This window comes from Excalfactoria chinensis, chromosome 1, assembly GCF_039878825.1.
Source record: "Excalfactoria chinensis isolate bCotChi1 chromosome 1, bCotChi1.hap2, whole genome shotgun sequence".
Classification (NCBI taxonomy): Eukaryota; Metazoa; Chordata; class Aves; order Galliformes; family Phasianidae; genus Excalfactoria; species Excalfactoria chinensis.
The window spans coordinates 171,059,144-171,199,487 of record NC_092825.1 but is presented as its reverse complement, the minus strand read 5'-3'; the positions used below and the strand labels follow the sequence as shown (position 1 = coordinate 171,199,487).

At 41.3% G+C, this 140,344-nt stretch overlaps 2 protein-coding genes across 5 annotated transcripts; both read left to right on the top strand.

The window, feature by feature from the left end:
* The first annotated feature begins 24,462 nt into the window (after positions 1 to 24,462).
* CFAP300 (cilia and flagella associated protein 300) lies at positions 24,463 to 46,067 on the top strand. Its single transcript, XM_072348964.1, has 7 exons — positions 24,463 to 25,596; positions 25,943 to 26,024; positions 27,884 to 27,956; positions 32,123 to 32,289; positions 34,501 to 34,673; positions 41,179 to 41,245; positions 45,734 to 46,067. The coding sequence occupies exons 1-7, from the start codon at positions 25,487 to 25,489 to the stop codon at positions 45,857 to 45,859; spliced, it is 798 nt and encodes a 265-aa protein (XP_072205065.1). The 5' UTR covers positions 24,463 to 25,486; the 3' UTR covers positions 45,860 to 46,067.
* Positions 46,068 to 46,550: 483 nt separating this feature from the next.
* On the top strand, positions 46,551 to 131,064 carry YAP1 (Yes1 associated transcriptional regulator). Of its 4 annotated transcripts, none has more exons than XM_072326732.1 (9): positions 46,551 to 47,203; positions 49,640 to 49,887; positions 91,771 to 91,886; positions 99,952 to 100,065; positions 112,388 to 112,569; positions 114,060 to 114,101; positions 122,186 to 122,316; positions 126,680 to 126,792; positions 127,435 to 131,064. In XM_072326732.1, the coding sequence occupies exons 1-9, from the start codon at positions 46,886 to 46,888 to the stop codon at positions 127,671 to 127,673; spliced, it is 1,503 nt and encodes a 500-aa protein (XP_072182833.1). In that variant the 5' UTR covers positions 46,551 to 46,885; the 3' UTR covers positions 127,674 to 131,064. The 4 variants fall into 4 exon arrangements, with proteins under 4 accessions (XP_072182833.1, XP_072182832.1, XP_072182835.1 ...); XM_072326731.1 differs by having other exon boundaries at positions 112,388 to 112,581; XM_072326734.1 differs by lacking the exon at positions 114,060 to 114,101.
* The last annotated feature ends 9,280 nt before the right edge of the window (positions 131,065 to 140,344 follow it).

Here is a 140,344-nt window from a genome sequence, read left to right as displayed (position 1 = left end):
CACAGGAAATATTGTTTTCCAGAAGCTGCTCTGGGATATTGCAGCTTTAGTATTCTATATGTATATTATTTGACGCTGTAACATTAGGCACAGAATAAAGATGAATGCAGTAATTTAAACAATAAATGTTAATTGGTCGGTGAACATTTTAGGATAATTCAGTCTATTTTACTTTGAACTTGAATTTAAAGTCCTGCATATTAAAAGAATGAAAATACCTGATATTTTCAGTATTTGTTTTGGTAGTATAAATTTCCAGTGTCCATAATTAGAGTGAAAGGGGAAAAAAATCACTACTAAGATTACGTGTAAACTCTTCTCCTAATTTCCTAGTGTGCTTTTTTTACTAATATATTTTACTACAGCTGTGAGTGATAAATTGTAAAATTATTTGATTATCTGTAAATGACACCTAAATGGGCTGAAACTCCAGCATAGGAAGTTCCGCACGAATGTGCGCAAGAACTTCTTTACGGTGAGGGTGACGGAGCACTGGAACAGGCTGCCCAGGGAGGTGGTGGAGTCTCCTTCTCCGGAGATATTCAAGACCCGCCTGGACGCCTACCTGTGCGACGTGGTGTAGGGAGCCTGCTTTGGCAGGGGGGTTGGACTCGATGATCTCTAGAGGTCCCTTCCAACCCCTATAATTCTGTGATTCTGTGATTCTGTAAAGCTTCACCTTTGTTCTTTATATTGGTGGCAGCGCTGCAAATTGCTGTGTGCTCTGTTGCCCTTATTCAGAGCTGTATGAGATGGCTCTCACTGTACCCCCAGCATCGTATTTCTGCTTCTCCTCACACCGCAGTGGCTCCTGCACTTCTTTCTGAACTGTTGGAGATTCCTGTGCTCCAGATTTTCTCAACATTTAGCAACACTTGAACTTAAGGAACAGTTCTTCCTCAGCTCCTCACACAAAGGACCTCAGGTGGAAACTAGCAGGAAATCAGAAAGAAAAGTACATGTGCAAGGAGTGCAACTAATGGTATACAGTTGCACTTTCACTGAAGCTCACTGGGGAACCTCAATGCATCACATTTAGGCTCAAACAAGTATTCTAGAAATGCATGGCCATAAGCACTCAACAGCTCATCAGCAGAAGGGTTTTTTTCCTGTTTTCCTCATGTGCTTTGTAACAGGTTACACAGTCTCTGTGCTATGAGAGTTACAAGCAATAAAAGTGGGGACAGCAGGCTAAGAGCTGAGGGTTCATTCCTGTTCTTAATCTTAAGAACACAGATGGACCAAGTACAAATATATCCTGCATAAGGAGATACGTATTCTAAGAACATGTCTAGGTGGCTTTCTGCAGAGCTTGGGCCACTTGTCTTTGTAAGGGTTTATTTTGGAGGGCAGTTCTGTTTTGGCAGTCTTGGACTGGTAGATTGTACATCGAGCCCCTGATTTTAAGTTTACTTGTGTGAGTATTAACATGTTGGTGGATTTGGCATGTTTGGTGATAAAACTGCCTGCACTGTCCCATCAGCTCTAGAACAAGGCATTTTGTTAATTAACTTGCATCTTACCTAAATCTGTGAAGGCTGTTAATTTTTAAGGAGCGGTAACTTTTTAACCTCCTCTCTGAAACATCTGCTGTTTCAGTGCAAAGTAAACATTGCAAAAGCTATAAAAAGTATACGCGGTGAACAGAATCAGCCAGCAGATCTAAGCTGCTAAGCAGCTGCAAGAAGCAACAAATGCAATTTACTGGCACTCTGGATTTATAATTCCCCATCAGATGCTGATTTTCCTCTTGTATCTATCCAGAAGGAACTGTGGGATTTGGGACTTGTTTCTATCAGAAAGCTCCCTGAGTGCTACTCAGTGTTATTCCTAACCTTTGTATGTGTGTACAGGAGGTTCACAGAGCTGTATTTCATTGGTGGGCGCAGTACTGCAGCCCTGCCCGTGGAAGGGGGTTGGAACTAGATGATGATCTTTAAGATCCCTTCCAACTGAAGCCATTCTGTGGTTCTGTGGTAGCAGTGCAACTGTGGAAACCTGCCCTCAGAAGAACACAGGCATTTCTCTGGATATATTGCATCTTCCCAATAGAAGATAATCAAATAATATTTGGTGAAAGTATTCTTTTTTTTCAAACTTTATTATTTCCCATAACGCCAAAATCATCACATCAATATCTTTAATTAGTGCTGCCATTGCTTAGGAGGGAACTAGTCCATAAATGAAGATAAGAATAAGTTTATGGAAAAATTGGTTTTCTGTAAGCAGCACTTTGAAGAATGGAATCCTGCTACCTTTCTCCTCTACCTGAGTGCTGCAACAGCTTGAGAGGAGGGGGTGGGGGAAATCTGACTGACACAAAAGGGGATGACTTCAGTGTGGACCCTTAAGATAAACTGCATTTAAGCATCAAAACTGGTGAAAGTTGGTGTTCCCTTATGGTTGCCATTGCCATTTGTCCTGTCCCTATGGCCAGAAGGGGAAGCTGGAGCCCACATGCCTAAAGGGTTGTGATGTGCGTTACTGCTTACTGGGCCTTTGGTGCTCAAAGACATGTCAAATTCCCTGCAGAAGACATCTGTGTATCCTCTAAGCAAATGAACAAAGGCCTTCTGAGTTTGCCTGTAGAATTGGTTTGCACTCCAAAAGCTAAGCCCTTACATCTCTGTTTGTATGCACTATACCGCAACATTCCAGTATGGTGAGGATTTAGTATTTAAATAGTGAGGGAAAGTTTCCCCACAGAGATTAAGAAAGGGAAAGCAAATAATCCAAATACCAGAGACTGTGGATCAAAAACAACCCTGCTAGTCAGCAGGCCAGCATGCCAGCTCAGCCAGGTTCCTTCTGCTGTTAATCGGTTTAGGTGGCAAAAGCAGAGCCCGTGCGTCAGCTTCCTCTCTTAATTACAGGGCGAGACTTGTCAAAAACAGGTGCCTGTATTTTCCTAGGAAAATCCTTTCAAGTAGGATAGTTGATTCAGGGTTACAGACTTCACCTCCAAGACGATAGCTTTGTTTCTTAGATTGCTTTGATTCCTTTGGCAATATCACAGTTTTTGTTTAGGTGTCTGAACAGCGTGACTCTCAGAACAAGGAATGTGCATTAAGTCAGCGAGCCCAGAGGCAGCTGCTGGATTCTGAGCACTCATGAAGAGCCAACAAGTCCTTTTCGTTCCATCAATCGATGACTGCTCTCCAGACCAACATTTAAGGCTTTCTTTTCATCACACAGAGTTACTTTAAGAAGCAGACTATTTTATTTACAAGTATGAAGAACCACGCTAAAATCAACGAGGTTGGTTTGGACGTAAACGTTAAAATTTGGGTACCTTAGATTTCTTCCTAAAAGTCTTCACTCTGACTGCCGTTTTCACTGCTTTATAAAGATATTAGTCCCTATTCTTTCTACAAACAAATTTTGGCATGAAAACATGCAAAAAAAACCAGCCTAAATGGTTCCCCTCAAAAAATAACCTTAAATCAACAGGTACCATTTCATGCTGTGAGGTGAAGTATCCTTTAAGCAAAAGGCTGAAGTCCAACAGGTCACATGAAATTGTACAGGGAGGTGAAAATCAATTTTCCACTGGTAAGTTTAAACCTTCACATTTCACAGGAAGCAAATGTGCTTCTCTTTTTGGAGATAGATTTGCCACTTCACAGTCAGTTTCCCTCTAATGGTGGTGACTACATTGAAAAGTAGAGTTTGGTAGCTGAAAATTTGCTCTATCAAGTCGTGTTTTAGTGCTCTTTGTATCTGTTCTAGTTTCTAAGGAAATAAGTAGGAGGCGTTGCTTTCACAGTGACCTGTGCACTGTGCTACAAACGCTGCTGCCCAGGCATGCCTGGCTGCGACAAGGCCTGATACCCACCAGGGATTTGTGGGGCACAAAAGCACTTGTCCAAAGTCTCCTTCTGCTCCACCTCCAACACAGCACCCTCCAAAGCTTGGAAGAAGATGAGCTCCCTGTGCATCTACAGCGCCATGCAAGCAACTCAGCACCACCTGTTCCAGCGCTTGCAGCTGTGCTCTGGAGTGGGAGGCGGCAATGGGTTTGAGCACTTCAGTGAGGCGGATGGGGAACTACACTCTGCTGGGACCGAGGGTACCTCAGAATGTTTGAGAGTAACAGGCACCCTTGGAAGCTGCATTTGTGTGGCTGGGGCTGTTGAAGTCTGCAGGAAAAAAAACAGAACGACAACGTGCATGAAAAGAAATCAGCAAACTCCTGGGCAGGCTGTGTGCAGGGAGCGGCATCGAAAATATGCGGCCATGGGTCTGTGGGAATAATTAGACCCGCTTGTCATCAAATGCAGTGAAACACATCGATCTGCTCAAGCAAGTAGGCAAGAGGTTCCACGTTCTGTAATCATCCTCATTGTAATATTCATAATAGATCGGCTAATAGTGATTCCTGCTCTAACATCACCGCTTTTATACAAGAGAATTCACACAGCACAAACATGACTCCATCTGACTGGAGCTGACTGCACAGTGCTATTGGAATTGTGTTTCAAATCGTAGCCGCAGGATTCCTTCAATATTAAATAAAAACCCCAAGACAGCGACAATGGTGGCAGTGCTCCAGGTGACAGAAGTAACTGCGGGTGGCAGAAATCTGCATATAATCTCTCTGTAATTGTATACAATAATTTTGCATTTGTTTTGAAAAGGAAGGAATTGTTCTGTAATATTTAATCTGCATTCAATAGTCATGCTCTTTCAGGGAGACAGGAAGAAGAACAGAAAAGAGGAGAGGAGTGGAGAGGACGACTGGAAGCGGAGGGAGGGGAAGAAGTGGGGCAAGATTGTCTTTCCTCCATTTTTCAGTGTCTGTTCCTATTTAGTTTTTCCTACTGCATTGGAGTGAGATGCTGAAAGATGCTGAATCTCTTTAGTGCCTCGCACTGTTAGATAAAGATGCCAATAGCACGGACCATTGTCTGTTATTTGATGGCCACTGAAGGTCTGTGCCATTAAGCAAAGTGAAATATGGGAAAATACTTCACATTCAGAGAAGAGTTTTGGTCAAACAAAAACTAAATGAGAAAATTTAATATTCTCTTCTTATGTAAACGTCTATTTCCGCACTTCAAGGTAAGGTTTTGAAGCTCACTTCAGCTTCAGCAGATCAGCTGGAGGCTATGTGTCAATGTGCAGTTTCAGGTCCACTTAAATCTCTTGGTCATGTTTTGTCAATGGAAATTATTTCCCCTGCTGACTTCTCAGTTTAAAAGCAACAATTATTTGTGCTGCCTACTCAGGAGATCTGAGTTTCTGTTCTCAGCTGTAGGCAGAGGGCTGGGCACTGGAGAACGCGGCCTTCAGAGATCACAGGGTCGGTTTGCTGGAGTTATTTTCCCATAGTTATTCACATTGCACCACTGACCACAGCATTTCTGGCCAGCCCATGCCCAGAGTCCCCTTTGGAGACCGGGGCTGTAATTTGCTGCGTTGTTCAGCTGTGGCAGTACCGGCAGCTGAGGCAGCACGGTGTGGTTTCAGGCAGCAGGTGTCTGGAGGGAAGGACGGTTCGCAGGCAGACTTCCACCGTACTGCCCGCAGAACCAGGAGGCAGATCCCAGGTTGCTCTGGCTGAACCTTTCCCTTCCTGGAGAGCATCCTTGTAGGTGTTGTCCAATCAGAAACAAAAGGTGGTTTGGCTGACCGGAAAGACTGTGTGCTTAGGTTAAATGTTTAACAGCCTGCACTCAGCAGAGATGAAGAGTGACACTGGGATTTCCTAGGCAGCACCTAAGCCAGTAACCATCATTAAGTCTTTCCTCTTTCCCTCGGGTTGTTAGAAAGCTGGATGGAAACGCACACACTGTTATGTCCTTCACACCTCTCAAAACTGCTGCACCACCTGGAGCAGTTCGGTCCTTCTCTGGTGGACTGAGCTCTCCAGGAGGGTTCTGCTCTCTGAAGCAGGGCCTGTGGGATGGCACCATCTCCACACACAATAAGCTTTCGTAGGCACAACTAAACCTTCCAGTTCAGTGATCTTATATAGGTATGTGGTGTTTCCTGGACAGATGGATGTGTATATGACACGCATAAATAAGCTCTTAATCCTCAGTAGGTAGCACTGCTTGTGACAGCGAGAGAGACGATAACTTTTGTCCTCTTTAGATTCCAGGATGCGGCATGTGATTCATGCTTCTTTCTGTGCTGTTCTGCACAACTGCCCCGCTGGACGGGAGGGGGGGATCTGTCTTCATGTGAGGGGATTTTATAGACCAAATATGGCCCAAGCCTGTTTGATAGCTCTCTCATAAATGAAACGATGACAATCCTCTTGTGACTAGGAAACATTCCAGAGGCAGGGTGTAGGGTTACACAATGGTACAGTGTCCTGCCTCTGATTTATAATTTGAGAAGCAGATTGCGTTCAGACAGAATGCGAGTTGAACAATGAAGTTTCTAGTCCTGATCTCATTAACAGAGATTTATACCAAGAGGCTATTGTATCTTGTTCTTGTGGCCTGCCATGCCAGCAAGCCTTCATAAAGTTATTGGAAAAGAAAAAAGGCTTCTGTCCCACAGTTGGGGCAGGCAGCTCTCAGGAAAATATCTGGTCAAATGTAAAGCGGTCCCAACCTGCACTTACTGTGCTTACGTTCTGGCCTTAATAAGACTGGGTGTGACTGCTGGATCAAATGTAACACTCAAGCTCATTGGATTTAAAGACTTGCAGACACAGCTTAAAACACCTTTTCACATATTTATATTGCTCCACGGTTGAGTCACCCAATGATGGCTTATTATTTACAAAGCATACGTAGCCACCGAAAGTACTTCATCCCTTTGCATTAGACCCATTACAGATAAACTAACATTAACACCTGAGAGCCGCCATCCTGCCCGCAGCTCCCAGAGCCTCTGTGCTACAGGACACCAGCCTGGGGCCTGCACCGAGCCGACATTCTGCGTGCAGAAGAAGATGCCCAGCACGTTAGTTAACACACCAATATCGCTGCCAGGCAATTTGGCCTAAGCACCAGTGCGAAGAAAGCAGAGATCCTGCCCCTTGTGCTTCAGCCCAGCCCAGCCTGGGGCAGGCAGCAGCTCAGGGCTGCAGCCGCTCGGCTCTTAAGCAGGGCTGTATGGCACAGCAAGGGCCCACACGGCTCCTGGGGTGAAAGCACGGTCTGGCTGTAGCTCAGGAGCCGTCACAGTGAGGAGGTGCCACCCAGCTGACAGCACGGCTCTTTCGCCCTGCTGTGAAATGCACGCGGTCTATCGGTCTATCGTCAGCAAGGCATGCGGCTTCGCAGCTCCACCTGCACAGCTCGCAGTGCTGCCGCGGGTATTAATAGCCCGGAGCTGCTGTCAGCCTGTCCTTCACAGCCCTGACACTGAGAGCTGAAGGGCACTCCTGTGAGCCATGTCCTCCCCGACAGCTGGCACTCGCGTCAGACATGCAGCCCCCAAACCCAAATTCTGTGGCCGGTTGACACACATTGGACAGCTGAGAACCGATAAGCACAGAAAAAACAGCGGGTGAACCTTCAGATGGCAGCCAGCTCCACACCACAGCAACGTGCTGCTCACCGGCACCTCCTGCACAGAGAACAGGGGGCAGCCCCTCTGTGTGCAGGGTGGGGGAGCTGCTGTTGGGAATGCCAGCAGCTATCTCTGTGGTATAGGCAGCTCATGCTGTAAAAAGGTACAGCAGCTGAGCCTGCGCATGCTGAATCAACAACAGAGAACACCCTCACATCCTACTGTAAGGACTGCGGCTGGATCTCCCTTCTGGTCCCCTCTGCTTGACCTCCAACAACAGATCGGAAGAAATAGCACAGCATCCTCACAGTAACATCCTGGCCTCAGTCTGGTACAGAAGAGTGTTTGCGATCTTATTTTTTAAATAGGTTTTGAAGTGGGTTTGGGTTATCTCAGCTTCATATCGTATTCCTTTGCTCTCTGCTGAGCCCAGGGAAATAGGAACATCTTGCTCACTTTTTCTGCGCTATTCACTGTTTTGCAAGCTTTTTCCAAACGGGTTCAGGCTGTACTGCAATAGCAGCATTTCTATCTTGCTAACGACTTGTTGCTGAACGCCAGACAGCCCAAATATGGAATAATCAGGACAGCGGTGGATGACATTTTCTAGGCAATATGTGAATGATAAGCTTTAACTAACTTTGGCAGTCTTCATCTTAATCCCTACCTTTCTTCCTTTGGTGTTAAGTGACAGAAAAATGCCCAGGGTTCTTTCTCTTTCCCCTCTTTTCTTTATCTCCCACAGCAGCCACACTCCCCATAAATCTTATTTCCCATCAAGGAAGTTCTGTTTTACAACTTTCCTATCCAAGCGCGGTTTTTTTTCCAGCAGTTTATGCCTCTGTTAGTACAAAAAGCTGGAAGAGACAACCCAGAGAGTTTGTTCTACTCCAGCTACGAACGCTCTGTCACAGTGCCACTATCCCACAAGGCAATGCTCGAAGCAATTAATCCTTTGTTAAACCTTCGCAAGCAAAGCCATTTTCAGCTGCTCGCTGTGTTTCCCTTCTTGGAAACCTTTCTCAGTGCCTTTCACACCTTCCCACTGCAGCACCTCCAGCAGCACCACCCAGCCCTGCCTCCAAAACCCTATTTCTGTTTCTGAGGACCCAGACCAGGAGCGGAGTCCCTCCGATTTGAAACTGCACTTCACATGGGAGTGAAAGAAATCTTATTTTGTATTCACATGCTCCATCAAAATGAGCAAAGAGCCGTGTGAGTGAATGCATGCACTTGGATTCTGAAAAGCATGAACATGACAGAAAGAGTCCTATCGGTAACAGCAGGTCACAGTCAGAGCTTCGTGGCAAACTCCCCTGAGAAGCTGCTCCAACCACTGAACCCTGACACCCAAGGCACCTCCTCCCCAGCCCTGGCCTTGCTCTGCCTTGTGCTCCATGCTACCTGCATCTCTTAGATGTGTTTTGAGGTACCGTATTTTTCAGAGCACGTACTCAGAGGCTGTATGTAGGGCTGTGCTCATAAAGGCCTTGCAGTCAGAATGGACTCCAGGCATTGCTGTGAATGAGCAGAAACCAAACTTGGGGCATGAATTGGGCACCGGACCATTGCACCAAGCTTATTTATCCACTTAGACATGTGCCATTCTAAATCCTGCTGTAAGTTAATATCCCTCAGAGAACTAATGAGTATTATTCCTTGTCTGTTCACTCCCTAAACACAAACAGTCACAGCAGTCGTGCTGTCTCCTCACAGATGTTATCTCGGTGGACTAGGACACTGAAGCTGAACATAAGACTTCTCCAGCCTTATTGAGGTTACATGCTGCTCTGTACAGCTGTCTCCATAGACCTTCCTTTGCCGTGGTCCAACTGCAGGGATTAGGTTCCTACCGGTTCTGCCAAACCCTTGTCAGGTCCCTTGCTCCCAGGCTCTGGTAAATCCAATTATGCCACACATGAACTTACAGCCCACATCTGTCCATCCTTCCCATCTCTAGAGACCCGTGTCCCCATGGCAGGACACACAGCCTGTCCATGCTCAGCCACACATGGCAGTGCAGGACACATAAATCAGTGCTTGGGGCTGGGAATGAAGGTGCCCTGGGGCTCTGAATCACAAGCCTTGCCATGGGAAACACTGGAAATGGAATGTCTTCTAGCAGTGCTGTCTGCCTAGCTATCCCCAAGTGATATCAGATGGGATATTCAGAAAAGAGATAACAGGACCAAAAAAAACCACACACACAAAAAATGTGCACTTGCAAAAGGGAATGCACCTGCATGCTCACAATACCCACCCAGCCTCCCTTCTTTACAGGAACCCAGTGGCTGTTTCAGCCTCCTGGCCTCCAGCGACAGGAAAGGGGAGACTTGGCACTGCAATGAGCAGTGCACACAGACCCCTCCAACCGTCAGCCTGCACCCAGCACTGTGTGTCAAGACTGTGGCTACACAGATTAATACATTGAGGATTTCTGATTGCAATTAAAATAAGCTTTTGTTTTTAGTTTAGGCCTATATCTTTGTTGTTGTTGTTGTTGTTTCCTCTCTCTTATTGTCTTTAAATGCATTTCTACATCAGTGCCTAAGGAGAATGGCTACAGGGCAGAGACTTCTGGCTCTAAGCTCAGACAGGCAGGGGTGGAAGAGGAGGAGGAGTTGCAAACTGAGCTCAGGACGGGCAGCATTGCTCCCAGGAGACCCTGCAGCAGTGTGCACTGTGTGCTCAGTGCCATTTTTAATTGGCACTTTGGGTGCACATGGTAATTTAAACAACCAGATCTACCAAACTGCATCCAGCACAGCTGTGGGCTGAGCGTATTGCTTTGTTCACCACGCAGGGTCCAGTGCAACTGTCCTTCATGCACACTAGCCGGAGGGGTTGTACTGCCCCTAGCTTCATGCTGCTTCTCACTGTGTCATTCAGAGCAGACCCAGTCCCATGTCTTCTCTCACCTGATTCCTGAGAATGGCTTCAGGCTACATATTGCTTGAGATTTTGGGAGAAATGTAATTGCATAGTTTTGCATTATAGCAGCACAAATGATGAGAACACCACTGGGACAAATTTTGCCTGGGTAATATATGGAAAGTTATGCCAAAAGAGTTTCAAGAGCGGCTCATTTCCATTCTTCACTCAATACAAAAAAACACTGAGACCAATTTGAAGTTGTTCTGCTTCTGTCAATCACGAAACAACAGAGATCCTGCAGAGAGGAAAGCCCCCATACTTCATGTAAAAGAGCAGAGCAGCTCTACCACCTTTCTGCAGAAGATCTCAGGGTGTGTTTTCTGTGTTTCCATCTGCACTCGGTTATCCCAACAAGAACAGTAAACGCTAAGACGCTTTACCTCTGTTTGCAGGCGGCCTTTTCAGATCGTGGCATTTACGCACACAGGCCGCTCAGCAAAGGGCTCTGCCTGCTCTCTGTTCTTCTTATCAAAGATTTTGAAAAGAAACTGCACACAGGACAAAGTCTGTCACTTCAGAAAGGAGGAAGGAGGTTACCGGGAGTCACTAAAGCCAAGTAGGCATTTGTTACGTATGATTACATTCTAGAGCAAATCAAGTGTAATAGATCAGATGCCAGTTGGGGAATCAGATGTCCCAAGCAACTCGATGCTGATAAGTCAGAATGCATTCATCACAGACTTTCGAAATGCTGAGAATCCAGGACTCCACAGGGAGGGAGAGCGTTACAGGAGACATTTTGCTGCATTCTTATTTTATAAACATATATCTCTAACAATCCCAAATCCCTCCCTTGCACCTGTCAAGAATCTGGCCTTGACTTTGGTACCTGTTATATACACATAGAGGTTTTGCTTTGGTATGGTTTAATTTTTAGGTAGTCATGTGTGGAGCCAGCAGTTGGACTTGATGGTCCTTGTGGGTCCCCTCCAACTCAGACAGAAATTCTCTGATTCCATGATACTTAATAAGTATTGTCATGTATATACCATTATATAATTTGGCTGTTCATCCAGATGACCTTCAATGGTCCCTTCCAATGCCAACAATTCTGTAATGTGTAGTTAATAATGCTGCTACGGACTTACTGTTATACTGATCTTCTCCTCAAAATGAGGAGCAAAAAAAAAACAACCCTTGAGTTTTATGGTGAGATTCCTTTGGAAAAGCCAGTAGATGCTGCAGAAAAGCGTCAGCAGCCAAACTCAAGACAAATACATTGCCTAGAAATCATTACCTGAAGTGCTTGTTGTTTGTTTTTCCTTTTGGAAGTAGACAAGGTGGAATAAATTATTCAGTATAATGAAAGGAATATTTTTTGACAGCATTATAACAGTTCAAGGCTTTAAAAGGCAGTTTCAGAAGTGTTTAGTGATGTCTGGAGGAACAGGGTAAAAAGTTCCCATTTATTTTAATGGAAATAGGGTGTCCACATTTTTCTGAAAGACGTGAAATCTCAGGTATGATTCTAAACCAAGTACAAGCACAGCATCTGAACAGCGCCTTTCCTTAAAAGGAGCAATAAATGTACAGAGCAGATTGCAGCAGATCAAGGTGAATCCAGAGGAAATCCGCACAGTTCGGTTCCTCAGTACTGAAGTGAAAATCCATTGCAGAACTCGTGCAGAAGGGACTTTATAAACAAAATAATTCTTAAATCTCTGCAGATTTTCCCTGTCTCCACGGGTCAAAATTCCCTTTCCAAGGTTTGCAGCTGCCAGCCTTCCCTTGAGAGCTGCCTATGACTACACAACTTTGGGGCACAGCACTTAAAGCCCTGACCATTCCTACCAATTTAGCTTGGCACGGCTCGTAACATCTGGCCCATAATTAATATAGCATTTTAAAATCCTTCAGGAACTATTAAACACATTAAACGCAAGGTATATTAAATTTAATGAGTGGAAATCTGTTTTTTTTTTTTTCTGTGGAAGAGAAAAACTGAAGAGTTACGATGGTGGAGTTAATAATGTACTTTAAAAAGCAGGAGCACAATATTTCACATCTCTTCCTGTTCCTCTGATCTCTTTTGTCATTAGTAAGACAGCACTTGCACATTAGCAAGCCGGGTATCAGATGGCCCTTTTGTGCCTATTTGTTTCCTATGAAGAATGTAAGTACTGCGGCTGCTCATGTTTCCTTTGGCAGCTGATTAGCTGAAGGTTCAGCATGCAGTAAATCTGCAGCCATGGCAGAGGCACAGTCCCACCAGGTCCGCGGCCACTTGTTTGCCATGTGCTGAGCAAGGAGACCCCAAGCTGCCCCCCAGGCCACCGCGTGTCACCTTCATCCCTGTGAGGTCTGCACCCCCACCCTGCACTGCCTGGCCACCACGGTGGGGCTGGATGCAAGCTGAGAGCTACCCTGTGGTCTGCTATGTAGTGATTTATTTAGGAAGTTGGAAGAAAATGTTAAAAAATAGGCTGAGGAATTAGAAGTTTCATGTCTCTTATAGATGCGTAGAAATGGTGTGGGTGAGGACTGCCCTGCTTCCTTTGCAACTGCTGGAGAGAAACGGGCACTTCTGAGGCAAATTCATCTGCCCCTGAGGTCTGTATCTAAAACAGGTCTAAGAAATCGGTACCTAAAGCTTCCTATTCATTTCTAATGACTGGAAAGAGACTGGCTCAGCTATAAGCACTGTGCAGATGTTCAAAGGTAGATAGCATGAATGCCACTGCAGGCAGACCCAGAATAGGGCTACTGACTTCTCCTTTTCATTTGGAAAATTGCTGTGTTTTTTTTTTTTTCCCATTAGATTTCAAGCCTAGATTGAAGAAGTTAGCTGCTGAAGTTAGCTACAAGGGGATGTTTAGCATGAGAACTTATCACCAGTGTCTTGTGCAGCTTATCCGTACCAAACAGCTCATGTTCCTATAGGTATGACTTTCTTCACTTGAAGTGAATGCTCCTCTATCCAAGTAACTGGAAATCGGTGTTTCTACAAGTAAACTAAAAAAAAAAAGCTTGCTTCCAAACCTAAACTGAGGCTGAAATCCCTGCATCTTAATTCCTAAAATGTTTGGTGCCACTGGTACTCTTGGTGCACAGACACTGAGGTACCTCTGAGTGAAGTTTGTTTATAGCTCTATCAGTAAATGAAACAGGCCAGAGTCAATTCTAGAGTCAATTTAGGGGGAACAGCAGTTTACACTGGTGGATAGTGATAGGACAAGGGAGAATGGTTTTAAACTAAGATGGGAAATTTAGTTTAGATATTAGGAGGAGGTTTTTGACATGGAGGGTGGTGACGCACTGGAACAGGTTGCCCAAGGAGGCTGTGGATGCTCCATCCCTGGAGGCATTCAAGGCCAGGCTGGATGTGGCTCTGGCTCTGCAGCCTGGTCTGGTGGATGGCAACCCTGCACATAGCAGAGAGTTGAAACCAGATGAGCACTGTGGTCCTTTTCAACCCAGACCATTCTATGATTCTATGATTCTATTAATTCTCTAGCTCCAAAAGTGGGTGGCACGCTACTGCTTGCAGCAACACAGCCAAATGCCCTTTCCCATCTTGAGCAGGGAGCTTTGTTCAAAGTGCTGGTGGGAGAAGTCCCAGGGCTGTGTCAGGCCCTTAGCTGGGTTTGCACATTGTATGGGAGATCTAGCCTAGGCCAGGGACTGTGCTGCCACTTATGTAGGGACAGAGTGAATGGTAGTTATGTCTTCCATCAGGCAAACAGGCCATATGCCCTGTACGTAGGGCATGGTTTTAACTGCAACAAAGATAATCTGTCTGTGGATACTGGACAATTGTCTGTATTTTCAGTATTGTTCCATACTGTGAACATATCTGGGGAAGAGAATATATTACTTTAGCCAGCTCAACTTGCTAAAACTGGAGTGGAATTTCAATATTATGCTTTTGCGTTTTCTAGGCTCAGTCTTTCAAGGCAGAATGCTCAGTGTTAGATATCTAAGCTTCACAGTTCAGTCTGACCAACTCTGCTATGAAGTACAGAGTTACTCTAGATTGAAGGTTTAGCACAGGAAAGGAGCTATTTCAAACAAAAAAGTACGATCATGGTGGTGATTCCTAGTGTTGTGCCCAAGTCTTCTCTCCCAAATGCCCAAATTGCTTGTTAATTCACCCTCATGCTCCACTCTGCTACAAGCTGTTATTTTGGGCTAGGAAGCTGCAGTTATAAGATGGTGTGTGCCGGTGTCCCATCCAACATTGCATGAAGATACAGGCCAAGTGTGACTCATGTCAGATCTGGCTACGTAGGGATGGGAGGTGTGTATGTCTGTGTGCATGCATACGCATGGAAGGGGTAACTCGCCCTTGGATGCAGCCAGGCACAATTGTCCCAGGGTTCGTTGTGATCCTGTGCAGAAGTGCTGCAGTGGAGTTCATCACAATCGTAACTGCTGTGACCATGATCTGGAGAAGCAGTTCTCTGTTTTGCTTTGTAGATATGGATAGTACTGCAAATACCAGTGAGAAACCCTCTTTCTACACTTCTTCCTATGGAATCACACATCTAAAGGGCTCGTCATCACTACTGGTCTGCTTGCTTGTGCTTAAGTTTTCACAGCAACCAGATATTTATTTTCTTTAGTACGTATCTATACTACTAAATGAATGAGGACCAAGTAATGAACTCAGGCATTCCCACTTATTGTCATATACTTAGTAGTGCCCTCCTTCACTCTGTTTTGGGTCACCCCAGTTTTCATTAGGAGATGCCAGTTCTAGAGGGAGCTGACCCTGCAGAGTATGGCCACAAGCCAGTCAGTGCTATTCAGCCCCAAAGCTTGAATCAACTCAGTAGAATAAACACAGCCAAACGGTCTGTGTGTTCAATGAGATGAAAAGAAGCAAACAATTCTGATTCCATTTAACACCGATTTAGGGCTCCTAATGCTGCCTTCCCCACAAATGACTCTGTTGTATTGTCTAGCTGAGGGCTTTTGTCCAAAGACGGGACAAGAGCCTGAGAACACTGTCTGCCCTGATAATGTTACAGGGAGAGTTCAGGTTTACAAGCAATGCTTCTCTAGGAGGTATCCAACATGTTAATATTGGTAGAATAAAAATATGGAATGAGAAAGACATTTGGATCCCAGAAAGAGCATTCGCTTTTATATATATATATATTACTTTATATATATATTATATTTATTTTTGACTAGAGGGGAAGAGGTAGAGCTTGCCAACCATGCTAACTGCATAATGAATGGGAAGAAGTTAACTTTGACCATGTTTGCAGTTTCCTGCAGGGACTAGATGTCAATGCATTTGAAGATATATGTTTAACACTTCTATAAAAGGGCCATCTTACATAACTAACGTGGTCTTCAGTGCTTCCAACTTAATAAAATTTACCTTACAGCCAGATGATATGCCAGCTTTGCAGATCACAGGACTACTGATCTAGTTTATAATACAGGAATATAAAATATAGCTATAAAAACTGCTTCCTAAGGTTCACTGTTTATTCCTTGAATGCTTTGCTATTCATTTACTGGTAGTGAATGTATGTTCTAAATCTAACTTTAAAAAGTACGTTCTTAAAAATTATTGGGACTGAAAAATGAATTACCCACCAAGAAGTTGTATCTGCATATGAAGATATTCACATATGAATAAATGGAAGGCAGAACTCCAGTAACTGTAGTTGCAATAACATCTGAAACACTTTCAGGGACCTAAAATGGAGAAGACGAATGGTTAGTGGGGAAAGAAGAAAGAAAAAAGAAAAGAGAAAAGAAGACTACACCAGATGAAACAAATCATCAACAACAATCAACAACAATCGTGTTAGCAGTGCTGGTTCATGAATCAGCTTAAATTTATCTTTCAAGAAAAAAGTAAGAGCTTTCATTCCATTCCAGGTTTGTCGGGCATAATAAGTTGTGTCAGAAAAATCTTTCAGAACAATCTTTATCTCTCCTTGCACTCATGGAATAGAAGAATGCACGTTTGCATTATGAGTTTTCTAGAAAATTAAATGTCGTCTAAAATAAATGGCTATCTCCTGATGGAATCATAAGGCATAGGATTTTGTACCATCATGATTACATTTAAAAGATTTTATTAGGAGCACCTTATCCTTTCCCACTTCCTATGTCCTGGCTGTTAACACAGCTTCTTCAGATTACCAGTGCTTTTATTGTATGCACGTCTGGCACCGGTCTGTTTTTAGCAAGGGTCTTTTGGTCTATTATTTCCTTAATACTTTCTTTTTATTTCCCAAAATGTTCGTAATACACAAACATTTATCACCGTAGTCTAAATATTCTTCAAGTGAACTACAACAAGATTAGGAGGACAACTGCAACTTCAGAGAAGACGGCAGTGATCCCATTGCCCTCTCTGGGAACCAAGCTGGGCACTGTAAATTGTGCACCCTTCAAAAGGAAGAGAGCTCGCATCCTTCTCTTGGGACTTCTGGTTTTGATAAGTTTTAAGTTGAAACCTTTATCTAGAATCGTAGAATCACAGAATGGCTTGGATTGGAAGGGACCTGAAGGGTCATCAAGCTCCAGCCCTCCTGTCACATGGAGGGCCAACAACCTCCACTTCTTAGATTAAGCTTTAGCACCGAGAATTTCAATTAAAAAGTTGAAATACAGAATATGTTAATAAAAGTACATTACCCATTCTTCACCATGCTGGCTGAACAGGAAGGACAGTCCTATCTTTTTTGCAGGGGAAGGACCTGATTGATTTCTACCAATTCTCATAACGCCTGGCTTAATTGTACTTGTTATTATTCCAAGTAAAAGTCATATATCACTGGAAACACTATCAGAAAGTATTTGCATATAATTTTATTCAAATGATACTGTACAGAGTAACAAACAAGGGAGACCTACCTAGCTTGTATCTTAGAATGAGTTTGTCATTTCCTTGCCTAAATAACTGAGCCATAGTTACTTAATTCAAAGGCTAAGAGGAAGCTCATTTCCTATATACCATTTCTTTCCAAATGGAGTCAAAGAGAAGGTGGGATTCACGCTGACATACTAACTGCATGGAATGATGTGAAAGATCCAAGGAATGAAAGGAGAGGGAAGCACCAGGTGGGGCAGGAAATATAAGGACAGATTCTGGAAGAATGTATACATCTGCCTAATATACTATCCTGCTGTAATCACTGTGGATCTGCAGCCCTTTTGTTAATTTGTTTTGCAGGTACAAATTTATTCTCACCAGATAAATTAATGAAGCAAAACCAGTGTACGCATCTTCTTATCTAATTGGCATCTGCAGACAAAGTGATGAGCTCTCTCATTTGTTTTTCTTTCCACAGGACATGTACAACATTTAGGCCATGCTTTTCACATCTGTAAGTCAGAGATCCACACTCCTTGCAGACTTGGACCTGCCTCTGGGCAGAGGAATAGTTCCATTCAGCCTGGTTTCTGAGGCATGATACTACCATGAGACCACTATTTAACACTGCATAGCAAATCAAGCTGCAGCTTGGAACAGAAAACTGGGAAAAAAAAAAACACCAACTGTCCCAGGAGGATGAGTCTATAAAGGTAACGTAGCTATCACATTCTCTGATATGCTATTTTATTCTGTTGTGTAACAAGAGGTTTGCGGTAAGCCAGCTTTTATTAGATAATTCCAATCTGTACAAACCAAGATCAACTTCAACAAAACTCAAGCAGAGTTCTGAATACCCCCCCCCCCCCCCCCATTTTCCTGTAACCAAGAAAACACTGCTTGGCAGGACTTTTGGGAGCTTGGGCTACACTGGCCTGTGAATTCAAAACAGATCTATTGTGAAGATGGATCTGGATTTCTAGACGCTATATTGTGGTTCCCTGAACCTAAACATTCTAACTCTAATGAGGGCTAAGGATCAAGTCTGGGCACCAGGTGATCCCCAGCATAAGCTGTGGAGCCCAGGACTTACACTTTCAGCTCTTCACTGGGAGACTCCATGAAGTTTTCCTGATTACTAGAAACTCTGTGTGTACCTCCAACCCTGGCAATAAAGACCCACATTCATCCAAGAGGGGAGATGTAACCACCCAATTCCCAGAAGTCCAACTAGAATCACAGAACTGTAGGGCTCAGAAGGGACCTCGGGAGATCATGCAGTCCAGCCCAGGAAATGTAAAAATGTCAAGATTTAGTTCTAACTAGGTGATGGTTCTGCTTTGACAACAGCAGTGTTTCTTAAATTGACCCTTTACTTGCTGACTTCAGGCTGTGCTACCCTAATGCATCCAAAATAGATATCCTTGAAAGGTTGTCCTAGCTCTTCAATTAGTCCTGATTGCTACAGCCTGTCTCCTAAGTTGTGTAGAATAACAAGAAGCTTTTGCTTCAGACATTTACATGGGTGCCAGTCTGTTCCCAAGTGTTTATTAGCCCCAGATCCCTAGGCATATTTGCCTGTCCTAGGGTTGAATTTGGAGAGGGGAACAAGGACAGTCAACAGCACCCAATTAAACTCATTATTGCCAGCCCTGGCAGAATCTGAATGTCACTTGGTGCAGATTAATTTCCATGCAACATCTCTCATCCTCCCCCTTTTTCATGACATAAGGTGCTGGCATTATCTTCAAAAAAAAAATGTCTTAGTTGATATTCTATTGGCTACTCTGGAAGTCGTAATTGTGGAAGAAAATAGCAAAATATTTGGAAAATTTCACAAGAAAACAAAGATTTGTCCTCCCCCCAAAGCTGGGGGGTTGTATTTTCTTGATTCCTACGGACAAACCCACAACAATCTTAATCTTGACTTTGTGGAATAGTTGAACACCTGTTGCACACCTCAATATGATCAAGATCCACTGCACTGACCTTCCTGTATGATTCAGTAAGTTCTCCTCACAGACAGAATCCTGAACAAACCAAGACAGCCAGTGTCTGCGTTGCCCTTACCCCTTCATCTGCGAAGGTAAAGCTGGACTTTACCTGTAGGTGCAATACATATGATTGCACCCCTTCTATAAATTCCAAATCAGAGAGCAGTACAGCACTAATCTCCATTAGTGTTGCTGTTACAATTGTCTCTCTCTGAATGAAAGTGTAATACTTGTTGGGCTGAAGAGCATAGGAATGAATCTAAAATTAGCGGCCAGGATATTCAACTGAAATCAAGGGGACTTCAGTGCAAGGGCACATCTGAGTTCTCATAACTCATGTGAAACTTCTCCTTTTGTCGATTTCTGTATTAGGTAGTTCGAACGTTTTTTGGGGGTGGGAGATTCTCTGTTTTTATTTTGCAGTGATAGGCCAGACATGTAACCAATAATCTGGATCTTGATAAGCATCTCTGTGCAACAGGGCTACCTTCTGTGCCCTCTGTGGATCTAATGCTAGATGGTCACACCGGGAACCAACTCCAAAGCTCCTGAGATGCAATTCACAGTGAAGCCTGTTTTTCTCTCTCCTTCCTATGAAGAAAAGAATAGAATAGAATAGATTTCCTCACACCATCAGAAACAATAGCAAGAAAAAAAAAAATCTGCATAGGAATTTAGACTAAATAACTTAAAATAAAACCCCAAGCATAAGGCATTTTATAAAGGTCAAAGAACAAATACTGCAGTTCAGCAAAGACATAACCATTTTAGTAAACAGAACTGAAAACAGAGCAGTTTCTCCGCCCTCTCAGTCTGTTTCAGGCTTTAAGGTGACAGCTTCTAGGTTAAGATTCATGATTATGCAATGAAGGATGCTCGTCAGCCTGAGTGGAAGATGACATTTGGGTACCTTATTTTATAATGTTTTCTAAACTTTGCTTAAACAGTATAAACAGTAGACAAAGGAAACCGGATTTTGCAATAAAAGCTATTTTTATGAAAGCAAAACAGTCACATGACTCTTACCCAGCTTTTAAAAAAGCAATAGAACTTGCTTTGCCTGCCAGCCCTGAAAAAGACTGAGTTTAATGTCAGAGACAGAGGTCTTGTTAGGCTACAGTGCTACATTCCAAATCTTACATGTTTGTAGCTTTCCCCATTGTCATAACCCCACCCTCTTGAGTACTGAAATAAAATGCTTAATCCTTCATAGATTTGACTTTTGTTGTAGCTGAGACCCCTCTGATTCCTCACTAGGTGAATTTTTCAAAGCAAAGTAGCTTTGACAGATCTGTAAACACTGAGCTCACATACACTGGAGAGAAATTCAGGTCCCTGTGGGTACTTAAGCACGACGATTTCAAACCATCCATGCCAAACTACACCGAGGTTTGTCACTGTGTACCTCTGTGCCCCCAGTGTAAAAGCAGCATTGTAGGCAAGCTCTTGCTTGTTGCTTGCTAATTTCATCACGTATTGATTTATCCTGACACACAAACAATATTTTTTCTAAACACATCCCACTGGAAAAACCACACTCATTTTCCTTTTGAAATGAAGCTTTCCTTTTTCCCCACTGAAATGTTTCACAAGCTCCTTAAATGCGGTGCCACTCCTTGTTACCCCTTCAGTGCTAACTGAACTGTATTTGATAATCCAAAAGCTGAACCCCAAAAAAACCACAAATGCTTCAGTGCAGAAAGTGGCACAGGACGCAAAGATTCCTGAGATGAGTGAGAGGAGAAGGGACCAAGTAACCCAAGGCTAGATCCTCCTTCCCGGGAGACCATGGCTACAGAGAATATGGCTACAGAGCTGAGAGGAAAATTAAATACATTTGCAGTAGGAGGTCAGGTGTGTTTTATTTCAGCCACTCAGCCAGCTGAAATTCATCGCTGAACCTTAACGTTAGGGTTTTTGATGAATGCACGTATGAGATGTACATCCATGATATCGTACGTTCAGTAGATCTCTAGTGTTGAGTTCAGGATGCTTTTTAGCTCACCGCTGGATCAATATTCTGTCAACTGAATAAGTTTGTAAATCATAAAGACAGTAATGATTTGAAACTCAGTTCAGGTGCCTACACATGGGCATCTAGTTCCTTCTGAGGCAGTTTCCTTCGATGGAACTGGCAGATAGATTCAGACTCAGCCTCAGCTGCCCTTCCAGAAAACTAGAAAAGAAATATCTGGGGCAATCTGAAAGGTGACCCTGAGCATCTGAAATATCTCCTTGTACAATTAAATTGAGATTTTGACCTCCCTAGGTGATAATGGAAGCGTTGCCAACCTCAAAATATTTACAGACGCTTCAAATCAAATCTCTAATGCTGACATCTCCAGGTCTCTGCTCTCATCTCTAGGTCTAGTGTGATTTGAAATGCCCTTCCTACCTCCAGCCATGAGACTGGAAGAGCTCAAGCTTCCTAATGGTCTTGTGTCATACCTGACAGCCCAATGAAGATGCTTCAGCCCCTTAAGGAATCAAGCAACTGATTGAAGCTTCCAGCATTCAAAACTTCAGTTATTATACAAAAATACAAATAACTAAAATCTAGTCAGGATCAATAAGAAAAGTTCAAAGCAGTATTGCTAGAGAATTTGTAAAAGAGGGATGAGACTTTAGTGTGTGGATCCACTGTTTCCTCTTTAGTTCTGGGAATCTTCTGTTCCTTAGGTAGGCCTGGATGGTGTCACACACACCATCTTGAGTTTTCTGGGCCACATTCTAATTCCTACGATGCATTTTCAGGCATCTCACATTTCTTCTCCAAGGATCAAAAAATATTTCAGTATTGCAGTGCCTGTTGCTTTATGCCTAAACTTAGTTTTGGTGCTTAGCCTCATATGTCTCCTTATACTACTTAGCTCTAAACACTTTCCATAATGCAAACCGTAAATTTTCTATTTTGGGACTGCTCTTTGAATTAAGACGGGCTGCACTGTATGTTTAAAGCAATACATCACAAGTCCTCTCAAAGCAGAAATATTCATGGAGCAGTCACTTAAATAAAGTGTTGATTAAACTAAACTGGTAATGTGGACAAATCTAGCTTAAACACAACTATCTCTTCACCCTGTCCTGCGTGTCAGGCAGCAGCAGGAGCAGGCAGCTGTGTAAAGGGGTATGAGCTGAGGGTGGAGGCAAGGCCTGCAGAGCAGAGCACTCCCAGCACAATTCACTCCCCATCACACTGCACCCCAACCAGCTCAGTAAAGCCAGTTCAACGGCAGTGACCAAATTCAGCCAGGAGTTCAGATCACAGACAAGTCCATAGTGATGAGATAGGTTGAGTCTGAGGTCAGTCTCAGGATGGGTGATGTTCACAAGTATGTGCTCCACACAGATCCAGCAAGGAGAAAGGGCAGGTGCTGGGGCTGAGTTCCCCCATGGAGGACTAGGTTCCCACTGAGACACCTCACAGCTTCAATTCACTCAGCTCTTCTGGAAGCTATCTATCTGATCCAAGGTCACTTCAGAGCTGGCCCATAGTGCCAGCAGGCACACTGATGGGGCAAAGCATTTACCAAGTCTGCACCTCCCTTAGGGCCATGACACCATGATCCAGAAATAACACCAATTCTAGTAGCTGAGGTACTTCAGAGTTAAGAGCTGTGAGACTGGACCTTCTCATGCTGAAAAGTGCTGAAAAGTAGATCTCCCTCTTTCTAGATAGGAGCCCTAGTCACATCATATAAAATTTGCCACCCTGAGCCTGTACCCTAGAAGAAAACCTGTGGCAGTAACCTACAAGCAGAGGTGTTGGTGCCTCCCTTTGTCTGAGGATCCACAGCCTGGCGGGTTCTCTGGAGGGAACAGGGACACCTGCCATGCAGCCTTGCCTTACGAAGGGTAGCAGTTGGGATGAGGGTAGAGAATAAGGGGACTTCAGGAATGCCATCATCTTTGCTATTTGCTATCTTACAGACATTTTTAGCTGTTTTCCTTGGTGTCCTGTCTCTCTCACAAACTTGTGATTCTGGAGTTTTTATCAGTCCAAGTGCCTAGAACTGGATATTGATATCCTCGCTGATGCTGGAAGTCATTGCTGCACACAGTGCTTCCTGTTCTGCGCTTTCTCCTACTCTGAGCTGTGATTCTGTGATTTCAATACTGGAAAAACTAATTTGTTTCACTTATTTCAGTATTGTGTGATGATAGTTCTCTTTTTGCTCCTCTGTTTGGCTAATTAATGCACCTTAACTATCCCTTCGTGATGCTGAAGACTTCTCCCACCAAGCAGGAGCTGCTGCTCAGGTTCTTTGCCACCTTGCCTGGAAACAGATGCTGATCTGCCTCCAGCTGATCCTTGCCTTCAAGACTGATGCACTTTGCAAAGGTGCAGCAGGGCAGATTCTCTGCAATTAGATTTTTGTTTGCTGTGGCAAAGCTCATTTGTTTGCTTGCTTTTTTTTTTTTTTTTTTTTTGTCAGGACCATAAAACACTTCAAAATCATGTGCAAGTAAATACATGAAAAACAATACTGAAAATAGATCTGACAAAGAATGAGGTACTAGTACTGCTTAATGGAATACACTTACAGGGCATGATTCTGCAGCAGAAAAACATGACCATAAAATCCTTAACAGCATGAACTTAAAAAAAATAAAGTTAAACTCTCATGTTTAAAAGAGTACTATGAGTACAAAGGGCACTAGGCCTCATTTTCTGTTTTGTGATGTTGTGAATGACAGACAGCACAAATGAGGTTAGTGTTCATACACAAAGTCCCAGTCTAACTTTTATTATCGTGAACTGCTTAAAATTAGCAACGCTCAATCATAGATCTGCAACAGGTAGATTGTATAATATTAAAGGCATTAATTTCATAGTATGGATCATCCTGCTTTGATCCTCCAGAGCCAGTCCTCAAGTCCTCACTCGTTTCTTTACTCCTGAATCATGAAAGCAGTTGAACGCTCTTGATTTCAGTGAGATTTAAGCATACATTTGTGTTTCAGAACAATTTAAGTGTACGTTTGTTGATTCAGCAGAGAAATCAGAGAAAATCCAGACCAAAAACAGGAGATACTTTTTCCTTTTTTTTCTGTCCTTCCCATTCCTCCTCTCCTCTCCTCTCCTCTCCTCTCCTCTCCTCTCCTCTCCTCTCCTCTCCTCTCCTCTCTTTTCTTCTTCTATTATTTTTATTTTTTCCTTTTCCTTTTTATTTCTTTTCTTTCTCCATTTCCTTTTCTCTCTTTTTTTTTTTTTTTTTTTTTTTTTTTTTGTACCCCATTTATGACTCTTCACATCTTGAAGCTGAGAATGCATGTGTTTGGTCACTGTTGCTACACATCACTCCCTGCCCAAACCAGTTCTTTCACCTGAGCTGTTTAATCTGTGGCTAGTAATATTAGTAGCAAGAGGAATTTACCAGAAGGGGTAGCGCTGTAGTAGGTGGAGACATGATGAGATTAAGGTTATAATTATTTGTTACAGGTGTCACCTTTTCTGTTTGCACCTAAGTACCAAGCAGAAAGGCACACTTTTTGTTCTATCCCGTGACAAAATGTTTGTTTTAATCCTAGAGTTTAATCCATGGGATGTCTTTCAGTGGTCTGTGCCCACAGCTTTATCTCTGTTCTTCACTCTGGTCTCCAGCTTACGCTGAGCCCTTTTGAGAGCTGTAACTGCTGCTGAGGTTCTTAGTTAGCAACCGGTCTGCAGTTACCAAAGCAGCACATCCATGGGGAAATGACGGTCTGGGGGAGATCTCCAGCAAAGCAACGTCTGGTTTTGGAGAGGGGTGGATTGTCGGAGGATGTAGCAGAAGATGTACAACAGCCTCCAGCTCTCACTGGTGTCCCCTCCAAGGGCAGGAAATCCCCCACACTTTCCGGGTGTCTCTGCTTTAAAAATTACTTCCTTCAGTAACAACGTCCTGCCCTTCAGTTTCCCACTGGGAAAAGCCTGGTAGCGCGTCCTCACGTCTCCGACATGGCTCACCACTGGGAAGTGGGAAGAAGCTCTGATTCACCACCGCTTCATCGTTCCCAACTGAGGGCGTTCCTTCATGCGCTCTGCAGTGCCGTGCCGGGATGATGTGGGTTCAGTCAGCCGCGGGAGTCCCAATCGGGGCCTGAGCCTTCCTGGTTCATAGATAGAAGTAGGGGGAGCGGTGGAGCGGACTAATGTTTAACTGGGAGGTTTTATAGCGAAGACTGAGAGAAATCCCGTCATGAGGAGGGCAGACGGGCGCGCTGCGGAACGCTCGTGACGGGGCCGAGCCCCGCGGCGGGAGAGGGCGGCTGCGCACCCCGCGCGGCGCCGTCTCCACGGCAACCGCCTCAGCGCCGTTGAAGGATGTCGGCCGGGGAGCCGCGGGGTGCGGCGGGCTTCGCGTTCCGAGCCCTGCCCCAGAAAGTCTTCCCCTGCCTGCAGGACAGGGACATCCAGGAGCGGCTGCTCAAATGGTGGGAGGGGGGAGGCCGGCCGGGCCCCGGGACGGGCAGGGTGCTGGGGAGAGGTGGGCAAGTCGCGAGCGGCGTAGAGGGCTGCAGCCGCCTCAGGCTGAGGTGAAGGGCGCTCGTGCGCGGCCCTCAGCCTGCTGCAGCCCGCGGGGCGCCGGGCGGCCGCTGTGCCGGCCCTCCCCTCTGAGGAGCGGCGTGGGGTGTGAGTAAAGACGGAAAGGGCAGAGGAAAAGCACGAGTCCGGTCGGTGCGCTGAGCTCCGAGTGTGTGACGTGCCCGGGCAAGCTTGCAGCGCGTGTAAACATCCAGTGTGTGTGCGCGATATTGCTGCTCATTTTTTCCATTTCAGGTCAATGCAAGGCAGTATCGCAGCACAAGCGTTCAGCTTCGACCAGCAGTTTAAGCCCTATCAAAAGGATGAGTTCGTTATGGTAGTCTTAAGTTCTTTGTATCTTGAACGCTCTTTATTCTCCCCCTTTGAAATTATACCTGTTGGAAGTTAACGTGATGGAAAGTGCTGGAGTGATGTTACTGCTCCCTGCCTGCTCGCTTTCCCCTTGAAAGCAGGTGATGGAGGTGTTGTGCCCGAAGTTCTGTTTTGTGGGCTGACTGTGCTGTCCTCTGAACATATTTCAGTCTGTCCTCATGTTACTCTGTTCTAAGGTAGAACACTTTAGTCATTCCAGCCTCCGAGTGGCAATCTGAATTGGATGCTGGTTTTAGCCACCACACTTCAAGTTGGGAAATCTGCCTGAGGTCTGACTTTACACAGCTTACGTGCAGTTTGTCCCTTAGCTCACAGCTGTGACTGCTTTGCACTGGTAAATACACAGTGCAGTCAGGCATGTGTATGTACCACATGTCTGAAAATTGGAAGGTTTTTAAATTAACAGGATACTTCTGCTTACGGTAGATTTGCGGGCACTCAGCTTTCTGAGACTCAGTTATCTGTATGATCTTGACTAGTCTGCAGATCTGTTAGTCTGGTTGGGAGTAGAAAAAAAAATCACAGAATGGCTTGTGTTGGAAGGGACCTTGAAAATCATCTTGCTCTAAGCCCCTGCTATGGGCTGGTTGCCCCCTACCAGCTGAGGCTGCCCAGAGCTCCATCCAGCCTGGCCTTGAACACTTCCAGGGATGGGGCAGCACAGCTCTCTGGTCAGTCTGTGCCAGGTCCTCGCTGTCCTCTGCCTGACATCTACCCAAATCGTCATCTGTGGCTTTAAAAACAACATGGTTTTTATTTTATATTATTATTATTTTTTTTAAACCTTGTTGACTTAGAAACTTTTTAATCAGTTTATGTCTACTTTATATTACTATCCTGGTTGAAAAATTGGGCCTCTTGGTATTTTAAAGGAATTCACAAGGAAATACACTAATATTTCATCTCCCACTGAAAAACATTGCAAATGATTGAAGCTTAACAAGTCTGCATTTAGGTGTTCAACACTTGTCTCTTCTGATTTAAAAATTTAAGAGTTTCACTAAGAAATGATGAATTCACAGTAGCTGTCAATTAACTGAGAATGAAGAGACCACTGTTTTACATAGTCTGATCTCTCTGTGTCCCAGAAAGATGATAAAGAGGTTTGATGATGTGGAGACTGAGAAATCCATCATTTTCTGCAGCAGTTTGTTAGTGATTTTTCACTCTGGTTGTGAGCATATGCATAACTTTAGGTTTTCCTAATTGACTTATCTATCATTTAAACTTGTTGGCTATCAACACCGCTGTGCATTTTTCCTTTTTTATTGATATGAATTAGTAAGATATAATACTTCAAATCTCACTGTCGGATGTTTTTTCCACCCCTTCAATAACATACTTATTTATCTTGTATCTGTTGAATCAGTTCTATCTGTCTATGCCTGACTGAGCTTCAACTTTATTTACAAAAAGTAAATTCTAGCTTTTTTTTTCTTTTATCTCAAAAGCATTTCATGCAGATGTCGAAATCTTTTATCCCTTCTTCCTTTTGCTGAACTTCCAAGGATTTCTTTAATCCTTTTTGTCTGTTATTGGACTGTAAATCCTTTATGTCAAATCTTCGTATTACGTATATAGATGTTAGTGAGGACGTCTTGCATATATAGTGGACTTGAGCTACACGAAGTTACAGAAACGTGTATTTGGTGGAATGGTATTCAGTATCCAAACTGAAAGTTCATACAGCATGTACTTACTAATTGGATCCTTGCAATTTGTTTTGAAAGCATCTATGGCACTATATATGATGATTTCATGTTTGATTAAACTAACACTTACTCTCTTATTTGAATATTTTAGGCATTTTTTAATGATCAGAATGTGATCTCCAATTTAAAGTTGCTCTCAGCTTCAGGACACTGGACTACATTGGGTAAATTTAGAATAAATTAAAAATTTTTAATATTAATCTGTTAAAAAAATGTCTGTGTTGCAACGATTTTCTTCTGTTTTACCATTTTGTTATGACAATTCATATATCTGTATCTTCATCTGATTGAGAAAACAAGCTACTACAGCTATTTTTGCTCAGTTCACCTGATCATGTATCCAGACACAATCAACTTCTTATTCATTTGAGCAAACTGAATTATTATTGTACCTTATTTGGAGACAGTATTTCAAGAAAGACAGTTCTGAATAGATGAAGCCACTTAATTTAGGACTTTAGGTTACTGTTCTGTTACGAATTTAAGTTGAGGGAACAGAAGATTAGATAGTGTACTTAGACAAGCTCAGGGCTCTCTGTCCCTACAATAAAAGTTATCTAGGCACAGAAGAAGATCCCTGTGATAGGTTACAGTAGTTGCAATCATGGCATAAGATTGACTTCTTATTTGTTACCATATCATTATATACTTATAACACTTGATTACGTCTCTAGATGTAGGTGAGACTCTAAAGGAGAAAGTCCAAAAGCAAATAGCATGTAATTTTATGGCAACACTTGAAATTGCATTTTTGATTATGTAAATGAATAATAAAATGTCATGGAAACTGCATATGATAACATAATGGGATTTCTTACGTAATGTGAGCTCTGCTATCTCCAAAGTGATTCTCTTTAATAGGAGTATTTTGGAAGGGAATTGTGTGAAGGCCTTCATTTTTGTGGCTTGTCTGCAAATAATTTACTGTGTGTAAATATTTCACAGGGCACTGGGAATTTTCCAGCTTTTCCATTTTGTCTCTCTGGATTTGGTATATAGGCTTTCCCCACTACATACATTAACACAATTAAATTACATAAGAAGTAGGGGGGGAAAAAATCCCACACTCCTATTCAGGTACCTCCTTTTCACTCTGTCAGGCAAAAAGATGACAGGTATGTTTCAAAGCATGGGTAAATCTTTTCCTGCTTTGGACAAGAATCTTTTTAGACTATCAGTCAAGCCTACGACTTGCCTGTAATGGAGGTCAGTAGGTTACATACCTCATGTTAAGAGCAGAGGGTCACTTGCCAAGTATCCCAGCGTAACTCCTGATTCTGCTCAACCGTCCTCTGTACAAAAGTAATGCATTTTGTTCTGAGGGCTGGAAGAGTTCCCTTTTTAAATCCTGAACAGCTGGTATACCCCATTTGCTCCTAAAGATCCATCTTCCCTTTCTTTGCCTATTTTTGGTGAGGAATGTTGGCACATTTTTCTATACTTAGTCTTCATGTGCATTTTTTTTGGAAATATAGAAGAATTCGCTTAGAGTAGGAGGAGGTACAAAACCGTCTGGTGTTTCTCCTTCAGACTCTCCCATATGTTAATCCAGATACACAACTTACTGGCCAGCATAGAGTACCTTTTTAAAAAGGTTCCTGTTCTTGAATGAAACGCAAGAAATTGGATTCCATTGCTTTATGGAAAACCTGAAGAAAACGATATAATATAGGTTGATTCTAACACTATGTTTAGTCTTGCAAACAAAACTGAGATTTCATTGCAGGGGATGATGCACCGTGTGAGTGGGCTTTAGGCTGGCTCTTAGTAACCTCCCCCTTCTCCCCAGCATGAGCTTGGGCTGCAGCTATTTATAGACTCGTGGAAAGAATGTCAGCTTTCTATAAAACATCAATATAATGTTACTTTACAAGGGAGGTTTGTTTTTTTTTTCATCATCCTTTTGCATTTTTCAGGCTGCTGTCCCCTGTTACCTTCTCAATGAGAATGTATTTGCTTTATGAATTCAGTGCTTATGGTTTCACTTCCATATTTATCTCCACCTCTTCTCTGTCACTTGTACCATCTCCTTTCTCTAAAATATGTCTCTAAAAGATTCTAATCGCTTTTATTTTGTTGTCCAATCTCAGTTTCTTTCCCTTTCTGCTGCTTTTTGTCCTCACCTTTATTTTATCAGACCTTAATATTCTCAGTCTCCATCTATTAGATCAAATGGTGGTGTCATATGTGGGTTCCCTGGGGAGAGCAAAGCATCCCTCTCTCATCAGCTCCCTTACATGTTGGGATTCCCAGTAGAATCCCACAGTAATATTTTTCTCAATGACATTTTAGGTAAACAGTGCACGGGTTTATTCTCTTTTATTTCTTCTGATTACAGATACTTTATCACCTCTTCACACCGTGCTCTTTTGCCTGTGTGGTAGGGATGCTTTTTTCCTTTCTTCCTGACTCTAGCAGAGATCCTCATAGCTCTTCATGTGCTTTAAGCTCCCTTCATCTCTTACTCTCATATTTCTAATCTAGAAGCAGCCCAAGGAACACATTTGATGCATTCCAACTTACATATTACTGACTCTCGTATTTTTAAATAGCTTCAGTGAAAATGAAATAGTGGTTTTTCTTTTGGCACACTACTGGCCTTGCACCTGTCAGCAGTCTGAGGGAGGCTGGGCTGTATCTGCTTAAGCTCAATTAACACTTGAAAAGTTATCTTCAAAGGGATAGGGATACTTTCTTTTTTCTTGTAAGTAAAAATTTGGTACTTGCCTAAGTCAGGCTGAGTTGTGATATGAACTTGAAGCTCTAATGATTTCTGTCTTTGGAACTGGGTTTAGTAATCTGAGAGGCCGTCTTAAATCAGTATTTTTTAGACTGCTGCTACAGGTTTTCATTTACAAAATTTCTAGATGTCATTTGAACCTATATGACCTATATATTGTCAAGCTGTACCTTTTGCTTTTGGAGTACCATCTTTTCATTACTGAGTACTGAACTTGCATTATATATGTTCTATATCAGCTGTTCTGTAAATTGGAAGTTTCATGAGGTTTCCCTGAGCTACGAATCTTTTTTAAATATTGGAGGGATTCTAAATATGTCTCATTTGGAGTTTATCTCCCCTATGCCATATATGTGACATGTTCATTTAGAAGTACATTGGTGGCACTTTATAGATGTTCCGGAACTAAGAAGTTTTACTTCAGTACTTCTCAAGACATTTCTTCCTATTTTATTGCTCACTTTTATAACACTGTAAAACTGGTTACTCTTTTCCAGGAAATTCTAAATCTCCAGGTTCAAATTTCAGGTCTCAGATGGAGAACAGGAGCTCCCAATACATTCAAACTTTTCCATTTGCAGTTTAATTTCTGAACTACTGAATAGGACACAAACCTTCTCCTTTCCCCAAATACAAAAGCCCATAATAGCTCAGTTTCTCATACTTCGAGCTGAATAACTTGGAAAATGTAACGTCTCCTTTTTTTCAAGTCATTTGACATCTGATTTTTATTAATCTTGAATTGGTTTTTGATTCATAGGTATTTACAAAACAATTTCTATGTTAGAGGCTGATTTAGCTCATTTTACATCTCATAGAATTACATTTTTATTCCAGTGAAATTAATCCAAAGCACTAGAAGTTAGAGGAGCCTGTGGGTTGGAAGTTAGTGAAAATGAATAGATTGAAGAAAAAAAACCCTTTTTTTCCCCTTAGGTTATGAGGCCTTAAGTTGTGCTTTTTCCATCTTGTGGTTTCAGTTACGTAATTTGATTTGAGAGTTTCTATGTGGGCAGCTAAGAGAATGTCCAAAACATTTGTTATTGTTTTTTATTAACTAAAGGTACTCTTTTCTTTCATACCATATCTTTAGATGGGAAGCTAAGCAATTGAACACCAAGCTTTTCACTATATCTCACTTTCTCTACATCATATTGGCCAAATAAGTTAATTGTAAAATTTTGTGTAAATTTTTTTGTTTGCTTTTTTTGTTTTGTTTCCTTTTTTTTTGTTTTTTGTTTTTTGTTTTTTTTTTAGCTCAAACACATTTTCAAGCCATCAGCACCTCTCTAATAGTTTCTCTTAGTGTGGGTTGGTTAGGAGTGAGGGATTATCTGCATTTATGAATCAAAATGCTGATCTGAATTAACCTATGAATAATTTCTATGGATAATATCTGGGAGAAATCTCAAGGATTGCTGGAAATCTAGAGGGAAGAGAAACATTAGGTTATGCTATGTGTGCAAAGATTGGGATCAGAATGAAGTGATGTATGATCTTAGAAGCATTACAGTTCATAGACCCCCCCCCCCCTTTTTTTTTTTAGTTTATCACAAAAGGCTTCAAGTGAATCTTTCCTTTCTATTCCAGATTCCAAAGTGACAAAAATTGAAGCTACGTTAGTGCCCTGTACACAGACCTCCATGTCGTTTTTTGATCGGCTCTACACTGAAGGAGTTGTTAGAGAAAATGGAGCCATTGTAAAATGTTATGATGAATATTATGATGATATCCTCATCTCTGATGAATTAAGGAAGGTCAGTAGTGCAGTGAGTAACCCCCACCATGCTGTGATTCTGTTAGGCACTGAAGGACATATTTTCAGGGTTGGTTTTTTTGTTTTTTGTTTTTTCTGGTGATACCTTTGAAGATATAAATGGGAATCAGTACCATGTTATAGAAATGACTGAGGCACTGCAGTAACTGAGTGTGTCAAGACATGAGGCAGTTTTCCATTTGGGCCCCCTTCCCTTTTTAAGTGAGAGAAAAAGGTGAAAACAACTTCTACCCACACTTTTAACAAGCAGTCACTGTTTGGGTGTCTGGAGAAATTCAGATGCTCTTTCTCCCAGGTGGGGAAGACAAGTGGTGCCAAGGGAAGAGTCCCATGATGTCCAGACCTGCAGGTTCACCCAATTGTCTGTCCAGTTAATGAAACTGAATGCACTTGATAGCTACATCCTGAAGCATTCCCGACTAGGAATGCTGACCATATCATATGCGAAGGTATTTAAGAACAATATCATGATATTATGAGCTGAAACAGAGAAAACTTAGAAAAGGAAAACGATTTTGTAGTGTAACACTAGAAAAGGACTAAGTGTAACTCCTGAACAGGCCTGCAAGGTAAAAATTCTTTTTGTCACCTTCCAGTGGAGGTGTTAGAGAGCAGATGATTCTGAAAAAGAATCTAAGAGTGTCACGATCTTAGCACATGTCTTCAGTGTGTTTCTTCTGACTTCATAAGCTAAAACAAATTTTTATTACTTATGTTTGTTTAGCATTAGCAAGGCATAGTGTGGGAGAACTGGATTTTGCACTTCCTTGTATATATAATCAACTTAAGTACTTAATAATTATAGAGTTGCACTCATTTGCACTTGGCAAATCCTTTGAAGATGATATATTTGAACCAGTGACACTGGTTACAGGATGTGACCTGAAATACTGGTCTGTCTTGTAAAGTTCTGGGAAAAGGAGAGATCTCAAGCTCAGGTTTGAATTTCAGTTATGGTTTGTAGCCTAGGAGCTCAAAATACTTTCTATTTTACTTATAAGTTGGGTATGTATGAAATGTTTTCTGAAAATTAAGTATTTTTGATGTAATAAAGTTAGAGGCAACATTTAAAATAAGTAATTGGAATTTTGGTCTCTTTTCCCTTTCCTTCCCTTGGAAGAAATCCACGTGGCTGCTTTTGTAAGTTGAAAGATTCATGTTAACAATCTTCTGACAAGAAATGATGACTCCTACTCATAAGACTTAAGATGGCAGAAATAATTAAGAGTCCAAATCTTCCATGACCAACCTCAAAGCCTCAGGCTAAATTAGTCAGCACTCCAGGATGGTAGACTGTAGGGGGCAGCAAGTTGTCTGGTGTCCTGTTGTCAGAAGGTGGCCATCAGCTGCAAAACTTCATGTTTCATTCCTATCTGCCATGTCTTCTTTTGGTTCAGACAAGAAGGGGCTTTTTTTAACTCAGACATGCAATGATGTTGTAAAGAGAGCCGCACAGCACTAAGCTCAAATCTATCTTAGACCTGTTTGCCTGCACCTATGCTGGTATTTGCAGTTTGGCTGATGTGACTCAACTATTAGTCGTGCTGGTATGGTTCCTGTCCACCCTTACAGCCGGCAGTGTTGGGACTCATCTTGCAAGACCCTCTGTGTTCACATAATATGTGAGCAGCAGGCAGGTGAGACACATGGAAACAGCTGGATGGCATGTCTTGCTTATCTGCACTACAGATTAACGCTCACTGGAGTTGGCAGTAAAGAATGGTGTGAATTTCAGTGATCTCCTCTGGGATTCCTCTAGGAATGTGAGCTGTGTAAGTTTAGAGGCGAAAAGCAAATGTGGTTAAGACTACCAAAGGCAAACTAATAGGCACTGATCAACTGACAAAACATAGCCAAATTATTTTCAGATTATTGATTGTTTCATTTGCATGGTGTGCACTTAACCAGTGTATTACAGAACTCCTGAAGGATCTTCCTTATAACTCGTGAGCACAAATTTGGAAGTCTGTACTTCTCCTTTTTATTGTAACTATAAATTTTAAACATAATTGGAAGGATTTAGAGAAAAGCACTTACTTCCATCTCTAGCTCATATATTTTATATGAACACAAACTCTGCATGACATACAGCAAAGTAGCTGCACTGTTTATATACTTCATCTCAAATAAGGTTTGTTTGTTTGTTTGTTTTGTCTGTTTTACTTCTTTTGTTATTTCCTTGTTCCATCAGGTCTTGCTTCTGGAAGATTCAGACCATTATGACATATTTAGTGAATCAGACCGCAAGGAATTTCTGTTTTGTCTTTTTAAACATCTTTGTATTGGAGGAACTCTTTGCCAGTTTGAAGATGTACTTGGTCCGTACTTAGAAACTACAAAGGCTTTATATAAAGACTTGGTGAGGTGAGTGTCTTCACTTATATACTGCTGTGTATCCATGTGTTGTGCATAGATACTTTGTGTCAATTAGTGTAAACTAACCGTGCACTTCTGCTTTAAAAATAGGACTGTTATTTAATAAATCCGTAAGCTTATTTATGTTCAACTATTAAAGTACGCTATAACAATGGTAGTAGTTCACTGGCAAAATATATATGGTTATAATGGCAGCTGTCCTCTGTAAAATCCTTTTGTTGTATCACACGCACGTTCATTGATGTTTTGTATTTCACTCTCATTTAAAAGATTTTTGTTTCTGTAGTCCTCTAATGAAAACATTGCATGCCATTGGAACTAGGTTGTGTTCGCACTGTCACTGCTAAAACACCAGCAATTGGTCTTGGATGGATAGCCCTGCACTACTGCCAAGCTGCTTTTGTTTTAGGGTTTGAAAATTGAAATATATTAGTTGAAATCTAATTCCATCTAATTATTGCTTTTTTAATTAATAGTGGATTTGGGCATGCTTTCTCCAATAATATACTCTTTGTAAAAGTAAGGATGGTAGAATCTGACTGTTAGGATAACACAGTGAGCTAGCACTCACTTTTTTGCCAGGCCTGGTATATGGAATTATTGGCATTAATGTATGTTGTGCTCGAGATTAGAGGTGACCGATTAGAGGTGTCAATTCAGGAAAAAGAAAAAAAGAAGAAAAAATAAAAGGCCATTTTTCTCCCTTATGGTGACTCCTCTAACTGGAAACATTTCTTACTTCCTTCTGAGTGGGAAGAGGAATATAATGGTCAGTTGTGCAGAGACTTTCCCATCTGAGCCAATGGGAATATGAAGGTCATTGATAATACTACTAGTATTTTGTACTATATTCTTATTCTATATTTTACTACTATTAAGAAATTTTGGTGGGACATGAAGAACAACGTGAACCTCAGCAATGGAAACCAATTGCAGACCTCTGAAATGTGAGATAGTATCTATGTTACCAGAGTTATTGTGCTTTGTAATGTTCTGGAATGAACCATACAAAGACTTCAAATCACTTAGAGTGGGATTTCTTTTCTATTCAGCTGTATTTGGAATGGTCTAAATATCAGCTGTCCTTTCATCTCCTACACATGCACGTCAGAAAAAAAAGTGTGTAAGTTATTCATGGTTAGATCTGTTCTTAAAACGCTTTTCATTAAACAAGAGTAAAATCTTTCTATCTGAACAAAGATGAGAGGGTTAGAGCCAGTGACTCTTAGGCACCTGAATATCTCTTGACTCGAACCAAGCCAGTCACTTTCTTGCTTCCTTTGACTGCTGTTGCTTTTGCTAAACATGTTAGTTTTGTTCCGAGCCACTCCTCATCTTTTCCTTCATGTATCTCTAAGCCTTCTCCCCTTCTTTTTCCTTCTGTAAACTGATAAGGACATAAAGGAGTTCTTATTACCAAACCCCCATCTCCTTTTTTGCTTTTTCTATATCCTTATCCTGTTCCCCATTTTCCCTTTACACATTTCTAAAACTTTTCTCTTGTGTGCTACATCATCCCTTTCTATTATGACAGGATAAACCATTTGCAGGTCTAATTGTTTTTTCTGTTGTTTGTTTCATTGGTTGTGTTTACTTTTTGTTATTTAATGTTTGTTTGGGGCTTGTTTTTGTTTTACTGTTTCCAGCTTGCTTTCTATCCATCAAAGTTTTAAAATACACTTATTCACTCCTAATGATGTAACTGTTCTTTGATATTTATCTACTGTGTGTCTCTTCATTTCCCTGCCTGCAGTGTCTGCTGATTTCTCACTGCCAGTGGACTGGTAGTCGCTCTGCTTACCAGTTGTAAAAGCAAGTCACAAGATAGCTGAATCTTGCTCCTTTGGTATTATGTTCTCTGTCAATCTGATCAGAGAAGCTTTCAATATTGACATTTCCGATCTTCTCTCCCAGTTCACAGTCACATTTATCTCTTCCTTTCCTTTATTTCATCCTGCCCATAGTTTATCCAGAATGTGAGGTGGTTGTTGCTGTTGTTGTTACTATCTTATTAAGAGACAAAAAGCCATCGAAAAGGTAAGTAATGCAGCTTTGAAGAGGTACCCTTGTACACCAGTTTTGACTGAATTGATTTCTAATTTCCAGTCTGTGCTGTACACTGCTTTTTACTTCATTTTTTGCACAAATAATGCCACACAGTAAAGCAATTAAAATTACTTCCTTATGATAAAGTTTCAAAAAACAACAGTTCACAACAGCAGCGGTCTCTTAAATTCTTTAACCAAACTGTTCACCTTCAAACTTCTGTCAAAGCCCAACTATTTTTAAGTCCTTCTTTTCTAGACAGCTACCCCCTGCCTGCTTTTGTTGCATCCTGGATTGCAGCCTTATTAGATACATTCTGCTCTTAGTAATATGATACTGAAAGCTTATCATGGTGTTAAGAAATCCTGCAGACTGTACTCTTTTTGAATTATTTTTGTCTTTACAGCTCCTGGGCTTAGTAGAAAACAAATGGACAGTACAATAATTACTGGCTGTTAGGGAATGTGTGTTGAAACACTGGTTGGCACAGATGACCTTAGTCGAATTGTGGTATAGCTGTAGACACATATACTCACTGGTGTTTGGTCCCACAACAGTTTTTCTTAAGGGAAAGAGCCTTGATATGAAGAGCTCCACAAAAGTGTAACTCCTGCAGGATCTGCAGAGCAGCAGACCTGTCATGAGGCTTTACCACTTCTTTTTCCTACAGTTTCCCCTGGCTGCTCCTGCTTCCTTTCTGGTAGGCACAAAAGCTCTTAATAGTGTCAGCAGCTTTGACATTTCATTTTCCTAAAGCATTTACAGGTATATGGTCTTATTATGATAGAATTTGAGAATCTTTTGAAATTAACTGCTCTAGGTAATTGACAAGCACAGCTAAGAAGTTTCACATGAAAGTATTAAATGAGAGGCTTCCTGCTTTGTAAAAAGAGACATTATTTCTCAGTGAATTTATTCACAGTTTGGTTGATACAGACGCAGCAGTAATTATCCTGTGGCCAACTGAAATCCATCCAGAGTTTCAGCCTGTCACGTTCTGTGTAACCTGAAAAAATTAAAAATAGTTGTAGCATGTCTGGTTTAGCTAATTCATTTACATGACAGAAGTGTGGTAATGAGAACATAATCTATTAAACTTTGCGATCTTCTGAATTGATAAATCTTGACAACCGTTGTGGTATCTTACCATTATTGTTCTCTGTATTCCTCTGTGTCATCTCCATGTCCTTTCCCCTGTGATAAATGAATTTATGTGAAGCATTGGGTTGTTTAATGTTTGGAAAGCCTAATAAAACATTGCCGGTGAGTAGGGGGAGAATGTAATTAGAACTCAAGATGAGGAAATTTGCTCATCATAACCAGAGGATAGATGCACATTAAAATGATGAAGGAATTTCCATATTTGATTAATGGTTTATGAGTTACCAATCTGGAAGAACAAAGTAGATACTGAGACAATATTTTAATGGAAATACTGTTCTTTTCAAGAAGAGAAGAGTTCTTTTCTAAAACCTTTTAGGGAAAAAAAAAAAACAAAACAGTAACCCCCACACAACAAAACTCATCAGAGGGAACATCCTGGTTTTTTTCTAGCCATCAAGAGCAGAATCTCATCTGATTTTGGCAGTTGTGTTACTTTGCTCTAAAAGTTAACCAAAGCACTAGAAATAAATATGACTTACAGGAAGCTAAGCACATGGGGAGACTTCCTCCAGGCGATGGAATAAATAAGATTTATTCTCTTTCAGCCTTTGCTTTGGTATCCTATATATAACATAAAATTTAAGAAACCTGAAAGTTTTCAGATAGAAGAAAATGAAGCCAGAGTAACCAAAGAACCACGGTAGTTTTTGAGGTTGGATATATATGTCAGAAGTTGCTGACCCCCCACCTGCTATACCTTAGTCAGAAACTTGTCACCCTTTCAGCAGACACAGTGCTGCAGTTTACAGCCCATTATGTTAGCATAAACTGACATCCATTTTAGTTTATCTTAATATGCTGGTCTGTAAACTGCAGTGGTTCAGAGGCTGAGTCATGAACCAGTTGAGCTGTCCCTGCTGGGAAGACAGTAATCTCTGGAGGGGCGGTAAGGCAGACAACTGGGGCCAGTACCAGTTTCAGCAGTGTTGTCTTAATCCACTGTTGAGTGTATCAACATGTGAGTTACAGCAAAAAATTCTGAGAAAGCCTCGTTACTGACTCACCACAGGAAAGATCTGCTTCACAGTACAGACTTAGTTCCTCCACGACTATCATTACTTTGCAGATGAAATCAGTTCAAGTCATTTTTTAATTGGGTAAAAAAATAACGTGGGTTGGGTTTTGTTTGTTCTTATAAAAAGCAGCTTTGTGAAAGCGGTGGTAATAGGGGACTGCTGTCATAGCTTGGAGCTGGTTAGTTGGACAACTGAGCTGCTTTTAACACACCCTCTTGCTGTGGGGAGGGCTGTTTTGTGACCTTTCCCAGGAACTGAACCTGTTTGTGACAAGGCAGATTCTCAGCAGATTCTGGGAACTATACGAATGTGGAATCTGTAAGGGCTCAACTAATCCATGGTGAATCAATTTAAACAGCAATCTGTGCAATCAGATAAACTGATAGAAGTTACATGAGGTACCTGAAAAGAAATATAAGCATCACTTAAAAGAAGGCCTGAGGAAAAGTAAAACATCTTAAGATATCTCAGTTTAAAATGCATTGCTGAGGTAACTGGACACTGCAATAACATCCTAGTGTTGGTAATACAGTAATTAGTAATAACGTCTTGGTGTTGGTGTTGGTGATGGGAGAAATGTCAGACTTCTCAACACATCTGGACTATAAAAATTCAGAAAAAAAATGCCATCCTAATTTGCATAGCTGTCTGTATCTGCTACATTCTAAGGGATTAAAAATGAATGTTAAACAATTATATATTAATTAAAAATAACCTTAAGCTTCACAGAATCACAGAATCACAGAATTGTAGGGGTTGGAAGGGACCTCTAGAGATCATTGAGTCCAACCCCCCTGCCAAAGCAGCTCCCTACACCATGTCACACAGGTAGGCGTCCAGGAGGGTCTTGAATATCTCCGGAGAAGGAGACTCCACCACCTCCCTGGGCAGCCTGTTCCAGTGCTCCGTCACCCTCACCGTAAAGAAGTTCTTGTGCACATTCGTGCGGAACTTCCTATGCTGAATTTTCAGCCCATTTCCCCTAGTCCTGTCCCCACGCACTACTGAAAACAGACCAGCCTCGCCACTATAGCTCCCACACCTCAGGTATTTATAAACCTGCTTAAGCTTGCATTTCTTTATGAATTCTGCTGCTTCTTAGAGTCCATGTTGAGATGCAGTTTACATTACAGCTTTTTCATGAAGAATATCTGAAAAGATCTTTAAAAAATGTTTAGCTGAATGACTTTTCTTAGCTATCAGAATTCCATTCTATTGGACTCGTTTAGGCCTGGTAATATTTCTGAGATTTAGTAGCTGAGAACACTGAAACCACCTCAGATGATTAGATTCATTTTCATTCAATAGTTTTCAGTCATCATGATATCCATGGTACCAAAGACCAGTAATGTGGTTTCTCATGGTCAGTGTAACATAAGTTGAAGTTCAGCCATTAGTTTGAACTTGATCCCCTCCACCAGTACAGGTTGGGGGAAGACCTGCTGGAGAGGAGCTCTGCTGAGAGGGACCTGGGCGTCCTGGTGGACAACAGGTTGGCCATGAGCCAGCAGTGTGCCCTCATGGCCAAAAAGGCCAATGGCATTCTGGGGTGCATTAAACAGAGCGTGGCCAGCAGGTCGAGGGAGGTGATCCTCCCCCTCTACTCTGCCCTGGTGAGGCCTCATCTGAAATATTGTGTCCAGTTCTGGGCTCCCCAGTACAAAAAAGACAGGGATCTCTTGGAAAGAGTCCAGCGGAGGGCCACAAAGATGGTGAAGGGCCTGGAGCATCTCCCCTATGAGGAGAGACTTAGGGAACTGGGTCTGTTTAGCCTTGAGAAAAGAAGGCTGAGAGGGGACCTGATCCAGGTCTATAAATCTGAGGTGTGGGGGCAAAGTGACCAGACTCTTTTCAGCAGTGTGTGGAGACAGGACAAGGGGAAACAGCCACAAACTGGAACATAGGAAGTTCCGCACAGATGTGTGCAAGAACTTCTTTACAGTGAGGGTGACGGAGCACTGGAACAGGCTGCCCAGGGAGGTGGTGGAGTCTCCTTCTCTGGAGATATTCAAGACCCGCCTGGACGCCTACCTGTGCAACCTGGTGTAGGGAACTTGCTTTGGCAGGGGGGTTGGACTCGATGATCTCTGGAGGTCCCTTCCAACCCCTACGATTCTGTGATTCTGTGATCATATCTGAGTAAGGACACGGTGTGTGTGTTAAAAATACATTACACAGTGTGTGTGCTAAGAATATATTACATGAAGGTTTGCAATGATCTGTGATTACTGTCAATATGAAGTACATATCATTCCCTTGTATTTCAGTGTTCAGAAGAATCCTGAAACAAAAGAAATAAGCATTACTTCTATTGTCTTCAGGGTGTCTGCATATGTAAGTATTAATTTTTGGTGCAGGATTTTACTGGAAGAAAATGCATAACTTAAAAATATTGAATTTATGTTTATATGTATTACATTTTAAGGAGTTGTTTTTCCAAAGCTGTGTTTTTGTGTGTGGTTTTTTTACTTCATGAACTCTGTGCCTGAGCACATCCTGCTTGCACTCTAGAATTTGCACTCTCTTCATCAATAATCACCAGCTCACTAAAAATAGGTTTACTGGATTACAATTTCAGTCATAATAGTCATCCAGAAACTGGTTTATGAAAAGAATATATTTATTTAGGACTGAGTAATTCTATTTTTAGATCTACTTGAGATAGAAATAAGGATTAAGAATCCACTCGTGACTTTGTATGGTTCTGTTTTTAGAACTGTTTCTAGAGCTGTATGAGTAGCCTGTACTGCAACTGTTTCTGTAAAGACTGCAAGGAAATGCAGCGTACAAAAGGGTGAGGGCGGGGAGATGCCTACTAACCTCTCTTCCTCTCTGTTGACAAGTCTCACTCCTTTCTTTTTCTCTTGCAAAATCACTACATTTGCCATCACAGCAAAGCTGAGAACTGGTTGCATGTTTACTAGATTCAGCGTATCCGTAATTTAATTGTTACTGCTCCAAAGCCTTCTTGAGTAACCAGAATACATAACCAGATAATGTTCCCACATCCAAAAGAAATAGCTGATGTCATTGCAGACTACACAAACTTCCCTTTGGCTTACCAATAGCCCGGTTATTCATTGTGGGTCATCATCTTTAAGTACTATGTGTAATTCAAAAAGGCTTCTGAAATGTTTGCTAAAAATAGACGATCACAATTTGTCTTTCTACCAGGCTGCAGGCTTCGGTAAAAAACAATATGATAAAAAAACAAAACCCTGATGATGTGACGTTTCATTACTGTTTTTCTCCTATTTGTTCGTCAAATGCACTGATGTGAGCTTTACATACTCCTGTATCTCAGTAGATATTAGGACCAGAGGGAATGGTTTCAAGCTACGGCTGGGGAGATTCAAGCTGGAGATTAGGAAGTATTACTTCTCAGAAAGGGTGGTCAGGCACTGGAATGGACTGCACAGGGAGGTGGTGGAGTCACCGACCCTGGGGGTGTTCAAAGAAAGACTGGATGTTGTGTTGAGGGTCATGGTCTAGTGGAAGCTATTGGTAATAGGTGAATGGTTGGACTGGATGATCTTTTAGGTCTTTTCCAACCTTGGTGATTCTATGATTGGTGATTCTATATTTGGATATTTAAGAGCTTCCTTAGCTGTATTTTCCATCCGTCCAATATAATGAACATTAAAGAAAAAAAAAAAAAAATGAAAAAAAAAAATGCAGCCTTCAGCTATATTTTGAAAACCAAGTGGGTGGGCAAAAGAAAATCCAGGATAAATGTAGAGCATGATACCCTCCCACAGGGGGAAGTTTGGCTTTTACTGCATATTCTGTAAACTTGTGAGGTGAGAGAGCATTTGGAACAGAAGTCCCAAACAAGCAGCTCTGGGCTGTTCGGTGGTTCTGTGATCCCAAACTCCTAACACTGTACATGGAAATTCCAGGCAGGGTACCCACCAGAGCACAATTTCATGTGGGTCTGATGAAAACTTTCACTCAACGTGACCTATTTCTGCAGTAGATAATTTACAGCTATTTTACCAAATGAACTCAGAATCTGCGCTGTGATCATTTTATTGCTGAGACAACAATTGACAAGCCATATTCTCTTGGTTCGTATCTGAAAGAAGTGGATGTAGCCTCTTAGCCTGACATAAGAGAAAGCTGTTCTGCTAAAACTGAGCTGAATGGCAGCCAAGAGGTTAGAAAAATCCAAACTGATCTTTGGAAACTGAATTAATAAGTGGACAAATAAATACACTTCATTTGTTTGCAGAAATGCAAGCGGAATCAGGAATTAAGTACTGCATGCGATGCCATCTTGACAGCATCGCTTTCCTTTTATTTGGTTTTTACACTGTGGCCAGTAAGCCCCCCTTCTGGAAACTTGTCTAAAAAAAGAACGCTACTAAAATTGGGTAATACAGAGGTTGAACCGGCTGTCAGCAGCATTGTATGAACATTGTGAGTCATGCCTCCTTTTCAACAAGTCTGTGTCCATAGATACATAACTCGGTCGTGTGATCGTATCAAAAACAGTGATGGAAACTGATGTTGAAAGGAGTATGGCATGGTGAAAAGCGGTTAGAACAAAGAAGTCGGATCTCAGTATTTTGGAGTAGTAGGGTGTAGTTATGAATGTCTGTAGGTCTGTTTAGCATCAAAACTTTGTAGATCTGGTCATCATCATGGGAGAAATCGCTTTGAATCTTGTGAGCAAGCGCTAACAGCTCTGGCACTAGCATAAAATGAAACTGTCTTGTGGCTGGAGTATTTGGGTGCAAACTGCTATTTTAGAGCATTCTTTACCTGAACCCCAACTGCAGCAGTGCTGGGAATCAGTGTAATAAATAACTTCCTCAAAAATCTTCTAAACTGACGGTGAAGTGGTGCTGTGCTGAGAGATGCTCGGCAATATCCTCACTGCAGCGTTACGCCGCGCGCTTCGCCTTTCAGTCACCTGCAGATCACCTGCATTCCTATGAACTAAAAATGAAACGATCCCAGTCTGTATCAGTAAATCAGCCCTTACATCCCCTGCATGGCTGGACCAAACTGCGGATGGAATTGGGATGACTCTTAGCCACGTACACCCAGCCCACTGCTATAAGGATCGGAGTAACTCCATGTACATTCCAGTGCTGTTGCACTCTAGTCATTTAGGTGCTTTCTCTTGTTACTTCTTTGTTTTAAATAGCTCCCTTACTAACTGGGACAAATTTGATAACTTGATTATTTTCCTCATCCCGGGTTTGTTATACTCTGAAATATCATCAGAACTTCATTTATTCTTGTTCTTAAGTTGATGAGTAAACTTCCAGCGTGCAACTGCTGCCTTCAAACAGTCAAAAATGGAGCAGAGATTGATCAGTTCAGTAAGGACTGCTGATGGGATCTTCAGTAGCAATGCAAATAAGTGTAACTAGCAGTTGTATCTCAGTGTTGGTGTTCTGAGTTATTTCTGTTGTGTGAGAGCCTAGGTCACTTTTGGGTCAAACTCCGAGGCACTGTGATGCCCAGTGCTGTTACATCTGAAAGCATGCTCTCCTTACGGCAATAGAGAATCCAGTATCTGATACACACAGATCCCCATAAGACGTCTATAGAGCTAGGTGTCTAAACCTGAGAGCTATAGAGCCTGTGTGCTGGGTTCTTTAAAAATAGAATGCTATTTTTAGCTGGCGGCATTTGCCTACCATCAGAAAATGCTGCGAATAAACATATCGAATCTCTACCTGTCCTCAAGAATGCTTTTATGGTGGTGCTTATCTTAATTGAAGATTGACGGTCTTGAATAATCACTCAAAGGAAGACACTGCAGTGTATGGCAGGGGTTTCATGCTCTGAAATAACGGGAGCAAAATTGGGGTGTCTGCAACAGTTACTGGATACACTTCCCTGAAGGTCCTGGGAGCAGAAATCAGAACCCAAATCTTTTCCTTCTGAGCTGACAGCGATAGCCACGGGGAGAGGCTGCAGCTTTCCTGATTCCTTGGTCCAAAAAAGGTGCTGGGGAGCAGGAGGGAACCATACTGGGTATTCAAAGACAGGATGTGTGAGCTACGTATCTCTTGATCTTTTGGATGCTCAAATGCCAGATTGAATGCATCGAAACCCAACCGACAGAACGAAAAGCAGCTTCCAAACAGTCCCCTCAGGTTCCTGGGCTGTGCCGTGCGTTGGGCTGTGCTGCCGGGGGAGGCCGGGCAGAAGTGGGTGCTGAGCTGAGGAGCCCACCGCAGCGCTGCTGTCAGCTGGAGGCGTGCTTCCAGGATCGGGTTTGGGGCGGGGCGTCGATTCTCCTCGCATACTTTGTGAGCGATGGCACAAAACTGCCTTCAGGAACAGCTCAGCGCTGCTCAAAGCGCTACGGAGGGGTTTCCTTAAACGCCAAGTGAAAAAGAAGCATTGGTAGAAGGGCTTTATGTGTTAATATGCAGTCCGTACCTGTTTTTTTGTGTTTTAATGGAACACGATGGGATCTTTGAGTATTTAATCAGCTGGATTTCAGGTTCCAATCGTGTAGTCCTACACTTATTTGCTCGATTCTACATTTTGTATTGACATCGCATTTATCATAAGGTTATAAAGTACTGAGATGGATCATGTGCATTTTGTAGTGTCAGCACTGTAACGGAGACAAAATGCTACTTCCATAAACCACGGCGTTCCTTCAATTCCGCCGTAAGCTGCCGGAGTTGAACATAACGCTGCGCTGCACTCGGGTTTCATGGACCGTCCCGGCGGGACGTGCGCTGTACTAACGCTGTACTAACGCTGTACTAACGTTGTACTAATGCTGTACTAACTCTGCACTAACGTTGTATTAACGTTGTACTAACGCTGCCTCTTTTCCCTTCCCGTCAGGACGGCAGCGGCCTGTGCTACCCGTCGCGCACATCCCACGCGCAGACCTTCTCCTATCTGCTGCTGGACCCGGCCCGGCGCCACGTGCACGCGCTCTACCACCGCTTCGGGGGCGGCGCGCCCTGAGCTCGGCGGGGCGGGCGGGGGCTGCGCGGGGCGCTCGGGTGGTGGGACGGTCGGTGACGGAAAGCTCCGCGTAGCGCTGGTCGGACGCGGTCCTTGGTGCTGTTCTCACGGGGTCGGACCCTTCCGATTCTTCTTTTTCTCGAGTTCTGACCCTCCTGATGCTGTTTGCACGAGTTCTGACCAATTTAATAAAAGTAGTTTCTCCAGATGTGTCCGTGCGCGTCCCTTCCAGCTGCAGGGCCGCCGCCCCACCGCCAGGTGAGGCCGAGGCCCGGCGCCCCGCTGCCTCAGTCCCGCGGGCGGGGTCGTGCCCCCCCCCCCGGCCTTCGACCCCCCCCCCCCCAGTGTGTCCCAGAGGGGGGCTGTCCCCTTCCGGGGCGGCGGGGGAGGGGAGCGCCGCAGCTCTTCCCCACCCCCTCGGCGGGAGCCTGGAAGTTGGGAAGAGAAGTTGTGGAAAATAAAAGTTGTGGTTGGCGGCGCGGCTCCGCGGCCGGGCGGGCGGCAGACGGGAAACGCGCGGGACGGAGCGCAGAGAGGAGCGCCGAGCCGGCGGGACGAGCCGAGCCGTGAGGCGGCCGCGGGCCCCGCGCTGTGGGGCCGGCGGGGGGGGCCGGGCGGCTCCCTCCGCTTCGGGGCGCCCGGTGGGCGGGAGGCGGTGCGGGCGGGCGCGAGCAGGAGGGCCGCGCGGCGCTGGGCCGTCTCGGTCGGATACGGTGCGGGCGGGCTCAGGAGGGGCGGAGTCGGCCGCCGAGAGTGATTCGGGCGGGCGTAACTGCGAACTTTTGTTTGGAGTGTTGTGCGAGTTAGTTTCCGCCGCCGGGACGGAGGCGCCGGCCGGGCTGGGCCGGGCTCGGGGCAGCGCCGCGCGGTCAGAACCGTTTCGCCCCGTCCCCGCCGAGGGGTAGGAAGCGCCGGGAGGGGGGACTGCGGGGACGAGCCGCGGCGCGGGGCATGCGGGGCCGGCCCTGCGCGCTCTGAGCCGCCGAGCCCCGCGAGGAAGCGCCGGGGGGGTCCCGCAGCTCAGCCATGGATCCCGGGCAGCCTCAGCCGCAACAGCCGCCGCAGGCGGCGCAGCCCCCGGCCCCGCAGCAGGCGGCCCCGCAGCCCCCGGGCGCGGTGTCGGGAGCTCCGGGAGGCGCCGCGCAGCAGCCGGGCGCGGGGCCCCCTCCGGCGGGGCACCAGATCGTCCATGTGCGGGGCGACTCCGAGACCGACCTGGAGGCTCTTTTCAACGCCGTGATGAACCCCAAGGGCGCCAACGTGCCGCACACGCTGCCCATGCGGCTCCGCAAGCTGCCCGACTCCTTCTTCAAGCCGCCCGAGCCCAAGGCTCACTCCCGCCAGGTGAGGGGGTGGGGGGGGGCGACCCGGCCCGGCGCTGAGCCGCGATCTCCGATCTCTCTCCTTCCCTCCCTCGCTCCCTCCCTCCTTCCCTCCCTCCGCGCCGCCGCCGGGCTCCTCCCGGGGGAGGTGTGTGTTGGGGGTTGGGGGTTGGGGGGGGGAAGGGGCCGGGGCGGGAATCCGCCCTCAGTGCGGGCGGGGGGCGCGGGGCCGGGTGCGCGCTGCCTTCCTCCGCCTCCTCCTCCTCCTCTCCCCGCTCCTCCCGCCCCTCCGAGGGGCCGCCGTCCTGGCCCGGGCTCCGGGCGGCCCTCGGGCTCCACATCCGCTCCGTGGCCCGGCCGGGAGGAAAGGCGAGGGGAGGCCTCGGAGCGGTGCGGGGAGCGCCAAGACGGAGGGTTCCGATCCGCGCTGCGGGACGTCCCGCCGGTGGGGGAATGTCGGCAGGCTGTGCCAAACTTTTCTTGTCTTTTTTTTTTTCCCCACGCAATATGGATGTGGCTCTTCCACCATTTCATCTCCGCGCTGCGCTGGGTCGGTTCCGTCCGCGGAGCTCCCTCGTGTCCCGGGCTGAGGGCAGCGGCGCTCCGCCGCCGTTCCCCGCCGGGCAGGGGCCGTGCCGCTCAGATGTAACTGCGAACTAACGAGCTTCGTTGCTGAGCTGCAAAATCGGTTTTGTTATGGGCCGCCTTCGCTCTGTCTGTGCAGCCGGAGCGAAACTCGCTCCGTGTAGCAGCGCCCGCTTCGCGAAGGCCCTCGGCATTGCTGCGGTCGGCACCTCCATTCCCAGGGCTCTGCGCCGTGCGGAACCCTGGCACGAGTTAATTCATTTCCCACACACTCGAAAGGTAGCCCAGCCTTCACACCGTGAGACGAGAGAGAATAGCAGGGGTGGGGCTCAGCTGCTCCTGTGGTTTTTTAACTCGCTTCTGAGCTGCAGACTTGTTAATTGCACCTTGAATCCAACCCAGTTAATGGGGTTCCTTCGGATTGTTCTCCTTGGTGTGAGTTGTATCGCAGTTTGGTTACACAGAAGTGTGGGCTGCACATGCTCAGCTGCTACTTGTTGCTGTGTCTTGCTAAACACAGTATCTGTGTGCAGTTAAACAAGTATCGTGTTCAGCATGCATTTAATTCCCATGCAAGTGTTGCACTTTTGGTGTTCCCTTGTAGTGACGTGTTGCTCCGCATCCTCTCCATGTGCTCCTTCCTTGTGTTCTCATCCCACCCAGGAGTTCTGCAGTGCAACCTTGAGGTTCAGCTGAAGGCAGAGAACCATTGCTCTGTTGGTCACTATCTTTTCATAGTTCCCATTTTCCCTGTTTGTTCATTTGCGACATTAAATGTTGTCAGTCAGGAAAGAACTTCTGTATTTCTCTCTTTCTCAAGAATCAAAGCTCCTCAGAGTCCATTCAGTTGCACCTCGTACACTGTGCTTCAATGTAAAAGTAAGCTTCCTCGGTTCCAGTGTAATAAATGACATGTTCACATATAGTTGTAGCAAAATGTCCCCATAGGAGTGTATAAGTGGGGCCTTGTATGGTGCAATACCTGCATGGAGAGGCGTGGCTGGACTGATATGTGCATCTCGGTGCAGGTGGCCATGTTGTGCTGGGGTATCTATGAGATTATTATTATTTGGTGCATTTACCAGTTAATTAAAAGGATTTTAACCCAATTTTCAGATCTGCTTTGTCTTTTTGGCTTTGGACATCTATTTCCTACTGCCAAAGAAGCTCTGGTACTTCAGTCTGGCAGCTCTGTGAGTGGTCTCTGAGTCACTTCTGATTGACTGGTCAAATAGTTTGCGGAAGCTTTCTTTAGATAAAGCACTGGCAGGCTCTTTGTGAGTGCCCTTAAAGAGCAGTTAGTCTGCAGGTTGGGAAATTCTGTGCTCAGCCTTTTGTAGCTCTGACGGTTGAGTTCTCATAAATCTTCGCAGTTCTCCCTCTCTTGGAGCTCATCACCATCCATGAGCACATCTCTATTGCTTTTCCCTCTGTCCAGTTCCTTAAACTCACTCAGAAGATGTACATGTAGTGTCCTTGCACCCCACAGCCCCATTTCAACAAGGAGGTGGGAGATCACCTCTGTCAGCAAAAAGTGATGGTGATGGGTGGGTGCAGTCCAGCAATGAGCCACATAGCGTGCCACTCTCAGTCTGCTGGCTGCAGGCTGCCTGAAGCCTGCACCAAGGGGCAACAGCTTCAGTATTCAAAACAGAACTTAAAGCAGTTACTGAATACTTATAGTTGATGTTTCTTGGCTTATACAAGGACTTCTCTGATGCAAATTAACCAATGACTGCAAAATACTCATAACTTTAGAAAGACCAACTTGGGAATTTCATCTGAAAGACTCCTTTAAAGAGCAGTGCCTTTGGACAGATGCATTTCTGCTGCAATACAAAAACCTGACTGGGAATCCTTTCACTCCTGACAGGCCAGCACTGATGCAGGGACAGCAGGAGCCCTGACCCCTCAGCATGTCCGTGCTCATTCCTCCCCAGCATCGCTGCAGCTGGGGGCCGTCTCCCCTGGGACGCTCACACCCTCCGGAGTAGTGACCGGACCCGGAGCTCCATCTTCTCAGCATCTCCGCCAGTCTTCGTTTGAGATCCCTGATGATGTACCTCTGCCACCGGGCTGGGAGATGGCAAAGACACCATCTGGGCAGAGATACTTCCTTAAGTAAGTAATACTTGTTTTGGTTGGCTCTATTCGTTATTATTTAAGTATTTGAATTTCACTTTAAAATACGTATTAAAAACAATCTCTTGATTTTAAGTAGGAGAGAAGATCCCACCACTTAGGAATTTCTCCCATAGCAGTTCTGCTTTTTCTGGAAATTGCATGATACCCAATGAGTATTTATCCCTAATTAATCTTAGTTGAAGAATGCTGTCTGTTATACTGCTTACTAAAAACGAGTGAAATGCATGTAGAGATATTTGAACAACACGACTCTTCCACTTGCTGGATCTTGCCAGCGTTCTCATTTGGGTCAAAATACATTATACCTTATTTTTATGTTACGTATGTAAAACTATAGAGTAACTTTAGATTCTGTTGTGACTTCTTATTTTATCACTAAGTACTATTGTGTAAATGCAGTCAAAACATTTTTGCCTGCTCTGTTCCCGTGAGGACATTATCGTGCGTGTTTGATAACAGTATTTGGGTCTGTAACTCTGAACCCATCTGCCTTCCTTGCAGTGAACATTCCAACATTGTTTCTTTTTCCTGTGGCTGTGTTTTTTTTTGTGCAGTGAAATCAGTACCGCCTTCTGTAGAACAGAAGAGAGGTGGCACATGCCAGCCACGTGACAGCCAGTCCATTGGGGAGCGCTGGGTTTTCTTTCCATCTCTAGAACAGCAGGAGCTTGTCCTGGTGGGCATGCTTTCAGAATGAAGGACATGCAATTGGCCTTAGATACTTCAACTGTATTTTGAATATCTTATTGAACTGGAAGGCTCTAAGTAATCCATTGTGTGTCATTTTGGGGCTGGGAGAAGCAGCACAGTGTGTTATTTACGTAAAACTGGCTTCTGCCAAATAAAACAGCTGTATTCCTACCTTTCTTGCTAAACTGTCATTAATACAAACTCAGATACTTCAATCAAATTGATGTAGCTTTTAAAACTAATTTGTTGTCTGCAGTGAAAATGGACATTGTAGAATTACTTAAAACTTCCTTATTCCACAGGGGTGTTTTCATAAGGAGAAATTAATATCACGAAGGCCAAAAATGGGTTGCAGCAGTTGTGTCAATTTACTTGAGCCTTAATGCTAGTTTTTGGAAACAGTAGTTTTGTGTTAGAAAAGCAGAAGTGAGAACTGCACAAAGATGTCAGTGGTGCGATGTTTTCTTTGCCAGAGTTTAACAAATCAGAGTGTTCTGGAATGCATTCTTCAGTGGGCACAAGTAGAGTTTTGGGAACAATGCAAGTTTGTGCCATTCGAGATTGGTAGCTCACGTAGCCTTGAAGGAAGCACAGGCTGAGTTCTTCAATGGAAAGCAAGTTTGGTTGTTTTGACTGTGCTGGCGCAAACTCTCAAAGAGCAGCTCACCAGTCATGAAAAAAGTGGTTTCTAAGTTTTGCTGTCACGAGTGTTTTTGATAACAGCCATTTTTTTTAGGAAGTAGAGCAGTTGGAGAGGTGCAAAATGTCTATACATAAAAAGTTGACTTTTTTATTTTAAATTGTGGCTCTTCAAGTGAAACCAGCGATAGTTTTGATCTTGGAAAGCTTTTCTGCAGTTTCATTATTACCACCAAAAAATCTTTTCTTTTTTCTTTTTTTTTTCCCTCTCTTGGTGTTCTGGTATCCATTTCAAAGGGTCAGGTTTCAACAGGAACAATAAAGAGCCTGAGACTGGAAAGTACACACAAGTCTGGCAAACTCATCTGCATGAGCAAGATCGTTTGTTCTCAAGCAGACATCCAAAGTAAATGATTGAAAGAGCTGCTAGCTGTGAAGGATGTGTCTTGAAGGGGAAAGGAGTGGAAACAAACCAGGTTGTTAGGAGTGAAAATAAAGGCTGTACTTTCTGAACCTCTCCCTGCTGGGTCACATGCTGACCTTGGGAGATTTTAAACAGCTTAATGGGCTGTTTTCTTTTGGCTTTCCTTGGGTGATGCTGTGGTATGGGGAGAGTCTAATGAGGACAGTTCTGAAGACTGTAAACATTCTGTTCTGGTTTGAAGTGCGTGGTTGTTCCCCAAAGGCTGTTCAGTGCTATCTCCAGGTGAGATCCCCCCAACTTCATTGGAGTCCATTTAGATTTGTAAAACAAGAAAATGGAAGCTCAAATACCAGCAAAACGTTTGCCTTGTATTTTTAAGAAATTCAAAGAAATTTTAAGAATTAATTTTAAGTAGTACGTTTGTATTTCAGAAGTCTTTTTTCAGTGTTGAGTGGCAAGTTTTGTCTCAGACGTGCAAACCTGTTAAAATCACATCTCGTTTCGTCCTGCTTTAAGCTTCTGCTCAAAGCACGAGGACTGAGGTTCCTGATGCTGAACAAATTTGATGTGATTCCTTCAACCATATGCTGATTTTCAGTCTCTTCCAAGTATTCAACTGCATTGCTCTTTGTTTCCATTTGTTCTGTAGCCACTGTGTGAACGGTCTGGTAATCAAGCTCTAGAAAGATCTTTGCAGAATAGGTAATGGTATTAGATTTTTTCCAGATGTCAGTAGGCCTTATGGTTATAGTTATCACGATATGCTATATTGCAAACAGAATAATATCAAACTGAGTATCACACTACAAAGGTTTTAGTCACTTCCACTAATCAGCGGGTTGAAGTGGATGCCCCATCCCTGGAGGCATTCAAGGCCAGGCTGGATGTGGCTCTGGGCAGCCTGGTCTGGTGATTGGTGACCCTGCATGTAGCAGTGGGGTTGAAACTGATGATCATTGTGGTCTTTTTCAACCCAGGACATTCTATGGAAGCAGTACAAGTATAGTAATTTGTGCATAGAAATAGAAATAGTAGGAATGGGGGGAAAAATAGCTGTTTGGCCGTATAACTGTGTATGTTTGTATATAGGCCAGATACACAGCACACACATGTTAGTGCGTATTAAAGTAGGGTGAGAGTGGTAGTGTAGGATGGGCAGAGGGACTGAAACTAGATGATCTTTGAGGTTCTTTTCAACCCGGGCCATTCTGTGATTCTGTGATCAGATCCAGAATGACCGTGGGAGGTCAGTCTGTCATCCAGACAAATAAACCCCATTACGTATGAATGCTTGACATAAGATTTGCCAGAATTCCACTCGTCAGTGCTCATCTCATTGTTATGGGAGTGACTCTGGAGTATAACTTTCCATTGATGAAAATGCAGATTTTGGTAGAACAATTTTTTTTTTTATTATTTATTTATTTTTTTAAACTGAAACTGCTCCTTACACACAACTGATCAGTTGAGACTTGCCTGGTTTATAAGCGGTCACATCTGAGTCATCTCAGCACTGCTGTGCGGTACACTTCAGCCCATTCTTAAGCATGCCGTAAACGAGGCCTGCTTGGTTTCTGTGGCGATGTCAACTGCATTGCTTTTTAACCACTTCCTGCTAGCCAGCTGCTGGTTGACATTTCAGTGAACTATGGAGGAAGATAGCGGGTCACTCTAGGCAAAAGATAACATGCCAGAGGAGTCGCAGGCAACAACTTCCAGAAAGAAGAAATCTGGGTATGCTCAGTTTCAGAATTACTGTTGTGTAGTTTTAACTTAGTGTCACGCTTTAAATCCTTACAAAGGTCGTACAACACTTTGCATTTCGTAGTGTGAGGGAAAGTGAACTGATTGTCCAGCAAACAAGTCTTGTAATTACTTTTCCTACAGGAAGTAGTTATTGCAAGCAGTTTATCAACAACTTCCTATTTTTTTTTCTGCGAAGTGTTGAATGACTTCCTGAGGGAGGCCAAGGTGGTTTTCATTAGTATCTGTGGGTGTGTTTGAGGTGTTTACCCATCTGGCACAAGCCTTGGAAATAGATGGCTGTTACACATTTCTTACCTGCTCCATACGGAGGCATGGCTGGATGGAGCCAAGCAGAATCGGTTTAGGATATCAGGGAGGTTTGTTGGTAACTTTTATTCTTTCTTTAGCTGATGGGACCCCAAGTAAACACGAGTGTTATGCTGTACATGGCAAATAGCCAGCAGTGTTGTTCAGTGTTTTTCACATCCCTATTTTTGCTCCATGGAGCCAACCATTACAGCTGTACCATCTGCTCCCTTCCTCCTCCTCTTCCCAGCTCACCAGAGTAATCTTCATCATCCAGAACAGAAAATCTTTACTGGAAATATTGCTGCCACAATCGTGTATTTTACCAACACCGATGTGCGCATCTACAGGATCATCAGTTTCTGGGAGCTCTTGTGTTCATGGCTCTGTGGTTCAAGTTAGTTAGACAATAAAAGAGCTGTGCTGTTGGAAACCAAAGCTGCAGCCACTGCTTTTGATGAGTTTGACTCCTTTTTTTTTGTACTTTTTAAACTAAAAAGAAGTTGAAGGCTTTTTTTCTGATTGCTAAATGTCAAATTAATTTCATTTTAGTATTGCAGGGTTACGAAAATATTCAGACTGACCAAAAAAGAAAGAATTTAAGAGATTTGTGTAGTGGAAAATGGTCGCTGTCATTTCCAAACACAGCTAAGGAAGAGATATGGGAGCTGAAAGGCTTTTAGAGTAGTGCACAATGTGGTCTGTTGGGGTGGTTGGTTTTTTTTGACAGTTTTAAGGTGTTTGGTCTTGGAAGATCAATACTAAATGTGTATGTTTTTCTTCTGCCTCTTACTTGAGTTCTTAAATCTGTTCTTTGAGAGAACCATCATACTGACTATTTTGAACTCGTACTAGAGATTTCTGCATCTTTAAAAGGGAGATAGAAGAGGAAGGGCAAACCTTCCTAATTAGCATTGGTACTGGGAGGAGGATGAAAGCACACCTTCAGTTCTCCCAGTTCAGAGAACATGCAGGCAGCTTAGTGGGTGGGCATCAGTGAAAGGCATGGCCCACAGTGCTTTTCTTCTGCCTGGCTTTGTTTTGCTTAAGAAAAATTGCAGATGTACTGATAATATCTTTGCATTCAGTACCTTCCATACAAGATAATTTCATAAGGCTGCCCCAAAAACAGTTTTATTAAACTGTTGTGATTTTATGTAAACAACAAAAAAATGTACTCTGTGGTTTTCACTAAAATATTTTCCTTTAATTTATAAGCGTATCAATATTCATCCTCAGAAGAAAACAGAACTGGAGAGAAATACAGAATCTGTGGCAGTTAGTTGTCAGATAGCAATTAAAGTTTCTGAGTTTTTTTTTTAATTGTCTGTTGTTTTGCACACTTCTTCCTCCCTCAGGTTTTGCCTCTCAGTTATATCTCTGTTAATAATCCTTTGTGCTTTAAGTGTCTGATTCAGTGCCTATTGAAACTTTTCCACGGCTTCTAAAAGGCACTGGATCACACTTCTGCTGAGAGCTGCTAATGCTGGAGGGAAGCGTGGGCCAGCTGCAGGAAGCGGTGAATGTGATTCTTACAGATCTAGATAGGATCTGAGTACACACACTGGAGAGAGAGAGAAGGCAGCGCCATACCTGGCAGAACAAGATCGTATTAACATGGATTTCATTAAGGTGGAAAAAAGTGGTTGTTTCAAATATCAAGCATAAAAACTAAGCCTTTCAGCATCTGCTATGGAACTGGGCAGAATTGTTCCTTATTTTGCTACTGAGAATGCCAATGGTTTTTTTTTGTTTTGTTTTTTTTTGGGGGGGGGGGTTTTGTATTCTTCGAATACAGTATATTGTTTTGTAGTCATGCTTACCTATGTCCTATGGCTGGTTTGAGATGTTTTATCTTAATGTGGTCTGAAAACTGTTGCACATCAACAGCTCTAACTGTGATTCTGGATCTTTATTAACTGTTCTCTTTCAATGACAAGAGTCTCTCTGATCAGTCTTTAGAGGCTTCTACTACTGATTTAATTAGAATTCCATATTTAAAAGCATGATTCTTCTATTCCAATTTTAAAGGTTTTGTCAGGTTCTATTTTTCAGAAGAGGTAATAGCATCCAGCTCCGTGGGAGCAATTGTGCCACTACGGAAAGCTCAGCAATTGATCTCTTCTAAATACAAACAAGAATCCAATACAAATCAAGATGAGCATCTTCTGGACTCTCTTTTCTCCTTTCATACCCTTTCTTATTCTGAATGTTGAAGATGACAAAGGACTGCAGTTGTGGTTTTTTTTGTAGTCATCTCCTTTATAGTGTGGGGTAATCTGTAACCTGTTAGTCTCATCATGAAAATTTCCATTCAATAGAAAGCAGTGAGATAATAGAATGGTGTTAATTTGAAATCTCCCATGAAATCAAGACAGACACCACCCCCCGGCTTTTTATCAGATCTATTTCTAATGGCTAAATGTAGCTGAACTCCTGTGTAGCGTGTGGAAAAAATCACGCCTAGTTTTACAACATTTGTCCCTTGTTCCTTTATCTCTCCTTTTCTGCAAATGAACAAAATCAGTAGATGTAAAATTCCAAAGGCAAAGCCCTGACCTTGAGGCACAACAGTTGTGTGTTTTTAGATGCTAACACCGAGCAAGCAAAATTTTCACTCAGTTTATCCATTCTTGCAGCTGGTTTTCAGACAAAGTAACTTGTTAGTACTGGGCATGCTGGAATGTCTGACTGCAGGACCTCAGTTGGGTCACATGTAATGGGAAAGCAGAATACTTGACCCTAGTTTGCTCCTGAAGAAACACTTCCACGTATTGGACACCAGCAGTAATTGGATGATGTCCAGGAGATGAAGATTTGTAACTTGGTGTTGAAATACAAGATTAACTATTAAAACAAGTCAGATATTAAGTGCAAGCAGATTGAGTTGGGCTCTTGATTGGGAATGGACACATACATCCTCCCTCATCCAACCAAAGGGAAAAAATAACAAAATTGAGGTAAATGACCGTGGAGAGATGTCAACCAAAATAGGGATGTTTCTCCTGTTTCCATATGTGGCCAGGCCACTGCATGTGTTCATCTTCACAGCTGGGAGCAAATTCGGATGATGTAATTAGATTTTGTTTAACCACTTGAAACTGATAGCTGTTCAGTTCTTCTGTTCACTTTCTTGCCCAGTGTTTTCTTGAATTCCGGTGTAATTACCTTTATTGTTCGCACAATACAAGCATGCCTATGCAGTAAAACTCATTAATGGTGGGACTCATTGTCTTTTGCCCTTTTGTATAAGTGCTCCCCCTCTTTGGTTTTGGTGGTTCTTGTTAGTGTGTGTTTGTTTTGCTTTGTTGGTTTTTTTGTTTGTTTGTTTGCTTGTTTTTCCAAACAGGCTGCATGTGATCATGTAAGCCCCCATACATTTAAATGGCCCAGTTTCTTTGGCAATTCTTAGAGAAAATTCCATTTGGTTGCATGCAGGAAATTGACAGAAGTTGTCTGTGTGCAGCAGCCCTCTGGCCAGTGCCCCAGAGATGTGGTGAGGAACACAGAAGCACAGGATGGCTGTGGCCAGTATGGACTGATGGATCCCTCTGGCCCGAGGCCTGTCCCAACATAGCAAGACTGTGTCACTGTTTCGTGGCTTCCTGAAGTGCTTCTTGGAGTGTCTTCTCTGGGGTTCACGCAGCTGTAGTTTAATCTGTTTGTTAGCTGTTACTTCAGGCTGTGTTTCAGGGAAGTAAAGCTAAGTAACATAAAGCTGCCTTGTAAAGTAAGACCTTTACTAGTATACTGCCTGTCTGTCATGCCTGTTGCTAAGGAAACAAATCTGTCTTGAAAACAGTCTTGGACTTTGCTTTAATTTTACTAATGAGACTTTGCTGTGTCATAGTGAAAGACCAGATCCCTTTTGTAGAGACTCTGGCATGCTGTTTGCTAGCTCAGATCAGTGTTAGCAGTAAGTTTAGTTATTGATTATTACACCGAGGCTGTGAAGCCTGACTTTTTTTTTTTTTTTTCTTATTTTTTCCTGCTGAACTGTTTTATAGGGAATTCAAATAAAGGTCATTTATTATTGCTAGTTTATCTCTAAACAGTTCTGATTTATGGAGAGCTTTGTTGGTACTCTGTCTGCACCAGAAGAGTTTATTTAAATAGTTGTTGCTTTAAGGATGCCTTTCCCTTTCTAATTACCTGTTGTAACTGAGATGTTAAGTAAACTTTTCATATTTCCGGACATGTTGTAAAATTAGACATTTATGACATACTAACACGTTATCTGAAAGCAAACAAGCACAGGTTGTATATGCAAAATGGAATTCTGTGAATAAAGGGGGGAAAAAAGAGCAACTCGGGGTGAGTTTTCATACTGAATGTATTTTCCTCACAGATTCTCAAAAAATCTTTTCTACTCTGCTGTTCATTTCTGAAAGTTTGGTTGTCACATTTTCTGTAATCATGCTCATTCTAACATCTATCTGATCTTTTTAGGGCACTGAGAGAGTAAAAGGCATTTCTTTCCACTCTCACTGACTTTATAGTGTAGTTGATGTAGATCTAAATATCCAGTGCACAATGCAGTGGTGTGTTTTAAATACTTCATTATTTAGAAAGCTTTATCATAGTAAACAACTTTGCCTGGATTGAGGGTATGGAATGAGGTGTATTTACAAAAGGGTAATCTTGAGTACTAAGGGTTATTAGACAGAAAATGTGAAACTGAAGGATGTTGAGCAACAAAACTTTTCTTGGGGTGAAGACTGGCAGAAATATTTTGTGGAGGAATTATTACTGTTTGAAAAGGATGGAACTGGGCTGTGTGGTACGATGCAGATATCATGTGTCTTGAGGCAGTGCCTCAACCTTCTGGTCCCTAACTGGAGTTTCAAAATGCAGCAGTTGTTCCATATCAAATGTGAATCTTCCTTCTTAGTCTGCCAGCTTAGATATGATCTTTTGTACCTGTGCTTTATAGGCAATTCATAGATATATAAGGAAAAAAAAAATACCTATGTGTATAGAGAAAAAATAATAAAAAAAAAGAAACTGCTTTAGTTGCATTTTAGGTGTCCATTCTGTGCTTGTCTTTAGGTCAGGATGAATTACATTTGTTTAACAGTAAAAAGTTTTAAGCACTTGAAGTCTTAGTGAGAACAGTGAATAGTGCATTCCATGGTTACAGTGCTTGGTACATAAGAGCCTGACTAAGCTAAAACTGCCTGCATTCTACTTTGCATTCAAATAGATTTCTAAGAGCTGTTTCTTAGACTGCTGTTGACATAATTATGTGTAATCAGTGTAGACCCATGCTTCGTTTTCCTTCTTCTGCCCCTAAGTATACCTGTACTTAATTTCCATCTATGTGTGTCAGACTCTTCAATCCAGTGCATTTAAGATTTGGAGTGAAGGAAGCATTCACTTTCATAACTGGTCTTTCAGGTTTTTTGTTCTTAGGGGAATCATACTTTGAAGCTGTCCTAAAGCAGAACGAAGATATTGGGACCAAATAATTATTAGGTCATAGAGGACAGGAACGTTCAGATCTGTGGCGTTAAGAGAACTGTTACAGTCTGTGTGCTTGTGGGCTTTTTTAGTTTGGTTTTTACCGTAATGACTAATAACTGAAAAGAAGATCTATTGTATCTTTTACGATATCCTGATAATTTAGTCACTGGTTAGTTCATGAGGAAGACAAAATGTGAAATGGACCTTAAACAGTTAGTTAAGAATTAACATTTCAGCATATCTATTAGCAAGCTCAAAGGAAAACTTAATTGTACTCTTCAGAAATATTTTGCTTTTTATTATTGTTATTTTTTAATTTATTAAATGAATTGGTGGTTCCTAATGTGGCCAGCTTTGTGCTATGGACATTTGCTGAGGAATCCGGACAGCTGTGTATGGTAACATCTCCAGGAAAAAAAATGATTTTTATTTCCATTTAAAAATTGTGGCCTCCATTGTCCAACTTCTTGTCTTAAGGTTAAAGTTGCATTGGAATAGGAGTGGGCAGAAGTGTGTGGGGAGGCTATTTCTTCTGGTGCAACAGTTAGTGTGGCTTTTGCTCAAGGCTGCAGTTTGAATTCTGTTTACTCTGTGATGGTGAACGATGCAGAGGTTGCCTGTAAGCTTTAACTGATTCCTCAACTCTGCAGTCCTTCTGCAGTAGGAGTGTAGACTTAGTGCCAAGTTGTGCCCTTTCTGAGAATGCCTTCAATTGCTTCCTGTGTGAAACTATAGGGGGAGGATTTTAAATGCTTTCTAAACCAAGGTCACAACTAACTCATGAAACTGGTGAGGGACTTCAATAAAGTGAAAATACTGGCTTTTGTAATGGGTAGGCTTTACATAAATAAACTTAATTGAAAAACTGTTTCATCTCCAAAAGAAGCCACTGAGCATGTTATTGTGCATACAGAACAAGTTCTTATGCTTGTTTTGTCGAGATCTGCACGTAATTTTTCTGTCACTTTGTGAAATGATTTGTGAGTTATCTACAAAATTATATTTGCTTATATGTGATGCTTTTAATTCATGTAGAATCACAGAATCATTAAGGTTGGAAGAGACCTCTAGGATCATCTAGTGCAACTATCTACCTACCACCAATGCTGCCCACTAAACCACGTTCCTTAATGCCAGATCTATGCATTCCTTGAACATCTCCAGGACAGAGACTCATCCACCTCCCTGGGCAGCTTGTTTCAGTGCCTGACCCGTCTTTTGAAGATTTTTTTTCCTAATATCCAACCTGAACCTCCCCTGGCACAATTTGAGGCCAATCCATCTTGTCCTATTGCTAGGTAAATGGGAGAAGAGGCTGATCCCCACCTCACCACAACCTCCTTTCAGGTAGTTGTAGAAAGTGATAAGGTCTCCCTTGAGCATCCTCTTTTCTAGACTAAACAAGTCCCAGTTTCCTCAGCCATTCCTCATAAAACTTGTGCTCTGACCCCTTACCAGTTTCATTAACCTTCTCTGAGCATGCTCCAGGGCCTCAGTGTCTTCCTTGTAGTGATGGTCCCAAAACTCAACTGAGTACTTGATGAGCAGCCTCACCAGAATTGAGTACGAAAGAATGATCACCTCCCTGCTTCTACTGGCTACAATATTTCTAATACAAGCCAGGGTACCATTGGCCTTCTTGGCCACCCAGGTACGCTGATGGTTTATGTCCAGCTGAGCACTGAATGACACCCCCAGGTCCTTTTCCTCTGCACTGTCTTCTAGCCACTCTACTCCAAGTCTGTAGTGTTGCCTTGGGTTATTATGATCAAAGTATGGAATGTGGTGCTTGGTCTTGTTGAACTTAATCCCACTGGCCTCAGCCCATCAGTTCAACCTGTCCAGAGCCCTCTGTAGGGCCTTCCCACCCTCAGACAGATTAATGCTTCCCTGCAGCTTGGTGTCATCTGCAAACTTACTGAGGGTGTACTCAATCCTTTCATTCAGATAATCAATGAAGATATCAAACAGGATGTGCTGCAGTGCCTTGGGGAGCACCACTTGTGACTGGACACCAGCTGGAATTAACTCCATTCACCACTACTATCTGGGCCTCACCCTCCATCCTGTTCATTAGCAAGCAAAGAGTGTACCTGCCCAGGCCACGAGCTTCCAGCCTTTCCAGGAGAATACTGTGGGAGACAGGTCTAAGGCTTTGCTGAAGTCAAGGCAGACTGCATTATTATTCCCCAGGCTGGTCACTCTGTCATAGGAGGAGATCAGATTGGTTAGCTGACGTGCCTGTAGTTTTCTAGGTCCTCCTCACAACCCTTGTAGATAGGAGATATGTTGGCAAGCCTCCAGTCCTCTGGTTGACCAGGAATGCTGGTAGATGGTGGAAAGCTTGACAGTCACCTCTGCCAGCTCCTTCAGCACATTTGGGTGGATCTCATCTGGCCCCACGAACTTGTGACAGTCTACACAGAGTACCAAGTCTCTGCCTGTATCGTGAGGGGTTCAATCTGTTCCTCATCCCAGACTTAATGAGAAGTAGCTGGAGTCAGTAGCATCCGCCTACCTCTATAGGTGCTTATACTTGGTCTGTATTGCCCCTACCTGCAGTTCTGATCGGAGGGTGTGAGAACTGAGGACAACAGGCATTCTGTTACTTACCCACTGTTGATTTAAACAGTACAGTCCCACCTACTGTATTTGGGTCTATATGTGTACGCATGCTTTAATCAAACTATGAGATGCACGTTGTATAAAAGAAGGTGTGGTTCAGTTTTTGACTTCCACCTACAATCTTTGTCTGTTTTGCAAGCTACGGAAAATTAAATAAGATGTGAATTTTTGGAAGCTGCACTTCATCAAATTGATGAGTGCAAAAAGAAAAGTTGAATATTAAAAAAGTTACACAGGTTGTAGTGCCTTAGCAACTGGTGCCAGTCCCATTGTTGTGCTCCCTAAACCGTCTTTCCACTTTGACTTCAGTAGGTCTTGTTGGTTTGGGTTTGGGTTGGTGTATCACTTGCATAGCATTCAAGGCAGTATTTCTACTAAAGAGAAAATGTTCATTTGTCAAAGAGATTGGGCCGCTTAGCTCCTGTTCAGCATTCCAGATCGACTGAGAACCTGTTACTCTGTAGTAGATCCTACTTAGCCAATATTTGGCTTTTGACAGACATAGGAGAGCTGACCTACATAATCAGATGGCGATGTTTCTTTGTTTCATGTATGCATTTTTATGTAATATGTCTAAGGTGTAAATATAGCGATTACGTAAAGGAACTAGATTGGAAGATGTATGGTTGACTTGGAAATGACAAATAGGAATGTTGGCAATAAAGAGGCATTTACAAGTAGCTATTCTAAGTTTTATCTGCTGTTTCAATAGGATGTTCAGTTTTTAAAACTGAGCTCTGCCAGCTTTGCTCCTGTATGAAAGCATGTCTGTAAACATGCCCGTGCTGATTTAGACCTAGGGAATGTCCAGCACAGTTTCTTGTTGCTGGGAAGTTGTCATGAGCAAATTTCTAGGAAGGACAAAGAACAGGGTAAGTATACATGATAGCATTACTGTGTACTTTTCAGTTTACAACTATCATTTCAGGAGTACCATGATCCAGGCATGGTTTCTGTCTAGCTCTGTCTTCCAAGACCCATGTTGCCTCCCCTTGAGACCATACAAACCTTTAGTATCATTTTGACAAGAAATCTCACTGGTCATCTATCCATTGCATGAAGAAATGCCTTTAACTATTCTAAACGTGGCTCCTATCAGCTTCAATCAGTGGTGCTCAGTTCTTATTTTGGAAGTGAGAGTGTGCAGTTAATGCTTATCTGTGCTTATCAAGATTAATCTTGTATTCTGCAAATTATCTTTTTAAAATCTTTTTTTTTCCAGCAAATATATTAGTGTATGGGCTCCCATAGAAGTTAACCAGGCCCACCTTTATTTCAAAAGCTGCTGATTCTCACTTCTTATTTTTATTTGATGCAATTAATTGCTTGTTCATGTCATAACATAATCTATCCTTATTCTGTAATGCCTTTTTTCTCTTTTATCATGCTGCTCCCAGTCAGATGTCCTGGTCATCAGTTTGGGAAATTTCATACCTGCAATGATTGTGTCTCCAGAATTTTGGGTCTTCTGCATGAACTCTGGGATGCAGTTGCTGTCGGTACTTGTTTCATAGTTTATCAGGATTCTTACAGTACAGAACAGGAAAACATGATGTATGTATGTATGCACATCAAGACTGTTTCAGAACAAAAATAGAAGTGTTTAATTCAACCCTTTTTACAAAAATAAAAAATAAGAATTGCCAGCTAGCTGTGACTCTATGATTACAGTTGAATTTGTTGTTTCATGTGTGGTGATTGGGAAGTAATTGGATGAAATCCCTGTGCTCAGGGACATGATTTAGCGGAGGGTTGTTAGTTAGGGTAGTACGGTTGGATCATGGTTGGACTCGATGATCTTTAAGGTCTTTTCCAACCTGAGTGATTCTATGATTCTGTGACATCCTACTTTGCATCTTGCATAGAACAAGTTGTTCAAATGAACTTCTGTACTCCGCAGTCTTGCATGTGCCTTCCTGGAATGCCTGATATATCAGTTTTCTGGGTTTATGTCTGCTATTATAACCATACTTAGGCAGTTTGTTTCAATTTACTTGAAGCTCTGACAGGTTCCTGGGTATGCAGCTCAGCAATCGCGTTTGAGCCAGCATATGAAATGGCTTCTTAAATGATCGGTGCTGTGTGGTAAGTCATAGCAGGGAATTGTAGAATAAATTGCTACTTGTTTATCAAATCATCTTCCGTATTTGTACTGTAGGTGTACTGTAATTATGAGTTTCTGGACTAGATAGAACAGAGAAGAACATAAATCCACTGAGGAAGTGAACCCTTTGTTTTTAATGTACTAAGAGAAAGTCTTAAGAGTGTAACCTCACAGCTGAGTTCAGTATGGGGGATCCAGTAGAGTATGTATAGTGCAAGGTGCCTGCAATTACACACACGTTTGCCATGGTACTTGAGGTCTCCTTTAGGTCCTGCTCTGTGGTTCTTGTTGTTACAATTGCTCTTAATTTGTTCCTCTAAGTCAGTGGGGAGGAGGACTTGTCAAGGTGCATAGGGTGGGAATAAAACTGATGGGAAAACAGCAAAGACTTTGAGAAAGCATCTCCTGTGTGTTGCAGCTGTTGTGCTGGCATAGTTACTTGTATGGTTCATATGACATATCTACGTTGCTTTTGGTAAGAGATTTTTTTCACCTGGTAAGTTCTGTGAACCAATTCACAGAATGACTGCTTGGAGGGAGGATGTGGTCAGGTTAGGGTATACATGAGAGTGGCTGCTGGAGAGATGCATCTGGAGTCATTCCATCTGACACAGAAATCCAGTTTTACTTGAGTTGAAACAAGCCCCTACACTGTAATGTATTGCTAATGGATTTTTAGAATTGTTAATCTAATATTCAGTAACGTTGTAAACCATTTTTTTTGTTGTTTCTAGGACCTTTAAAATAATTGTGTAGCATTAGTGACTTTAACAGGCTTGTAGTAAATGAGTACAATAGACTATTGTTGTTGTCGTCTCCTCCTTCCCATCTGCACTGTTGGTAATAATTTCCTAGAAGACTAAATGCAGTTTTGGAGCCAGTAACACAATTTCATTTCTCTCTTTGGGATATGGTGGGGAGGTTGGAGTTGGTTTGTTGGTTTGGTGTTTTGGGGTTGGTTTGTTTTGAGGTCTGTTTTTTTCTTTTTTTCATTTATAGATTACTGCCAATACTGCTATCTGCAATGCAGGTATATTATTATCATTTCTTATGGACAACTAGAGGAACATTATGTTGCTCCATCATGAGTGGCTTCAAACAGGTTTTGATGCATTTGTGTTGTCTGCAGTAGATGTGTGAGATTTCATAGGAACCTGATCTTACTCTCGCGTGCTGTGATTTGGAGAAATGATGTTTTTAACAACCGTACAATGGCTGAGCTGAATGATAAAATTACGTGTACAGGACAGGCTATATAAATATTTCATAAGCAAACTGTATTGAAACCTCACTGTCTAATTCTTGAGTCAATTTCTAAGCAATATTCTGCTGCTGCTAATTGCAGACTCATTGTGATTTTTGCACACAGTCATTCCAAGAGTAAGAAATAGGCATGGCATTTATATATATTATACTGTGTCTTCCAAATTCTACAATGACCCTTCAAAAAAGGGATTTCTTTTCAGGTTTCAGTTAAGCCTGTACATCCAGCCTATCAGCAATGGTGATGCTCAACAAAGCTCCTCTTAATCTGAAATCCAGGGGGTTGATTGATGGCAATCCTCATAAAATCAGTCGAGGAAAATCTAGCAAATTTCACTCTTAAAAATTGTGGATGTCTGCATCTCAAAATACAACAAAAGAACAACAAAAGCCTTGCCTATGAGATCCTATAGATATGTGATCAGTACCTTTTCCTGTTGGATATACATTCCCATGTTCCATATACAGTCGCAGATTTAATTGAATGGATGCGTCTGAAACATGGTGCGAGATGGTCTATTTCAGCATCTAACAGAAGATGTCATTTATCTGCTAGGAATGTGCAATATATCCATGGATCGCAGTGGAAATAGCACAGATGGGCTGCTGTGAAAAATAGTTTGTTTTAAGTAAAATAATGGGTAAAAGCAGCTCTTTAACCAGCTGTGTGGAGAAAAAGGCACTGGTGTTAGTCTGGCTTGTAAACTGAGACTGAGGAAGTTTTATTGCATACATCTGTGCAGTTACCACCTTCCTGTTGCACAGAAACTGAACTAAGCTTTGGTTATTCCAATCCAGCCCTACAAATATACACTGTAAGACTGGCAGTTTAAAGCAGACTTAGCTGTGGTCCAGTATGCATTCTATAGCTGATATGTCCAAGGCTGTTTTTAAGTAGTTCTAGTAATATGTATAAACTTGGCTTTGCTGTGGTTACAAATTTGTGTGTGAACTAAATTTAGTTGAAGTCAACAAGGTGTGTGTTTTTGTTTATTAATAGTTATTTTAAAAACCATGGGAATAGAATTGAGCTATTAGCCTGCATAATGTGTTATGTTAACATGGCTAATTTGCTAACAAGGCTACTCTGAAACTCAGTTTTGTTGCCTTTGCATAGAATCCTTACTTTCCCCAGCAATTTATCAGAGCTGAAGTGGGGCTAAATTGGAGGACCTGAAATGCTGTGTTTGCCTAAAAAAACACCAGGAAGAAGATAAATTAGATGTGAAATGCTGAACAGGGTTTTGATCTGTTCAGCTCTTTAATGGGATTTTAAATCTTGGCAAGAATAAATGTTAGACAACTTCTAATGAGGAATGAGAATATTAATTTTAAGAATTTCAGATATAGAACTACATGTCAATAGAGCAATTAGTAACCAGTTGGAGCTTTAATAAGGAAAGGGCAGTCACATTCTGTTAATGATTGCACCTACAGCACAGGCTTGCAAGTTGCTGAAGCACAGCTACCAGCAGAATTGCACTGTAGAGCAAGGTACAAATTCATAGAGCAGGTGATGTGGGAAGGGCTTACAGAGAACTGAAGAATAATGCAGGGCTGGAATTTCTTCATTTCTCCCTCATGTGTGAAACAAAACTGTTCCAAAGAAGCAATAAAAGGAGCAGTGATTATTTAACTTAGCTGTAAGCAGTAATGACTGTTCAAAATGATAATTGAATGCCTGTGCAGTACGGTGTATTACTTTTATCAGTAGCATAACTAGCACAGTACTGCTTTATTCCTGTAGTTGAGTTAGGCTTGATTTAGAAGCCTGAGAAGAGGGATAGTCTTTTTTTATGCTGCATTTTTTTTTTTCTTTTTCCTGAAAATACAATTGCTGCTGTTCCCATAGGCATATCAGGTAGAATGATGGAAACTATGGAGCATCTGACGGGGGGAGTTGGTGTGGGGGGAAAAAGGAAAACAAGCAATATGCAGGTGCAGGTCTGCTAGTGTGGGAATTGGTGGTGGTTTATTCTTGGAGGAACTGATTAATAACAAAGAAAACAAGCATATGTATCTTAGTATTTTAGAAACATTAATGTTTTGCAAATTGTATGATGTTCAGTGCATTTCCTTGGGTGAACAGTTGTTGTAGTTACAGTTAATATCAAAAACCAGGAGAAAAATTCAAGCTCTTCCTTTCTGAACGCAGCCCCTTTTTGATTTATGGCTTGTTCTTCCAGTTGACCTGCTTGGTTTAAATGCTGTGCTGTGTGAAACTAAAGTAAACCTTGAATACTCTAATTACCTTTTCTACTACGTGATGGTAGAGCAATAGTTTTGGTCTATGTATTCATTACAGAAAGATGTATTCCACTGTGCTGTGAATATTTTATTCCCCCATCAGATACATAAATAAAAAGACATAAAGTATTCAATTTTATTTTAATTAGAAGTTAGAATTCTAACACAAACACATTTAAATAAATAAATGTTATTAAAACTCTCAGTGTTCAGTATAGAATTTCAGTGATTGAGATAACCATGGAATGAAAAAGTATAGCAGTGCAAGATTTCGGTACGTTGCATGAATCCAGTCAAGGCCTTTGTGTGGAATTGGTGTTCTTCCACAGAAGGAATTACCAGATGTCTGAGATCCAAAGCTTGTAGTTCTGATTCTGGAATTATCTCAATCTGAAGTTTTTTCACTGGGAGGTGGGCATTGTTTGTTTGTTTTTTAATAGCCTTTGCAGGGTAACTTTTTAAGTGCAGTTCAGTCAACGTGATAGGAATCATAGAGGGAAGAGATCTTGGTTTGAGTTTTGACCAATTTTTTAACAACGGCAGAGGCACCACTGGTTGTCGTGTCACCCAGTAAGAGACAGGAAATTAGTTATTAATTTTTTCTCTTCAAATAATGCACTATATCAAGATGGATACTTTTTGATTTTACAGTTACCTGAAACTAATTTACAGATTGCTTTTAATGAACCTGAATGTTTCTTTCTTTAGTGAGTGGTTTGGTATTAACTTTAGTAAGATTTTACCAGAATTCTTATATCTTAACGGTACGTGGTCAGTCTGCTTCTGTCAGAACAATCTGTTTGCATTGTCGTCACATTTTACTCTTTACCAAGACATATATTGGAAGAGAGTAACCTAGTCAGGCTTCTCAATAAAGATAACTTGTAGCATGTTGTTTGAAGGTAACCAGTGGGTTTCTGTTGCCAGTGGTAGTCCAACATTTTCTTGTAAGGACAGCCTGTGTACTTAACATCTCGTGTTTAGTTACGCTTTGACTTCTTTTATTAAGTCCCTCAGTAGCTGTTTGCTGGGTGAATGTTTCAGAGGTGTAAAAGAAATTGCCTGTTAAGGTTTGAAGAGCTGTGATAGGTTTGATTCTGACAAAAATAGCATATACCCAATTCCGTTGTTTGTTTATATGTGTGAGTGCTCTCAGAACTGTTACACTGTTTAAATAGATGAAATAACTTCATTTTCTGTGATGCTGCAAGCCTTGCACTGATTGCTTTTGCAGTTGCACATTAAGGCAACTTGGAGTTAACCTGCTGTTATTTTTACTGGTACATCAGATTTTAGACTGAATAAATCCAACCTGACCTTAGAATTCAAGTGGTGCCCTTCAGAGGGGTGCACCTTCCAGCAAAAGGAAGAGAATTTGGGAGCAGTAGAGATGACTGTCATCTAATTTGGACTTCTTGATATAGGCCAAATAATGTCATTTATGAATTTCTCTGGCAATGTTCTTATCAAATCCTGTCCTATTTAACTGTTTGCTTTCAGTGCAAGAATCATGCAGGAGAAACTAGGGATTGTTTTTGTATGAAATGTGGTCAGGATTCTGAAATTAATTTCTCTTTAGAAAGATCATGCAGGATATTGGATTCACTTCATTAGAAAAATACAGAAGTAGTGGAGAAAAAATGAAAATAGTATTTGTCAACTCCTCTTTGAGAAAGGTGTACATCTATACGGAGTTTAAATACCTGAACACTCTGAAGAACTGAATTTACTGAAATATAGACACTACTTCAATTTGAAATAGCATGACTACTCCAGTGTGAGATTTAACATTTTGATTTCTTACCTTGTTTAACGTCCAAGAACACATGTGGCAGATAAGAATGGCTCCTACAGCCTGTAAAGGCAGCAGCTTGCGCTCTGATTATACTCCTCAAAGTCAATGCAGGCTATCCAAGTGTATTCTAAAGTCAATTTTAATTAGCGTATAAGAATTGGTTTGGAACTTCCATCTTCTTGTGTAGTTAGTTAGACACGTTTAATTAAGTAATAATACTTAAAAATGAGTCAGTTACTTCACAGCTGTTTATGGTAGGGGCAGTGGATTAAATTTGAGGCCTACCTTTCTTGACGGGGATTTCATAACATTTCCTACACAGTACTTTACTTGTCTCAGACTTTGGGTAAATACGTGTCTAGATTTCTGTGGCTTCAGTAATTGCCTGTTTGTTTACTGAAACTGGTTTGAAACTTCCTTTAGTGAGACCATTCAAATTGGAGAGGTGGGTTATGCAGTGGATTTTAAGAATAAAAGCTGCAGTTGTGTATATATGTATATATGTGTACATGTATGTGTATTTATATAAAATCCGTGTTTGGTGATCAATAAGCGTAATTGAAAGTCAGCACCTTATGGCCCTTTGGCAGGGGTTGTAAGTATGTTTAAAAGACATTACACTGAGATCATTTATCAACCATTCTAATCCTAGAATCACAGGGTTGGAAAGGACCTACAAGATCATTCAGTCCAACCGTTCTCCCATCACCATTGCTACCACAAGCTGCTAAGCCACATCTTGTAGCTCCTCATCCAGATGCCTCCTTGAGCACTGCTGGGGACAGCGACTCCACCACCTCCCTGGGCAGCCATTCCAGTGCCTGACCACTCTCTGAGAGAAAAAGCTTTTCCTTAAGTCTAATCTAAACCTCCTCTGGTACAACTTGCAGCCATTTCCTTGGGTCCTATCTGTTGCCTGGCAGAAGAGGCCAAGCTCCTCCTCATCACAACCTTCCTTCAGGAAGTTGTAGAGTGCCATGAGGTCTCCCCTGAGCCTCCTCTTCTCCAGATTAAACAATCCCAGCTCCCTGAGCCTCTCCTCATAAGACTTGTGCTCCAGACCCCTCACCAGTTTCCATTACCCTTCTCTGGACACATTCCAGGGCTTTGATATCTTTCTTGTATTGAGGGCCCCAAACTGAACACAATACTTGAGGTGCAGCCTCACTAGTGTGCACTGATTCCCCAAAGTGAAGCTGAGACCTATGTTTAAAAGCAAATTTGGTTCTCTTGTGGTAATGCCAGTCTAATAGGCACAGAATGTTCCTTTCTTGAGGGAAGCAGAGGAAAATGTTGATGTGAAGACATGTTTTAACAGTGTGTTGGTAGGCACAGCACTGTTTAACAATGTTTTGAAGAATTCTGGGAAGTAAGGCTTCTGCAACATCTAGGAGGCCTAACGATGAGAATTTTTCAATAAATAATGTGGAGGAATACATGCTACATACTGAAATTATAAAAATCATTACTGCCGGAGGGTATACTTGACAACAAAAGCATTAATTAAAAGCAGTGGTATCTTGGCAAGAATTGGAGAATGTAACAGAAGCATAATTGCAGTCTTGTCAAAATATCATTAGACCCTGTAGCAACTGAAAGAACATCATTCCAACAACACTTGGCTCTTTGGAGTCTTATTTTCTGTGCTTTAAATAATTTTCTATCTACAGCTTTTTCTCTTAATTGTTGCAGTTAGGTTGACTGATGTCTCTTTTTTTTTGTGCAGATCGCTGAAAAGTGGAACAAATGGAACTTGGATACTCTTAAGCACGTTGTTAAAGGGAGTAGCGTGCTTTATTTATTTGAAAAGGTGTTTTTTACTACAATATAAACATGACAACTGCTTGGTGTGGAGAATGAGATGAAAGAGATTCAGTAGAACAAAGACATGGTGGCTGTTAATTTAACCCTCCATTGTTTTAAAAGGTTATTTTCAACTTGAGTTGATTGAGCATGGAAGATGGCAGACCATCGAACACAAGTTTTATCAGTGGTGCATTAGATGGACAGTGTCCTCAACAGTATCATTTATGGATTCAAGACAACTTGCAATTACTGAAATCTATTATTTTGAGGGCTGTCTTTACAGTGAGGCATTTTTTCCCCCCCTGAATGGGCTTTTCCCTCAAAGCATTCATCATCAATATGAATAAAAAGTAGCCTGGAGCATCTGAGAAAACCTTTGTTTAAATTAGTTCTTGGTGAATTTATTCAATTTATCAGACTTTACTGGAAGGTTTCTTTCTTCCCCAGACCTTACTCCCTGGAAGTAACTTTGAAACAAATAGTGGCTCAGCAAGTGCTGCTGCTCCATGCATTGTGTGGCGCACATTGGTGACATGCATCTGGTTTCAGGCTTTCTTGCTAGCTGAGTCCCTTCTGTCTTGGATTTCTGAAATATAAAGCTAAAGAACCTGTTGACTCTCTTGCTCTTCAGTGTGCTTGGATTTTCTGATGACTCAGTTAATAAGATATGTGAATTTGAGTAGCAGGCAATATAGTACTTACCCAAATACAACACTGTGTGTGTATTTTGAAGTTTTCTGGTTGGGGAAGTGCTAAGAAAAATAGAAATGGATAAAAGCATTTGCAGTTTAGAAACTGTAGCCTGTAGGAAAAGATTAGTCTTGACAATACAGCATTGTCTATTGAGTCAATTAAGCATGTAGGTTTAGCTAGCTGGGGAACAAGTTCCAGCATGTGATGTTGTAAATAGCATTCTCATATAACAAATGTCAGCTTGGTAAGTGGGCCATATTGTCTCCTTCCACTTTACCAGAGTGGGTTTTTTCTTTCTCTTTTTTTTTTTTTTTTTTTTTTTTTTTTTTTTTTTCCCCCCCTCTTGTTTGTTTGTTTTGAGTGAACTGTACCGATGCAGAATTTGGGTCTTTCTGATGACTGCTGCATGTCTGGGGAGTGCTGGAGCAATATAAGGTGAAGCTGATCACAGTGGTGCCACTCTGCCATTTTTCTGTTTATCCACGTGGAGAAATGGGGCCTTGAGACCCCGTTACTCAAAATCCCTAAAAGCAATGCTGATTCATCTACTTGTCCCACTTCTTGTTGGCTTGAATACATTTTTAAATACATACTTTATCAGGGAAGAAGTAATAACAACTAGAAGAGCTTAACAGCTGCATAGATTATCAGCTCTTTGCTTCCTTAATAGAACGTTTGTATTTCTCAACAGGCAAATCAGTTAAGAGCTGATGTATTAAAACCATGGCAAACTAAATGATTCATTTTCTGCAGCAATGGTAGAATGGAAGGGTGTACAGTCAACAAATGTACAGTTGGAAGAGTAATGTGGTTAGGATGATACTTTACAGGTGTTATAGTTGGAAGGATTATTGTGGTAGAAAAGAGATATTCAAAGAAGAGATGCTCACCCACATCCAAGGATCTAAGCTTGCAGTGGGAAACTCCAAGAGGAGTGATCTCCAGAAAGAGACCCTTCCCTGCTGGTGGTCAGCCTTTAAATGGGGTCTAGGAGAGGTGCAGCCAGGCTCCACCCACTCTGGTCACACACATGCATTACCTTCACCTGTGCTCCCAAGGTTGCCTCAGTGCTTTCCTCAGGTGATCAATCAGTGGTTCAGGTCATGACTCAGCAGTTCCCATACAAAGATAAACTTTGTTGTAGTTTTTGTGTTTTAAGCCAGGTTTGGCTTTGTTGTTGGCTGTGATTTTTGTTTTGTCTTCTGGATTTGAGCTTGGCTTTGCAGCAGAACGGTACTCAGCTGTCAGCTTTGCCTTGTCTCCTCTCTACACCAGTTAGTCTCAAAACTTTTGTTGGAATATAACAAAAATGGTCCCTGTTAAAGATAAGTCTGATACAAAGATTCTCTTAATGTCTGTTTTTATCCTTGATTTAAAGCACAGCTCTCATCAGCCCATCCAGTAATTATATAGCATGTAAGAGCAGGGTGATAGAGTTCTTCCTAGGAACTACACAAAGAAAATGTTTCTTGTACCATAAATAAATTTTTAATGATAGTATTTAATTCATCTTTATCTTCTGCTCTTTTTGTTCTCTTTTTGTATTTTATAATGCGAGTACCAAATATTTATGTTACAAACATACATACTTTGGGAGTACATGATCAAAATATTTCAGGCTACTGGTCTAGCAAGTATGGTACACATTTTTGTTGGCACATCCTGTTTCTCTTTGCTGTTGGAAAATCTCTGTATGTAAGCTTAATGCCTTAAAATATTGGGAGCAAAGTCTGCAGTTTTGGTTATGTTGATCAAGTTAACCTGCATTGGTGTATATGGGATTGTCTCCAAGAACAACTGAATTGTGAAAAGACTGCTTTGATTATATTATTCTGGTGTTAAAACTTTAGTATCTGCATTTCTATATGATGTAAGATTTACATTTCCAAGAAATACTGGCTGCATTTAAGCAACATAATGTTAGATCAGCTGGCATTTATAGGACCATTTCAAAAAACAAATAATAACCCACCCGAAAGCCCTAGCATTACCTGAGTTAAAAACCTAACCTTGATGGAAAACAGATGTGATGCATAACAGGTTGAGCCATCCATGTTGCTGAAACAGAAATTGTGAAACTAGTCAATTTTGATCTGTATCCTTGCCTCTGTCCTTATTCTTCTCACGTTTAGTGTGATCTGTTTACACAAATATGTAAGTATGGGGAACTTACTGAGCCGCTGATTGCCTTGTAAGTCATAAAGCTGAAAGAAACTGAGGTACCTAATGAAATAATTAAGCTTTTTTGCCATACTTTAAATGCTTTTCAGTTTGCATGTTGAGAAAGATAGATGTTCAAGCTGTTTTTAATAATTTACCTTTCATTCTAACTTGCTCAAAAACGAGCAGTCCATTTGGCCTTCTTTCTTCTGTTGTTTCAGGATTACTGTAGAGCACTTGGTGCTACATTCGCATGGTGGATTTTTGTGTTGCTTTGTGTAATCTTGTATCAGGAAAGTACCCATCATTTTGGGGATTGCTTTCAGAAATAGTCCTGAAAGCTCTGCCTAATACATAGAGCAGAAAGAAGGGGCTGGTTACAGTGTGACTGTTCCTTGGCCCAGTTGTGTCATCACTGAAGAATTACTGCAATCTGAACCTTTAACATAAAAACGTAGAAAAACAGCCCCAAGCGTTAACCTCTTCCCATATTAGAGATGTGAGTGGGGTCCTGGTCTTGCTGCCGATGGAGATTTTCTTGTTGTTCTCTTTCTAGTTTCTGCAGTTGGTTTTGATGCTCTTGGATATTGTAAGTACTTCGGTTTGGGGTGTCATTTTTTTTTTCTTTCTTTCTTTAACTGTGGTGTCTGTAAGAATACAGGAGTCACTATAAAGTGATGTTGCTTTACCTCTTCCACATACTGCATGTAATTCCTTATAAGTAGGTTAATGAAGTCACAGGTCAATAAAATCATGAAGGCCTCTCAGAAAATATGGTTTTGTCAGCAGAGCACCCTAGTGTAGCTTTGGTAGGTGAGGGCAAAAGGAAAGTTTTTGCCAAAGTTCTTGCACCATCAGAGGAACAGAGGCAGGCCAAGAGAAGTGCCTCGGCCTGCTGCAGGGTGTACTGTGTGAGAGTTGTGCCTGCAGAGTAGCAGCAGCCAGAAAGGTGAGAGTTTTTGTCCCAGACCAAAGTGATCAAAGGTGTGCATATCAGCAAGATATCAGCAAGACAGTGGGTGTCCAGATGTGCTACTCCTGACTCACTTACCTCTCCCAGGCTTCATTATTGAGGCATGTTGGTAAGCAATCTGTTGGAAGTGTAAATGATTCAGGTAATCTGGTCGCTATGCTTCATGGTGACCAGCAAATTGTGCATGTGGTGTTTGTATGGGAGCTGGATGATGCTGCGTTAGGTGTACCATCCCTAAAAGAGGCTTGAGAAGTGCTAGTGTTTATCATAAAAGATCTCATGTAAAAGAGTGTGAAAGTTGGTGGGTTTTTTGTGCTTGGAAAAACATTGTTTTTGTGTTATGTGCACCACTTGGCTTTTTATTATGGTATGGCTACTGTGAAGATTTCTCCCTGCTTTCCTGTTGCTTCTGCATTTGAATGTGGACTGGTTGGTGAGCAGTTCTAGAGATCCTTTGAAGTGTCTGTACCATTCAAAACGTTTTTACAGCTGAACAAATCCAAGTAACTGGGAGCAAAATCCCACTTAAACATCTCTACTTTTATGTGAACTATGATACTGCTTCTTTAACAACAAATTTTTACAGGTTTTGGCTTAGTTGCTTCAGAGTTTTGTCATTGTCAGTCACTTACTGTTGCTTCCCAATGCAGGGGGGTTGTTCTATATGTTTTATGAACAGAGGTGATGAAGTAAGGGCAGGAAGCCTATTGATTTCCCCCTAGGAAGAAAGGGCTGTGCAGCCTCTCTGGTGCTGGATGTTGTTAAATACTGAGAGTAGTTTAATGATGAGATTGCAATACCTTGTTAGTGGGGCTGCACAACGTGACTCCTTCTGGAAGTACTTTGGATCCTGGTACCGTAATGAACTCAAACCAGCTGCAGAGATGCTTTCCGCATCAGGCACATAGATGGCTGGGTTTTAATTAGCTACACCTGTCCAAACATTTGGTGATGGCACTGAACTGAGAACTCGATGCCATCGGTTATGGAGTGGAGGAGAAAGCCTGGCTTTACTTCCATGGAGGAAAGAGAACAATGCTGAGAGTCAGTTTTATTTCTAAAATGATATAAAATTGTGGCTCTAAGTATAAAATCTCAAACTCCCTTTTGAAATAGAAAATGGTTGTATTTTCATTTACTTGTGCTAATGCTGAATCTGTTTCTTTGAGGAAGGTGCATCAGAGTGGCTAGATCTTCTGTTGTCTGTACCACTACCACAGCATCAGAAACTTGAGAGGAAAGACTGAATAGTTGCTGTATATTTGAATTTATAGAGCATGTGGAGTGCATTTTGTCACCATCTGACTCGCACCAGTTGTTTTGCTGTTTTTTCCAAGGTGTCTTCATTACTTGTCTTTAGTACCTAGAAGAGGCTGGGGTCTGGTGCCTGTACGTAAGCTGCCATTACTCTGTAAGGTATTAAAATGTCTCCGCTGTGATACTGCTCAGTAGCTGGAAGATGCCACAAACCTGGGTTGTGATTAGTCGTCTTCATTTCGAGCTTCATTAAGAGGGTGTGACCTGTGGGTTCCAGTTGATTAAATCCAGAGATGGGGCAAGTAAACATCTGAAGACATACCTTTTTATCCAGACCAAGGCAGAGCAATATGCATTTGTTTGTATTCTAAGAGAAGTTGAACTCATTGGCACGTTTTCTTTGTCAAGAACTTTGGTCAAGAAAAGAGGGTTAAAAAAAAAAAAAAAAAGTGTATGCTAAAGTGTTTCTGTGAGTTTTCCAGGAAGCAATAAAATGTTTCAGAATGCTGCATTTCCAGGCTGCTGAAAAAGTAGAACTTTGAAAGTGTTTTTACTGTCTCCATAGAAATTCTTTCCTCCCCCACCATGTTCTTTCATATTTAGTTTCCATAACCAGCTCACTATTGTGAAGGAGGGGAAGTGCCGGGTAACTGCAGGGAAGCCAGCCAATCACTCCAGCATCAGAGCAGACTGCAGGGCTTGTGGAGCTAACCTTTCTGACCTTCACAAGGGGCCTCTCTGAGGAGAGCCATTTTTCCTGCCTTGTAATGGTAAAGAAAAAACTTGGCAACTGCTTTGATCAGCAAAGCAAAAACAAGGAGAGCAAGGAGTAAATGGGCAGCTTTGTGCTCAAAACTGCCAAGTCAGTGCTGGCTTTCTCTGCTCTGGGAGCAGTGTTACCACCTTAAATAGAAGACGTGTACATTTCTCTGAGGTCTTGGGATATCTGGTGTATAGATTTAGAAAATCCTTCTGCTCAAAAGTAAGACAAAATCATGGTTGTTACCAGTTATGGCACAGTGAAAGCGTCTCATCTAATAGATTGCAACGTGAAAGTGAGGGAACTTTTCCTTCCTTATTTTTGGAAGCAAGATTTTCAAAAGAGAAGGCATTGCACAATACTTTTAAAAATAGTTCTGGTACTGAGAAGTAAATGTCTCTTGCATGCAGCCGGCATATGTTTTTACTGTGAAATTTATTGCTTTCTGGCTTTGGATGGTGTTGTGTTTCTCAGTTGATACCTACAGTGTATTTCAGATGCCTTGAGGAAGGAACAGTGGTTTTACTTTGCAAGTATTTCAGATTTGGTTTTAACTTGTACCATTGCTTTTAAAAAAAATCAGTTCTTACACTGGCAATATTTAACTTCTAGCTTCACTTCTGCCTTGTGTTCTTTTTATTGTTTTTTGGTTGCTGATCTTCCAGTGCAGCTGCGTACTTCCATTACAGCTCCTAGTCTCTTTGGTAAGTGATGTTTCTGCTCTGCAGTAGCTTTCCGCTCAGCGGATTGAGTTGTTTCTTTCACCTGAGCATATTCTTCTGCCTGAGAGCAGGAGAGGGCTGCTGTTGTTTTCAGTCGGTATTCCTTCCATTTCAGTGAGTATGCCTCACAGCTTAATTCACTTGAGCAGTGTATTCCTGTGAATTCGCAGTTCGTTCATTCTCGGTGAGAGTTCTTCCTGCTGTCTGTAAATTCTGCCAATTTCTGCCTCCTTCCTTTGCTGCCTCACCTTCTCCCTGTGCAGTTTGGCTCCTTAGAAGTTGTTGATATTCCACATTGCCGGATTCCTGTGCTGATTGTATTTCCTCTTAAAGACTTCCACTGTCCACATTTGTTTGATGTTTCATCCTTTCCTCAGCCACTCCCTGGTTAATCATCCCGGTACTGCACTCAAGTGGCTGACACTTTATTTTTGCTCTTTCATACATGACTAAAATGATAGTCAGCTCCACAGTTCTGGGCCAGGTGAGCTGCCTTCACAGCGTCGTTGTTTTGGGGAAGTACCCTTCAGTTCTATGGAAGTGCAGAAATGCAAATGAGTTTTACTGTCTAGCAAAACAGCTTTAAGTTTTCAGTGTTAGGGTTAACAGCTTATTAGATCCGTGCACGTTTTTGGATAGGATGCAAGTTCCATTTCCAATGAGACAGTTTATTTCTGTGCAAACTGTTTTTTCAGTAACTTTCAGCTTCAGGGCATCCATCTGTTGCTCCAGCACCTGCAGTGGTGTTGAGGTAAGTTGTGTAGTATCTGTTGAAGATCTATAAGAAATCTATTTGCTTGAAATCCCTCATCACTGATCAGTTTCTAAGTGAGATGTATTGGAGAGGCTCCCACCAGGACATTGTGTGTTCTGTGTACTTTCAGTGTAACAACACTATACAGTCTTTCTGCTGGTACTGTATTCAGGGAACACCTGCCTTCTGCCTCAGCCTTCAGTTCCACTGACAAAAAAAGTCAGAGAGCAGTTGCAGGCTCTGTGGGCAGAGGAGCGTGCAGTGCCTCCGGGCCTCCTCCTTGCTCAGGTGGAGGTAGTGCTGGCAGTGCCAGCCTCAGCCATCTCTGGGCATGCTCCAGCACAGAAGGTGGTATTGGGTCGTTTGCATGCTCCTCACCATCCTGGCAGCTGTTCCCTTTAGGAAAAGTATGTGAGTTAGAAGATAGACTGCTAGATTACAGGGCTGCTGCAGTCAAGGCTTGTTTAGTTAGCCAGGTAAGACTGAAATGCTGAAGAGGTCCAAATGTGGGTGAAGTCAGAGAGGAGGAGGAACAAAGCACGTTAAATGGGGATTCAGCAATAGAAGCGCTCAGCTCTAGGGCTTTGTTCACTTTCTTAAGTTTCATATTGAATATTTTCTCTGTATTCTGCAGCATTTTTCTCTTGTTGCGCTATTATGTTTTTCTCTTCCTCATCTACATGAAATATGAAAGTAGGTTCCTTGTAGGGAAGAACACGGTATTGCCAACAGGCCCTTCCTTGTCTTAATGTGGATGTTTGTTACAACTTTCTGAAAACAGATTTCTGAAAACATATTTGAAGGATAATAAGCTGTGAGGGAAGGAAGACTTGGAGTTTTAATATGCCAATCTTTAGAACGTCAGTCGTGGGACTTAGAATTATTTTTTTCCATTTTAATGTCTGGGTTCCTGTAAGAAGTTCTGAGGTGAGGTTTGATGCTATGTCCTTTGTAGGGATATCAAACAATTACAGAATAGATTTTAAAGGTAGCACTAAACAGGACGTGATTGCTGCTGAGCTTGGAGAAGGTGACACATTGTGGAAGGAAGTTGCCTGATAACTGCCTGCAATTGTAAAGTGGTAAAGCACAGCTCCAAAAGCTTTAGCCAGCTCAGTGTTTACTTTCTTGTCCTTTCGGTTCAAAACTAAGGAACTGGGAGCCAAAACGCAGAAAGGTGTGTTTCCTTCTTCTATATCTCAATGCAAACTGGTTGTGAGAAAATAGAATTTGTTTTAAAAGCTTTCAGTGTGCAGTGACTTGTAGCAGTTGGTTTGGATGACTAAAACTGATCGAACATCTTGTGGGAATGATGATAAGTACTGGGGCAGGACAGACCCAATGGGTCACGTTAGCTCAGTGCGCGGCTCTTGCAGGCTGATTGTGGGTGACTGTTAGGGAATATTAATTAAAAAGAAATTGTGGGTTTCATTCTGCTCTTTGATATATCTTCTGTTTTGCCTGCAAGTGCTGGTTTACATTTGATCTGGAAATTACAGTCCGGATAGCAATCTAGATTATGGAGTTTAAAGGGTAGTGGTGGAAACACTCTGAAACTTGCTGTGACAGTGGCTTGTGTTCTATTGCTGCATTTGTATGCAATTCACATTGCTCATCCCAGCAGGTGTGTGCCAGGTAACCTGTCCAAAGGCTTGTCCATAGAAGGTGGCATGGAACTGCTGTGAATGTTGGTTCATTAACTGGGATCTCTAATCCACTGCTTAAGAGAGTTGTGTCCTATTGCTCAGTTCCTGAAGCCACTGATATGTGACAGTACACATTTGGCACTTCTGAGATCACTAGCAGTGCCTCTGCAAGTACAGCTTTCAAAAGAAATACATTCTCCTTCAGAGTATGTGCTGGTTGTTGGACAGGTCAAACCTAAGCAAATAAGCAGAACTTAAACTTTGGAGCTTGTGAAGTTACAGTTTTGCTTGATATGAGGTTGGTGAATCCAGGTCAAAAGCAGCCCTGTAGGATGATGATAAGAACACATTGAGATCAGTTTGTCCCAGAGTTCAAAGCGGAAAAAAGCTTTTACACAGATGAGGGACTTTCTGAAACTCAGTGAGTTCTGTTGGTGAAAAGGAAAAGCTGGAAGTTGATAATGGTAGCTTTTGGAACTGAAAGGGAGTGGAGGAAAGGGATGGGTCCTAGGGAAGTGCTGACTAATGGTCAGCAAACACTGGAAGGGAGTTCTTGTGTTTAAGAGCTGGCCTCACCTCCTAAAAGGAAAATAAAACCCAAACTATTCAAGCCCAAAATGTGTATTGGGGAAGCCTCTAAGCTGGCCTGCTTTTATGGCTAGGCTGTGTTGTATTAGAGAAGGCTTATCTTTACCTATGTAATTATCTTCATTCTCTTGGAGAATCTGCTATAGTAAACCTGATTTTTAAATACTAGACATACATTTTTATGAGTACATTTAAAAAAAAACAAAGATAATAAGAGGATAGAATATTCTTTCTCCTCCTCCCTCTGCATCCCCCCCAGCTGCCTGTAATGACTGAGTACTGGGATGGATAGGGAAAAGGGATAGATTAAGACTATTCCAAAGTTGGAATTAATTTACTCTAAGCTAAGGTGATACTTTTCATTATGTAGGATTTGTTGGTGACTTCAGCTCTGAATTTCAGTAGAAGTTGGAATCCATTATATATAATGATTTGTTTTGCATCTGAGGGTAGGACCGAGCAGTTATTGAATAGCAGCTGTCACATATAGTGAAGTACTTAATTTTTGACACAGATGGAATTGTAGCATATCTCTAAAAGAAACTCATTTTTAAGAACCATTTGTAATTCTACATTATTGGTGTTGCAGTGTTAATTTCCTGAAATAAATTGAAATTGAAGGTCTCTTCTAAAAACTAGCCTTAGCGGTTACGAGGGTCTTTGCTTTTTGCTTCTGGATAGAAAGAAAGTTTGAGGTCATTTTCATCTTGTAGATTTTGCTGAGCTTCCCCCAGACTCATAACAATAAAATATATTTTATTATTATTTCAGGCATTTCAAATGGAAAACTTCCATGTGATGGTTTCTGCAGTGACATTTGAGTTCAAAATCAGCTTTACCTTTATTTATTTAACAGTGTTTCTAAAATACTTTATAAACTAAAGTTATGTATGCTCTTTTTGAGTGGTGAAGGGAGCTCTAGAACCTGGAACTTGAAAATCCTTAGGCTGAAAACGTTCTACGTTGCTTCTGAAGTAAATAGAATAGCTTTAAATACTATACACTTAATTGTTATAGCTACTATTTAGCTTACATAGTTTAAAATACCTTAATCTTTTCTTGTGCATTTGCTCTGGATTGGCCTTGCCAGCTCAGGTTGAATGGGTAAATAAAACTAACTTTTCAAAGCATAGCCTTTGGACACTATTTTGTATCTGGGTGCTGAGAAATCAGTTCCTTCTGATGCTTCTCAACCTGGGAAATCTGTCTCTGTGGGGGATGAAAAAGAATAATCTGCTGGTGAAAAATCTAGTTGCAGGATTGCCTGGAGATGGCTAAGCAGGTAGCTCCCACATACCCACTCAGGCGCCAACTTGCTGTTGGCACAGTTTTCTTTGTTTTACGTGGTTATCTGCAAAGTCTTTAGGGACAAGAATCACTTGCCTCCTTCCTCAGTAGTGCTCAGTGCTTATCTGAATTGGAAGCGTAACGAGCTTTACCTGAGATGTGATCATAGGAGTAAATTGGAAAGGGGAAAAAAAAAAGAAGTGGAAATGCAGGAAGTGGAAAAAAGCAAAGGGAAGAAAAGAACATCAACATAATTAGAAGAAAAACCTAAATATAAAAAACACGGGATGAATAGAGTTGCCAAATCAGAAGCGCGAAGAAAGAAAATAGGGGAATGATGGTGTATTTGGTTTGGGTTGTTTTGTTTTTTTTTTCTCCCAATCTGAAATGAGAAAATGCTCACCCATCCATATGACTATTGATATGCCTATAACTTGGAACATCTAAGCAGGTCTTGCACCGTGAGGTGGCTGTTCTGAAGCACGTGTTTAAGAATAGTTGTCAGTATTAATTTTAATTGCAAGAAAAACAGATTCTCTGCTGTTTTTCAGCAAAAGCTGTTTGTTTCTATTAGGTCCTATTTAGCAGTTCCTTGGTCAGCCCATCCTGGCAGGGCCATCTGGGAGCGATCACTGCCAGAGCACTCAAGCAAACAGTTTAAACTGCTCTTTGAGACTTCCTACTTTGAGCAATAAGGAAATAAGCTGAAGAATCTTTTAATATTTTGTTTTCCTTGGTGGTGGTTCGCCTCAAGGTTATTCAGCAGGATTGCTCGGAACCCCCTTTAGATACTAAGGCAGCTGGCTATTAGCAGCTTTTATTGCAGCATGCTTAGGCAAGCTTCTCTGATTTGAAAACCTTCAGGCAACCAAAAACAGGGGGAGTAGAAAGGGGCGTAAGATTGTTTGGCTCCTAATCTTGCAAAGATGCATTTGATTTCCCTGTTGCTTTCTTTTGTCTCTACTTAAGAGCTAAGTAGGGTGAGAAATGAGGTGGGGACTCAGAGATGAAAGGACTAGAAGATGATAAGGGCTTCTATGGCCCATCACTTCTGAAAATTACCTGTTCTGCCTTTTAATAATGTGAAAGTTAGTGTTTGTGTAATCTTGTCTTTATTGTTATAGAAGACAAAATGGTTGCGTCTGAAGGTCTTCTTTTCCCTCCCTAAGTAAAGACATAGGAGGGCAACTGTAAAGTAAAACCAAATCCATTAATTCCACTTGAAATAGAGGTAGATGCAGCTCTTTCTTTAGATTTGCTCTCCTTATTGATATCTTGGTCACTTTTATTTGAAATTAAGGAGAGAAACAAACGTGAATTTTGAGTGTGTTGACTGGCTTAACTGTGGGGAACAGAATTCTTACCTCTGGGGGACAGGGTGGAGAGACAGGAGAGGTTTCCTTTAAATGTAGTCTCCTTTTCTTCTGTGGAACAGAGAGGGCAGGCTTAAAATCAAATCTGGTGATATCAACCGTAATCATAGAATTTAGTCCTCTGTGGAGTTTGGAAAAGGACTGAGCCTGTACAAGGATGTAAAAGCTAGGACTTCTCTTTTTATAGATACTGCAATACTGCTGTTTCTTCTAGTTTTCAAAGTAATGGAAAGAGCCCTGGAAATTAAAATGTCCTCATTCCATTCTTCTCAAACTCAGAAAACAATAATATTTTATTTGGGGGATCCACAGAGGAATCCAAGAATCATAGTTCCTTTTCAGAACACTAAATCCTTAGTGTGTCTTATTGAGAATTGTCTGTGTGGACGCCAGTGCTAGGAAAGGCTGCCACTGAATAATTTTCAGCATTTTGTATATCTTCAGCTCTGTTTCATATACCAGTGTCCGTGGCTTCATGGGATATGCTTTCAGGACTTAATGTTAGTTCTTATCATCCTGCAAGTTGGACCTGCTTTAGGAAGGAATTCAAGAGGGATCTGTCCAAGAACCTGCCTGACTCTCACAAGTTTGTGCAAAGTCTATTTCTCTACCAATTAAGACTTCTGTCAGAGACGTTTAAGGCATTTAGGTTGCCTTACTGCTTTGCAGTAATCTAGGGTTCAAACTCTTAATTTGTGCAATGAATTTCTGTTGCCTGGGGCTATTAGGGCATTAGTAGGGTAACAACTATCTGACAGAGGTCTGCTTGATGTTTTGAGTTGATAGCCTCTTTCTACCTGGTTATCATAGAATCAAGGTGGGAAAAGATCATTGAGTCCAGCTGTGAACCCGCCACCTTGCCCACTAAACAGTGTCTCTGTACACCACATCTGTTCATTTCTTGAGCACCTCCAGGGATGGTGATTCCACCCCTTCCCTGGGAGCCCTGTGTCAGTGCCTCACTGCTCTTTATGAGAAGAAATTTTTCCTGATACCAAGCCAGAACCTCCCCTGGCACAACCTGAGGCCATCACCTCTTGTCCTATCTGCGACTATGTAACTGTCAACAGGATTTTTGTGCCCCCATTCTTATAATAAATTTTGCTTTTGTTCTTCTCAAAGTCATTGAAATCACGGCTGTGGCACAACACGATTGCATACTTAACAACTACCTGCTGCTTTTAGTATGTGCTTTTGCAAGCTGAAAGAAGGATAGTCTGTACCATCATGTAACCAAGTGTGCTCTGTCATCATATGCCTGTGCTTTGGCTTAGTGAGGACGTCGCCAGTAGCCTTAATGGAGTAGTGCAATGCAAGCTTTGTTTAGTTAACATATGTGGATCTGATAAGGAAAATTCAAAGTGCTCCCAAATTATGTATTACAACAATAGTCCGAAATTGAGTTTCTGTTTCTTTGAAGCAGTTAGGCTGTGGTTGGAGGCAGTAATGTTATTGAGACAAGCTGTGTAATGAATCTTAGTTTCATTCTGCTGGTTTTGGGAGGTCATATTACGATGCTATGAGTTTTACTGTGTGTTCCATATTAATTTATAGTAATCCTGGCACCTAGGGAAACCTTGCAAATCAAAGGGAGAGGATAACTAGAAACAGTGCTTTCCAAAGCCATAGGTGAGATATCAAGTCTTCAGATCAAGATATTCATTGCTGTGAACAACAGTTTTTCCATTTGTTTATTTAATTATTTATTCAAGCAGACAACTGGAAAGTTCTTAAAAAACCTTAGGCCACTATAAGTGTATCTTCTTGTCTAACTGGTTCAAATTTAGGACACTGTTTGTGGAGTACTGAACAAGAGATGGAGATAATTGCTAACAACAAAGCTGTCTCATTTATCCTTGAGGCTTTTTTCTTCACTGTTGCTGCTTGGAACTGAAATTTGTCATCTCAGTGTTTTAATTCTAGGTAAGGTATAAATCCGTGGCTTTGTTAAACCATTTGCGAAGAACCATACTTCACTTTTAAGTCAGCAACCCCTGTGAAATTGACCAGTGGAGCTGAAGGCTATTTTGTGTTTTAATCTTTCAATTTCTTGAAGTACTACTTGTGGGGTAGAAAAGAGGGTGCACCAAGAATGTCACAACTTCTACCCTGAGGCAAAGCTGAATCCATTTAATTCTGCTTAATAGTATCCTAGGAACACTGTATTAGTCATAACCCAGAAAGCTCTACGTCCTACACCAGATTTAGAGAGTGCTGCTAAAAGCTTTTCATACTGAGGCTGTTTAAACTTTTTCTGTTATCCCATTTTTAAACCAAACTTAGGTCCAACTTCTCTTTTATGAATTTACATTCAGCTCTGTTCTTGAATTAGTAAATATTGTCACTTTCACAACTCTACAGTCACTTTACTACTGTTTTGATTCTCCAGTAGAGGTTAGGCCCCTGCAGAAGTACACACTCAGTTCTTCTCTGACTACTAGCATGGTACGCAGGTGGGTATCTGGCAGGTATCCTGTACTTAGTAGATGCAGGACCAGTTTGTATAAGATCTGTCAGAGACTTGAATTTAAAGGGGAAGTTTGTGACAATTCATGTTTGTACCAGGGGCAGAAATATTTAAATTATTCATGGAATCATTAAGATTGGAAAAGAGCTTTAAAATCATCTAGTCCAACTGTCAGCATATCACTACCCTGTTTGGTTTCTCCCGTGGCAGAAGAGCCAACTTTCAGTATATACATCAAGTTCTGTTGCAGGAGAATGTACTGGTAAGAGCTATAAAATAATTCATTGATGCCGTATACAAGGAGTACCTCACTCTGCTTCATCTCATTTTTGAAGTTCTTAAGTGAGGGGAAAAAAAGGGAAAATGTTCCAGATGATTCTGCATTATGTAGATTGAGGGAAACAGTTTGTTAAGGAGACAAAGGAAAAAATATCAAAGAATGACATAAATTAGAATGATAGGTGACGTGCTTGTTGGTGGAGCAGTTCACATTTGTGAATTAATGACAAACAGCAATTTCATACCAACTTTAGAAAATAATTAGGTTTAGTTTTGTTTGTGCACTTGCTGAAGTCACTCAAACTTCCCAGTTCACTCCTGTTATAATATAAAAAGTAGACAATGCCTAGCTCAGGGTTTTGGTGGGGCTGTCGCAGTGTGCTCAGTGCTGTGTGCCTGGGTTTTTATTTTGTTTTTAATAAAAACAGGATTTCCAGTCAACTCTTAAAATCATCCCAAAACTCTGAGCGCTCAAGTCCAAATTAGTCATTGTGACTTTACTGGAGACTGGAAATAATTTTCTCATGCAGACACAGAATGTAAGGCTGTCCACATTTTAAAGCGTACAGCAATAGAAACATCTTTATGGTGATGCTTTTATATTGAACAACAGCTTTGAATGAGAATTGTATTAAATGAAGGGAGTTCTCAACATACCTTGAGAAGCGTATGTTGAGCAACAGGGGCTCTAATTGCAATAATACAGAATATCAAAATTCTTAAGTAGTATTTATAGTTAAAAACTAACTGTATGGTTGCCTGTAATTCTTGGATTGGAATGGTTATGTAGTTCCTGATGAATGAAGCCTTTAAATGAAGGATTGAAGTAAATTTTTGAGCATCCTTTTTGTGTTAATTCATTTCTGATGTGGCTCTCAATATGTCTCGTCAATGAAGTGACTGGAGAACAAATGGGAAGGTGCATCACACCCAGAGCAAAGCAGATCAGTTCTCCATTTGCAGGAATTGTTTTATTTTCCCAATGTGTTAACACCTGAAGTTGGTTTTCAATGAGAAATGGCATATATATGTTTTAATTGTTTTAGGATCTCCTAGTTCTTTTCCTTTACAATTTAAAAGCAAATAAAAAAACCCCAAAACTTCAAAATCAGGTTAGAAATTGAATCTGACAAATCTTCCGACATGTGATGGTGTCTAATGCCACAAAAGGATTTCTTTCACTTAGAAATTCCAGTTCTTAGTGACTGCAGAAATGTTCTTTGTATTCATGAAATGAGAACATTTTATTTAAAGCTGTTAATGTTGAGAGATAAATACTTTGTATGGCTTTGGAAATAGTAGGAGATGGTGGTAGTGGCTTTGTCTTCCTTGTAAGCCGTAGCACTTTGGAAGTGCTTCTAAGTGGAGGCTGACTGAGGGTGTTTCATAGATCAATTTCTCTTCTTTACACCAGGACTGACATAAATGGATGTTGTGTTGAGAGACATGGTTTAGTGGGAGCTATTGGTAATAGGTGAATGGTTGGACTGGATGATCTTTTAGGTCTTTTCCTACTGTGCTGATTCTATGATTCTCTGAAATTTGCTAACAAATATTGTGCATGTTCAGTGTGTCTTGGCTTTGCTATTCTAAGGGCTGTTAACTGTAGGTTTATGGTATAATCTAAGTTGATTTAATCAGCTCTTGCGACAGGACTTGACAAGGATTTGCTTCACCAAGACATCAGTGAACAATTAGAGATAGGTAGCATGATGCTGGATTTGAGACTTTATTCTATGAAGTAAAATGCCTTACGTTCCTTGATTATACTAGAGATTGGTTTTAACTCTGAGATGCTTTACTTGGTCTATGTTTTGCACAGAATTCAGAGCTGTGATTTTACTTCATGAATAGGTTTAATTTTGATGGTGCTGTGTTATGGCTGGGTCATGGATTTCACTGGGTTTGATATGTCACTAATATATAAAGATTTTTTTGCAGCTGAATGTGATACTTCAACAAAATGTGGCTCAGGTGATGGTACTAAATGTAAGCATGGGGGCAGTGGGCATGAAGTGAAGCTGCCATGGAAAAAATCTGTTTGGTGTAGGAAGAGATAACATAGCGGTGGTGTCAGAGTTCTTTTAGGCCTTTTCTGTGCTGCTATTCAAAACAAAGGGAAAGATCTTTACCTGCAGAGAATGTTCCTCTTCTATACTTGGTTTTAAGAAATACACAAGGCTTACAGAAAGTCACCGTGGTGCATGTGCTGCACCAAAATACGGACCTATATTCCTTACTGTAGACTTAGATTTACTTAAATATTTTACCCATGTAAGTGAGCATTTGCCTGCTTTGCATTCCTTCAGTTGGACAGCACAATTCAGAACTTGTGGAGAAGAACTGATATGCTGTGATGTGTTAGGGGAGTTTTTTTACCAAATAGCATTCAGAAACTCAGGTTATGGTGTGGAGAGGTGGGGTATGTGGGAGAGGACTATGGTTTGGAGGCAGTTGAAGAGACAGGTTTTTGAATGAAGATGTTAGGGAAAGGCATATGTAGGTCGGGAAGCAGGAGACTGAGTGGGATAGGACAACGTTGCCTTAGTGAGCCAGCCTAGGGATTGCTGTGATTTTAATATAATCAACTTGATTACTTTGAGGCCTTTCTTTTGTGGCTCTTTTCTAAGAAGAGTACTGGTTGGAGTTCTGTTGGCTGACTGTTCTTGAGGGATATTCAGCTAGGCCAAAGCTGGAAGCTGCTACTGTCTGAACTAGCCGACCATATAACAATGCCGTCTGAGCATTACTTTGCCTCATATAATTAAGGAGCTGATAATGCTGTCCCTGTGCTCTAATTGGCAGTACTTTTAAATTGCTTCTTCCTTTGTCTATCCCTTACTCAGTTATGTTTGAAGAGGTTGGTGACTGCTTCTTCCATGTGTTCCTGTAGGCAGCTGTAAAAATGGTTTTGTAATGCAGCAAGACATGTTTTTTCCCTCTTTTTTTATACTCCACGCTCAAAGAGTACATAAAAACAAAGACTATAAAATACATACCATAGGTATTTGTTTTATAAGTGTGTAGCGTTACAGATATTTTTATAGGAGTTAAATGGAAATAAAAAACTGTGTAATCGTGGGCACAGTGGTGGTTTCCCAGTTTCCGCTGTTCCCAGAACCGAGCTGAGCAAATAGAACAAACTTGAAGTAGAAAGGAGAGGTGGGACGTGCTGGCACTGTAACTTAAACATGGCGCCTGTGAAGCATTATCTGTGTGGTATTTTTATGTCTGTATTATCTTTCCCTGCTTTCACTGCCTTGTAGAATTGACTGTGAAATGAAAGCTGCTTTTTAATATTAAGATCTGGTGTATATATATGGCAGTCTCTACTATGTTTTTTCTTGTTCTATAAATAAATAAGCTAAAAAGAAAATAAGGAAGCCTTGCTGCATGTGGCCTGCTTCTTCATTAAGCTGAATGTTGGAAAACATATGGAAGCAAAGGCACAGTGTGCCTAGGAGTACCTGTACTGAATGTGTGCCATGGAAACTAACGTGGTAGTGACACCATTTTATTTGAACCTATTGTAACAGGGTGGCTTCCTGTATACAATCAATACTGGCCACAGACAAAGTAAGGCTTTGTTTACTGTTACATTCTTGTAGGAAAAGCCTTCCTTCCTATTTTGTGTCCCTCTTGGAATATATCTATAACTCTTTTGGGCTGAAATTTTATGTATGTTTAAAGAAGGTAGAATGAAAGGACAAAAGAAAAAGCTTAAGATAAAACTTCTTAGTCCAAGTCACTTTGCGACACCTTCTAGGTTCTATTCAGGAGACTTTCTGTTCCAGTGTGATAAATAATTGCATGGAGGTAGTTGGGTGACTATGAGGTATTTTATGATCCTTCGGAATAGTACTTTCTTCATTTCAATCAAGTGAAAATGCCTAATACTCACATACACAACTTAGTATTTGGTGTTTAAAAACAAACAAGCAGTATTTTTGAGTACCAAAGAACATGTTAAAAATTCCTCTTGCTAAATTGATGGAGTGCATTTTTATTAGTTGGAGTTAAAGGGTTCCTTAGTAGTTTCTAGTCACAGTAGCTAATTGCTTAGAACAGGGAGAAGATAATGTTCAGTTTTGTATGACGAGGCCTTAACATATGACTTGAGCTCTGGGATGCTGTGGTCATGCAAACACACAAACAAAGTTTGGGATTCACCACCTTTAATGTCTGTGTATTTAACCCAGTTACCTTAGGCTTCCTTCGCAATGCAGAAAATAGATGTGATTCACCTCCTTAAATTTCTCAAATGAATTACATCTTAACAGTGCTCTCATATGTTCCATTCTCATTAGTGGAGAGCAAGGTGACAAGGCCAGATGTTGGTGTCCACATCGGTGAAGGTGCTGAGGTGACCAAATGTGAATTAGCATGTCTAATTACAACACCATCTCCTAAAGCTGAATATACCTGAAAGCTGTGTCAGCTGTGAGCTGGGAAGAATTTCTGCGCAATTACTGTTTAAGTTCCAACATAAAGATGGAAAATGCACAGCCTAATTGATGGTTCTATACAAATAGTGATGCACGAAGATAAGTACAAGATGATGCAAAACATTGGTACAAATCAGGAGTGTGAACTGGAGTACTGAGGCCTGAACTTGGATCACAGTACAATCTGTGGTGCAACTTTAAGTGTAGTACTTTCATTGAAGAAACTGAAAATGGGCATTCTGTGTAGTTTAGAAAGAAGTAACTTTAAGAATATTTAGTATAAGCAAAGAGTGGTACCACGTTAGTGATGTGTTGGCTTCTAATTGTTAATCAAACTATTTTAGTACGAGCTTGAATTGATACCGTCAAAGCTTACTGCGTGTTAGTGGTTTTATTTTTGTCCATGTGAACTTTTCAGAGCAATCTTAATGGCATCAAGATACTATGATGCTTGTTCGTGAATAGCGTGCATTTGTTATTCATTAGATTAGCAAAGCATGCTAATCACATACTCAGAAGATGAAGTAATCATTCATTACATTTGTGTTTTCATTGACTTAAATAGTTTTGTGAATTACAGGGAAGGTATTTTCCAGGGTTTTGTTTTTTCTTTTTAAACAGATAAATCAAACTCCCAAAGTTTTGCCATTATCATCTAGAGAGGGCTCATTGAGTTACTTGACAATCCAACTGTCCTCATCTTTTAATATGAAGTAGAAGGGTAGCTGAACATCACTTGGTTTTGTTTTTATTACTTCTCTAGTGCAACTGGTTACTTAAGTTACCACAGATGTCCCATTCTTGGGGATGGGGGCAGTACTCCATCAGATAACCTGAGAATGTAGGCTACGCACTGAAAGTTGGGGAAGACTGATGATTACTCACCAGTCTGTTCACTACAGCTCCCTAGGCACACTGAGTGTGAACTTGTCATGCCAAACTACTTGACTGTGCTTGAGATTCCAGGCATAACTGGCTGGGTTTGAAATACACTCAGATTGCATTTAAAACTGACAAGTAACTAATCAGCAAGAAAAGGAAGAGAATGTTCAATTCATGGATATGTTATGGTACAACAGTCTAGATTCCAATACTCACGAGGAGCTGTATCTTGCCATTGCTCTAGCTCTAATCACTACAGCTCTTTGATGGGAAAATGATGGTGACCAGAGTAAAGGCTTTGAGAATATGAGGTATGGTAATGCTTGGACAGAGTCCAAAAAGTTCTTGTTTGGTTTTGAATGTGGCTCTTGTTGGCAGGCTTAACCTTTTGTTGTTAAACTTTCTGTGCTAGCAGGTCATTATTGTGAACGCATGACTGTCCTAACTCTTGCTTTGTTTCTGCAGTCATATTGATCAAACAACAACATGGCAAGATCCCAGGAAGGCCATGCTTTCCCAGATGAACGTTACAGCTCCCACCAGTCCTCCCGTGCAACAGAACTTAATGAACTCAGCATCAGGTAAGCAAAAACTGTTTTTGTGGTGAAGGTCATGCAAATGAAGATACTGCTAGCTGTTTTCATCAGGAAGATGTTGTGGGGGGAGAGGAGTTGAAATCTCACAGTTGTCTGTTTATTTTTTTAACTTTAAATTTATAAAGACTGACACATGAAGCAAGGAACTGATACTTCAGGTAAGAGGACATTTAAGGTTTGTCAGCAAAAAGCATGCTGTAAGTTTTGGGTCTATGTTTTATTTTTTCAAATTGATGGCTCAAACATTTGAAGAAACACAATTCCTGCCTCTGTTTCTTCTGACTGAAAATGCTGTTAAACTGATTAAAAGAATTTTCATTCAGTTATTGCTGTTTTGCTATAAAGCCAGAGCTTCTGCAATGTTTGTTTTGTTTTGTTTCGCCTTCCCTTGCTCATTTACTATGCTAAGTGTGTTGTCATTCATTTATAATTCCCACGTTGGTTATGGACATCTTCACTTAACAAATAAAGTGAACACCTGGAAAGTCTTGTTTAGAAGTAAAGACATTTTTTTTCTTCGTTTTCCAATAATTTCCAAAACAATATATTGTGATAATTGTTCTTTCAGCTGAGGAAATCAGACATATTTTCCTGGAACAGAGTAGTTTTTCAGCTAATCTGAAGGAGCTTGTTACTAGACAGTAGTAAATTATGCTTGTTCTTACTATAAAATCTGCTACATGTTTACATAGCTTTGGTGTCCTGGTGATGCAAAGAGCAAGCAGATAAACTTGGTCCCATGCTATTTTTACCGCTGCACTTTTCTCTATGCTTTGTCCCTATCTTGTCACTGAGGTTGACATTTTATTCTTTTTTTTTTCAGTCTGATTTTGTCATGTGTATGTCTGCTTTTCTTGTATTTCACAAAAGTTATCCTCTGGTGCTGCTTTTTGTTGTCCATTTAGACAGCTTTGTTTCATGCTGCAATTCATATGCTGTAGACAATACCAAAAGATTAACAGGCATGACCAAACTGTGCTGTTCATGACTGAGTGTTAGATGGAAGCTGTTCAAACTTTTTGCTGCCTAGGCCAGGAGGTTGGATTATCCTGGAACAAATGAAAGAGTTCTGTTCAGGGTCAGAAAGTCACAATTTGGAACAATTAAGCTCTCAGTGTCTAATGTGAAAACACAATCTATGATTAGTGTTCTTTTCTGTAAATATATGCCAAGAAACCTGTAGTAGAAGAGAATGATATGTTTCTGTAGGACACTTCAGAAGGACAGAGAATAGGAGAAAGGAAACAACTCCCCTGGTCTGTCTTGCCAGATACATAAATTACATAAACTAGATACTAGTCTATTTGAATATGCTAGCCTATTACTGGCATAAATTCTGTGTTTTAAGATGACTCCTCAAACCTTCCATTGTATTATATATAGTATTACAGAAAAGCAGTGTTGATAGTGAAGTAGGATGTGCTGTGTATACTTATTTAAAAAAAAAAAAAAAAAAGAAGATCCTTAGCAAAAAAAGTAAACAAAATGATTTGTTTTAAGGGGGGAGAATCTTTGAAAAATAAGTTTAGTAGTCAGTAATGAAGCGTTATGCTAAAAAGAAAAATCAAGACGTTAAACGTAATTGATTGATGCAAGTGTGTGAGCAAGTGAAACTTCTGTATATCGTTACACTAGCAATGTGATTCCATGGGTGGTACTTGTTTCGTTAAGCTGAGGTTATGTTACTTGGAATTAGCTCTTGGGGGGGCACCCACTAATGCTTAACTTGATTGTGTTTAACAAGTGTTCTGAATTAAATAATATTGAACTCGTATTTATTGTATGATTCCATTTCTGATACCTTATTTGGTAAATCTTCATGTACAGTCTGTAACTGTATATTTGTTTCTACTAGAGCTGCTTATACTTGGTTTTGTCACTTTGTACTGCTGAGTTTGTAGTGGTTTGTGCTTGCTTGATGGTCTCACAAAGGATGAGGGAAAAATGGAAAAATCAAGTAAGTACCCACTCAGCTCAGTGGAATTTAAATCTGACAGCATCATATGGACATAAGGCTGCTTAATGTTCTAATTTGGCAGTTTGGCCTCCAGAGCTGGGAAATAAGGTTGAGACCTTCAAGTCAGAACTTTCCTGTTCTGAAGTACTGCTGGCAGTGAAATGTGCCCTGGTGCTGAGAGAGCCTTTCATGAGAGAGATTGGGAAAAGCAAGTGCAAGTACTGGGGCAGCTGGAGGTCACTGACTTACAAAAAAATACATCCACAAGAGAATGTTTTTCTTTCTGTGCATCCTTGTATGGTGCTTAATAATTGTAGCCCTTCATCAGAAGCTACAGACCGAGATTTAGCATGTTTAATTGAAGAATGTGGTAGTAGCCTGCAAGTAAAGCTGCTGTGGTGAAATCTGAAAGTGGAGGTTTTTAGGAATTGCTTTAAGAGTCACTGGAAGGTTATATTAGCTAGAATTAAGAACAGGAAAACAAACTGGAGAGGGGAGGGATAGAACAGAATATGGAGAAGTGTTGTCTGCGTACTGAAGGTAAACCTGTTGTGTTTTCTGGGTGAGTAGGATAAGTGGAGCTCAGGGGAAGTAGGAGTGAAAACAGATCTGTGGTAAGGATGAAGGCGGGTCAGCAGTGTGCTCGAAGTCTAAATTGGCATAGGGAGGGTGTAGAGCAGCACAAGGCGGAGATTTTTAGGGTTTGTTCCACTTTGTGGATGGACTGTTTGATGTGTGTTAGTAAGAGTATGTCCTCTACCAGAAAGGCATCAGTGTGTGAAAGGGAGGATGTTTTTGTTCTAGGTTCTCTGGTGTGTTTTTGTCTCAGCTCTGCTGAACCTGGCTTGCTCAACTAAACTGTGTCATCTACTAAAATGTTTTGTGCTGTGTGTGTATGCAGAAGCCTAGTGCTTTTTTAGATGGCATTTGTTGTTTAATCTTCTGCTAAATATGGCTGCATTTTTGGTAGTAATAATGGGAATAAAACAAGCTTGTTTCTTTTAACAATGTGGTGTATATAGAAATTGGTTTAGATGGTTCTCTTTCTTTTCTGGTGTTGGTTTTTTTTGTTTGTTTTTTTTTTTTTTTTTCCTGTTGTTTTTTTTTTTCTGTTGTTTTTTGGTGCTTTTGGTTTTGTTTATTTTAACCATTTTACCTTAAAGATTCTGCAGGAAAAGTGATATTTGTTCTGTCTCGATTTATTTTTATTTAATGTTAAGAAAATATATACGGTTCCAACTGAAGTTATGCATCTGAGAACAAACAATGCTTGTTTCTTATAATAATTATAGTTGATATAAATTGAACTAAAGAAAGTGCATATATATGCTTCCCTTCTTCGGTTACTTTTATTTTCTTGAGTCATGCCTAACAGTGCTGCTCATTTGAGCCTCTTCTGCTTGCATGCAGACAGCAGATCAGTGGATCTGCAGCAGATGACCTGTCTGTCCTCCCCTCCCTTTGCACTGCAATTTTGTATTGGCTTTCCTGGTGCAAGTTTTGCAGAAGGTAGTGTTATTTCACGGCCTCCTGAAGTTAGGTTGCAGTGCCACATTTAAGATCAGTGAGGAGATGAACTTTCAAAGTTGTAACTTAAAGTCATCTTGTGTGGTTTGTGTTGCTGGTGGTTGTTTTTTCCCAGTGCAGGGGGTAGAGGGAAATGTAGCAACAACTAAAAGTGTCTCTTCTCATAGATTCTTGCTCCTTTCATTTGTGGGCTTCCATTCTGCGTAACCAGTCCTACTACAAATTCTGCTTTGTGTATATTCAGGACTGCATATGGTGTGTTGTGAAATTCAAGTCTCAAAGTGTCTGCATGACATGAATGTTTCATGTCTTCCTTACCAGTTTTAATAGTAGCTTTTTGTAAGCTGTACTGAGTTGACAGAATGAAGTTGGACTCCTGGTAAATTCTAGACATTTTGATATTGTTTTAAGAAGGTTGATAATAGTGGTGGCATGATTTCACAGAGGAAGATTAAGAAGGTTCTTAAAGGTCGGGGTTTGTATATGGCAATTCTTGCTGTTGGTGTTTCAGTTCTTTTGTCATCTGTGAATTGTTTTTAGTAGTTAGAGATGCTGTTTAATATGCATTAATCTTCTGATTAAAATGCAGTTTTATTTACATTTATTTGACACCTGCTCATCAGAGACTGTAAGGACTTGTGAGATTTATTTGGGATATCAAGCATAGGTTGAATTTATATTATGTTTTTGCTTTAGTTATTGTTGCCTTTATCTGCCAGCAGTGAGCCCTGCATTTCTATGGCAATGATGGTATATTGAGAAAGTGGAATCAAAAATGGAGACACGAGCTGAACTGAGACATGCACAAAGACTTTTAAAATTACGTGTATTTATATTAAGTTACAGCAATATATAAATATTTAGTTAAAGAGGAATGCCTTATCAGTGGTCTTCTAAGGATGGCTTACATTTGGAAGTTGGAATTTAATTTATGGATAACCATGTCTTTTAAAATACGCCAGTAAATGGTGAGTTGAAGGCTAGACTCTCCCTTTGCAAATAACACAATAGAATTGAAAGTAAGTTTGTGGCTGTATTCAGTTGACCAAGGAGGCATCAAACAGAACTGGAAGGATACCGTGCCACAAGGATTTCATAGAATAGTTTAAATTGGAAGGGACCTTTAAGATCATCTAGTTCCAACTGCCCTGATGTAGGCAGGGACTCCTCCTACTAGACCAGGTTGCTCACAGCTCCATCAAGCCTTGCCTTGAGTGCTTCCAGGGAGGGAAGATCCATAACCTCTCTGGGCAACCTGTTCTTGCCACCCTCACAGTAAAGAAGTTATTCCTAATATCTAGTCCAAATCTACTCTCTTCCATTTTAAAACCATTTCCCCTTGCCCCTCCCCTTCCCCCCCCAACCCTGGTGTCCCCTCAGAGCCTTCTCTTCTCCGAGCTGATGAGCCAACTCTTTCAACCTGTACCCATAGGATGCCAAATGTTTATGAAGGTTTAACAAAAGATTGGAAAAGTACTTGCAAGAGAGACCCTTTGGCATCTAATAAATAGGTAAACTCTTTAAGATCAGGTTGGATGGGGCCCTGGGCAAGCTGGTCTAGTACCAGATCTAGAGGTTGGTGGCCCTGCCTGTGGCAGAGGGGCTGGGACTTGATGAGCCTTGGAGTCCCTTCCAACTGAAGCCATTCTATGACTCTGCCTCAGGAGCCCACCTGAGATACCTGGAGGCCAAGCGAGTTATGGCTACTATGCTTTTTGGATCTATATGTGCATTTAGTGTTCCACTGAAATTATAGAGTCTGACGCAGCCGAACAGCTTTCATTCACTGAACAGCAGTAAATGTCCATCCACTCAGTCCAGGTACCTGTGCTAAAAAGACTTCTGGTTACACCCAGCATGGTTGTGGTTGTTGTCTAACATGGACTGGAGCAATGCTGGGAATTCTGTTCCTGACCCTTTTGAGAAAACGTGGAAATGCAGGAATTTTCCCAGATGCTCTGTGTGAGTGTCTGCTCCTCTTCATCATGGCTTTTTGTTTTTCCTCTGTTTGTTTCCTGCAATGCTGTTTGTCTTGACAATCTTTGGTGTCACAACTGCTCATAAAACGAAACAAATTACAGAAGATGGTACTAATCAGTTTTCAAGCTACCATTACAACATGTAGAGTTAACAGCAGAAAAATAGGAGCATTTTAGTGGGTAGGGGATAAAGCAGCATAGTGCCTAATGCCAAAAATCTCATAGGAAAAACATTCTATTTCTGCTGCTGTTGGTGGAACGTAGCAAGGAGGAAGCATAGCTGCTGTGGCAGCCAGGTGAGCAGGCAGACCTACAGCAGAAAGAGAACCTTGTCTGCATTGGTTTCTGGGAAGCTGCTACTCATCAGATCATTGAATCTAATAAGCAGTGTTCTTCCAGCAGGTAGGTGGACTGATCAGCTCCTGGCATCCTACTTCAAAGGCATTCTATTCTTATTTTCTGCAAAGGAAACATGCAGGACCAGACTACAGTTTACTCGGTGTTCAGCAGGACCCACACCCCAAGGGTAGTTGTGTTTTTCCTAGAGCCAGCTGTTTTTCTGGCTTTGCATTTCAAAAGGGATTTTCTTGCTGAGTTTCATCTCCTAGGGGTGTGTGGCTTTGAGGGACGCTGGGGAGAATGGTAGTGAGAAGGTCTGCCCACATGGCAAGGATGTTTGGCTTGGTGATCAGCAAAAAAGTTGGTTTTCCATCGGGTTCTGCACTCAGATCCTGAGTGGCCTGTCACTTTGTGCCTGTGTATTTTGTAAAATAGCATCCGGTGGGGCAGTTGGCTGCTTCTTGAGTACCAAGGTTCTGTTATACTGTGGATGTGTTAGGGTTTATGAATATTTTCCAGGGCTGTCACTCTTGCTGTTCTGCTTACTGGCCTCTGCTAAAAGCTGAGGTACCACTGTTACTCTATGCAGTGTTTAAAGCTTCTGAGCTTTTGGGGCAGGAAGGGGATATTCAATGGCTAGGGCACTGTTTTTCCTCACATGACAGCCTGTAGCTCTTAATGTGGAGTGCTAGAGAAAGGCAGAGCGTTCTGAGCCAAAATGGAAGAGTTAGAGATAGAAATGTATTATGCAGGGGATTTCTTGGGCCAAAGACTACAGTAAGAAATTCTTGTCCTTGTTATGCCTTGGGGTATTACTGGAATGCAATGATGATTTTGCTCTTTTAATTTATTTTGTTTTAAAACATTCCTTCAGGAACATCTTTTGAGATTAACCAAACAAATCTAGTCCCTGCCCCCCAAGGCTTTAAGCAATGAAAATCTTCAGCAGTAATTTGAGTGTACAGCAATGTGGCAAGCAAAGAGCTAATGTAATTTGAACATGGATGTAGTAGATATTCCAGGCATTTATTTTAAGTTTTGGATGTATGCACTTTGAATCTCGTGTGTGAAATTGTAAGACATAAATAAACACAAACATTATGTGGAGAAGAATGGTCTGTTGGTCTAAATCAGGCAGACAGATGGCTTTTGGTAGTGTGTTGTTACATCATGCTGAGGAAAAGTGAGAAGAGAGACTGAAATATGATGGTTTTCTGGAACAGATCTTGTTCTAATTTCTGTTACATTCTTAACATTCGTCGTGAATCTTTTTGCTGTGTCATCTTAAGACTGTATTTAAATTTTAAAAAGTTCAAGCAAGATTTTCCTGCATCTAATTTAGATATTTTCAAATAGTTTTCATTCTAAGCACAATACAGATGGAGGTGCATGGTCAGATAGAAGCAGGAATGAGTGGCTTCTGAACAGCACAGCAGCGAAAGATTGTTTTCTTCAAAGCTGCTTTTGTAATATAAGGGAAACACCTCAGAAATCTGTATTTAGACATGAGCGTTGGACTTCAGTACAGCACTGTGTATTTCCCTTTACCATTTCCTAAGTGTAGGTGTCCCTGAATGTGCCTTTCTGCTCATAGAGGGATAGCATTCCTAGTCCTGGCACTTTGTCTCTTGTCTGCTTCTGATGTGCTTACCTTTTCTTTTTTGTTGCTTTTTTGCCTCCTGTTCCTCAGGTTTGTGTTTTTGCTCGCTTAAGCCTTTAACGCTTTCAGCGCAACTTATGGTATGAAGTGCAATTAAGGTTCATCACTTTTATTTATGGATTTATTTTTAATTGTTTGTGACATGTCTGAGAAATAGCGCTTCAGAGTCTTGTTGTTGTTGTTGTCTTGCTGCTGCTGCTGGCCCTTAATCACTGGATAAACTTTCCCACAAGAGGTGGGATATCTCTGTGCTTATTCTTTTTTTTTTCTGGTGCTGGTTTCATTCTGGCAGGCTTGACTTATTGCTGGTTTTATACTGCAAAAGGAAGTGTCAGAAGCATACGAAAAGACACAAATGACAAAATAAAACTCCAAATCCCAAATCAAAATGATGATAGAAGTGCTTTTTTGTTCTTTGATTTTCCACCCACCACTTCTTTGTCCTTATCCTAGAAATGGTAGACATAAACCTGAAACTCTTTTGTTTCATTTACTGTTATATATGTAAAATGTTGCAATTTTTTGTAGATCAATTTCAGCTGGAGCAAACAAAGAGTCCACCATGAACTCCTTCCTTCTATATTGCAGGCCCACTCCCCGATGGATGGGAACAAGCTATGACCCAGGATGGAGAAATTTACTACATAAACCATAAGAACAAGACAACATCTTGGCTAGACCCAAGGCTTGACCCACGCTTTGGTAAAAGTTCATCTCACTTCAGAATTTTTGGTTCGCTTCAGTTCACATAGCTGTTATTTTGCAGTCATAGTTTGAAAACTCTTTGTAGTACAGTATATATAGTATAGTATCTTACATAGTACATATTCTAATTTGAAACATGGACCTTATTTAAATCTGTATTTTAAAAGGAGAGGAATTAGTATATATCCTGTAGGAATATGTCACCAAAGTTTTTAATGTTAGAGATTGGGATTTTGCCGTATGATCCATACAGTTCCTAAACTGGTGGCCTTCAGAAATGATTTATCTAAGCACGTTCCTATTAGTGGGTGAACACAGTTTCAGCCAATCTCATTCTTCCCTGAGACTTGCAAATATTTGCAACAGAAGAGATTTTTTTTTTAATTCCTAAATAAATAAATACTTTCCTTTGTGCTACCCTAACATTCCTTTATGCTACCCGAACAAGGACATTGATAAATAATAATTTATTCTATTTAAATACACTTGAAGCACATACCAGCTTATAATTCCAGCTTGTCACAGTGATGATCGTGATGATACTTTGTTTTAAACAATGCAGAGAGAAGTGTTCTGCTGAGTGGTTTCTACTTTAATCCTCTTTTTGTAAGGTAACAAATATTAATTAGACTACTGTTACTGAAAATAGAAATAGTAACTGAAATTAGGGACGGCATGGTTTGGATGTGAGTATTTAACGAAGCAGAACCGGTACCAACTTTCTGCAGTTTTTTTTCATCTATATGAAAAGCAGAGCTGCAAGCACTTCAATAAAATATTGGCACTGATGAATAGAAATACCAACAGCATATAAACTCTAAACTGGTTTCTTAGTCCAAGTAGCTGTTCTGGTGTATTTAAGGTGGTGTTACAACTTCAGTTTTTGTTTGAAGTCATGACCTCTGGTGTGTGAGCTTTATTAAATGCGTTAATTTCCCCTTAAATTGTTTCCCCAATAGCTTACTATTTTCATCTCTTTTGGATTTCAGTTATTTTTCCAGAGACATGGAAGAAATAGTAGGGTTAAAAAAAAAAAAAAAAAAAAGGAGAGGGGAAAAAAAAAAAAAAAGATCATTGTGGTTTTCAAGCTTTAGTTTTGGACTCAGTGCAACTAAATGAAAACAGTGTGCAGATCACTGAGTAGGTCAGGCTGAGGGGATACAAAGCCTTTGAAGCTTTACAGGGGTTGACCTAACAACAACTGTGGGCCCCTTTTGGGAGAGGCATTAACTCCATGAATGCCACATAAACACAGAGCTGCAGAACTCAACAGTCACTTTTTCTGGTTTTTAGGTTGTTTTGTTTTGTTTTCGTCTTTGTTTTTCTGAAATGGTTGTTAGCAATTTCAGCTTTTTTGTTTTGTAGGCTTGAGCACTCACGTTTGACATCCCTTTGCTCTTAGAGTAAACACGGGATTGTCACGCTTTGTTTATAAACTGCTTTCCAGTTTGTAGACAGGTTGAACCACTGTGCAACTTGAGCCAAAGGTGGGGCTTATATTGAAGGTTGTCAACTTTGGCAGGTGTCCATTTTGGCTTTAACTGCAGTCAGAGCTGCAGACCTGTTTGCGTGTTGCAAGAGGAGCGTGTGGGTAACTTGCAACTTCGCAATTACATAATATGTGAATAAGGCTGAAAAGGAAGCAGTCATTTTGAAAATCGGTGTTGCCTTTTGCATTCAGAATGGTCAGGTCAATTATATTTACTTAAGTAGACTTGCAAGATAAGCATTTTGCTTTTCTTTGCATTACGTTGCAGTTTCAAATGGTGAGCCGGATATACCAGCTGGAATTAAAAAGGAAGGAGGGGAAAAGACTTTAATTGACAAAAGTCATGAATGAGATGGATCTTGCTTCTCAGAACTGTGTTCCAGTCCTGCAATCTAAATATAAGGGTGAAAGCAACCTGTTTTGTGCGTACTGAAACTCCATCAAATGTGCCATGCAGTTAAACTGAAAGAAGTTAGAAATATCCAAAAGGCTGCAGAAGGGTTTCTTGCTGCATAGCTTCCCTTTTTGGGCCCACTGTGTATGTGTATCCCAGACAGGCTTGAGTACATGCCAAGGCTCTTTATTTTGTGGTCGGACTTTTAATCTGTTCCAGACCTTTTCAGTCAAAGAGCTCAAGTGTAACTGAAAGGGGCAGGAAAGAAAAAAAAAAAACAACAACCATGTGAGCTCTTCTGATCTAGAGTGACGGCAAATAGAGACAAGCTGGTAGCTGCTGTTGAGCTTGAAGGAGTTTTCCTTGAAATCTTAAGTCGTGCACATCGCATTGCGGTTTATGTTTTTGTCATTTGAGCCAACAAAATGGAAAATCTTATTCCTGATGTTTTCGCACTTTGTGACCTTCTGAAGCTACTCCAGTAAAGAAGAAAAATCAGTTTGACGGAGCTACCTTACTGAGCCTTGCGTTTATTTCCCTCACAGAGATCCTCAACTAATACATGCTGTGACCCCAAATAGAACATGAGTGACTCAGGAGTTTACCTTTCAGTGCTTAATGTAGGTTGGAAATCCTCATCCCTACACCACCATATTTTTCTATCAATGTGCTTTACTGTATGGGCTGCTTTATTTTGCTACTGTATGGGCTGTATTTTGCTACTGATGCTTCCTGAAGGAACCCTTGGTGACTTCGTCTTTGTAATCTGAAAGGTTCTGTTCATTATCTTACTTTCATTAATTGAAAATGAGGCAAAAAATTATTTTCATTTGATAGTGCTATTTTCACTCATCTGAAGAACCACTGAAAACAAAGCTGTTGAGTGATATGGGCAAACGTGTTCTTCTGTTGCAGTATTCAGAAGCAAAGAGTTTGAAGAGTCTTTGTCTTTTCTCCATCTGCGTTCTTAAGTCCAGGGAGACCATCCTTATTTCTCTGTATGTTCCTCATTAGAGGGCAACTTAATATTCATCCTTATTTTCTGTAGTAGGTGTGCATATACTTCTTTTAAAAGCAGTGCTGGCAATTTTCCATTAGTGTAGCTAAAAAAAGAGGGAGGAAGGAGGATCAAGTTTAAAGAAATTGTTTTAGGCAGGCACACCTACAGACTTAACTGGTAAAGAGAATTTGGATATTGCATTCATGTGTTTAAAGCAGAAATAAAAGGATATCACTGATATGATTCCTGAAGCAGTCTTTTAAGACTAATGGATCAGATAAGAGTTCTGGTCAGAATACCCTGCTGGGGAGTAGGCTGGTCTAAAATCTGACTGCTCCAAGTTGGAGATGAGGAGATCAAATCTGTCAGACCCAAGTCTTGGATCAAAGTGGGCTTGAAGTCTTCAGCTTCACCACTTACACTACTCTGAAGTCTCATGGCTCAGATATTGCTCTTCCGGGTGTACACATTTGGCATCAGAAAAACTTGCGGTAGGAGAACTGACAAACTCTCATATTTAGTCCTTTCCTAGATTTTAAAGGAGGGTCTTCTCATGCCAAGCACAGGCAATCATAAAAAGATTAATGGGATCAAAGGAAGGGGGATGGGCAAGGGCTTCCTCAGGCCTGTGTTGGCAGCATTCTTTGTATGAGTGGAGCATCTGGTACAAACATGCTGACCAACCTTTCTCAGTGTCTTTGTAGGCCTCTTAGGAAGGGGATTCATGTTACTACTTTTAAGGTTGTTTCTTTAAGAGAACTGGCAAGTCCAATCTTGTATACTGTGCAGCTTTGCCTTTTACCAGTTTCCGCTATTGGTCGTTGGTCATTCTTCATAGATCTTAATGTTTTTCTTAGGCCTTCCAGATAATGCTGATATGTTTTCTTGGTAGTTAAAGAATGTCTCAGTATGAAGCTAAGCATTCTAAGTTGCTGGAGCCTGTGAAGTAGATGAACATCTGCTTTTCCTATAAAATTAAATTTCCTAGAACCACTTGGAAGTTTGGAATCATTCAACTTTATTGCTACAGGTTTCCAAGAATTGGCTTTAGTATCAAATCCTGTTAAAGTGGTTTTAACTGTTACTTCAGCTTGCAGATGGTAGGACTGTTTTTCGAAGCACAAGTGAAAATAATTTGCCTTTGGAGGGTACCTAGTTTGAAAAATGAGACGGTGAACTTGAAATGGAAAAATACTGGAAACTGGCAATTGATTGGTCTGTCTCTTTTGGGCTGACACAAATCTTAATTTGAATGGTAGCACTCCATGAGGGTAGTTAGGCAAGCCTGTCTCCGGGAGTTAAGGTAAAACACAATATTCCTTCAGTTTTATTGTTCTATTCTGCTCTTCGGTTTTGGAGGTTTGTTGCTAGTGATTAAATTCTTGTTAGGTATTCCAGTCTCTTTGCTTTTGTTGTTTTTTTGTTTTTTGTTTTTTGTTTTTTGTTTTTTTTTTTATATGTCAGAGCTGCCAAATGGGTTATTATGTGACCTCACACTGAAATCCTTGCCTGAACATTTTTATCACTCCCAGCTAAGGATCATGATAATGATTTATGGAGGTCTGTATGAGTTTTGGTTGAGGGGGAAGGGATAGCAAGATGGTGTTTAACATCACTATGGAAAATGCCACAGGGGCTCTGTATTTAGTAGCTGATTAAACTACTCAAGTAGGAAAAAGAATAGTAGTGATGATTACGGTCAGGGCAGTATACAGTATACACATTGGTATTTTCTGCTTCTTTCTTTTGTGATGTAAGAACATTGTATCTTTAAAACAAAGAAGAGCTATAAGGAACTACTGACAGAAATTAAAAGGAAGTATTCCATAATGCTATTACCCCTTACTTGTCTAAACACATTGTTTAGTACCTGTTTCTTCTTATTGGTTTGTCTTGCCAAGGCTAAGAACTCCAGCTGCCATACTTCTAGTGGCCATTGGTCGGAAAGAAGCCCAGGCCTTTTGTCCAGTTACAGAGGCCTGTCAGATTTTGAGCTTGAGATCCACCTTTATTTTTGTACAAAAGTAGAACATGAACACAGTTGGTTTTGATCAGCAAATTCAATGACATATCCTCTTTACGTGCCCTGTCACTAACACAGAATGGATGTTACTCATCTGAAAGGGCCGTTATTAGATTCTTCCCTACTTCTGTTTTCCAGTAGAACCATTTAAGGACATAACTTAGTATGGGGAAAGACTTACTTGTTTTGGGAATGTGTACGTTCTGAACAATATCAGTTTTCACTGAATTAGTGTCTGCTGTCAAAGTAAGCTCATGTGAATCTGCAAAGACAGATGAAATTTCACTGGTAAGCACCCCTTTGTTTTGAAGACACTGCCCATCTACAGTGGTAGTGATCATCAGTGGTTGTTAGCTGTTTATCAGAAAATGAAATCTTGTTTTATTCAAACGCAGTGTGAATGTATTTAGATTTCTTCACTGAGTACAGTTCACTGAAGATATAATTGAATATGCTCACAAGTATTGTGTGAACTGTCTGATGTAGAACATCTCACATACTAATAAAATGGAAAACAAAAACCCTTTCATTGAGGATTTCTGAGGGCAATAAGTTTACATAAGTTTATACTTGCTTTTTTTGTCAGAATTATTCAAGCCGGTTTGAGAACAGAGATATGTTGGTAACGATATCTTTATATGAGTATAAATAAAGTGTGCCTCCACTGTTGTAACTAGAACAGCTAGGACAGTAAAATAAAACTCTACTCTTAACAAGGTCTTTTCTACTACTGTACTCTTTGAGCACTGCAGTTTGCATCTCCCCGTTAATGAACACACAGTGTTAGAAATGGAAGATGTATCATTTTGAACATATCACTCATTATCTGTGATCTAAGTGTATATATACACACAATAATTATATACTCTATATCTAATCATATATAATCTAAAATTCAAAGAAGTGTCAGCTTTCTTCTTTCCCTCTTTGAATTCAATCATGTTGAAACACGATTTCAATTTCTTTTTTAGAGAAAACAGTTTAATGGTGGAGATTTAGGGGGAAAAAAATGTGTAAATGGTTTTACACACTTTGCACAAGGTATGTGCACTTCTAACAGTGAACAGATGATTTGAAGGAAACCTGCATTTAAAAAATAGTCATAATTTTGCAAGAAGTTATAGGGAAGCTTGTCTTTTGTTTTACTTAACCCAGCAAGTATTAATTGGTAAGTGAGAAGTGAAACTGTTCACCGCTAATGCCTGCATGTATATTCCTTGCTGACTAAACTTTGGTCTAAAATGCAGACCATCTCTGATTAAATACGTCTTGCCACATTTTCAGTTGAAAGGGATGAGCTTTGATCAGCTGAGAGTCCTGTACTACATGCTGTCTTCAGGATTTCATGCATACAACTTAAATGGTATTAGCTGAGATCTCTTCATAATGTATCCTACTCCGTGTGTTCCAAGCAGTTTTCCTACAGTACTAATGATTCTGTCATTTTCATTTTGTATGTAGATTTAAAAATAAGCTCAAATATTAGGAAAATAATTTCCTCTTAAGAAATTTTAATTTATCTTTAACAAATGGAAAACATCACATATATATGTACTGAGCAGAAGTTTCTTATAGCTATTTATGTTACTGCTGAGTCTTGTTTAGATTTGCTCATAAGGCCAGAGGGTGGAATATTTCAGTTCTGAAACTGATAGGAGTTGAGCGAAAGTGTGTGATACATACTGCTGTTGGCTGCTGTGAGAAGAGAGCTCCATCCGTGAACAGCAGCATTTTACTCCATTTCGTTCCTGGTGTGTTCAGAGTCAACCTGGAGATCTTTGTGGTGCTAAATCAATCTAGCTGGTGCACCGCTGCATTGTAGGATACAAAAAAGACTTGGTTTTAAGATTTTTATCAAAAGGAAACAAAGAACTGTGATTTGTACTTTTTATCAGTGGCACTGTAGTGATAGGAGGAGAAACTGAAAAGTATTGATTTCATTTGAATACAAATAATAAACTGAATAATCAATCCACAACTTGGACGTGCTTCTGTAATAGATAACATTTTAATTGGCTTTTGTTTTATTTTAACTGATAGTCCAACTCTAGAGTATGTGAATAGCTCTTAGAGTCATGGAATCATAGAATGTTCCGCATTGGAAAGGACCCACAAGGATCATCATCCAGTCCAACTCCTGGCTCCATGCAGGACCACCCAAACTCCAAACCCCATGTCTGAGTGAGAGCATTGTCCAAACACTCCTTGAACTTATGCAGGACTGGGGCCGTGTCCACAGCCCTGTGCAGGCTGTTCCCTGCCCACCGCCCTCTGGTGCAGCCCCTTTCCCTCACTCCCAGCTGCCCCTCCCCTGACAGCTCCTCAGCGCTGCCCCTCCTATCCCTGCGAGGAGCTGCAGCCACCATCAGGCCTTCCCTCAGCCTGCTCTGCTCTGGGCTGAGCAAACCCGGGGTCTGTTGCTACTGCTCAGTAATAGAGCAATGCAGTGCAAGGACTGCAATCCAGAGACATGACTTGTCTGAAAGTGGTACAGGGCCTGCAGTACAGGAAGGACATGGAGCTCTTGGAGCGGGTCCAGAGGAGGGCCACTAAGATGATCAGAGGGCTGGAGCACCTCTCCTATGAGGAAAGGTTGAGGGAACTGGGCTTCTTTAGCTCAGAAAAGGGTTCTGGGGAGACCTCATTGTGGCCTTCCAGTGATTGAAGGGAGTGTATAAACAGGAGGAGGAATGGCTGTTTGCAAGGATGAATCATGATAGGACAAGGGGGAATGGTTTTAAACTGAGACAGAGGAGGTTTAGGTAAGATATCAGGAGGAAGTTTTTCACACAGAGGGTGGTGACACACTGGAACAGGTTGCCCAAGGAGGCTGTGGATGCCCCATCCCTGGAGTCCCAGGCTGGATGTGGCTCTGGGCAGCCTGGTCTGGTGGTTGGTGACCCTGCACATAGCAGGGGGTTGAAACTCAATGATTGTTGTGGTCCTTTTCAACCCAGGCCATTCTATGACTCTACAAAGTATCTCTGAAAAGAGGACAGCTTTCATTACTTCCACGAATCATTCTTATAAATTCTGAAGGTAGTTGTTGTTTTTTTTTTTTTTGTCACAGCTCTTTTCAGTTTGAATGGTGGATTTTTGCCTCTGTTGCAGAGGTACAAACTCATATCATCCTAAAACTTGGCCATAGCCAAAAGTGATGCACAAAAAACCTGTATAATTTCCAAGTGAATGTGAAAGGGAGAAGTGCTCTTCTCCAGTTTCTTCAGCAAAAATACTGATCATGACTTAAGGACAGTGAGTTTTATAGTTTGTCCACACAGTGAGTTTTTTATTGTTTGCTTAAATAAATGTGAATATCTTTACATTTAGTGATAAAATCTAGTTTTAGGTTTCAGGAGTGGAATGATAAATACAAATGGTAAGCCATCAAATATTCAGCTTTGTCTGTTAACCATAAGGGAGCTCTGCAGCAGCCTTTGCATGTATTTCTGCTTGGAGGAAAGGTACTGTGTTAATACAAACTGTCAGTGCCCTGGGACGTGATTTAAATTGGCATGGGATCTTGGGAGACAATTAGCCTTTTATATTGGAGTTGTTACCAGTGTGTTGGCCTTTTCTCTCTAGCACCAATGCCTGGTAATTATTTCTCTCTGTTGTTTTTTTACATTAAGGGTATAGACAGTGGCCTAAACTCCTTTCAGTAACTCTCAAGTATTATCTGCTGCACTACGGTACAAGCATTTGCCTGCTGAGTTTAGTTAGGATATTCTGTGTTAACATTTTAAAATGTCTAATTCCTAATCTGTTCCCAAAAGCATATTGTAGCTATTACGATTAACTGCGTTTGGCAGAATGTAGATCTTGAGCCATATTATAGGACTGTGAGATCTTTTTTACTGTCTTAAGTTGACACCCCCCCCCCCTTCTTTTTTTTTAAACTTGTCTGCCCCTCCTCCTCCTCTTCCCTCAAATCCCCCTCTTCTAGAAACAAAGACTTGTTTGTTCCTTGTCTGCCTGTGAGGTCTTTACAGCCTCCAGTGTGTGGGTGCAGAGCCCCTTATTTAAATGCTTTCCATATTCCTGGAAGGTAAGGAACAGGATGCATCAGAACATCTGATAAGTCTTAACTCTAGTAAAGAAACGAAGATCTCTGCCTTTGAATTCAAGGTATTTTAAAAGAGCCGTGTCTACCTGGATCGTCACAAACTCAAGAGGTGTGAAAATAATTGTGCTTCTATGAGATCCCACCGATAAGCGTATTCTCTAGTCTGAGTGCAAATGTGTAGAGTCACATCCTTAATAAGTAGTGGAGAACTGGGAATTATAGAAAAATGAAAACCTCTGTTTTTCCCTGTCGCTTGAAACGAGATGTTTTCCTGCTTTCCTTTAATTAAATATGGTGTTGGAAATGATAGAAAATCATATTCTTCTTCCTGTTTGTCTTGAAGATTGCATAATTGTGTGATCAGCCAAAATGGCTGATGTCTGTGTTTTTCCCCTCTGGTTCTTCACTTGAGTATGTTCTAAAGTCAGTGGAGTTCAGTTAGCTATGTCCTTTTTTTAAGTCACCAAACTTATAGTTTAATAGGCAAAATATTCCCCTTGCATGGAAAACATCTCCATGATCTGTTCTGAATTTGAAGGCCTTTACACTTGTTCTTCATACAGTAAGAAAATTAGAAAATACCTGAATGGGGGTTTAGAAACTTGATCTTTGGTTTTGTTTCAGGTTCTGTTAACAAATAATATAATTAAATGCTTCCAGGTATTTATTGGTGAATATTATGTATACACTGAAGTACGGGTATTTTGTCATGTTCCTGTTTGAGATTGCATTATTGTTAGAGAAGTGACATTAGGAGGCAATTCAGTGATCTGGTTTATTGGAATAATATGGAAAATGTCAGGCAAATGCGATTTTACAAACATGATTTCAACTTAAATTGCAAAGTCAGTAGATAGGAAAACTGGAGCAATGGAATAACCCAAGCAGCTGTCAGAAGGATATGGGTATATAAAATTTGGAAAACTTGGCATGAGAGGGAAATTACTCCTGAAGTTGTGTGTTAGTGGAAGAGACACCTGTGGAAGTATAGATGGTATGTTACATGTGGGAAAAGCAAATTTAATGTGCTGGAGGGATGTTAATAACATTATACCTGAATGCCTAGTTAAAGTTAGAAGCTGCTGAATGTGTGTGAGGTTACCTGTGATGCAGCTTGGCTGTGAACTGCATGAGGCAGGAACTCAGGGACCAGGATGATATGATTGGAGACTACATCATAAAAAGTGCTACTTGGTTAAAGCCAAATGAAAATTGATATTCTTCAGTTTCTGGGTACTTAATTCTTACAAGCTGAGTAGTTTGCTTTTGACTTAAGTTGCCTTTTTTTTTTTTCTGGTAATTTTGTGGGTGATTTTAATTTTATAACCTTTGTTCCCCTTTCAACTGTAATGGACCTTCCATCTTGTTTAATAACAGGATTTGAGTCCTGGAACTTCTGAAGTGTAGCACAGACTTCTGTTAGAGTTACAGAATTAGGTAACAGCAGGGGAAGACCCTTTACATTTGTCCCCTACAAGCCCCTATCATTGTCTGCTTTCAAGGTGTAAGAGGATAAGATACAAAAAGCAAAAGGCATGCTCCTGGCTCTAGACTGTGTAGGATTCTGAGTAAAAAGGGAAGAAGGATAAGTAAGATGCATTTCCTGGTCCAGTAGTGTTGTGTTCAGCCTGTCGAGAGCTGCTACTTGGACTTCCTGTCTTGCATCGTGTTCTTTAGCTCCAGCTTTGCCTTAAGTTGGTAAATGTAGGCAGCCTAAGTGCTGTCTGTTGTCCAGCAGAGGTTGTCTAATGGAGCTCCTGGAGCTTATGTGTGTTGCTCACATCCTTTGCAGGACTGCAGTTGGTGCTGTCAGAACTTTTGTTTAACAGTTTCTGGTGTCTCAGGCCACATGGACCTTCTGAGACCTGTTCAGCAGAGAAACAAGCTGTCCTTTCTCTACCTTGTGCTATCCTAGGGACCATAGCTCACACAGTAAAGCAGGTTGACTGATTCTGGTTGCTTCTTCCTGAAGTTCAGGTACTAAATGTCTGACAAACTGTTTCATTTTAAGCTCTATTCACTACATCTTTAACTACCCCTTATTCTTTTGTTTTTCACTAGCTCAGGATGAGACTTGCAGGTTGGAATTGAATCTCCAGCCTTTTTGTATTTACTCTTTCTTCTATTTGCACTTGGATACAGTTTCTGTTTCTGCTTCACCTGTTTACTTACCTTTACAGGAAGTTTTTATTTCATTTGTGATCATATATATAAAACTCTTTCCTGAGTAACTACATAAAATATTATTTCAAATCATTTGAAGCAATTCAACACTGCGTTGTCTTTTGAATTGACTGAGGAAAATGTTGACTCTGTGAGATGGTTTGACTAGAGTTGGCTCTCTAGCTATTGACTGTGTTTCTCTTCTTAATATGCCTCTCAATGGAAAGATGAGCTGTGGCAAGGGGAGGGGAGCAAGGCTGTGAAGCAACAGCCATTTTTGCTGTGAGACAGACATTTTTAGACTTTCCTGGTACAAAAGAAAGATGTTTATGTACCTTAAGTTGAACACTCAAAAGACAGTGAAGACTGGACGGCTTCTGAGAGAAAAGATGATGCAGATTCTCTGAGATAACTATTTTAAGAAAGAAACTTTTAAGTGTTCATGTTCCAGGGATCCTTTTTCTATGATGAAAACATTCATTCAAACTAAGACAATGTATGATTTGATTTTAACTTGTAGAGGGAACATCGTGTCTGTCAAGCAGATGCATCATTTTATAAAACAAAATAGGTTTAAATCTTGTAATATTTTTGTCTGTGTAATTTGTCTGCCATTCTTGCACCAACACTGATTTTGCACATCAAGATTCTCTAGAAGTCTAAATGAAGTCTGTAATACTCAAAACTGATTCCAAAAATGATGCGAATGGTTGTTGTGTGACCTGCACCCCATTGCAAAGAGTAGCAGCATGTAACCAAGGTAGCTGCTGGATCTGAGTGCGATCTCTTTTGTCATTCTGTGCATTTGATGATTCTAAGATTTCATGTGAACAAAAGTGTTTTTGTTTTATTTGTGTCTACATTGAAAATAATGAATTGGGAGGAAGAGCAAGCAGATTCAAATTGAATAATTTTCCCACCACTTTGATGTTTTGCACCAATATGCACATTCAGCTCTGTTTTCACGAGCTTTTAGAACAAGTATTACACTTAAACATGAGAATATTGCATTGATTTCACAGGAATAATACATGTGAGCATATGTTTCATGCTGAACGTCAGTGTGACTGCAAGTCTTGTATGGTCATGGCTTGAAGTTTCATACTGTGTCCTGTCTAAGGATACTACTTGCCTTGTATTTGTTTGAATTATGTTTTCAAACATTTATTGTTTTGGTTCCGTAGCCATGAATCAGCGAATCAGCCAAAGTGCTCCAGTGAAACAGCCACCCCCTCTGGCTCCTCAGAGTCCCCAAGGTGGGGTCATGGGTGGAAGTAGCTCCAATCAGCAGCAACAGATGAGACTTCAGCAGCTACAGATGGAGAAGGAAAGGCTGAGACTGAAGCATCAAGAACTGCTTCGGCAGGTGAGGCCACAGGTTAGAGACCTACTATTTCTCTTGTATGTTATATTTTGTTTTGTTTTAGCTAAGTTGTTTCACTGAGTCTTAAAAGCTTTGAGATTTAAAAAGGTTTGAAGTCATTCTATTAGCGGTATCAGACTGATAGTGAAAGCATCTGACTTACCCCACTGAAGGATTTTGCCTTCCTCCCTCATTCCCCCCTCTCTAACAAAACTTTCTGAGATCAAGTTTCTTTGCTGCCAGGATGGCCTCATGGACTGTTGATCTGACTGAAGAATCCTCTTGAGAATATGTCTCATAGTCATTGAGTTCTGAGTCATGCAAAAAGAAGCTGGTTCCCACAGTTGTGTTAGTTCTCCCTTTTAAGTAGACGAAGGTATTTCACTTTCTGAAGAACGTGTCACTGTTGGATTCCACTGTTAAGTTTTTGTAAGAAACATTGAAGAGACACCTTGTTGCTAAAAATCTCATCTGTGTAACTGCGGAGAAGAGCGTGGAATAACTCAATCACTCATGCTGCATTTTGAACCAGTTTTTCTTATAATGAGGAATTCCAGACTTCATAATTAGGCTGCACTGTTTCCTCTAGTGTTTTTGACTATATTAAGTATTGTCAGAATGAATGTCAAAGTGTAGCACTGAAGATTGGCATCTCTGGATTTTGAGTTTGGGCTTGGCTTCCTTTTCACTTAAAACTTCTGCTTCCATTTTTCCATCTGTATGTTTTAAAAAAGGTTACTGCCATTCTGCAAGATACTTAGGATGTTCTTTGGTTTTGTTTCCTTTTTTGACATAGAAGAAAGCACTAATCTTTTCTTTGAGGAAAAGCTCTTAAAATCTTACCCTGTTCCCTTTTCACTTTGGGTGATGGGTCTTATATCAGGTGAGAATGATGTCTTGACCTCAAAGACAGCTTTTCACTTTCTTATTTACCTGCAGCATTCTATCCTGGAATCTGGCTTCCATTATCTCGTATAGTCAAGGCTTGTATTATAGGATTCTTCAACATCTCTTGGTATAAGATGGGTCATCTTTAAAGCTGTTAGTTTTTGTAGTACTCTAGGTAAGAGTACATTGCAAAGATGGTGTCAGGACTTTCTCTGCTTAAGCACCTGGGCCTCTGCTGTTCCTGCTTTGCTATTAATCCACCAACAAACATCTTACCCTGTGCTAGCATGCTTCTAGGTAGGCATTCTAATTTTCTTCTTGCCTCAGTTGTCATTGAGAATCTGACTAACTTTGGACCAGGTGACAGCCAGTTCCCTTCGTGTTGTTCTCCCTGGGCATCCAGCTTTTCTGTCAAATACACATCCCTGGTAAATCTGTGAGTTTGTTTCACTGTCTCATGATTTTTGTAGTTTCTAAACTCCCTTAACCTGTCTCATCTGGCCTGTCTTGGGGGCTTGATACTACAAGATGGTGTTTATAAGACAGCCTGCACAGGCAAAACATGCAGCTAAAGTAATTTTTATCCATCTTATTTTTACTCATAGGCAATGCGGAATCCCAGCACAGCAAATTCTCCAAAACATCAGGTAGGCTCTTAACTGATGTTTCAGCATAATTAGAAACATGAAAGCATTAGATTAGACTAGCTGAGGAACTTTGCTACATAAAGGCATTCTAAGAAAAAAACATGCTCTGCCAATACATATTTTTGAACCATTTCTCTGATCACGACCCTAACATTATCTTTTAAGAGTTCTGCATTACCACAACTTGATATCAATATTTAACTGCAATGAGGAATTCATTGCACAGTTTTCTGCATTGAAAGCAATGTTCTTGTTTAGCATTCTTGAAGATACCGCTGTTCCAGTCCTGACGTCATCAAGAAGTGTATTTAAAGCAAACCCCTCATTATTTCTAAGGTAGTAGTTTGTGGCTTTTAAGTTCTATTCACATGAATGTTCTCCTTAATCTGTGTAAGCAGGTGTGATCATAAGGATGTCTGTAAATCTGTTAATAAAAAGTCACTTTAAAAGTTTATTATTTTTAAGCATGTACAGTGTAATAATCATTTAATAAATCAGACTAATAAAGTAATTGCTGTGGCAATATAATATGTAATTATTCCAGTTTGAGATTTAGCCAACTCTTGCACAGATGCATTTTCTCCATTGGAAAAAGTAATTCTATAAAGCCTTCCAAGCTCAGAGCAAATGAAAATGGTCAAAATATGTAGCACAATGAACAGTTGAAATTAGACTTCTTTTGGGCACTTCAGAGGTTGAATACGAACTGAATCCCTGAACGGGTGGATTTATGGATATATTCAGACAGCTTATTGCCTGCTATTACTAACATTATTCTTAATCTACTGGCTTTTAGGACAATATTTATATTGGCTCTTATTGTACTTGGTCTTTTTAAGAAATACAATATTATACACTATACGGGAAACCCAGAATAAAAGGAAGTACCCAGTATTTGGAAGTTATGAGTACTGGTGTACTGTTGCATTCTTAAACGTACTGTAGAATTCATACATCACTGATTCTTCAGGGATGATCATCTTCAAAATGAGAAACTCAGACTTCAGAGACAGTACTGATCTTCTGAAAAATATCTTTGACAGTATAATCGGAGCACTAAAACTGAAGCATTTTACCTGATATGTAATCATTACCCAACTATTTGATTCATTCACTGAACATTAATCGTATAACATTCCCATCAGTCACTGCTGGATCTAGTTATAGAAGGCAGATGAAAAATTGCTTAGAGGTTGCTGGTGTAACAGGAAATAAGCATAGACACATGCTCCTCCACACCAGTTTGAAACACCTTATCTTCTGCTACAGTTAGGTCATTCAGGAGTGATGCTTTTCTTGCTGAGTGATAAAACTGTATTCTATCTTTCCTGGTATGCCTGGAAACCCTATCATATTGTGTTCCCTCTTTCAAAGTAACATCCTCCTGTTGCCAGCTTAGTAATACACAGCAAATGGAAGTCTTTGGAATCAGTTTCATACTTAACTCAGAAAGATCGGGTTTCTCAAACTTAATGTAATTCCGGCTTAAAGCAGTAAAAAGCTATAAAAACTTGAGGGACCTTATCAATAATTTGAAAATGTGTATGGATCGGCCTATTTTCTTTGGGATAGGAACCAATGGAAGGACTTTAGTAAATGTAAGAGTTCTGGTTACCTTTAATCTTGCTTCATAGCAGGCTCCCATCTGTACTCACCTGACTGCGATCAGCCTTAGTCTGCACTTGATAATGAGCCAAGCCAGTTTTGAGTGCGCTGGTGGGTAGAAAAGTATGTAACCATGTCAACTTACGTTTTGTAATACTAGTCATTCATGTTGTATCACCTAAATGTGTTTTCGTAAGTCATTTTAATAAAGTAATGAGCAGCTGCCTATGGAAGACGATGTTTAGAGAGTCATAAAATGGCTTAGGTTGGAAGGGATCTTAAAGATCTAGTTCCAAGTCCCATGCTGTGAGCACAGTTGCCACCAATTAGAACAGGCTGCCCGGGGCCCCATGTAACCTTGCCTTGAACACCTCCAGGGATGACAGGCTCCACAGCTCTCTGGGCAGCTGTGCCAGGGCCTCACTGCCCCCTCTGAGTAAAAAATTAATTCCTAATATCTAACCTAAATTTCTCCTCTTTTAGTTTAAAACCATTAGAACTGTTTCTAGAAGTTGTTTTCTTTACGCCTTATGCTGTAGAATCAAACGTTGTCTGCTGTAGTGGTGCTGTTATTGAAGTCCTAAAATGTGTATCTGATAGGATCATGGTCAACCTAGTGAATCTGGAAAACCTTTAGAGGAATAATGCAGTCACATTTTTCTTGTTTACAGATACATTCCTTTATGAGTAAAATTCATGAAGCTTAGAGGAAATTTCTGCATTCATTAAGATAAACATTTGCTAATTTTTGTATGTTCTTTTAAGGAATAAGTAAAAGTAAAATCTTCCAGTGTTCAGTGCTCCTAGTTCTCAGAATATTCAGCCTAACTTGGAGCCTGTTGAAGTCTTCCTTCAGTAATTAAGCTATCTCACACCACCATTCTTGAAGTTTGCCTTTTGTTCTGAAGTTTGCCTTCAGTTTTGCCACTGAGAAAGGTTTTTTAGCATTTAACTGGATCTCTGAGCTTTTCTTAATAATAGCTTAATCATAGCATCAGATATGTTAGAAAGGAATGACAGAAGTTGTCTAGTTTAACATCATACATGTAGCCCAAGCTTCTTGAGGTTTTTGTCACCTTTGACTTGGATACAAAGTTGATGTCTTTGGTCAGGTTTTCTGGTTGCGAGTAAATGTTGCATCCTTGCTAGGTATTGTGCCATGATGGTGTAGTATCCTGTAGTGATATAATGCTCAGTGTTATGAGTGAAGGCCTTAATATTGAAGGATCTTCCAGAAAGTTTAAACAATTGCTCAGCATCATCTTTTGTCTTAAGTCCTGTAAAAGACTCTTCTTGTTTGAATGAGGACATGCTGTATTATTCTTCTGAAAAATCAAATTCAAAGGAATTTAAAGCAAAAATTGACTTCCATATTTACTATATGTAGGCAAGCACTCTTGGCTATGGCCTTATCCATAGAATTTGAAAACACCAACCATCCGTCCGCTTATTCTCATCATTGTGATTTCTCTTTGACTATCCTAAAGATGCATATCTGTCTCAGTTAAGAGACTGAATGACATGACTTTCTTTCCACCTCCAGTAGTTCTCCTTTCAGTTTCCTACGTTTAGCATTCACCTGTCAGCATCTCATATGAAGTAGATGTTAGTCAACTTCTGTATAAAACATAAAATGGGATGCATAACTATGTAATACAGTGCTTGCCTTCTAGTATACAGGAATACGAGAGGTGTTACTCTTGTACGTTTACAAGTCTACTTTCTTGTGCTAAGACTGGGATATTTCTTACTTTTCTGCCAGTAATATTAAGGTATTTTCTAATAAGATAAGTTTACTATACACCCCCCTGTGAGATAGGTTTCTCTGTATTTTTTCTGCCTGTTGCTTCTTTTCAGCTCCGAATGAAGAGTTATGTCTTAGAACCAGAAACTGCCCCAGTTTCTATGCAGTCTGCTGGGTCCCTCTTTCTGAATTACCTTTCTAGTACCTCTGTCCAGTTTTCTTGGTAGTTCCGTATGCGTGGAATGTGTTCTCTGTTGTCTCCATTATTTTGTCCTTTTGTGAAGTACCTCTCTGACTCTGTACTGTTACCCCAAGGCTTATTTCTTATCAGCTTTAGAGGGACATTCTGAACACTCCTCAGTTCATAGAAGCCCAGACATTTAGCCTGTCTCACTGTTTACTTCTTTTATATTTGCTCTTATATGCGTAAATTATAAGCACTTATAGTGTTAAGTAGTAACTGCTTTTGAAACCTTGTTTCTATTTCTGATAATTCTTTTTGTTTGTTTGTTTGTTTTCCCATTTTAGCTGGTGTTTGACACCTTGCACCAGCTTAGTCAAGAACACTTAAAACATTTCAGGAAGGTGTTCCTAGGAAACCATTTTTCAATGAAATATTTGTAGTCACTTTGCACGTATGCAAAAATAAAGCTGTGCGACGGTCATGTTTCTGACATTTTCTAGTAAGCAAACACTTCTGCATTGTGCAATCAGCTTGCATGAATTTAGAGAAGCTGGAAGTTTTAATAAGGTTTTTTCATAGGTTTAAGTTTCGTATCTTTATTTCAACTTAAGATTTACTTGTGTGTACACCAATTCCACTAAGATCTGAAATGTTTTTGTTTTGTTTCTTAGTGAATCCCAGTGTTGTCCATTGACTCTCATTTCCCATCCTTCCATGGGATCTGAAGCTGACCTAGACTGACAAGAGAAAAATGATCTGTCTTAGTTTCATCAAGGGTATTAAGCTCCTGAGAAAAAGAGTTATAAGGAAGATTTTTGCATTTTAAAAAGGCCATAAGTATTACTAAGGCAATGAGCCAGTAGAAGATGAGTCACTTTAACCAGAGTCTGGGATGGCAGTACGTAAAAGCTTTTGCTAGGAGCAAACAGAAATTGGTAGAGGGAGGCCATCCAGCTCTGGCTAATTGCTGACTCCAGCTGACACATGCTTGTCTTCCCGGTGCTCTGGGGACACACCGTCTGGGGAGGTGCAGAGCTTAGAGGCATAGCCTGATATGCAGCGAGAAGGGTTTATACCAGCGGTATAGCACAGGACTGTGAAACCAGACAAGAAACCAGACTCTATTTACAAATGTTTATTCCAGTTTATGCTGCCCTATCCATACTTGCAAAGGTGTTGTTTAAAAGCTTTTGTTCAGAGTGTTTGTGCAGAAGGCATTACATAGAATTGAGTCCCATGCCAAGTGTACACAATGCAATTAACTATCACTCTATCACTATCACTTCTTGAATTAACTTTGCTGGTTTTCACGATTGCAACACTGAATGATTTAAGTTTTCTCTTTACTCTTCTCTAATTGCATAACTCCTCATTGCTGAATTCATTTGTCTTTATCTGTTTCTTTCTCTTTTTCTTTTCTACATATGCTTTAATTTTGTGGCTCTCAAGTAAGAACATAAATATGTAAACTGAAGAACTGGTACTGATAGTTAGCTCCAAGTGCAGTGGCCCTCTCATTCACCTCACATTCTCACACCTCTCTTCCACCTCACTGAAGCCCATGAAAGATTTGATATTTGAACAGTGTTAAGATCGACCAGCTTCTTCTGAGTTTAATTTACTAAGAGTATGGTACATGAAATACATATTATTTTTGCTTTCAGACTTTAAATGTTTCAAATAAAGGATATATTTTTAAAGCATGAATTGAAAGCCTAGAGTTCAGATTGCTCCATGTGGAGCTAGGACAGACTTGTACACTACCATACATTTTTTTTAATTACAGGAAGCAAAAGGTTGTTTATTGAAAATCGGTTTTATAAAGGAAGAAGAAATGAAAGGACCATTCTTCAGGCTACACAAGTTTAGCTTCCATTACATGCATACATAAGGAAAAATAGATGCAATGTACTCTTGAGGGCTTGTAGAAAACTATACTCATCTTAAGGAATTACTAAAAAGTCATTCTGTGTTTGTTTCTGAATAGCTTGGCTTTTTTGGTAATGCCTTTCCCTTCCAGACTGACATAAGCGTATTACTTGAATGAATGATGGAATAACATTCTCTCTAGTGGGAGGAGCTCTATTTCTGCCTCCTCAATGAGTAGCATTAATGCAAACAATTGTTTTGCACTTCTAGCAGTGCTGTTATTGAAATAAGGACAAAATTAGTACTAATACCACGAAGGCCCAATTCACTAGGTCATTCACCTAAGAAAATACAATGCAAAATACAGTTCTCTCTCCTGGCCTAATACTTCTATTAGATAGGCCTTCTAGTGAGAAATGATTTTTCATTTGTATCTGGCCAGTATCTGAACTACATTTATTTGTAGTCATATAACATAAAATTTCATCGTGTCTCCTACCCACTAAAGATTTAGAAAATACGGTGGTAACTTTCCAAAATGCCTATGGTTGTGTGATAGGTCAAGTCTTCCCAATGAGATAAAATATCACTTTAGTGCTTTATATATAGAAATGACTCCGTTTTGGTTTTGCTTTGTTATTGCTCTTTGGGGCACTGGTCTCTGATGAAGCTTCTTTTGCTTGTTGCTGGCACTCGGCTCCTCTTCTTCATCCTAGTCAAGGTCTGAAGGCTAAGGAAATAAAAATGCAATATAGGGAAATATAGGGATCAAATCGAGTGAAGGGGAAGAGGCCAGATAGTTCTTACCATAAAAGACAGAGGAGCAGAGAGGGGAGGACTCAATGGTGCACAACTCTGCTATCAGCATAGAGGATGGAAGCGTGCTTTATTCCAAGTACGAACACAAGGCTGAAAAGGTGCTTAAAGCAGTGTTGCAAATCCAAGTGATATCCACCTCCTGTGCTTTTCATTTGACAAAGTATGACTGATTTAATTAAAAGTAGTTGCATTTTATTAAGGTAGTTTCTCAGAGAAGGGAAAGTGCATGTGACATTTTCAAGACCAAATGTCTCTGGAAGAAGGACATCAAGATTTTGGTGTGAGCAAGGAGTTTTTGCAGTTCACAAGTTCTTTCGGGATATCAAAGAGCTTCCACACCGCCAGTTGTGAAGCATTCCAAAAGAGAATTTTTCATATCAGCTTCTTTGTATCAGGTCTGATGTAACTGATTCAAGCAGGTAAACCTAGTTTTAAACTAAGAACTCTGTAGTGTATACATTTGGTTTCATTACGTAAGAAAATGTTGCAGCAACCCCCTACTATCAATACGAGCTGTAGGATGAAAGGATAGAGTACAGCCCTGCCAAAAAGGACTTAGACTACTGGTGGATGGGAAGTTGGGCATGAGCCACTAACCTGCCCTTGCAGCCCAGAAAGCCAGCTCCTGGGCTGTATTAAAAGAAGTGTGGCCAGCAGAGTGAGGGAGGTGATCCTGCTCCTCTGCTCTGTGCTGATAAGGCCTCAGCTGGAGTACTGTGTCCAGATGTGGAGTCCTCAGTACAGGAGAGACATGAAGCTGTTGGAGCGTGTCCAGAGGAGGGCCACAAAAGTGATCCAAGGGATGGAACACTCCCCTTACAAAGACAAGCTAAGAGAGCTGAAGCAGTTCAGCCTGGAGCATAGGAGACTCTGGGTAGACCAATAGAAGCCTTTCTGTATCTAAAGGGGAGCTTTAAAAAAAAAAGAGGATAAACTCCTTGGCAGGGTCTGTTATGATAGGACAAGTGGAAATTGTCTCAAACTAGAACAGGGAAGATTTAGATTGGATATAAGGAAGAAGTTTTTTACGATAGAGGCAGTGAGGCACCAGCACAGGTCACCCAGAGAGGTGATGGGTGCCCCATCTCTGGAGACACTTCAGGTCAGGCTGGATGGGGTTCTGAGCACCTGAGGGAGCTGTGGGTGTCCCTGTGAAGTCCAGGGGAGTTGGACGAGGTGACCTTTAAAGGTCTTTTTCAACTCCATTGATTCTGTGATTCTATGAAAATGAAAATCATCTGCATTTGCTTACAGAAAAGGATTAAAGATGCTTACCATTTTATGATCTGAGAACATGGACAAGGAATGTTATTATTTATTAGAGGAATAGCCAATTAAGTAGTGGTAAAGAAGACTATATTTACGTGGGGTAGGCAACCGGGTGTGTCAGATCCAAAAACTAATGGTATGATTGTACTATGCTGTGAAGGTTTGATCAACTGATGTGAGAAAACCTAGTACAAAACATGTAACTTGATATTAAGGGAAAATGTAGAATACATTTTGTTTTCCACAAAAAAAGAATAGTTATATATTAGGGGTTGGGTAGTGTTAATTCTTTTCGTTCCTAGTAATTATTAAGGATGTTGAATTGAAATCAGAAAAGATTTGTGTGATCATATAGAAATTTAAGTGCATAAATATATTTACAGTGAATTTCTTGTAGTACTGGGCTTGTCTGGTTGAACTTCCGTTATCAATGAAGCCAGTAAAGATGCTTTGTCTTCAGAAACTTAATTGCATTTAAATCTTTTAACTGAAAACACTAAAAGCATCAGTTATCCTGAAATGTCATGTGTTTATGTACCTGGAAAACACTTTCAAATGCCTAACGAGATCTTTCCTTTTTTTCCTCCTCCTCAGGAATTGGCTCTCCGTAGCCAGCTTCCAACAATGGAGCAAGATGGTGGATCTCAAAATCCCGTATCATCTCCTGGAATGTCTCAGGAACTGAGAACAATGACTACAAATAGTTCTGATCCGTTTCTTAACAGGTTTGTAGGAGTAGCTACTGGAGGGGAAAAAAAATTGATTTCAAATTCTGTTCGGAACATGTAATAGTTTATTTTGAACATCTGTCTGTGCCAAAAGCCACAGCTGTAAATGAATCTTTCCTTAAATGGCAAGTCTAGTAAAAGTTGAGGATTAAAAGCTGTCTCCTGTGGGAGGAAGTAGTCTGTTCAGACTTGTAGGAAGGTTTTTTATTCAAAGTCATAACATGTTTGCCTTTGCATAATCTGTTGACTAACAGTCATTTCAAATTACTGACTCAGAAGAATTTGTGAATAGCTTGCTATGAGATCAAATGAACTGTGAGGCACATTCAGGGCTACACCTTGAGGTTCATTTTAAGGTTTTTCTGTTCACCCCTCCCCATCACTTCAGGTATTTAGCAATATTTTTACTCTGTTAATGTTAGGACTGCAAATAGAGGTGCATTTCATTTTAGATGCTGTATTATTTTGAAGTGTGGGCCTTTTAAGTCAAGAATTATAATTTTACAATATAGACCAGTGTTTTTATATAACTTTTTCCTTAATCCTTGTGACTTGAGGAGTGTTTGTTTGTTTGGAAATACTGTTCTAATTGCAGCTTACAAATGCTTCATACTAATCATCACAATTTTGGAGAACCTGCTGCAGCTTGTGATGAGTTGCATCTACATTTTGCACTTTGCATGCTGGAAAGGAAAGATGAAAATGACAAAAGAATTTTATCTCTGAACCACCTGTATTTTTAATTAACGGAGTAAAAAATCCATCTATGCTTTGTCAGTATCAATAGTTGAACTTAAGTTGAAGTTGTTCATTTTGTAGGGCTTCGTTGAACTATATTTTGTCAGTGGTTTAAACTGATAACAGCTCAGCATCCATTGCCATAAAAGAGAAAAATTGCATATTCCATCAGAGTTCATTGGTACTTTCCTACGTTACCTTCAAATATTAGTGTTACTTTAGGATGTTTGCTGTAAGTGCTCATGAAGTATAATATGCTCATCCTTCTCTTTGTGCATTATTATACACATAAAAAAAAACCAACCTAAATTCACCTAAATTTCACATAAAATTCAAAATTATTTCAATGCAAGGCTTTACTTATATTTGTGCTACCAGTAGCATTTCAAAACTGCTTGTAAGGTAGGAAGTTCACATTATGTTAAAATTAATGTAGTTCTGGAGTTCAGCAAGCTTAAATAACTGCCATAATCTTAGATACTGAAAGGCTCTGTAAGCCTTTGTTGCAATTCTCTTCTTATATGTAACATTACCTATCACTCCTATCTGGGTTTTTGATGCCTAAAGAAATACCTTTTTCCAGTTACAGATATTCTGAGAGCACCTTTTACACTTGTCTCATTTTCTGCTTTTTCGAAGAGTCCTGTCCATCTCTTGAAATGCTCTATCCTGCCTCCTACACAAACGGATCTGGTTAGAAAGTGTAATTTTCTGTTAGAGGGAGGGGTTGTTTTCCATGGAACTCATACTGGAATTTGGTGTGATCTTTAGCTGTGCTGGCTCTGAGCCGAGGAATAAGAAGCACAAGGAATCTGAAAACTGACTACCTACTGATCTATCTAAAACTGCATTTTGAACAGTACAATTTAGTCACAAGCAGTAATTTTCCATGGTGTGACAAACAAATGAAGAAATCCTTGTAGATAGAAGATGACCATGATATGTTACAGTAACAAACTAGTCTGAATTTCTGGAAGGCTGTTGTCATCATACACGAAGCCTGGGTATATTTTGAATGTTATTCTTAATTAATTCTAATATCCTCACATCTTGCTCTTGTTTTCTGTATCTTTAGTTTTTAGATTGTCACTGTACTCCTCCATACATCTAATACTCCAGCAGTCTATTGTGCTGCTGTGTATATGAAATATAAAATGATTTGTCTTCAATGACAAGTATGAAAAAAGCTAGAAAGGACAAATTCCAGTTATTTTTATTTTTTGCCAGATTGATAATTAGCAAGGACTACTTACTGGAAGTTACCATTGGCCTCGTTGGCAGGATGTTTAACTTGGCTGTGTTTTTTGTAGCCCTTACTGAAACCTCCATATCTCATCTGAACTCAGATGATTAAATTTACATTTTAGTTTAAACATTGTTCCCTTCTTTGTAATTCTGTGTACATCACAGTGTTAAATTCTGGGATATGTATAAGGGAAAGGGACTCTCTAAAGGACACTTGTGGGTCACCAGCCCTGAACTAGATGCAGCAATGCAGTAGTTTTGATGTTTTTTATGCTTAAATTCAGAAATGCTCCTTTCTCTTCATAGGGCAGCTAAAGTTCCTGGTGAAACAATCCTCCTAACGTTATGATCCAGAAATTCAAGTAGCTGAATATTTTCTGCTTACTGTATTGAACGTCAGAAAAAAATCTACATGGGAGGCAATGGAGAAAATACATAGTGATGTTCTTATTTATGTAGTCAGTCTTCTGCCTGCTGTCTTCTGTGCTTACTGTCTTTATGCTGTATTTCATTTTTAAGTGAAATATTGCAGCGATGCAGAATATTTAGACTTTGTTAGATGATTTCGGCTTTTGATTTGCTATATGGCATATGTTTTTGACTGTTAAATTTATATTGGTTGTGTTGGCAGATCTCTGTTTCGCTCCTAAATTGGGCTTTCTTCTTCTGTATACACATATTTTAATAAGTATTTGTTGAAGAAGCATCCATTCTATTTTGGGTAATGCAGTTTAGTTGCATGCAGTAATTTCGGGTGGTGTGACCATTAAATGAAGAAATCCTTGCTGGAAATGTTTATTGAGGAGTGATTTGAAGAAAGAGGAGGTCTGGACATTCCAAGTGTGACAGCACCAGCCAAAAAGCCTTCTCAACCAGAATGATTCAGTTCAGCACAGTCTCAGTTCTATTTCTAGTATTTTGTCCCACAAAGTAAACCAGGAATTATTTTTCACAGAAGTTTTAAATAGCCTTCTTGTGATGACTGTTATCAAACGTGTGGTGATACTTCTGCTCTTCACATAGAAATACCAATCTTATTTCTTGTGTGTCAAAGACCATCTTGTGAAATCTAATATATACATTCACGGTTGATGGTATTCTGCTTGCATCCAATGTTGAACAGCTGTTCAGCTATCTTCTCTTTGCTTCTGCATACTTGACAAGGCATACACTACAGACCAGCATGTCTCCAAATACTAATCAACACAATGCACAGCTTAATTATATAGCTTGTACATCAGACTGATTTGCACTTAGAATTCACAGTGGAAAATCTGTAAGCATTCTCAGCAATGCTACCACAGGTGGAAGAAATACGGGTTTGAAAGTATTTCCAGTTGAAGCTTGGCTGTTAGTAGACAAAAGAGGAGGGAGGTAATGGCGTAGTTCTACAGCTGCTTCTGCTTGTGACCATTTTGACTGGTGAGACTGTTTGCATCCTTTTAGCTATTATAGCAAATATTTTCAGATGTAAAGTGTAACAAGTAGCAACTCCTTCCAGCTTCTGGAAATAATTATTCCAGTCAGGATAATGATTTTCACTCTTGTATATAAACTTTTCTTATTGTTCTACTTTCAAAGAAATAGTTTATGTGACTTACAAGAAAGTCAGCTGAAAACTGGATCCCCCCAGCTGATTGTAGGTCATCTGATTGGCCTGTTCTTCCCAGTCTCGTCCCAAATTTCCATTGCAGCTCCCTTGGTCTTGCCTGCTCCACTGGTAGTAAGATGGCAGTGAGAAAACTAATATACGTAAGGCCCTGTGCCATCTTGCTAACTGTTCTGTCAGCAAGATCATTCTGAACAGGATTTGTTTACAGAATGGCTTCTGTACAGGATTTGATTTATATCAGGGCCCTCTTGCCATGACATGTACGACTGAACTGGTAGTAATGCAACAGCGGGAAGCAACTGAAGAATTGCTAAAGGAGTTCCAACTGTAGCTCCTATTTATAACAGCACTGACCTAAAAATGCACTTTGGTGGCTGATTAAACAAGGGGACATTAGTAGTTAGAATGTTCCTAATCCTTACTGAAGTGTGAAATGTACACCGTTATTAGCTCTGTAATGGTTAAGGACTACGATATGCTTCTGATGGTTTTTAGCTGTGGGTGGGTGTGAAAAGTTTAAAACAGTGTGGAACATTGATAGGCTGTTTCTTTAAGCAGCTTAGGTATGTTCTTACTGAGTTGAATTGAACCTCAGTGCTGTGGTTTTCATTGGGAAAGGTCAGTGTAAAATAAAAAACAGGTGTCTCACACAGACTTCAGTTTTTAATTAGAATGGAGCATTTCTTGTGACAGCCACGTTATCAAAAACTATTTTAGTTTCTACGATGCTCTACCCTAATTTTTGTTGCATTTTTTCTGTTGCAGTGGAACATATCACTCCAGAGATGAAAGCACAGATAGCGGACTTAGCATGAGCAGTTACAGTGTACCCAGAACCCCCGATGACTTCCTGAACAGTGTTGATGAGATGGATACAGGTTTGTTCTCCTTAAAACACCCTTTTCAGTCATGCTGGTGTCAAATGCTCAGCCCCTTTGCAGTGAAAACAAGTGACTCTGAAAAGCTCCAATGTTTTGGGTTTTTTTCGTATTTCTTCTACCTCCTTCTATTTCTATCGCAGAACTATTATAGTTAAATTTGTGAAAAACATCCTTGTAATAAATTCTGTTGGGAGGCTCATTAATGGGAATAATTCCTGCAGCTATATGGAATTTGAATACCCATTTGCTTTCTTAAGAAAGCAAAAGTTCTAAGCTAAGAACGTACTCAGTATTACTATACTATTATTATGTAAGTATGCTTATTCAGTATTGCTAATGTTGCTCCCAAATTATATTTGACTTGTTATTGTCTTTTAAGCGTAAAAATTAAAACATGCTAAAAGACATCAAAGATCTGTAAAGATTCAGGTTAAGACATGAAAAGTTTGAAACAAAGGCAAGTTCTTTGTACGTCTGCATTGCAGCCAAGTCATCTTTAGTTTTTGTGATGGATTTCTATGAATCACAGTACTCGAGTGATGCAAAGGATCCAGGATTAACCTTTAACCAGTTGTGATTAATTGTGGGTTTGGTGCTTCCAGTAAATTGAACATCCATCTTGCTTTTTGTTATAACTAGGTGACAGTATCAGCCAAAGTAACATACCGTCCCATCAGAACCGATTCCCAGACTACCTTGAAGCCATTCCAGGGACAAATGTGGACCTTGGGACACTGGAAGGAGATGGGATGAATATAGAAGGAGAAGAACTGATGCCAAGTCTGCAAGAGGCTTTGAGCTCTGACATCCTAAACGACATGGAATCTGTCTTGGCAGCCACCAAGCTAGATAAAGAGAGTTTTCTTACTTGGTTATAGGGGCCTCAGGGAGACTGAATTCTAAATCTGTGAAGGATCTAAGGAGAATAGGACATCTGTATCTGAAGTTCAGAGCAAGCCAGTGTGGCACACTTTGGCTTGTGTTCAGAAAAAGTAAATGAACAAATATTCAGCAAGATTCTTTCGTTTTGCTCTTCCTTGTCCATCGCTGCTGTTATATATTGCTGACTTTTTTCCACAGTTGACTCTGAAGAACAGACATCTTCTTGACCTTTTTCTATTGCTGTTGCAACTACTGTTGGGGGGTGGGGGAGGGAACGATGAGCCTATTTGAATGACGAATGCCATTCCTTTTGTCCTAGTGTGTGCTTGCATATCATTTTTATCTAAGTACTCAGATTTGAGGGTAAATTTCTGCATGTCACTGCTTGTAGTTTGCTCAGCTAGTTGTCTCCTGCTGCCTGTGGAAAGTGGTAAAACGTGACATACTGGAGCGACAAGCCAAAAATGATGTATCTGGTCAAATGAAGTCAATACTGATTTGGAGATACGTCTTAAAGGAGGGCTGAAAACTGGCATTAGGTGTTTCCACTAGTAGCTCCTTCATTAGCCACGAAGTGCTCTTGTTCATATTTTATGTTATAGTAAATCATGAGTCATTTTACATAGAAACATATATGAACTTTGATTGTTGTCACTTATTCTAGCCTAACTCTTGTTTGTCAAAAATAGTTGGATTATTTTTGTTAGTTGATTTAACTGTAGCTATAGGATGGGAAGTAATTCTAGGTGTTCTTTTTTTAAATAGTGAAATCTAAGTTTGTTTTGTTTTGTTTTGTTTTGTTTTTTTCTGATTTTACATAGTCTTATTTAAATCTGAATTGTCTGCTTTTTTTTTTATACCTAAACCATGCCTATTGTAGCGCAATAAGCTAGTGAGTACATAAAACAGTACGTTTTGCCCATAACTTTTCTATTTTTTTTAAAGGCTAGCTTTGAATGTATTCCTTAGGATCCATGACCAGTGGCTTATTTTTCATGTTTCTTTGCAAGATATTGAATTAGAAGCTAAGTGTGCTATTTACGGTTTTAAAACACGTTTTAAAGTAGCAGAAACAATTCTACAGTGACCGAGATGCGTCCAAGCTCACCTCTGGTTTTCAGTTTTGTATCTGAATGAGTTTAGATTCTTTAAGGGGAAAAAACCTCCTGAAAATTTTCTCCTGAGTTAGTGTGGGAAAATGGTCTGAACTATGAACATCACTGTAAGCTGCAATGAAAAGGCTAGAAGACCAAAAAAAAAACCAAAAACACAGGAATCCTCAGTAAAAACTCCGAAGTGTAATAGTTGTCAAATTCCGTTTGGTGAAAAATAAGCCCTGGGCACGACGTAGAAGTCTGTAAAGATATGTGTTAGATGGTGACGTGAGCAAGTAATGAAGTGTATATTAGCAGTAGAGCTTAGCATGGGGTAGAGGTGAATATGAGTTACCTTTATTTTAACAGGAAAAGATGTATCACTAAGTTGTCTGCAGGAGTTGACGGTTTCCAAAGAGTATTTTTAAATGAACAAAATGAGCATGAATCAAACTTTCAGTATAAGCTATGACATTTTCTGGGGTTTTGGTTGTTTGTTTTTTTTTCTAATGAAAGATCGAGTCAGCAGTTAGCACCTCTGCAATTAAGGGCCCATCGCTATTCGCAACGTAAGCCTTTATTTTCAAGGGTGTTTAACATGACTGTAAAGATGCTGCAAGCATAAAACCCGGTTTTCAGAAAAATCCCAGCTAGCGGGGACTTCTCCCAGAGGGAGATTTTAATGGCTTTTTATTTTGTTGTTAAAGAAACTGGTTACCTTTCCGTGTTAGGAATGGATTAGCGAAACAGATAACCCGTATGATCATTGTAATTTTTTATGCTTCAGAAATAAACGTGCTTCGGGATGATATAAAAGAATGAAAGCTCTGACAAAAGTCTCGTTTTAAGAACTGAAGCAGCAGAGGCAGAGATTTGAATTTTGCCACTAAAAATGCACGTTTACTACCTTACATGAGGATGGTAGTATTTGAAACCCGCAGACTTGTTTCTGCCTTGTTAAGGGATGCTGGCGGGTTTTAAAATGCCAGTTTTCAAAGCACGATGGCCAATGCGTTCTGCTGCACTGGCAGTTCAGCGGTTGATGGGCCGCATCTGTATTGTGCAATGACACGGTAGCTCCTAAAGCAGTAAATTGTGTCCAACCGATGGATTTTAGTAGCATTTTTAAAATTTCCTTATGAACTTTTCTCTCTTCTTCCCTTCAGGAAAACAAATTATGCGAAGCTGCTATAACTTGAATGGTATAACAGGAAACCACAACAGCAAGGAAACTGAGAGCTGTTTCCATTTCAGTTGTCTTCCACAGTTGCGTCCAGGTATCTCAGCACACACAGTGCACTGGGTGCAAACTCCCAGCATGCCGTACCTTGGTGCAACCTTGGCGGATGTGTACAGAACAAATGTTCTTTCCTTGCTTTTGTGTGTTTGTCGCAGCTTTAATATTTGAATGTTTTCTTCTCGTTGTGAAAACACTAAATGGCTTATGCTGTGTTTGGGTAGCACTGCTTGGGCTAGATACTGACAGACTGGGAATCCTTGAACTGTTCTAACACCAATCCTGTTGTGTGATTCTTATTTTAATTGATTGTCAGACATTTCCGTTCTCCCATTTATTAGGAAACGTACCGCAGGCATGCTGTACTGTTGGCAATCAACACTAGTTGGGTTTATTTCTGTTATTCCGCAAACGCATTGTTTGATGAAGTGGTTAAATTTGTTTGAAACACGGAAGTGTTTTGGGGTAGTATTTTATACTGATGTATATATTGAAACAAATCATTGTAATAATTGTAATAGCTTCTAGGTATAAATACACTACAAGCAGATGGATGGGGCTGTACTGCACTGTGCTGTGCTGTTCAACACCCGGGCAGGGCTACTGCTTGGAAATAGGTTGCAGTGTCAGTAAACCACGTGGATCAAATATTGTACCATTCAGTGTTGGCGCTCACCAATGCAAAAGGAGAAGAGACGATTTCAACGTGATTAACACTACATAGCTTTCTCACATCTGGTAAATTAGTACTAAAGTGACCTTTTTCACTTACGAGCATGTTTTTTTTATTCAAATTAACAGGTGTGCCTGTGTAAAATAATTTGTTTTTCTGTATCTTGGAAAAAAAAAAATACTCTACACATTTAGAATGTTGTATGTTAGAGAACTCTTAAATGCACCCTTGTCAAAAATTACATATATTAGTTACCAATGTTACTTTTTAGATATGAGCATGACTGTAAGTTAGGTACCTAAGTATGTTCTGTTACATTATTTTTCTTTATGTAATACTTTTTCAGTTGTTTTATTTGGTATAAATATATACTTTGTGCTTAAGCATCTTTGTTTGTTTTTAACATTCAGTAGGAGGTAAAGACATTGATTTCCTCCAGCAAGATGGATGCATTGAATTGTTAAATTCCTGTCTCAGTTTCTGTTCTCATCCCCCCTCGTCACAGCTCTTGTAATCATAAGCTCCCAGTCCTGCAGGCATCGCGTGCAAGCTTACCTAAGGGACAGAGGAGTCCCACTGAAGTCAGTGAAGGCTTAATACTAAAGTATACATCTCAGTGTGCTTGCAGTGAGGAAGAGAAAGTGACACCAGTGAACTTTGTGCTGTTGGTATAAAACAGTGCTGCAGCTGCACGTGGCAGTATAGTGAGAGCTGGTGACAGAACGTCCCTTACCTTCTGTAAGCGTGTGCCCACTTCTTGCAGGTGGGTTTGCAAGGTTCACTCAAAGCGTAATGCAGCTACCTGTGGCAGACTCAATAAAGGCACACTGCTTTCATTCATGAGCTTTGACTTATGAAATGTGAAATACGCAATGGCATAATTTGAAAGTGTGCAAATTAACAAAAAGCTTTGATGGGAGATGCTCGTTTTGACCTCTAAAATAGAAATTCAGGGTTTTTTATGCTGTGCAGTTCTTGACAGCTGAAGTCTTATTTCTGCATCTTTCAGAGTTATTGGTGTTCAGCTCCGAAATGCCTCAGCGCTGCCAAATGCAATGCTGTTGTGCTTTTACTTAGGTAAAGGGCCTGGGCTCACTGATTCTGTCAGATCCTTTAAATTAAAACCTCACTCAGATCCTTTAAATTAAAGCCTAACCTATCCTACCTCGCACCTGGGAGCAGAAATCCAATGCCAGGGTGTGGCGAGGCCCCGATCTTATTTGCTGATATGACTATCTCCTGTTTATAAGGTGGTGACATACTGCAGTGGAGGGGCCTTTTGAGGCAGCCCTAATTATGCTGCATTACAGCAGAGCAGGATATCTGGTCCAGGTGTTCCGGGCTCACTTGGGAATTCCTGCTGATACATTTTCAACACGGTTTAAGCATTGGTTTTACTAAGCCAGAAATAGTATGTCTCCAAGGAAGCTTTGAGTCTTCATCAAGCTAACATGTTAGTTATCAGGGGGTGGGAAAAAAGCCTTTTCCATCCGGGGTCATTAACAAAATCATTAAGATCAAGCTATAATCTTCCTAGCTCCTCCTGTTTGGGAGGTTCATTCTGTGGCAAAGTGGGCACATCCATTTTGTTTGCAGTATCCATACCCGTAGTCTGTTCTCCCGCAGCAGAGGAGAGGCTGCTCGCCCCTTGCCATCACCACGTACTGCTAATGGTGGCTGCACCCTCTGAGCAGGGATGTTAGCAATGTAGGAAGGCATCCGTAAGGAGAATCCTGGCTGACATTAAATGGGAGATTAATACCTGAGAAATCCAGTCTTCCGAGTAGAACCACGTGCCGACGTACCACGTCCCGTACTCTGTGTCTCTTAAAACAAGTGAGGGGGTTTGCATCTAAAGAAAAAATAAATTGAGGAAGCATGTAGAATAAGGATACAAACACCCGTGCATCTCACAAAGCTGCCCTCTGGGAAGCTCAAGAGCTTCTCCTTTTCCTGGCATGCTTCTCCATAATGAAGGTGTCCTAACAGTGAAGGCCACAAGTAGAGGCTGATGGGTGGTGCTTGGTCACATCATAATACCTTGTTATCAAAGGAGCTCCAGTTACAGCTTCTGGGGCAAGGTAGCTGCCTGGCCTTTTTATTAAGCCATTAAAAGAGAAAGAAGAAACGTGTGAATGGTCAAGAGTAGCTTAAGAGGATCTTCTCCCCTCAGTGTCATACAACAACAAAATACAGTACTAATGGGATGTTCTGTCCCACCTGAAATGCCCTTTCTCCTTTTTCTACGCCTGTTCTTTCTGAACCGCTCATCAGTGCCTTTTTTATCACTGCACTTCCTTCCCACCTGCACGCTCTGATGTAACACCCGCAGGCTCTGGCCATGAGGATCGCTCAGTGCCAGGTGTGCTCACCCGGGGCTCCTCCCCTCCACAACTCCACAGGCATCCCACTTCATATCTGCAGTGTAATGCAGACTGACAGCAGAGCTCTGCCAGGCTTCCGCAGGCATCTCAATCCTTTCCTCCCCATCAGGTACTGAAGAGGGGTGTGCAGGCCGTTGAGAGGTCCTGCTGTAACTTAGGGCTTTAATTCTGCACAATGTACGGCAACATCCCAGAACCAACTCAAACAGCCGCAGAGCTGATGGCAGCGCAGTGCCCCTGGGGCAGAGCCATGGTTCCCAGCAGTGCTCCACAGCTGTGCAGGGCCTGCAGGCAGGCAGTGCTGTGCGGTGTGAGCTGGCTGTCTGCAGAGGTGATGGCAGCAGGCGTGCTGAAATGCTGCTGCTACTGGAGCAGAGGCTTGGGCATTTGTAAACCGTGCTGTCCTTTGCTCCTTACTTTTTGCTGTGTGACTGCTGTTAAAGGTTGCTGTCAATGGCACTTCAGGGGCTTAAACTTTTGAGCATGAGGTAATCATAGAATGTCCTGGGTTGAAAAGGACTGCAATGATCATCTGGTTTCAACCCCCCTGCTGTGTGCAGGGTCACCAACCACCAGACCAGGCTGCCCAGAGCCACATCCAGCCTGGCCTTGAATGCCTCCAGGGATGGGGCATCCACAGCCTCCTTGGGCAACTCGTGCCTGTGTTGAGGAAGAGCAGAGCTCTCGGTGATAGATACCCCAGAGACTCCCCTAAAAGCATTTATTGTTGGACGCTGAGATACATACCTGGTTCCCATTCAAAATAGCAAGAGGAGAGATCTTTCCTCTCAGCATTCCCTACATTCCTACTCACATGGAAGGATTTTGACCCGCAGGCATCTGCTCCATGCTGGGGACACTTAGTGGATCACATTTGGGAGGCTCTATGGATACAGGTTCCTCTAAGTTACAGAATGTAGGAAGTGCCAAAACCCAGAGATTTCTCCTTGCATCTTAGTAACAAGGATGCAGGAAAACCCATCAGCCAAACAGCAGTACTGATAGCCGAGTTCCTCTCATCTGTATGCCAGCCCAGGCTTGGGAAATAAGCTGCTTTTACACAGAAATCTGTGATGGCACTCAGGCCTGGGTTCATTGCAGCCAGTCTCAGTGCAGCCAGTCTCAGTGCAGACAAAGCTTGCTGTTGTGACGTGCGTTCTGCTTTATGCTCACCATGTAAACAAAGCAGCGAGTAAAGTCTGGTGAGGGCAGCAGCCCCGCGCCGCTGAGCTGCAGCTGCTGTAGGAGCGCCTGGCCTTTAATGAAGTGAAAACATCTGCTGGGCTTGTCCCTGTGAACTGCCTGCACATTTGCTTGCGTTTTATTTTTAATGTCACTAACTTATAACAGATGGCCGTGCTATTGAAATGACTGCACTGGTGACGGTGAGGCCAGGAGGAAGATGTGCTCTGAGATGCGCTGCCAGGTGTGCTGCCCTCTGTGAAGCAGGCTCTGCTCAGCCCTTCGTAGGGCATCTCAGCCCGGAAAGGCTAGGCTGCACGGCCTCGCTTGTTTCAGGGGAGCGTGGTAATGTCAACGTTTGCCAAGTGCTTTGAGTGTAAAGCTTTCTTTAAGTGCTAATTTGTTCTCAAAGCAGTGTTCTTGTGGAGGTGTCTTACTGAATGGCATCACCAAGAAATGGGAGAACAATTTCTGCAATACAGTATGAGGTGTATGTCTTACTCTATTGGCTTAATCCCACAAATACTTTGCTGGGAGGTAATGGTTACTATGTGTCCCTCTGCTGCACTCAGTGCATTGTCCCTCTCTGCTCTGTCCTCATCAGGCCCCACCTGGAACACTGTCCAGGCCTGGAGCCCCCACTACCAGAAGGATGCAGAGCTGTTGGAGCGAGTCCAGAGAAGGACCATGAAGGTGCTCAGAGGACTGGAGCACCTCTTATGAAGGAAGGCTGAAGGAGTTGGGCTTGTTCTGCCTGGCAAGAAGAGGCTCCAGGTGGACATTATTACAGCCTCCCAGTACTTAAAGAAGGCCTACAGGAAAAACAGTGGCAGAAAATTTCACCAGGATGTATAGTAGTGACACGACAATGGGGAATGGCTTTAAACGAAAAGAGGGGAGGTTTAGGTTAGAAGTTAGGAAGAAATTCCTTACTCAGAGGGCAGTGAGGCACTGGCACAGCTGCCCGGAGAGCTGTGGTGGCACATCTCTGGAGCTGCTCAAGGCCAGGCTGGATGGACCCTGGGCAGCCCGAGCCTGAGTTCCAGCCCAGGAGCTTGGAACTGGGGGGTCAATTAGATCTCTTTCAACCCAAACCATTCTATGATTCTATATCAAACAGCATTTCTCAGTGTTTCTATACACGGACACATACATGTGTATGTTAATTTTGTGCCTGAAGACAACTCAAGTTTTTATGTGCATCGTGATGTTTGGTTCAGGCTTATAAGGAAAAAAGGAATAAAATCCATCTCAATTACAAAGTCTGCATGATCGCTGCTTATTTTCAAACCTTCAGGTTTCAAGGTGTGATGAGGGAGCCTTTCAATCACAATTAATACCAAAATGAATAATGACAGAAGAGGAATGTAGACACGAATCAGCTATGCTGCCTCTGGAGAAACATGTATGCACATTAATTGAAATCCTGGGGACTTACGGGCCCCTTGAAAAGAAATAAATTAAAAGGGATTGGGGTTGGAAAAGCCAATTTCACAGAATTACAGGGGTTAGAAGGGATCATTGAGTCCAACCCCCTGCTAAAGCAGGGTCCCTACACAGGTTGCACAGGTAGGCAGCCAGCTGGGTCTAGAATATTTCCATAGAAGGGGGCTCTGCCACCTCTCTTGGCAGCCTGTCCCAGTGCTCCATCACCCTCACTGTAAAGAAGTTCTTCTGCACGTTTGTATGGAACGTCTCTAAGAGATCCCTGTCTTTCCCTGTCCAGAATTGGACACAGTAGTCTAAATGGCTTCACCAGGTCAGACTAGGGGGGGAGGATCACCTCCCTCAACCAGCTGGCCATGGCTATTTAAGGCACCCCAGGGTACCATTGGCCTTCCTGGCCACAAGGGCACACTGCTGGCTCATGGCCAACCTGCTGTTGGTCCTTCTCCACAGAGCTCCTCCCCAGCAGGTCATCCCCTAACCCGTACTGGTGCATGCAGTTGTTCCTTCCTGGGTGCAAGATTCTACACTTGTTCCTGTTGAAGCTCACCAGGCTCCTCCCTGCCCAGCTCTCCAGCCCATTCAGGTTTTGCTGAATGGTAGCACAGCTTTCTGGTGTGTCAGCCACTGCTCCCAGCTGCTCACTTCCCTCTCCTATGAAAGCACATCTGTTGTTTTTATTCTAGAACAAAAGGGAAGTTGTCTTCAGGTGAGATTTGTCTACTTTGAAGCCTACCTTCCGGTTTAACACATGGTCCAAGCATCTTTGTGTACGTGCACAACGCTGCAGGGCTGTATGTGCATGCACAGGAAAGCAAAGGAAGCAAAGCTGGAGCGTTATGGAGTGAGATGTTTGCTCCTGACAGCCACTGAGGCCCCAATGGGTGCCTGATGTAACTGGGAGCCACAATGCACTGATACACAGAGCGTGCTGTGCTACTTGCTTGGGTTATTCTTTTCAAACAGAGATTAAGCTGTTTTGCTGTATTGCTTCTCCATCTCCCAAATCCCATGACGGTTGCTGAAGTTTCTTTTGTTTTGAAGATGTAAGCTGCCTGCATGGGTGGGCACAGACTGTTTTAAAATGTATTAACGTGGATTTATTTCACGCTCAAGTATAACAAATATAACCATTTCTGTTCCACAGCCCTTGTGCCTATATGTTCTTTGGTAGAACAGCAGCTGTGATGTATCAGGTGCCAAGCTGGTGCCCAGGCAATTGAAGCTGACCCAGTATGTTTTGCAAGTCAGAAATCCCTGGCCTTATGACTTGAATCAGCCCTTTGGACTGCATGTGGGTCTTGCATAGGATCCAGGCTGCTACCTGATCAGATAGAGGGTTTTTATATTCCATAGTAGGCAAACTGAGTGCACAGAAGGGATGTGGAGCTGTTGGAGTGGGTCCAGAGGACGGCCATGAAGATTCTCAGAGGGCTGGAGCACCTCTCCTGTGAAGAAGGGTTAGGGCAGTTGGACTTATTTATCTTGGAGAAGGCTCTGGGGAGACTTCATTGAGGCCTTCCAGTACTTGAAGGGAGCTTACAAGCAGGAGGAGGACTGAATTTAATACAGTGTGGGAGTGACAGGACAAGGGGAAATGGTTTCAAACTAAAAGAGGGGAGGTTTAGGTTAGATGTTAGGAAGAAATTCTTTACTCAGAGGTCCGTGAGGCCCTGGCACAGCTGCCCAGAGAGCTGTGGTGGCCCATCTCTGGAGGTGCTCAAGACCAGGCTGGATGGACCCTGGGCATCTGAGTTGGAGGGGGGCAATCAGCCCATGGCAGGGGTTGGAACTGGGTGATCCTCCAATGTCACTTCCAACCCAAACCACGCTATGATTCTGTGTTCTGTGATTCTTCTCCTCTGTTGGAAATACTTACATGCTGTAATTAGGCTTGGCTGCTTTAATAAACAGGATGAAATATCTCCACTGTGGTAAAGGGCACGTTAGTGTTATCTGTCTTCTGGCTGAATGCACTGCACGAGTTCGATTCGCCTGAACTGACAGCAAGCAGAGCCCAAGTGTGGCCAAGATACAATAGATGGAGCACAGCTCCCACTTAGTAGGAGAAAAACCTCCTGCAGAGAAGTAAAATCATCCTGAAGTTTTCCAGCCTTTGTGGAAAAGATGTATTTTTGGCTGCAGCTCTGAGGGAACTACTGTTGAGCTTGAAGCTAAGCCCAGATACCAATCTTGGCAAAAACAAAAGCATCAAACTGGGTAAGAGGGGAACAAAATCCAACACAAGAAGTGTGTGGTCTTTTCTAATGGGACGACCTTCGGCACGTTCCCCGGTGCAGAGCAGTGTGGTTAAAGCGATGGCCCGCAGACACACAGCACCGTTTGTTTATGGGTATCTGGTTCCCTTAAGGAGGGGTGTGTTTCCCCCAAATACTTTCCTCTTCTGTCTTTCTTCCCTTTTTAATTTCCCATCTAGGAAGGTCTCTCTTGTAGTTGACTTTCTGGTGCTTGCAGTTGTGCCCTGAAACAAACATGTTTCACGAGACTTGAAAGGCAATTTTTGGAATATAAACCTGTTTGGGACTCTGGAGCAATTCCAGTGAGTTAAGATGAAATGGTCCGTGTTGGGCTCAGGGTCTTTAAATAACTCATTGTAGTCCTTGCCAAGCAGGGTAAGTTATTTCATACGCTGTGTGCCAGGCTGCATTCCCAGCTGGCAAACTAATGCACGTGCCCACCTGGTTTGGCTGGAAGACCCCACAGCGCCGTGCCCACCTGGCTGCTGTGTGCCCCTGCGGGAGCTGCTTCATGCGTGGGTGCACGATAACTGCTGTCAGGGAAAGCACTTCAGGCCCTCTCAGGACGAAAGGTGCCAAATGTGGGCAAGTAATTTACTGCTCCGCTCTGAGTCCGCAGAATGGGCCGAGCTGGGACACGCACGACCTGCTCCGACTTTTCCAAAGCAGGTTGGGCTGTGCACAACCCCCTTTGCCAGAGCTGCCTTTTCTTTCTAAATATACCCTCCTGCACAGCTGATTAGGGAGACAGGAAGCGATAGATCTTGAAGCTTTCAGGAGACAGCCTCTCCCCAAAGATGTACTTCAGTGAACTGAGCATACAGCAAACATGTAAGCGGGCGAGGTTTCAAGCCGGGGCACGCCAGCATAAGCACACCATCAAAGAGACTGTCGCTTCCTTCGTCAGCCCGCTCTCATTTTTTCCTCAAATGGTTTTATTTTTAAAGGCAGACAAGATCGTGTTGCAGCTCCGCTCTCCCCTGCGATGAAGGGATGGGTTGTGCGGGGTGAGCGGCGTCAGAGCTGGAGCAGGAGAGGCAGCATTCAGATGAGCTGAAACTCGAGCTGAGCAGCTGGGAGTGGTTTCTGTTGGTCTCCCTTATCACTTCAGCAAATACTTGAAGGAGTATTGTCTCTCCCTTTTCTATTTTTGGATAGAGAGATGAGAACGCTTTGTTCCCTTCAAGTAGCGTTTGAGTCAAGAGAGCGGAGAGCTCGCCAGCACACGTGTGCTTCCGTCTTGCGCAAAGCCAACATCCCATCCTTTTGAGGCTGTTAACTGTGTTATAACCAGCCCACACCTGGTGCCAGCAATCAAGGAGCCTGATCTATAGAATGCACAGATTCTCTTGATTTCTTGATATGGAAAATAAGAAAGGAAAGATATCCTCACGTTTTATAATTAAGCTTTTTCAGTTGGTGCTGAAAAGCAAACAGAAACACCAGAGATTTGGTACTTCTGCCCAGTAGCGGTCAGTCATGGGGTTGTGCCTCACAAGAGCACAGCACTGAACTGTGATGGAGCACAGGACAAACTTCTCATGTCCCACCTGTGAAATGGGTACAGCTCGTTTGCTGCTGTGATGACCCACTTTACCAAACCAGTTCATGTTTTTCCCCTGGAGAGCTGACAAGTCATTCCTAAAAGGCATCCACAAAACAAACACAAAAAAACCCTAAAACTGTAGGGTTAAGGTAGGACAAGGCAAAATGGTTCCAAACTAGAACAGGGGAGATTTAGATTGGGTATAAGGAAGAAGTTATTATGCTAAGGGTGATGAAGCACTGGCACAGGTTGTCCAGAGAGGTGGTGGTGCCCCATCCCTGGAGAAACACCAGGTCAGGCTGGATGGGGCTCTGAGCACCTGATGGAGCTGTAGGTGTTCCTGCTCATGGCAGGGGAGCTGGACCAGATGGCCTTTAAATATCCCTTCCAACTCAAACGATTCTGTGATTTTATGACTGATTCTAAGATCTACTCACTTCTTTCCTGAATGTGCAAAAACCTGACCTGGAGAGGGATCACTGGAGCCCAGGTGTGCCTGGCCTGCCATTCTCCTGAGGTATTTCAAGTGCCTGCTTTTGGGGCCTGACTTCTTCGTGGTGTCACTTCCATAGGCTTGGCAGCACCTGGGTCTGTCACGAACCCCTTGCATGCCAGAAAACTCTTCTAAGCCAGGCATCTCTCGTTTTGGGCCAACTGATGCCTTGACTCTGTATTGCTTTAGGTACAGCACATGTTTTTCTATGAAGAAACAGGAGCAAAATGCTGCTGAGGCAAATCACAGCTGTAGAAATGAATGATTACATGAAGTTCTGTCCCTGGAATGATCTCTCTGGGATGCTGGGATGTTCTTTGGTTGTGCTTGCTGCTCAGCAGGAACCTCTGATAC

Excerpts from the sequence above, each read along its gene's own strand:
- CFAP300 (XM_072348964.1), top strand. The coding sequence starts at position 25,487 with ATGTCGGCCGGGGAGCCGCGGGGTGCGGCGGGCTTCGCGTTCCGAGCC. Across the intron at positions 27,957-32,122 it reads AGGACACTGGACTACATTGG|ATTCCAAAGTGACAAAAATT; the intron begins GTAAATTTAGAA and ends TTTCTATTCCAG. Across the intron at positions 34,674-41,178 it reads TTATATAAAGACTTGGTGAG|TGTTCAGAAGAATCCTGAAA; the intron begins GTGAGTGTCTTC and ends CTTGTATTTCAG.
- YAP1 (XM_072326731.1), top strand. The coding sequence starts at position 46,886 with ATGGATCCCGGGCAGCCTCAGCCGCAACAGCCGCCGCAGGCGGCGCAG. Across the intron at positions 112,582-114,059 it reads TTCGGCAGGTGAGGCCACAG|GCAATGCGGAATCCCAGCAC; the intron begins GTTAGAGACCTA and ends TTTTACTCATAG. Across the intron at positions 126,793-127,434 it reads TGTTGATGAGATGGATACAG|GTGACAGTATCAGCCAAAGT; the intron begins GTTTGTTCTCCT and ends TGTTATAACTAG.